Source organism: Carassius gibelio, chromosome A24 (genome assembly GCF_023724105.1).
Source record: "Carassius gibelio isolate Cgi1373 ecotype wild population from Czech Republic chromosome A24, carGib1.2-hapl.c, whole genome shotgun sequence".
NCBI lineage: Eukaryota > Metazoa > Chordata > Actinopteri > Cypriniformes > Cyprinidae > Carassius > Carassius gibelio.
The window spans coordinates 6,727,969-6,870,239 of NC_068394.1; the positions used below are offsets into that span (position 1 = coordinate 6,727,969).

General features: G+C 36.3%; 14 protein-coding genes and 1 pseudogene across 26 annotated transcripts; 9 read left to right on the forward strand and 6 right to left on the reverse strand.

The window, feature by feature from the left end:
- Positions 1–887: 887 nt before the first annotated feature.
- Positions 888–3,668, forward strand: LOC127946320 (eukaryotic translation initiation factor 5A-1-like). Of its 3 annotated transcripts, none has more exons than XM_052542812.1 (5): positions 888–993; positions 1,914–2,104; positions 2,194–2,298; positions 2,633–2,764; positions 2,852–3,668. In XM_052542812.1, the coding sequence occupies exons 2-5, from the start codon at positions 1,937–1,939 to the stop codon at positions 2,912–2,914; spliced, it is 468 nt and encodes a 155-aa protein (XP_052398772.1). In that variant the 5' UTR covers positions 888–993; positions 1,914–1,936; the 3' UTR covers positions 2,915–3,668. The 3 variants fall into 3 exon arrangements, with proteins under 3 accessions (XP_052398772.1, XP_052398774.1, XP_052398773.1); XM_052542814.1 differs by having other exon boundaries at positions 991–1,257; XM_052542813.1 differs by having other exon boundaries at positions 992–1,090.
- A 2,020-nt stretch (positions 3,669–5,688) lies between these two features.
- On the forward strand, positions 5,689–7,353 carry LOC127945899 (60S ribosomal protein L22-like 1). Its single transcript, XM_052542011.1, has 4 exons — positions 5,689–5,777; positions 6,186–6,290; positions 6,696–6,817; positions 6,908–7,353. Exons 1-4 carry the CDS (start codon positions 5,769–5,771, stop codon positions 7,050–7,052), a joined length of 381 nt encoding a protein of 126 aa, XP_052397971.1. The 5' UTR covers positions 5,689–5,768; the 3' UTR covers positions 7,053–7,353.
- A 7,023-nt stretch (positions 7,354–14,376) lies between these two features.
- On the forward strand, positions 14,377–18,112 carry LOC127946178 (probable cationic amino acid transporter). Its single transcript, XM_052542543.1, has 2 exons — positions 14,377–16,646; positions 17,133–18,112. The coding sequence occupies exons 1-2, from the start codon at positions 16,459–16,461 to the stop codon at positions 17,311–17,313; spliced, it is 369 nt and encodes a 122-aa protein (XP_052398503.1). The 5' UTR covers positions 14,377–16,458; the 3' UTR covers positions 17,314–18,112.
- A 2,468-nt stretch (positions 18,113–20,580) lies between these two features.
- Positions 20,581–25,750, reverse strand: LOC127946175 (claudin-11). The gene is made up of 3 exons (XM_052542539.1): positions 24,759–25,750; positions 23,744–23,908; positions 20,581–22,352 (listed from the first exon to the last, which is right to left on the reverse strand). The coding sequence occupies exons 1-3, from the start codon at positions 24,982–24,984 to the stop codon at positions 22,093–22,095; spliced, it is 651 nt and encodes a 216-aa protein (XP_052398499.1). The 5' UTR covers positions 24,985–25,750; the 3' UTR covers positions 20,581–22,092.
- A 330-nt stretch (positions 25,751–26,080) lies between these two features.
- Positions 26,081–39,221, reverse strand: LOC127946162 (polyhomeotic-like protein 3). 5 transcript variants are annotated; one of them, XM_052542513.1, is made up of 14 exons: positions 39,087–39,221; positions 37,019–37,222; positions 36,272–36,361; positions 35,985–36,140; positions 34,483–34,584; positions 33,570–33,816; positions 32,090–32,922; positions 31,197–31,356; positions 30,750–31,000; positions 30,292–30,424; positions 29,941–30,055; positions 28,861–28,957; positions 28,517–28,787; positions 26,081–27,139 (listed from the first exon to the last, which is right to left on the reverse strand). In XM_052542513.1, the coding sequence occupies exons 2-14, from the start codon at positions 37,193–37,195 to the stop codon at positions 26,979–26,981; spliced, it is 2,793 nt and encodes a 930-aa protein (XP_052398473.1). In that variant the 5' UTR covers positions 37,196–37,222; positions 39,087–39,221; the 3' UTR covers positions 26,081–26,978. The 5 variants fall into 5 exon arrangements, with proteins under 5 accessions (XP_052398473.1, XP_052398474.1, XP_052398476.1 ...); XM_052542514.1 differs by having other exon boundaries at positions 37,019–37,208; positions 39,087–39,203; XM_052542516.1 differs by lacking the exon at positions 39,087–39,221 and adding an exon at positions 38,496–38,994 and having other exon boundaries at positions 37,019–37,208.
- Positions 39,222–44,792: 5,571 nt separating this feature from the next.
- On the forward strand, positions 44,793–55,798 carry LOC127946166 (ski-like protein). Its single transcript, XM_052542529.1, has 7 exons — positions 44,793–45,018; positions 46,518–47,697; positions 51,514–51,602; positions 52,507–52,676; positions 52,755–52,951; positions 53,078–53,290; positions 54,195–55,798. The coding sequence occupies exons 2-7, from the start codon at positions 46,639–46,641 to the stop codon at positions 54,399–54,401; spliced, it is 1,935 nt and encodes a 644-aa protein (XP_052398489.1). The 5' UTR covers positions 44,793–45,018; positions 46,518–46,638; the 3' UTR covers positions 54,402–55,798.
- A 442-nt stretch (positions 55,799–56,240) lies between these two features.
- Positions 56,241–61,540, forward strand: LOC127946169 (leucine-rich repeat-containing protein 31-like). Of its 2 annotated transcripts, none has more exons than XM_052542532.1 (11): positions 56,241–56,354; positions 56,478–56,547; positions 57,050–57,265; positions 57,336–57,482; positions 57,580–57,747; positions 58,417–58,587; positions 59,536–59,703; positions 59,783–59,950; positions 60,024–60,188; positions 60,281–60,448; positions 60,561–61,540. In XM_052542532.1, the coding sequence occupies exons 2-11, from the start codon at positions 56,535–56,537 to the stop codon at positions 60,908–60,910; spliced, it is 1,734 nt and encodes a 577-aa protein (XP_052398492.1). In that variant the 5' UTR covers positions 56,241–56,354; positions 56,478–56,534; the 3' UTR covers positions 60,911–61,540. The 2 variants fall into 2 exon arrangements, with proteins under 2 accessions (XP_052398492.1, XP_052398493.1); XM_052542533.1 differs by having other exon boundaries at positions 57,050–57,232.
- Positions 61,541–61,661: 121 nt separating this feature from the next.
- On the reverse strand, positions 61,662–64,369 carry LOC127946176 (leucine-rich repeat-containing protein 34-like). The gene is made up of 10 exons (XM_052542540.1): positions 64,266–64,369; positions 64,083–64,195; positions 63,865–63,929; positions 63,664–63,747; positions 63,418–63,546; positions 63,243–63,338; positions 62,982–63,136; positions 62,233–62,388; positions 61,998–62,124; positions 61,662–61,898 (listed from the first exon to the last, which is right to left on the reverse strand). The coding sequence occupies exons 1-10, from the start codon at positions 64,361–64,363 to the stop codon at positions 61,677–61,679; spliced, it is 1,245 nt and encodes a 414-aa protein (XP_052398500.1). The 5' UTR covers positions 64,364–64,369; the 3' UTR covers positions 61,662–61,676.
- A 456-nt stretch (positions 64,370–64,825) lies between these two features.
- LOC127946163 (myoneurin-like) lies at positions 64,826–71,141 on the reverse strand. Of its 5 annotated transcripts, XM_052542521.1 has the most exons (10): positions 71,027–71,076; positions 70,505–70,544; positions 70,196–70,266; positions 69,976–70,091; positions 67,703–69,096; positions 67,321–67,480; positions 66,608–66,786; positions 66,422–66,505; positions 66,234–66,320; positions 64,826–65,664 (listed from the first exon to the last, which is right to left on the reverse strand). In XM_052542521.1, the coding sequence occupies exons 4-10, from the start codon at positions 69,981–69,983 to the stop codon at positions 65,270–65,272; spliced, it is 2,307 nt and encodes a 768-aa protein (XP_052398481.1). In that variant the 5' UTR covers positions 69,984–70,091; positions 70,196–70,266; positions 70,505–70,544; positions 71,027–71,076; the 3' UTR covers positions 64,826–65,269. The 5 variants fall into 5 exon arrangements, with proteins under 5 accessions (XP_052398481.1, XP_052398479.1, XP_052398480.1 ...); XM_052542519.1 differs by having other exon boundaries at positions 69,976–70,266; positions 71,027–71,141; XM_052542520.1 differs by having other exon boundaries at positions 69,976–70,303; positions 71,027–71,092.
- Positions 71,142–71,946: 805 nt separating this feature from the next.
- On the forward strand, positions 71,947–74,221 carry LOC127946177 (apolipoprotein D). 2 transcript variants are annotated; one of them, XM_052542541.1, is made up of 5 exons: positions 71,947–72,045; positions 72,886–73,041; positions 73,264–73,385; positions 73,475–73,560; positions 73,676–74,221. In XM_052542541.1, the coding sequence occupies exons 2-5, from the start codon at positions 72,889–72,891 to the stop codon at positions 73,909–73,911; spliced, it is 597 nt and encodes a 198-aa protein (XP_052398501.1). In that variant the 5' UTR covers positions 71,947–72,045; positions 72,886–72,888; the 3' UTR covers positions 73,912–74,221. The 2 variants fall into 2 exon arrangements, with proteins under 2 accessions (XP_052398501.1, XP_052398502.1); XM_052542542.1 differs by having other exon boundaries at positions 71,949–72,045; positions 72,902–73,041.
- Positions 74,222–74,511: 290 nt separating this feature from the next.
- Positions 74,512–76,018, forward strand: LOC127946179 (otospiralin-like). The gene is made up of 4 exons (XM_052542544.1): positions 74,512–74,701; positions 74,835–74,901; positions 75,293–75,316; positions 75,567–76,018. Exons 2-4 carry the CDS (start codon positions 74,838–74,840, stop codon positions 75,752–75,754), a joined length of 276 nt encoding a protein of 91 aa, XP_052398504.1. The 5' UTR covers positions 74,512–74,701; positions 74,835–74,837; the 3' UTR covers positions 75,755–76,018.
- A 271-nt stretch (positions 76,019–76,289) lies between these two features.
- LOC127946183 (COP9 signalosome complex subunit 9) lies at positions 76,290–78,525 on the forward strand. The gene is made up of 3 exons (XM_052542552.1): positions 76,290–76,481; positions 76,837–76,909; positions 78,356–78,525. The coding sequence occupies exons 1-3, from the start codon at positions 76,419–76,421 to the stop codon at positions 78,391–78,393; spliced, it is 174 nt and encodes a 57-aa protein (XP_052398512.1). The 5' UTR covers positions 76,290–76,418; the 3' UTR covers positions 78,394–78,525.
- A 978-nt stretch (positions 78,526–79,503) lies between these two features.
- LOC127946172 (uncharacterized) lies at positions 79,504–83,663 on the forward strand. Its single transcript, XM_052542534.1, has 5 exons — positions 79,504–79,632; positions 80,150–80,228; positions 80,924–80,968; positions 81,099–81,235; positions 81,622–83,663. Exons 2-5 carry the CDS (start codon positions 80,168–80,170, stop codon positions 83,047–83,049), a joined length of 1,671 nt encoding a protein of 556 aa, XP_052398494.1. The 5' UTR covers positions 79,504–79,632; positions 80,150–80,167; the 3' UTR covers positions 83,050–83,663.
- Positions 83,664–84,257: 594 nt separating this feature from the next.
- On the reverse strand, positions 84,258–85,671 carry LOC127946094 (adiponectin-like; annotated as a pseudogene).
- Positions 85,672–105,514: 19,843 nt separating this feature from the next.
- LOC127946174 (parapinopsin-like) lies at positions 105,515–136,815 on the reverse strand. Its single transcript, XM_052542538.1, has 4 exons — positions 136,437–136,815; positions 132,523–132,851; positions 121,179–121,412; positions 105,515–109,470 (listed from the first exon to the last, which is right to left on the reverse strand). The coding sequence occupies exons 1-4, from the start codon at positions 136,798–136,800 to the stop codon at positions 109,195–109,197; spliced, it is 1,203 nt and encodes a 400-aa protein (XP_052398498.1). The 5' UTR covers positions 136,801–136,815; the 3' UTR covers positions 105,515–109,194.
- Positions 136,816–142,271: the final 5,456 nt, after the last annotated feature.

Here is a 142,271-nt window from a genome sequence, read left to right on the forward strand (position 1 = left end):
GGTTGGTGGATAAATCTAGAAAAGTTATTAGCAATAATGAGCATTACTGATTTTGTCAGTCTTCATGTTAGACCCTTTTCTACTTTGACTGAAATTCTAGTTTTTGATCTTATTCAGATAATGGTTTCTGAATGAGATGAATGTGAAATGGATAAATGGAAATATTTCAGATTTTGGAAACTCGTCCATTGTGTTCACTTGTCACCTAAAACAGACAATTTATTTGCTTTTTTTTTTTTAAATAAACTGACACATCAAACCAGACCATGTGTACTGTTGTACTTTTTTTTTCTGTAATATTATTTTATAATAATAATCATGCATATATTGTTTTGTCATGCATTTTGGATGTTTGTGTTATACAATACTTTTTAACCAGTGCAATCTTTAAGATGTTCATTAATGGGTCAAAATTCACAAAATGTATACCACATTGACATTTTTTAACTAGTTGTTTGATTCCAAACAAGACCACTGCTCAAAAGTCGTTGTGTAACGAGTTTTGACTTATTTAGGCTCTATAAATTATGTTATATTGTATATTTCTTATTACTTGATTATCCTTAAAAACATTCTCTCTCTCTAGTTTTTTTTTTAATAATTCTGTACTATGGTTGCAGTTATTTAAAATATTATTTTTTTGAAATACAGTTACAGTTTTAAGTATTTTAATATATTTTAAAATATAATTTATTTTTTGTGATGGCAAAGTTGAATTTTCAGCAGCCATTGTTCCAGTCTACAGTGTAACATGACTCTTCAGCATAGCTCTTCAGTAATAATTTTGCAAGCACGAAGTTGATTATTCTTACGAAATATCATTTGAAATTAAAGCGGCACTATGACGAGCCTAAGCGCTGTGAGGCACTAAACACAAACTTCAGGCACAGTCTCTCCTCGTGTCCGCAGAAGAAGAGGAATCCCGCCCACAGTACGGATGCCGCATTAAAATTGGCCGCGCATGCGCGTTGACGTTCCTTTTTTTTCTTGGAAGTAAGTGCTGCATGCAGTGTGTTTAATCTGTGACGAAAAAGTATACCTAACTTTCCTGTTTCGGTGTTGTCTTTAAAACGCTGTCGGGCTTGAACGCGTGAGTCTTGCTGTTGAACCGAGTTGTCTTGAGAAAGCGTATTGCGGTGGTTATTTATGGCGGCTCGTGGAGCGGCTCTCTAGTTTGCAGGCCGCGCGCACGCACTGTACAGCGCCGCACGCGGGAGGCCTTTCCCCGCGCGCAGTGACTAGACTGAAAAGCGCCACGTGAGAAACTTTTGCTAAACCGTAGGAAACCCTTTTCCCCGCTTTGTTACGTTAAAGTTTATCAGTCGTGGTCGTTGTTATGTTGTGTCTTTCAAATATTTAGTTCAACGGAAGAATGGGGCGTTAGCCTCTTAGCCGAGACATTTATCGGCAGCGCAACCACGTTGATGTGCGCCACGTAAATTAGACCGATTTCAAGCGGTTTACTGTCAAACGGTGATGTTGAATTGACGCGTTAACCCGCTTTTAAAGGAGTGTTTCTGATTAAGGCGATGTAACTTACGTTAGCATAACGTACCTAGCCCAATGAGAGTCCACCTGGCCTGGTTCGGCGTGGTCTTTGTGTTCATGGAGTGTTAAATATCGGCTGTAAAGTGTCATTTTAGACTAGTTTAGTGTTTTAACCACACATTTGATAACCCAAACAACTGTTAGATGAAGTTCGATCGTTTATTTGGATCGGATCCGTTATGTGGTAGAATAAGGGTAGCATGATGCGGCAGGTTTGGGTGCTAATGCAAACAAAAATGAATCAATTTATAGTAAACTGCGTTTTATCTGATTTGATCTAATTTGCACGCAACTTAACTATGATCTTATGTGATGAAGACTTTTTCCTGTGTAAACGTACTAATTCGCCACATGTCCCCCTCCAGTGCCCCTTGTTTAGATCCCCATCATGGCAGATCCAGATCTTGATTTCACCAGCGGAGATGCCGGGGCTTCGACCACTTACCCCATGCAGTGCAGCGCCCTGCGCAAGAACGGGTTCGTGGTCCTGAAGGGTCGTCCCTGCAAAATTGTCGAAATGTCCACTTCTAAAACTGGCAAGCATGGTCATGCAAAGGTAATATTTTGATGTCTCTCTTTTGCATGGCAGATTTTAACCACCTAGTGTTAGTTTTTAGTGTTAAGTGCTCCAGCTTTTCTTTGCAGGTTCACATGGTTGGAATTGACATTTTCACAAATAAGAAGTATGAAGATATCTGCCCTTCCACCCACAACATGGATGTGCCTAACACCAAAAGAAATGACTACCAGGTGAGATGTGCATGGCTTTGTGAAATGCAAGATTTAAGCTTTCTTGTGGGAGTAAATACACGCGCGTGTGTGTGTGTGTGTATATATATATATATATATATATATATATATATATATACACACACACACACACACACACACACACAGAAGCACACCTTGTATAGACATTATCTTGTACTTCGTAGTATATTAATTCAACTTAATTGGTTGTCTAAGGAGAATCTTTTCCACCAGGGCAATAAAGCAAGGATACTTCAGCTATTCATTAGTCTTCACGTCTATAGCTAGATATTTATTTCATTTCTTGTTCTTTAAAATGTCTTTTATCTCCTAGCTGGTTGACATAAGTGAGGGGTTCCTCTCTCTTATGATGGACAATGGTGACGTGCGTGAGGACTTGCGTGTGCCGGAAGGTGACCTGGGCAAAGAAATCGAAAGCAAATTTGCGGCTGGTGAAGAGATGTTGGTACGTGCACCTGTTTGAACGAATGCATTTAGTCCTTGAGCTGCTTTTTGACATTGGAACCCACTCATATTTTTCTTTGTTTGGCAGGTTACTGTGCTTTCAGCTATGGGCGAAGAATCTGCAGTGGCTGTCAAACCCATGACCAAATAGGAAGAGAGACTGGGCTGCTCAGGCTGCAACATGCTACACTTTAACAAATCTCTCGCATTTGTTTTTTTGGTTTTATTTGTCACCAAAGCTATGGCCTTCACAAGCAACCTCAAATTTTTTTGTTGTGATTGTATTCCTTTTTTCTTCTTCCAATACTGTGCTGGACTTGTTGGGTCAGTTGGCATTCTCTCGGGTAGGAAGTTTAATAATGTCAGTGTGTTTATCCCCTCAACTACCCCCTTTCCCCCCCATTAAGTTGTTACCACTTACATTCCTGAATGTTAAATGATGGGATCCATTTATCCTTTTTGTATTCTTGATTTTCTTAAAAGTAATTAGTGTGCAGGATTTACGCAAGGTGCTGCGAAGAGAGGAAACCCCCAACTGACACTGAACTTTTTTTTTTTTCCTTCTCCCTCTCTGGGTGCCATACTTTTACTTTTTCTCCTTACATAATCTATGCCACGCTGGCACTATAGTTAATTCCTCTCAATTGAATGCCTTTCCCCCCAAAGTGAGATGCACACTGGTAGTTGGCACTTCCTTGTACCTGCAGTACTTTAAAAGTACCTTCTCAAGTAAAACCGCTATGACAGAGAAATAAACTCCAGCAAAATGTCCCCTTAAATGCCAGTCTTTAATTGTTCAGAAGTGGAAAGGATGTGATGGCCATGTGCGAATACCTCTGTAACACAATAGCAGCCAGCTTGATTTTGGCTGTCATTGATGACCTTAAATAAAGTGTTGAAGCCTGTATTTGTCTCCAGGTAGGCTCTTATCAGTGCTGCTCCAGAATGAGCTTGAGGACTAAATCTTTGTGAATTCTAATCTCCCTTTGTTCACTCGAGGCCTTTGTCACCTTGACTGGAGAGAGCAAAAAATAAAAACTTAATAGATTCAGAAGGCTGGTTAAAGGTGTTTCTTCATAGTTACAGCAGATTTTCATCTGGCAAAATTCAACACGTGAGAATTTATCACACTATGGTGAATGAATGTCCTACTTGTTAAAATTCAGGAAAAATTACCTAGTGTAACTTGACTGATCAAGTTAAAATTTTAGATTTGGAAAAAGGTGCTCATTATTATATAAATAAGTGTCTGTTTTGATGGTGTGATTTTGTTGTTGGTCATAGCAGTGTTTGTTCTGAATCTAACAAAGTAAAATAATGTATACATTTTTATATTACTAGTGCATAAAATGTTTCTTTAACATCTATTGTATGCTTTTAAATGTTAAAGACATAAGTGGGCAAAATGACATGGCACATAATTTTAGAAATTGAGGAGAGTAACTGGGAAAGAATGAAAGTTGTGTTGGGTTGGGCTGCCAAGTCGTCTGCATGGGTGGAGCCAAACGCTCATTTCCCATTTGTGGATGGGTGCCCAGACAACACAGACTGAATTAAAGTATTGCAGTTCATTATTGGAGACATATGCACTGCAGTCTATTCAAACATAAACTTCATATAACTGGCTCCTACTGCATGCATTTTCCAAGTGAACTGAATGTTGAGTCATGTCTTTGTGTCAATAATTAAAATGGATTAGTTTCCAGTTTTGCTGTTGTGTTGCTGAGTGATACTAAACTGAAGATTGTATTTAAACAGGAAGATCTGCCTGTTTAAATTTGTTCAAGAGTTAAATCTGTCCAATAAGTGGCAAATCAGGTTGTGCCCATGTGCTTGCTGAAGCCTCACCCAGTTTTGTCTTGGTATGACTGCACAATGATGTTAGGATGAGTCATGCTTCCCTAGTAGGTGAACAGAGCCCAGTCTCTCCCTTGTAACTATTGAGTGTGTGTAGACGTGAATACTTGAATAGCCTGTTTGGGGTTATTTTCATGAAAACTGAATGTTAAGCCAGCTACATCCTTTTACAGTAATTACTACAGAGCCATGCAGCAGGGCTATCATGTAATCAATACCAAAGACCGCACAAAATATAAACCGAAATAAAATGACAGATTAAGTTCGTGTGACAAAGGGATGTGGATTTGAAATGCATAACGTTAAATGCTCGAATTTATGGTGAAACCATAGACTGTATAAGGGTGTAACGGAAATTATATAGCATTTTATATTTCATTTTTTTATATTTTACATATATATATATATATATATATATATATATATATATATATTTTTTTTTTTTTTTTTTTTCTAATGTTATACAAATATAACTCCATCCAAACCGAACAATTTCCGTGAATCGGTTCTTTGGATCAGCTCGGTTTAAAGAATCGGTTCAAAAAGCTGATTCTTTTCAATCCGTTTTAAATACTGTAAATATTATTTTAAATACTTTTCCCTAAGGTGGCATATGTCACAATAATATATTCACATGTGGGTACATTTTGATGGTACTTAAAACATTATTAACTAGGGAGTTTAGTTCCTGCAGCTCTGATTTTGAAACATTAATCCATTTATGAAATTAAATATAATTTGTATTCACATCAAACGAATTCATTTTAATCTCGTGACCGAAAATGCTCCGTTTCGTATGTTTTGATAAAATCTAACAATTAAATTCCCAATGCGTTTTATTGTAACTTTATCCTATGTAGTTATTAAAGTAACTTACTTCTCCGCTGCGCCGTCAGTCAAATCTACGGCGCGAATTCATTGTTCAGATCGGTTATGTTGCGTTCAACTGATTTAATTCAAAAGATCCGACTCATTCAATAGAACGATTCATTCACAAATCGGCCGTCGCTGAACTAAACTAAACCAAAAGATCCACAAGACTCCTCCCCAGAGCCCTCCCTAACCGGCAGCCAATCAAATGATGAGAACATTTTGTGAACTCTTGTGCGGACATACGCCACTTTCTCTTTTACGTCAACCTCGTCAAGATGGCACCGGTATGTGTAGCCCGGTGAATGGCCTTTATGGTTAAATGTATTTTAGTTTTTGTTGTATGTGATTAAAATATCTGCCATATTACATGTATATCTACTACGTTACATAGAGAGAGTTTTTTTTGCAAATGGAATAATATATTAACCATTTAGTTTGACTTGCCTCTGCTTGCTGCTGGGAGACACGTGGATGAGCATTTTTAGCATGACGTAACCATTCCAATTGGCTATCATTACAACTGGTTATTAAAAAAAAAAACTGGTTATCATTATCGTTATTTGGTTAAAGTAGAGAGAATAACTTTACAGTAGTGCGTTAAATTTTGTGCTTATAAGGATATACAAATTGCGAGTGAAGTATTATTCTGAACAAGTAGATGCTTAATTTAGTATATATATTTGTTTCTTTAGAAAAGGCATACTGTTGTGAAAAGGAACAAAAAGGGTGCTTCCTGGAAATTCACCCTTGATTGTACTCACCCTGTGGAGGATGGGATCCTTGACTCTGCCAACTTTGTAAGTTGTGTGATTTATAGAAACATGGTTTCTATTCATGATCAGGGTTCTTGTGGGCATAGTAAGCCTGAAAACGTTATGAGAATTTCATTTCCAGACATAAAATCATGAACATTTATGTACTGAAAAAAAACAACGTTTGCATTGGCTAGAAATCAAATGAATGTTTTATTTGTTCCTGTCAGAAATATCAATACATTACATTTAAGTTCCTTTTAAAGCTATTAATTTCTGATCCAAAAACATGTTCAAATGTAAAAACAACAAAGTATCCTTTTTAACTCACTTTGCATTTTATGTTCAGGTAGTCACATCACTAACACTGTGCCATAACTAGGGTTCTCTTCCCTAGTTAAACGCCTAGGGTTCTCTTCCCTAGTGGTCATGCTCTTTTATTACTAACAGGAAACCTTTCTGAAAGAGAAGGTGAAGGTTAATGGCAAAACAGGCAACTTGGGAAATGTAGTGCAAATTGTGCGTCAGAAGAACAAAATCAGCATCACATCAGAGAAGCAGTTCTCTAAAAGGTGAGATTTGTTACGTCAGCAGGCTGCTTTTAATCATACGTGTTCTTTTTATAGGCTTTGTGCATATACTAACCACCCCATGTACCTCAGGTATCTTAAGTACCTCACGAAGAAGTACCTGAAGAAGAACAACCTGCGAGACTGGCTGAGGGTGGTGGCGTCGGATAAGGAAAGCTATGAGCTGCGCTACTTCCAGATCAGCCAAGATGATGAAGAATCTGATGCTGATGAATGAATGGGTGTATCAGGGTCCTGCAGAAGTTGTCACCTCTTCAAATGCAGGGCTACACTTTTTAATTTGTGCTTGTATATAAAAAGATACAAACGGAAATTAAGTGTCATGTGTTCAGTGGTTGTAAATGCTCTGTGGGGTTGATTTATAATTAAGATGGTACAAGGGTAAAAGAGTTAAATAAGATTCATTAACAAACTTGTTGCCAGTGCTGTCTAAGAGATTGGATTGGATTGCAGTGATAAATCTACCTGTAACATTGCAAGTCTACCTCTGTGATTAAATAATTGTTATGTGAAATGCATGTTTTCGTATATTCTCTTTTTGAGAAAGCTCATAATGTAGGTTAAAATTAGTTAGGACAAAAAAATCTGAAAACACTAAGCTACGTCAGGTGCACCCTAAAAAAATCACTCATTACCTTGCATATTCCTCAGACCGGTTTTAATTAATTTATTCAGAAATGTACAGCAGTGCATGAATATTAATCAGCCAATGATGACGTGGATATGAAACTATCGAGTCATGTAATCTGTTCATGATTCAAGTCTCGTCAGCTTCGTTATCTTCCATTAATATCCACCAGATGTCAGCAGAAAACTATTTGTCTGTACAAATGTGCACATGTAAATATGCTATTTTAAATATTCTGTTACCCACTGTTTTGGTCATTCTTACTGCATTTCTAACAAGAACCACAAACAGACGTTTAAACCTTTTGTCTACTTTTTAAGTCAAATTAACTTTGACAGCTTTAGTTATTTACGAAAAAACATTGTTCCACTGACCTAGCCTAGTTGGCCAAGATTCAGGTTTGCTCTAAAGAAATGCCAGGCAGGAGCTATTTCTTCTGAACTTTGACTAAGGGGGAAAAATTCCAGTCACTAAAAAAAATATAATCTCTGTTATACTGCTGTTTTCACAGAAATTGTGGGATAACAGAAACCGCTGTGTGTTCAACAGGTCAGAGCGCAGAAGCTATAAAAATGTGTCTGACTGGGTTTGGATGTGGGAGTCAAGGCCATTTAAAGGAAATATTTGAAAGAAAATATATCATTGCCAAAACCAATTTTGTTATACATTACACATTACATTACTTTTATTATTATTATTATTTTTTTTTGAGTATGATATATTAACGCCAATATTCTGTATTGTGATACATGTGTCTGACAAATTTGACAGTGTCATGCTTACTTTTTATTCCCTCCATCTCAATGGGTCACCTTCTACACACAATAAGTTATCTCTTTTTTCTTTATCTCTAGCTTTCTTTGATTTCTATTTTTATTTCGTACCAAAGCCAAATTTTTTTAATTTAAGAATGAAATTCAAAAGATATATTTCATTCTAATCAGGTGGAAATATATTCTTTAAACTCTTTAAGACTCTTTAAATGTGAATGTGAAATGTAGCTTACTCCAATTTTGTAGCCTTTGTTTAAATCACGTAAATCAAATTTCTTAACCAATAGTTTTTGAATAAAAAAAAAAACTGATCTGAAATAAATCTAGAAAAAAAATATATATATACATATGACGTAACTTTACTGATTCATGTTAAACCTATGTACATGTATAAATCATGTAAACCAACTAATTTTTCATTAAAATCAAGGAGTTACATAGCAAATTCATTGAATTTTATTGCAGGCGTCACTGGTGACATTTAAACGATTTGAACGATAAAAACAAAGATTGTCATGATGCATGGGAAAATATGTGAGAAGTGTTTGGTCTTGCAGTTGAAATGCAATTGACCTATATTGTATTGTATATTGTAGTTGTTGGAGAAAAAAAAAGTTGTTTTTTAGCAGAATAAGCAGATTAAGAATGTTCACTATTGCAGTGAGAGCTGTGACCATTGAGAACACTTACTACATTCTGGCTTTCAATCACCATAATGGAACTTCTGTTTCCTGCGAAACCTGAGATCTACTCGAGTCTCAGCCACTGAAGTTGAATGACAGGGTAATTAAAAATGAATGAAATGCCATAAACAAGAATGACTACAATAATCATGAATAATCATGAAACTGATGCTTTTGTGTCTCTACAGCAAATGTCTTTTTTGGGAGGCTTCAGTCTGCTGCCATTGGAATTTATCTTATATATTTGTTTTGGTAGATTATTAGCTTTAATCCAATATCATCAGTTTCACCAGCGGAATGAAAAGCATGTAGCCTACATTGACCTTACAGAGTATGACGATCTTAAAACAGTCCAGGAAGCATCATCCTGGGCAGCTGTTGAAAGGCGGACACATCTTTTAATAATGAACTCTCCTATGGTCACTTGAAGAAAAAAATAATTGATAATGTCTCTGCATCATGTCCCCTGCTGATTCTACAAGCTTTTGCCTGGTTTCCTCCTGCACCGCTGGACATAATGGAGTATAAAGTGTAAAATCCCTAATGGTGAGTTTTTTTTGCTCCTTTTCTGCCAAGGAATAATGTTTTTGATTTGAAACTGGACACTTCTATTTCTGTTTCGCAGAAATGTTTGTTTTACCAAAGTGGATAGAGCAGTGGGCTTTACTTTGGCTCAGGTTGGAGAAAAATTGTACTTGCTATGTCTGTTTTAAAAGCCATTAATTCATGGCTCAGGTCAGTATAGTACTCCTTAGTTTGACTTCAGCTCTCCCTTGACAAGCCACAGAATATCTTCATTAATATTATATATGGAAAGGTTACAAGTTGCACAATTTAAATTACTTATTGCATCCCTTTTTGATTTCGCACATACTACAGATATTTGGATTAAATGCAGAAGTGGAGTGGAAAATGCTTATGTTCATTCTAAACTTTTAGTACACTATCCCAGAGCTTAGTAAACTATTTAGGATAGTATAGGAATAGCATTCTTTCTCATCTTAAGGAGCATTATTGCATGTTGTCAAATTATCTGTATGACAATGGAACTGACCAAGGTCCTGAAAAATTGTTCAGGATAAAAAAATATATAATAACAGTGTTTACAAGGCAGCGCTTTCTACATTAAATTCATCTCAAATACTTAATGTGCATGTAAATGTTTTGTGATTAATTTAATCTTTTACAAGCTTTAAAATCTCTTTGCACATGTGACATTGTTACAACTTAAAATCTAACTGTCATCCATCACCATCATCAATATTTTCATATTGAAATACGGTTGGTCTGCTTTCTTGCATTATATTTACACAAATTGCATTAACAATGTTAATTTCTTTCTAACATTATTTAATAATCTAGCTGCTCATGGATATTTGCTCTATAAGTACTAATTTAAATGGTTTGTTTCTCAAAATCTGTATTGTTTATACTATAATGTTTTTATACATAGTGGTTATAAGAGTCATTAGCCACTTACATAAACCCAGTAAAATACCATAATATTACCAAGTTGTTTTTTTTTTCAAAAAAGTACATCTGCTGTTCATTATAAATGACCTTTAAAGTCTGCACCGTTCATTTGGTCCATTCATACTAAAGGCCTGTACACACCAGGATGATAACTATAAAAATAAATATAGCAATAACTTAGCGTCCACTTGAATGAAATATAATGTTCTGTTTATTATACACCAGCGGCTGGTGTGTTGTCTGCTGCTTTAAACTAGTTCTTTAAAGTTTGGTGTATCCTGATGTTTTTTTCTTTTTTTCGTTCATCAGCAGGAAAAATTGTTCGGAAAATAATTCCAACGATATTGTTCCTCATATCGTTATCATTATTTTGCTATTCCCTTAACATTTTAATATATATATATATATTTTTTAAGTTTATCTTTTCAGATATCATTATCTGATCTAAATGGGTCTATTGAATTTGACTACAAAATTGTATAGGCAATTCACACAGCATTTTGCTGGAGCTCTGTGGAATTGTAACTCTATTGATGTCTGGCTTCTCTCTTAATATATACATGCCATTCATCTCTCTTCCTTATAATCTGTTTCCTTTGCACTGGATCCTGACGACATCAGTTCTTTAGTCAGGAGCAAATGTAATAGTTTTCAAGGCTTCATGAATCATTTCTACACATGGAAGATCAAAGCTGACTTTTATCTTATGTATTTGTCGATAAAATATTTAGAGTATTTACTGTGGACATATAGGGTATGTTTACCTTGTTAACATATTTTAGCTTATTTGCATTAGGAATTCTAACACAAACACAGATAGGTCATATCAGTTTTTATGTGACATGCATGATGTTCTTTGTCGTTTTATATGTAAATACTTTTTCCATTTCCAGTTATTCACTTGATTCCTGCAGGTGAAATGAGAAGCAGGAAAGTGAATGGGTTACTCAGACCACAATGTAATTATGATGTTTATATTACAGCATTATTATGGAGACACCTGAGAGTGCTTTTGGCATCTGGTTTCTTGCTCTCATTCTCTCCCTCTTTCAAACTCCATAGATACTGCAGATATAACTTCCCCCTGTATGTGACATCTTCTGGTAAATCGCTGTCAGCCATGCTTCAATTCACCCTGTTTTGATAACAGAAGAGATATTGTCAGGTTGTATGAAACAGAGCCTGCAGGCACTGACAGAGCCATGGGACTGGTAATTACCAACAGATCTTAGGTCTGTGACGCAACCACAGCTTGTCTTGGTGAACGGCAGGCCTGCATTAGATTGAAGGAAACAAGATAGCAATGTGTGGTGATGTTATCTGTGAAGGGAAAAACAAAAGAAGGCTGCAGGGTACAGGGTGGATTGAAGCAGATGGAGACTGACATAGAAGATGACCGTTCATAAATGGGCCTCATGCAGATAGGCAGTAAAAAGTATAGTGAAATGATGACAGAAAATGTAAAAAGTTGTGAATCAGGGTTTCCACAATTATGCAAAACCTGGAAATGTAAGGAAAGACTGTTGTTTTGGAACTTATGGAAATGAATTGTCTTAAACAGTGTGAACAAAAAATAAGACCACGAAAATACTTTAAATAAATGTAAGGTTAACTGAAATAAAATACAATTATAAATATATAGGCAACATTATAGATAAACATTATAAATAAATAGGCAGCATTTCTAATTTTATTTTAGATTTTAAGATTTGACTTAAAGTGCCACAATGACTAAAATAAAACTGAAATGAAAATGTCTTAAAACAAATTTGCCATATTTTAAAAGAGCAAAAATGAATTAAAATTGAGGAAAAAAACACTTTACAAAATTACTTAAATTTTTGACTAAAATGAACATGATGCAAGAAGACATAAAAATAACATTTGCCAAAATTATAAGAGTATCTTAGTGATACTAAAATACAACTGGACTTAAAAATTTTCTCCTAAAATAAGTTATTGGTATAAATGTTCAAAGCAGGAGAAGGTGTGAGACTTTTTCCACATATATAATACATGCAATAGCAATATTGTTTGACTGTTAACACGCAGTGTATTACATGTAATGAATGCACCAATTTTGTTCTGTTTACAGACCTCAGCACTGTTTCTCCAGGTTGAAATATGCATTCTATTCATATTATTTTCTCTATTATTATATCAGTGTCCAATGGACATCTGATGCTCTCCATTTCCTAATCTGTAAGTTTAATGAGACGTGCCACCATAGCAACATTTCACCTAAGTGAACGAAGGCACACTTTCTGTTGTTTGACTAGTGTAACATGTTGCTCTGCAGTATTAAACCCAGCCTGATGTTGAATGGTTTTTCATTATCTGTGGATGATGTGTGATTTACATGCTTTTCTCTTTTTGTAGGACATTATTGCGGATTCAGTATAGAGCACCATGATGATTAATCAGCACATGGATCCTCTCTGAGACAGTGTGTGTGAGTTTGTGTGTGTGTGTTTGTGTGTGTCTGAGAGAGAGAGAGAGAGAGAGAGAGAGAGAGAGAGAGAGTAAGAAAGAGAGGAGGGAGCAAATACATAGGAGACACTCATACAACACCAGTTTAGAGGAAACACCTGGAATGAGCCATTGACACATAAGAGAGGACAAACCTCACCCTTTTTTTTTTTTATCCGAGTCTTCCTGTGCTGGAGGATGAGCGCTGTCTTTGCTAAACTGGACCCCAGGAGAGTTGAGTGGGAGTCGTCCTGGTATGGGCTCCACTCTCGAATCCTGCGCACTAAACCTGTGGAGTCCATGCAGGAGGCCTCAGATGACTTGCATGGCACCAGACTCGCCTGTGTGCTCACTACGGTTGATCTGGTGTCACTTGGGGTGGGCAGCTGCATGGGCACTGGCATGTATGTGGTCGCCGGGCTTGTTTCTAAGGAAATTGCAGGACCTGGAGTGATCTTGTCCTTTATCATTGCAGCTGTGGCATCCATTCTGTCTGGTGAGACTTTGTCTTTTATGAACAGTTTGCAATTATGTTTACATAGTGTCAGAAATCACTGCTGGTGCTCTGGTGTAAATAGGCATCTAATCCGCTTCACAATTGCATGTTATATATTTTTTAATGTGACCTTGAGACTGCAAGATAACCCCACCTCTTTGTAATCATGGCCAGCTGTGCTGAGGTTTTCTTTGCTTTATTTAGATCAAATTCTTCAAATTTAAGTCTAAAGTTCACAAAACCACAGCAATAATCTATGCCTTATGGGGTCTCTTAGCTCACTCTACCAGACCAAGACATGACCCACCAAGACCCATTTCTAGACCAAGATCCACAAGACTGAGAGACCTGTCAGTGCAAGAACCAGACTTTTCATCTGAATAAATTGAAATAGAGTAATAAAATCAAATAATAATAATAATAATAATAATAATACTACAAAAATAAATAAAATGCTGATATTATTGAATTCTAAACACCCAACAATCAAGTTTTCAACTTGTTTCCAATATATAATTTTTTTTACAACATAAAAAACTATATTATTATAATATATATATATATATATATATATATATATAAATACATACATGTAAAAAAAGTAAATAATAATAATATATTTCTAGATAAATTACATATATAAATTTACAATGACAATAATGGTGAAATTTAATTGTCAATTGCTTTTTCCTAATGAACAGGAAATGAAAACATAAAACTATATAAATTGAAAAAACAATAAGCATATTAACAACAAAAATTATAGTTTCTACCTAAAAATAATTTTATATTGGCAATAAAACTTTAAAAACGGTAAGCTTTAACTATCAATTACACATAAGAGAGATATGTGTATAAGAGATACATTTTCCTAATAAACAGAAGAAGAACATGAGACTATATATAAAAATGAAATTAGTACATTGATTGCCTAAGATAGCCTAAGATATATTAAACATGGACTCTATATCTGTAACCTAACATTAAACTGGAATTAAACTGTTTACCTAATTTTAATATTGAATAATTAAATGAAATGAAATAAAAATATAGATGTGTACAAGATATGCAAGTATTCCAGCCTAAATTGCATATTCAGACAATTTAATGAATTATTCAAGCACTTCAGAGTTGGATTGCAATTTATTTAAGCCCCATCCTGATCCCTAGAGCTGAAGACCTCTGCTCATTCTTTTTTTAAATATTAATCTGAAAGCGATTTGCTTTTACTCTCCTGAGACAGATTAAATGCATCATGAGTTTCCTAACTGTGCAATGTAATTGGACGAATCATCCTACAGCATCCATCCACTGGCACACCTAGAAATGGGATCAGGAATGAGATTGTGTCACATTCTCACTCAAGCTGCCATATATTTAAAACTGTTGTGACAAACTAAGCACTTAGTGCTTAGTGCTTAGTTCTGCGTTCGACACCATAGATCATGACATACTCATAGATCGATTACAAAACTATACAGGTATTCAAGGGCAGGCTCTAAGATGGTTTAGATCCTACCTGTCCGATCGCTACCATTTTGTTTATTTAAATGGGGAGTCATCTCATTTATCATCAGTAAAATATGGAGTGCCACAAGGATCCGTCCTAGGTCCCCTTCTATTTTCAATATATATGTTGCCCCTTGGTAATATTATTAGAAAATACGGAATTAGCTTCCACTGTTATGCTGATGATACTCAGCTATATATCTCAACGAGACCAGATGAAACTTCCCAATTATCTAAGCTAACAGAGTGTGTTAAAAATGTAAAAGATTGGATGACACACAATTTTCTCCAATTAAATTCGGATAAGACAGAGATACTAATTATTGGACCAAAAAACACTACACAGAATCTTGTAGATTACAATCTGCAACTAGACGGATGTACTGTTACTTCCTCTACAGTCAGAAATCTGGGTGTTATATTAGACAGCAATTTGTCTTTTGAAAATCATATTTCCAATGTTACAAAAACTGCATTCTTCCATCTTAGAAACATTGCCAAGCTACGAAACATGTTATCTGTTTCTGATGCAGAAAAGCTAGTTCATGCATTCATGACCTCTAGACTGGACTATTGTAATGCACTTCTAGGTGGTTGTCCTGCTTCGTCAATAAACAAGCTACAGGTAGTCCAAAATGCAGCAGCTAGAGTCCTTACCAGGTCAAGAAAATATGATCATATTACCCCAATTTTACAGTCTCTGCACTGGCTACCTATTAAGTTCCGTATCAGTTACAAATTATCATTACTTACCTATAAGGCCCTAAATGGTTTAGCTCCAGCGTACCTAACTAGCCTTCTACCACGTTACAACCCATCACGCACCCTAAGGTCACAAAACGCTGGACTTTTGGTCGTTCCTAGGATAGCAAAGTCCACTAAAGGAGGTAGAGCTTTCTCACATTTGGCTCCAAAACTCTGGAATAGCCTTCCTGATAATGTTCGGGGTTCAGACACACTCTCTCTGTTTAAATCTAGATTAAAAACACATCTCTTTCACCAAGCATTCGAATAATGTATCTTTTTAATTGTGAGTGTAGTTGCATCTGTTCAAAGGTGCATTTTTATTCATTAACTTGGGTTAAACTAATTTTACTTTGTTGGATCAGCAGCTATGCTAATGATGTCTGTATTTTGTTTCTATGTTTCGCCACGGGATTTACATCCCGTGGTAACTAGGATTTAAACAAGCTCCAGTCTGGATCCAGAACACCTGAGAAGAGATGATGCTGACCCTCAGAGGACCCCAGATGATGCTACCTTGAATCAACAAACAGAACTAACAATTATTGCTAAATGTGTGACTGAATCATATAATAACTTAATTAATAATATTGATAGTTCATCGTCTAGCTGACTACGTCTTGTATTATTATTATTATTTTTATTTTTTCTAAAATCCTGTCAAATGTGCACAAACTACTAGCTACTACTAAATATTGTAGAAACATAATTTTCTGTAAAGTTGCTTTGTAACGATTTATTTTGTAAAAAGCGCTATACAAATAAACTTGAATTGAATTGAATTGAACAAACTGCCAGATAATAAGCGTTTTACCTGTTTACACGGCTTAGGTGAGTGTGATTCTGACATGGTGCCATTTACCCTGATTGATGGCGATGCCTCGCTTATGGAGATGTTTGCCGTTCATGGCTTCTTGTCAGGGAAGTATATTGTAGCCATGGGTGCTGTCGCAGGACTCACTGGCATCCTGCTGGGATCTCTGTTCCCTATGCCCAAAGACATCTATGCCATGGCCGGAGATGGTCTGCTCTTCAGGTACGTTTAAAAAAAAAAATTATTGTTCTATTTTAAATTTTAAAAGCATTAGTAATTTTTATCCATTTATTTATTTATATAGTTTTTAATTACAAACTTTTGGCCTAATTGTGCAGTCTTGCAAACAAACACAGAATACATGGACATCTTTTTAAATAATAAAATCACATTTTAAATTGCAATCACGTTTTATATTATGTATGCAATTATGTTTTTGTGGTTACAATTTTGGTAATTGTGTTGTATGTTTTTTGTGAAAAAAAAGTTTTTTTTTATATGTCTCCATGTTTGTTTTTATTATTATTTATTTTATTAGTTTCTATAAATTAGTTTTTATTTGTTTATTATTAGTACTTTTAATTAAAGTAAACTGAAGAAAAGAAATGTTGACTTGGCAACTAGCTAAAATAAAGATTTTTGAAATATTTTATTTCATTTAATGATTATTTTATTTCGAGTAGCAATAATGTTTTTTATTGATTTTAGTTTCAGTGTGCACCAGGTTCCTTTCCTTTGTGAGTCCGCACACAGAGACTCCTGTGCTGTATCAGGCTCTCAGGCTGCTCTGTTGGCTCTCCTGGTGAGTCTGAGGGACCTGATCGAGATGATGTCCATCGGCACGCTGCTGGCCTACACACTGGTGTCGGTGTGTGTGCTGCTTCTGTGATATCAGCCAGATAGAGATGGCTTTACCAGTTTCCTCACCAAAGAGGAAGAGGAGGAAATGATTGCAGCTAGTGAGAAGGACATGAACTCACCTGGTGGAGAAGAATACGCCAACAACCCCTGTGGAGCCAAGAACCTCCCCTCCAAAGGAGATGACACTGTTTGAAAAGTTTCTCGGGGCTACCAGTCGGTTAGTTCCGGCTACGGCATTGGAGAGATTGGCATTGAGGTGGATGATAGTTTCTTGAAACGCATATTGGGGTCCCATTATTACACTATTCAGAGGCGTTTGGGCCTGCCGAACTTAGGCGATAGGCCCACTCCTGCCACAGGACGCACTGTTCCTGTCCTACTTTTCTTCATCTTGACCTTCTTTATCTGGATTCCTTGTCATCTATGGCTTCGACCGGGTCTCAGGTGGAGCTCGCTGGGCAATGTTACCTTTTATAATGACTGTAATTGTCCTCATGGTTACTTTGGTTATTACTATTCTCCGGCAGCCTGAGAACCCTAAAAAGCTGCCTTACATGGTGCCCTGTGTGCCTTTTGTTCCCACCGCTGCCATGCTGGTGAACATTTACCTCATGCTCAAACTATCCAGCATCACCTGGGTGCACTTTGTGGTGTGGTGCTCACCAGGTAGGGCAGATCTTCTCCTACATGCACTCCATTTTAGAGTTGTGCGATTAATGAAATTATAAAATTGCAAAGACTGTGATATCATTATCAAAAAAGAAAGTGTGGCTTTGGTTCTACAATGAAATATTACATTAGTTAGATATACTTTTATTATAAATATATTATTTTAATAAAAAAATGTATAATATTAAATATTTTGGCATTTAGTAATAATAATAATAATAATAATAATAATAATAATTATCATTATTATTACTAAATCCTAAAATATTATTTAGTAATTTTTACAGCGAAATATAACTTTTTAAAATAATTAATTTGAAGATATTTATTTTACTTATATTTAATTTATTTATATATTGTATTATTTGCAATATTATTTAATATGTTAATTATATTATTTAATATCTTCTAAATTAAAATAAAATAAGAACGTTTACTATTGTAATGTCACTGTAAAATAAAATATAGTATTATTATTTTTAGTCATATTGATATATAACAAAATCCCATTTACACCAAGAATAATAACTACATTAGTGCCGTGTTAAATGCTCAAGCTCTTTCTGATTTGCTATTAGTATTTTTTTCCGTTCATCAGTTGGAAAAAATTGTTCAGAAAGTGATTCCAATGATATCTTTCATCGTTATTGTTATAGTTGTGGTGTGGACTTCCATATTCTCATATTTAAATAGAATGATTATACAGTGCACAGCATAAATTACACCCCCTCTGAATAATAATAAAAGATGTATTTTCTTAATGATCACTAATATAATTAATGGAAATATGGCAAAATTGAAACATATTAACATATACTAAATAAAAACAACAAAATATGCCATATTTTCTGTAAGATAAGTAAACTAGCCAATTTTGTACCATGCTAAAAAAATAAGTCACCTTGCAGTTCTCTCCCAAGTGGTTCCAAGCCAGTATTAAGTCTGAGTATGATTCAGCGGGCTATAACTCTTTCAATTGTCAGGAAATTACTTGTCTTTAAAAGCTTATGTTCAATATACTTACCTGTTGATCAAAAATAGCCTTAAAACTATACACTTTTTTTCTTTTAGTAACTTTTAGGAGGGTATACTCACTTTTGCAACAAAATTGTATCACTTTGATTAGAAAATCTCCTTTTGTTTAATAATTTTGGCATTCTTCTTTTGTAATTGATCAAGCAGGCTTGTTAGAACATTACATCTCCAAAAAACCCTAACATGTCTTTTAAGTAAATAGTAATTGCTGATACTATATGGGGGTGTACTCATTTATGCTGTGCACTGTAAAACTTAATCATTTATGGTGTGAACAGGCCGTAACTGATCCTACAGGTGTGCTCATCTATTTTAGCTATGGGATGTGGAACAGCTCGCTGGAACTCAGCGCTAGACAGGAAGTGGCTCAAGCCAGCTCCTACCAGAGGTGTGAGACAGAGGTGGATGACAGCTTCAATATTGATGAAGACCTTCCTCCTCAGCAGGACGAACAAGAGGGACAGTACCAGGGCTGGGCGGCTGAGGAGCACAGTTATCAACACCAGAAACACTACCAGTCCCAGCAGCACCATGATGAACAGAGACCTTCCAATAGTCACAATTAACAGTCACCAATAAAGGCTTTGAGGAGCTGGTCAATGAGGAGTATTCACCTGAGTGAACAATAAACACTAAACTACTGTCGCAGTAGAGGATGGATTTGGGTGACCTTGATTTTGGCGAACAGAATATGTTCCTAGATCAATGCCACAAAACCATAATAAGTAATGAAGACAAAAGGAAAATGCGTATCATTACAATTTTAATTAAAACATACTGTTGATAATACATAGAAAAAAATTAATATAATAACACCACTGGATTAATAGACACATTTATATTAGTAAGGATCTATATATTTAATGTAAATAAAAAACTTTAGAAGGTTAATTAACTTACCAACACAAACTATAAATATGAGTTAAGTATAAATAAAAATGAAGTCTATTGATAAATGTAACATTTTATATATATATTTTAAAGTAGGGTTATTATTGAAGTCACAATGAAATGGAAACGACTTATCTTTTCTTCCGTATTATGATGCACATCCGAGTAAATTGTTTTTTTTTTTAAATTAAACATATGATACACTGAAACATTTTTTCACAATAAGATCATTAACATGCATTTATAAAATATTTTCATTTCATGCTGACTTTAAAATAAGCTTTTTTTAAATGTATAATATATATATATATTATGTATTATATTTAAATGATATAAATTAAACATATATGATCAAAATTAGCGTGACATGACAAATTGAAATTAAACAATATTTTTGTCAAAACACAAAAACTATGACTAAAACAAAGTTCATTATTAAAATGAACACTTTTATTTGAATTAAGACCTCATGGGTAGTTAATGGTTAAGGTTAGTACTGTACTCGTTTGATTTACAAACATTAATCCAGGAACACATTCTACCATACAAAATCAGTCGCTGATGTTGTTAATCATGTCTCCCTAATTATTCAAACATTTTTTATTAAAACATTTTTTATTGTATTTCTTAGTGAATTTAAAAAAGGTTTTGTTCTTGAACAAGTGCTTGGTAAATCCATTGGCACCTTGTGACTTATCTAGAGGGATGTTTATCCCAGTTTTTTTTTATCAAGGCTTCAAAAGTGCCTTTAAATAACCCCTCCTTAATGTTATTCTACTAAAATCAAATATGTCTTTAGATTTGGAACAGAATTTGTATTTCTTTCTGATATGAGCTGCTGTTTCAGTGTTGGTTTTACTTCAAACAGTAATCTTTTTTTCCATTATAAAGATCCTAAAAGCAATGCCCTTGTCTTTTCCATATAAAAACTCAAGATACCTCTTTAAAGCAAAAACCAATGCAAGTTGTCACTACATGAGCAGAAACCCTCTGAAGATGCACTGAGCTGACTTTTCACCTTACATCATCTCCACAGCTGTGTTTGATCTAAAGTCTCAAGCTCTCCCTTGAATTTTAAGGGAGGAAATATTATGATTGGCTTCCTGTGAAAGCTCAATAGTTCTCAAAATATTTTGCGACGTTGATATCAAATTCTTTCTCTGTTGGTTTGTAGAAATGTCTTGTGGTTTCACCCTTGTTTAGGTTTGCACAAGGATATTTACATTTCTTACTTACAGCTTTGCGCGAAAAATCATTTCGATTCAGAACACACTTATATTCACTGAGATCAAGAGTTACATGTTTGAAAAGAATATACAAATATATTTCAAATGACATATTAAAATGTATATATTTTACAATCATAAATGGTGTCTTTTTTGTGTCATCAACTATAACAATATTATATATTATATATATGTATGTATGTTTGTATATTGTAGGTTCATGTTTTCATTCAGGCACATTCAATTTGTGTATTATGAGATGGCGTGATGATTTTGAAAAAAGTAATATGCATAACAAACAAAGTAGACGGTATATGATTATGCCCACCATCTCCCAAACAGCACAAAAAAAAAATGCATTACAACAATAAATCAATCACCGACCATATGAGACCAGATAAAATGAGCGGTTTTCCTGTTACAGATATTTCAAATGTCAAATTTCAAATGCTGATTTCCTAGGAGGTTGTGTGCAGGAAGCTGTGAGGAGATCTCCAGGAAAACAGTGCAAAAGACATCTGGTCATTCAACCACACAGCTTTCCTGTCCGCCTATCTATCTATTTATCTGTCTGTCTGGGTGTACATACTTTCCTAAATGTTGGCATGAGCTAATAAGCTTATATTCACAACTTTTACACAAGATAAAATAAAAGTCACTGGTAAAAATAAGAAATATAGGAGCAAAATGAATACTGTGTAAATACTGTAAAGTCAATGAAAAATGAATGCCTAGGGAGAAGAGAGCTGTTTCCCTTTGGATTCATTTCAACGTCTGTTCAAACAAAGCCTTTAAATGTTCAAACGTCTGAGTTTTAGCACAAAAAAACAAAGAACAGTTTCCACTGAATTCTTTGTTCCCGCCGAATCTTCACATGTTTGCAGTCAAACCATGGCAGTAGAAAACAAATTCTTCGCATAGTTCATTGGCGCGTGTTCAAATCTTGAGGTAAGGCGCCTGCGGTCTCATCCAGGGTGTCTTCACTCTCACACATGTGCGCTCTTGGCGTGACTGTTTATAGGAGGGCCGGAGTTAGTAACCCCACTGTGTTTTGAGTAGTAGTAGCGGTTTTCAAGATTTTGACCTGGGTCATCACCCCTTGAGCAACAAATCATCACCGAGCTGCCAAAAAAACAAAGGGCTGAACCGATCCAGCCAGCATACAGAGAGAATCCGAACGACATCAGGCCATCTTCGTGAAGCACACCAATAGGGAACCACACCGTGGACACCATCCCACACAGAGCTGAAAACAAGAGGAAGGGTGCTATAATGGCATACCATAATCATAGAGAATTAGCAAACTGACTTCCAAGCAGTCACATTAGTGAAAAAATGTGATGAAGCGATGTATGAGAGAAGTCAGCTTTAAACCAAGCAGTGTCAACATGGCAAATTTGAACATGATGTGAAATTTCACCCTCACTCGAATTACAGAAATTGTAGATTCCCATTTAAATTAATGCATTCTGGCTATGAAAATTCGCTGAGCAATGGTAAATGTGACCACACCTTAAAGGGATAGTTCACCCAAAAATGAAAATTCTGTCATCATTTACAAACCCTCATGTCATTCCAAACCATTTTAAAATATATTATTTTATGTTCAACATAGGAAAGCAACTCATAATGGTTTGGAATGACATGAGGGTTTGTAAATGATGCCAGAATTTTCATTTTTGGGTGAACTATCCCTTTAAGACTGGGAGTTTTATTTGTGTTGTTTACTGAACAAACTAGCCACCTGCAAAAATGGTTCGGACAGTTGACCATGACTGGCTCTTCCCACTCTAACAGGATGTAGGAAATCTCTGGATGTTTTAATTCAGCCAAGGACATTTTCAGTCCTGTATGTTGAAAGCTTGACTTTAGAGAGGATATGAACAACTAGATGACAACATCTAGCATTTTGCTTAGAACTGCAAAATTTGAACAATTTAACAAATTGGTTTATTTTAAGTTCATGAGTAATATATCAAAGGGTCTTTTGCAGGAAATAGCACCATGACTGTTCTAGGAAAGGTACTCCAATGTTATTAGTTAAATGGGTTTTGGTAGAAAACAAGTTTACTATGATGGGATTTAATAAGTGTAGCACTTAACACTCTTAAAAAGGTTCCAAAAGGGGGTTTTGCCTCGATGTCAAAGTAGAACCTTTTTTAATTCCCCAAAGAAACTTTCAGTGAACGGTTCTAAAAGAACCATTTCTTAGTGTGTAGAACATTTTAATAATATGAAGCATGTTTTACCAATATGCAATGTTCCATGCATGTTGAAGGTTCTTCATGAAACCAAAGAAGATAGCCTTTATTTTTTATACTGTTATGTGCTACTTTAAACTGTTGAATCCACATATTTATTTGATGTCTATCAAATGTTTGTTCACAGCACATGCTTTCCAGATGCAGCAATCTTTATGTGTGCTATCTAGGAAAACTCCTTTCGTGTTTTGGAACAAAGAAAGTGAACAGATGTTGGAACAACATTTGGGTGAAAAAAATGAGTGTTTTAATTTTGGGGTGAACTATCCCTTTAAGAAATGACCATCGAAATATCCATTTTGTCGAGATGTAAATGACACCCTTTCCTGAGACCTAAATGACACTGGTATATTTCACCCAGTCAGCAATAACTCACATATGAACAGTATAAGGAGTCCTCCCAGGACTGCGCGTCTGTGTTTGGACTCTTCGCTCTCTTGGCTCAGTTTGACGCATGGCATCGCGAGCAGCACGAGCGCCAGAGCGGGAAGTCCGAGTAAAGAGGCGGAGACCATCAGAGCGCGCGACGTCTGGATGTAAGCTTCAAACAAAAAACAAAACAAAACAAAACAAAAAATAAATACATGCAACCCACCATTTGCACAGAAAAAAAGTATAAAATATATGTTATAACAAGGGAATGTATATATACGGTATAGGCTAACTGTTCAACTTAAAAAAAAAAGGTTTTGTGTGTGTTTTTTATGTCATTATTGGTTGTAAAATTTATACAATCTATTAATAGCTTACATTGCATCTAATTTGCATACACATGCTTTTGTGGCAAACCATAATAAAAAAGAAGTATTATAATGGGAGTAATAAATTGCCAACATTTTCATATTTTATAGGAATATCTATAATTTATTTCCCTACTGACTTTTTGCGTCTCCCCAAAATGTCAGATTTACATGCCCTTTGTCCTAGTGTCCTCTTCAGAAGACATAATGAGAATTATGCCGTTTCATAAAAAAAAGTCCCCATAACATTTTTCTGAGATGTTTATTTACGACAAACAATTAGAAAATAAGCCAGATTTAAATAACTACAAAACATTATCATATTTCCATAAGAGTGCTAAATCTGCTCATTCTGTCAATATTAGTCATATTTAAAGACATATTTAAAAATCAAGGAGAGGGAGTGTTTATTTGTTTATGATTAAACCTCCAAACATTTGATATCTCAAAAAATCTCTGAATGTGCTCTAATACATGACATCCAGACTGTGGCATGTAGGGTCTCAGAAATTCACTAAAACCTTTCTATGACTGGGTCCCACTCCCACAGGGGTATTATGTGATTTATAAAAGGGGTTTAATTCCATAATTCCATTTCTTTTTCCAAAAGAAAAAAGGATGCCTACAAATAAAACAAAGCATATTTCTCACCTGGTATATCGAGGATCTGGTTGAGTGAGATGCAGTGATATCCAGCAGTAGAGATGACACACTCGGTCCACAAGCCCTTGGTCTCCAGCTCATCCATCTTCCTGCAGGTGTGCATGCCGTACTTACAGCTCAGCACCCAGTCGTTGGTTGAGGTCGCTATTATAATACCACTCCAGCCGATGCAGCTCATTAAAAAACCACAGAGCAGACGACAGCTATGAGACATTCTGACTGAATATGAACAAAGAAAATGTTTACTACTAACGTTATATGGTAGCCTATTCAAGTAAAAAACTAATACGAAAACATACACACAAAAAAAAAGATCCTAAAAAAAACGCATGCTGGATTAGATTAGGATACAACGAGTTTGAGTATGAACTGTAAAACAATCCGTTTGGTAAATTTACTTTTTATAGTGGACGTGCCCAACATAACTTTAAGCCAATCAGAAGGAAGCACAGCCATATACGTCACAGCTGCCTTCCCTCAGAGCCTGGAGAATCCAAAACATCTTTTGAATTATTATAGCATTAATAAGTCTTTGTTTTTATTTCTCTTTTTTCTTCAGTGTTTTGGTTTTCGGATTTTTCCCAAATCAAATAATCGTGATAGTATTTTACAAAAGAACTTTGTGTCAACCATAACAATTTCGAAAGATGCTCTCTTAGGAGCTATGAAGTTACCATTTTTTTGGTGTGAATGCCATCTAGTGGGTTAGATGATAATACGCTGTCCAAGACCAATTTTTGACATTTTAAACATATATGGACGCTTATGACTCATACCAAGCTCAGAGAACCCACCCTTACTAAAGGACAAAAAAACAAATGTATCTATAATACCACATACATACACTACTGTTCAAAAGTTTGGGTTTGGTATGATTTATTTTTTATTTTTATGTAATTTATTCCTGGATGAGAAAGCTGATTTTTAACAGCCATTCAGTGTCACATGATAATCATTCCAATATGCGCACTTAGTGCTCAAGAAACATTTATTACTAATGTAATAAACAGATGTGTTGCTTAATATTTTTCTGGAAACTGGTATTTGTTTTTTTTAATGATTCTTTGATCATTTTTAATTGTGTTTTTTTATATATATAACATTGTGAAAGTCTTTACTCTGGCTTTTGATCAATTTAATGTATTCTTGTGGAATAAAAATAAAAAATGACCCCAAACTTTTGAATGGTTATCTATTTACCACAGTATCTCAAAAAGCTTGGTTATCCACATTAACACCTGTAAAAGGACAAAAAATATAAAATATATAAATACAAAATTGACAAAGAAATAGGTACAATAAATGGCTAATTCAAAGTTCCGTAACAAAATGTAGTTGGTTTAATTAAATAATCAAAAGTGGCACAAGAAAGGTTATATAACAATGAGAAACAACAATTGATGACACAATCTAGTACATAGTTCGCCTCAGCAAAATGCCTACAGTAGTTTCATAAGGTCTCATAAAAAAGGCACCTTTTCACTGCCTTGATTTAAAACAATTGCCTTTGGGTACCTTCTTCTTGTCTTATTCTTGGACAGTCTGTCTGATTTACACAGTACCACTGCGGAGATTTCACAAAATGTCATTTATGTCAGTATCTCAAACGTCATTTAAAAATGTTTATAAACTTGAAATGATTCGCTTTTGTACTTTCTAGAGCCTTAGAAGAGAAATATATTAATATTACAAATCCTTCACAAAACATGTTTAATTTATACACACAGAACACTGCATTGTTATACATGTATACATATGGAATACGATAGGAAAATATATACAATGGGACATGCACACAATAACAGCACTTCCGTTTTTGTCAAAACTCTCCCCACTGACACAGGAAGTGATCTCCTTTGCTCTCAGCCAAAAATATAAAATCACTGACCCTGATCATGATTACCCATACTAAAAAAGGAGACGCTAACAGTTCCCTCCTACTGCGATTAAATATACATCCTGTAAAATGCTCACAGACTGAGACCATTATATTGCTACCATGCTTTCAGACAGAGGCTAAGTTTACAAGAACTGTAAGGTTTTGCTAGTTTAGCTCAAGCAAATACATGTAAGCTTTCTCATAACAATGAAATTATCGCATAAATCTCTGAAGATTAAAGTGCACAAAATGGCTCTATTCTATTGGCAAGTGCTCTTATGGTCCACAAGGATATACCTAGCTTCTTTTGTGTCTCTGTTTCATTCTCTTTATCTTCCACCTTCTTTCAAGGAGTTGATGCGGGCGCATATTTTGAGAGCGGGGCCGAGTTTGACATTCATGGCGCTCATCAAATGGTCTTCAGTCAGCAGAAGCAAGGCCTGCCCGTCAATCTCTTGGGCTCTGAAGGATTCTGCAATGTCTTGACACCCTGAGACAATTGAGGTGGGTTAATACACAGTAGTGCTAATGTTGACAAAATTTGTTGACAAAAACAAATTTTATGTTAGCCTGAGAAAGCCTGGCCAATAGATAGACAGACAGACAACAAATATTTAGATAGATAGATAGATAGATAGACAGACAGACAGACAGACAGACAGACAGACAGACAGACAGACAGACAGAGACATGAGACAGACAGACAGATGATAAATATATAGATAGACAGACAGATAGACAGAGACAGGAGACAGACAGGCGGCAAATATAGATAGACAGACAGACAGAGACATGAGACAAAAGATGACAAATATATATATAGATAGACAGACAGACAGATAGACATAGACAGGAGATAGACAGACAGACAGATGACAAATATATAGATAGACGGAAAGACAGACAGACAGACGACAAATATATAAATAGATAGACAGACAGATAGACAGACATGAGAAAGACAGATGACAAATATATAGATAGACAGACAGACAGATAGACAGAGAAAGGAGACAGACAGACGACAAATATATAGATAGACAGACAGACAGACAGACATGAGACATACAGATGACAAATATATAGATAGACAGACAGACAGATAGACAGAGAAAGGAGACAGACAGACGACAAATATATAGATAGACAGACAGACAGATAGACAGACATGAGACAGACAGATGACAAATATATAGATAGACAGACAGACAGAGGAAGGAGACAGACAGACGACAAATATATAGATAGACAGACAGACAGACAGACAGATAGATAGACAGAGGCAGGAGACAGATAGACAGAGACAGGAGATAAGAAAGACAGACAGAGAAAGGAGACAGACAGATAGACAGATAGATAGATAGATAGACAGAGACAGGAGACAGATAGATAGACAGTAGACAGAGACAGGAGACAGAAAGACAGATAGACAGTAGACATAGACAGGAGACAGGAGACAGGAGACAGGAGACAGAAAGACAGATAGCCAGAGACAGACAGACAGACACAGGAGACAGGAGACAAATATATAAATAGACAGACAGACATGAGACAGACAGATGACAAATATATAGATAGACAGACAGACAAATAGACAGAGAAAGGAGACAGACAGACAGGAGACAGAGACAGGAGACAGACAGATATATACAGAGACAGATAGACAGGAGACCGATAGACAGAGACAGGAGACAGACAGACAGACAGACAGAAGACAGCACAAAGTCGAATGGACAGTAGGACGGACGGACGGACGGATAGATAGATACATAGATAGATACATAGATAGATAGATAGATAGATAGATAGATAGATAGATAGATAGATAGATAGATAGATAGATAGATATAGATGGGGTTCTTTGTACCTGGTAAATTGGATATGAAGCTTGACACTTGGTCCACTGACCACTGAGCTGGTTTGGGGTAGGGGGAGACATCAGTGGGAGACATAGGATCTGTGGGTGAAGTTGGAGCACTTCTCGTCTCCTCCACCGTTTGCCTGACTCTAATCTCTCGCTCCTGTTCCTGTTCCGTATGTCTGCGGAGCCTGGTCTTCATCGGAGCAGCCGTCCCATCTTCCCCCTCATGTGGCGGCCGTTGAAGGATTCTCCACTGCTCTGTGGTGCCATGTTTGGCCTAGACGGTAACAGAGTTTAGTATAGCACGCATATCTCAAACACAAACATTGATTTACAAAACATGGACAAACCTGGTGGAAATTTTCTTCGGCACCATTGAGCTCAGATCGATGGCCCCCCTCACTTACACAGCGTCTGAGTGTGCGGAAACGTTTGGTGTAACTGAACCTGCAAAAAGATTGAGGAGGTAAACATAGGTTGTCTTTATAGTCAATTTAACACACTGACCAAAATCAGCCTTGCAGCTTGTTATGTGTGTCAAGGGTTGATCTTGATCACAAACCATGACCACATCCTGTCAAGAGTGTGTATGTGTGTGTGTGAGTCTTATTCAGACAAAGCTAGTGACTAGTTTTCAGTGCTTGATTCACTAATCAACCATTCTTCAATACAGTGCTCCTAAAAAAGTAAATGAACACTTTGATACAGTTAAAAATGTGTGAAAGTCATTGCATTAGATGCAAAAAATCAAGCTAGGTGGCATCTGCAAACAAATGATTCCGCTTCTCTTAACTAACTTCACTTAGTCATTTTGCAATGACCAATTTGTGTAATTTTAAGTCAAGTTGAGATAGGTGACCAGTAACCACAGGTGTAGTTCACCACATTTACTAAGAACCTGCTCCACTACAGTTTGACATCCAGAACTTGTTTTGTGTTCAATTTGTGCTATATATCTATTGATTTAGTTCAACACCAAACAGACCCTCATTTTGTGAAAATTTCCCTTGAAAGTCTTCAAAAGGTGTTAAAAAGAAAGTATTTTTGTTCTGTATTATATAAAATAGACTCTACTTGGTTTGATAATTGTTGTATAATGCAATAGCATTCATACATTTATAGTTTTGTCCGAGCACTTTTTGTGGCCACTGTAAAAATGCATTTTTATTTGTTAAGCTGTGGATGGAAATACCCTTTCCAACACCATGCATTCTGCTGTTATTCTTGAAGAGTACTCTAAATACATGCAGGAAATCATGCTCGGACCCTTCCAGTTGTGGTTTCACACTCCACTAAGCAAGAGAGACATTTGCAGTGGTGTTGATGGAGCATTTGTACGTGCTAGAATAAAAGTTAGGCACCCATTCACTAACAATTAGTTTGTTTTACTCTGTCAATGTATTTTTTTACGTCACGTAAGGTAGGTGTACCTTTTGGCACAGGATTTGGAGCAGAAGCGTTTTGAACGTGGGAATGTTTGGGCGGTGCCTTTCCTCTTGCAAAACTGGCACTGCAGAACAAGCTTGTGGGAGCGTCCGACACCATCTACAGTGGGAAATATTAAAACAAAGATAGAAAGATAAGATTATAGCTAGACAGACAGACACACACAAATAGCAAATACACACACATACTAGATTAAACAGTCAATCTTTAGTTCTTTTCAGTTTTGAATGAGAGATTTGGAGTAGACCAATTGTGTCTTGCATGGAATGTGATCCTTAATAGCTTTGCTAATTTTCAACCCCTAACTCGCAAAAGTAGACGGGTGTTTTACTCACTGTTTGTAACTCCATCATCTGAGTCTGTGGAGTCCTCTGGAGGTTCTGAACTAGAAGGGATGAGTTCTGCTTCCATCACCCCATTCACCCCAGATTCCAGGACAGGACCCACCATCAGAGATGACCTGCTCACCTGTGGGATTATTGTGAAATATTATGCATAAAATAAATGTTTTCTATTTTAATATGTTTTAAAATATAATTTATTCCTGTGATGGAAAAGCTAAATTTTCTGTATAATTACACCAGTCTTCAGTCTCACATGGTCCTTCAGAAATCATTCTAATACGCTGATTTGGTTTTGCTAAAAAAAAAACATTTCCTATTTTTATCAATGTAAAAAATGGTTGTACTCCTTAATATTTTTTGCGGAAACAGTTATACAGATTTTCCAGGATTATACAGTACATGACCACAAAAATACATTTTAGGCAATGGTTGATAAATAATTTGTTTACCGGAAATGGCTCCAGTCCCTCCTGTATGATAAATCCTTCCACCAGGTGTGTCAGAACCAAAGGTTTGACCGCTCCTGATGGTTGCTGAGCCTCTGTGGCCTTCATCTGACTGACGGTGGGAGGCTGAACTGGTGGCCTTTCTAGCACAGGATGAAACTTTGGAGGAAAGCAGCTGTCCACAGGGGACATATCTAATGGCTGAGTGATGGAGGACTGGATGGGTGACATGTCAGAGGAGAGGCTGGAGATTGCTGCAAAGATGAAGACAGATTCGATAAATGCTGCTTCAGATCTCAGAAGACTTTGTTCTCAGTTATATATTAAGGCATCAGCTATCTCAGATGTTTCTCCTAGAACATTCAAATAAATTGGATACATTTGATGAGAAATGTTTGCGTTCATATTGAAATTTGTAACTTTTTATTGCTGATAATGACTGATATATACCTGAGTGATTGTCTGACTGCGTGGACGTTTCCTCACACTGGTCATCTTTCTCAGCTGGCCATGGTGCGACTGAGGACGAGAGGGGCTCATTCTTCTGTAAAGTCTTCATCTGGCTGTCTATCCTTGAATCCTCTGTGAAGACTGTCATCTTGTCCAAGACCTGAAATGCAACATATACTTACTAAGGCATTACTGTAAAATAGTGTTATTACAGTATCATTGAGATGCTATTATATCTATATTAATATTTATAATTAGTTTTTATTTATAGATTTCCCATTTTAAATTTAATCTTATTTAGTTTTTTTGTGTTTTTTTGTCACTTTATTATTTTTAGTTTATTTTTAGAGGTCTCTGTAGTTTTTATTCATTTTTATTTTAGTTTTATTTTAGTACAAGCAAAACAAAAACTAAATTATAAATGCAACTTAAATTAAATACATTATTTTTTAAATATTTAATTTCAGTTAACGTTTATTTTATAATTAAATAATGAAAATGTAACAAAAATTATTTTTATGGTTTTATTTTCAATTAACTATAATAACCCTGTTGAGAAAAAAAAGTTATGTAAGTTGAGCAGTAATGATAGACTGCCATCAGTATTAATCGGATGATATTTGTCCATTATGAGACTATGGGCTTTAGATGAGAATTGCCTGATCAGCCAATTTTGAAAAAAAATTGTGTTTGTTTCACTTCAGCAATTCATCAATGAAACATTTCTCATCATTAAAAACGTCTGCTAAATTACTAAATGTAAATTAAATTGTCTTTTGAGCATTATATCAGCCATACTGCAATCATAGTATCAGCCACTTAAAAATCCATATTGATTGCCTAAAAACGTTATTAAAAAAAAGAGGTTTGATGTTTGCACTGTTTTTAATAACCTTCTCTGAAGTTTCAACTGACGGCTGATCGACGGCGACAGCCTGGGTGATTTTCTCTTCGGGTGCTGCACATTTCAGATCTTCAGGAATCTGTTCTGGTACGTCTCCCTCCTTTTGCTCTTGCTTTCTATCTTTTGGGTCTTTTGATGCCTCGGCCGATTTTCTTGGACTCTGTGAGGTCAAAGGGGACTGCAGCGGTGCGAGAATGCTGCTGGTGGACACCAGGGGCAGCACTGGAGACGGAGGGGACGCCCGTTGAGGAGACGCCAGTGTCGGGGTGGTGATGAGAGGTGTGGCCGCTGTGGTTTGTCTGGAGGGCGACAGCTGCACCAGCTGTGGGCATGGGTTTGGAGTCCGTAGCGGCTGGGTGGGGCACTCTGGTTTAGCGAGCACTGACGAGACAAGCGGCTTTGATTGGATGAGATCATGGGGCGGGGACACAGTGGTTGTTTTTGATTGGCCGTTGGTGCACTGGGATGCAGAAGACAACGCAATCCTCAGCAGCTGTTTTGTAGCCAGTAAGGACCCACCGGTTGGGGAAGACCTCAAGGGCAAAGTCAGGGTAGGGGGTGAGAGATGAGACCTTGTGGGAGAAGGAACAGTGATGGACACTGAAGCGCTCTGTGCTGACACGCTTTGGGATGGCAGGGTGGATGGGCAGCGCTTTAACTCTGGAAGAGGCTTCTTTGGTGTTGCAGGGGGAGAGTTGGGGGGCGTATGCCTCTGACTGAAGGGGTGCTGGGGGATGCTGATCTGGCTGTGGGGTCTCTTGAGAATGCTGCTGTTCAGCTTTTGCTTCGCTAAGGCATGGGCCTGTGCAGGTGCATACAGGGCTGGAGACACAAGCAAGAATAAGCCATCACAAGAATAAATGATACTAAACTGCAAAGCAGTTGTAGTTGTAATAATATTTCACAATATTACTGTTTTTATTGCATTTTTGATCAAATACCGTATTTTCCGGACTATAAGTCGCAACTAAGTATAAGTCGCATCAGTCCAAAACTACTTCATGACGAGGAAAAAAAACATATGTAAGTCACACTGGACTATAAGTCTCATTTATTTAGAAACAAGAACCAGGAGAAAACATTACCGTCTACAGCCGCAAGAGGGCGCTCTATGCTGCTCAGTGCTCCTGTAGTCTACACTGAAAACACAGAGCGCCCTCTTGCGGCTGTAGACGGTAATGTTTTCTCTTGGTTCATTTCTCTTGGTTCATGTCAAATTAATTTTGATAAGTCGCACCTATCAAAATTAATTTTGATAAGTCGCAGGACCAACCAAACTATGAAGAAAAGTGTGACTTATAGTCTGGAAAATACGGTAAATGCAGCCTTTGCATAAGAGATTTCTTTCAGAAAAATAAAAAAATCTTACCGACCCCAAACTTATGAACAGTAGTCTGTTTCTAAATTTGATCAAAACATTTGCATTTTGAATATCTTTTGAAGAGTGGGATATGTATGTGGTCACTTACATGGAGGTGGAACTGTAAGATGGCGAACGGGTGATTTCGTTAGAGCTGTTTGAGATGCTGGGCTTTCTGTCTTAGTAGCTCCATCCTTCCCTGGAGCATTCACTGGCTGGCTGGGTCTCAGATGGAAGGTCTGTAATCTTGGGCATGAAAGAGGAGGGGGCTGGCTTGACGTTGTGGGTTTTAGTGGTAAGTTCGGAGGGATGGTAAGGGTGCCAGGTGGAGGTGGACGGAGAGTCAGACTCTGGAGCTGAAGAGAGACAGAATGAAAGATATTGATGTCATAAATTCTGGTTTTGGAAAAACACCACATGTAATAGAAACCAGATATACACAGATTTAAAACTTCAGAAAAAAAAAAGGTTACTGTTATGTGATAAAGTTGCATAGAATAAAAATGAAAAATCTGTCATCGTTTACTCACATGTCATTACAAACCTGCATAACTTTCTTTTTTAAATGTGAGAAGATATTAAGCAGAAAATCTGAGCTGCTTTTTCCATATTAAAAAAAAAAGATAAAAATGCACACACAAACAAAAGCTCATACCACTTATCCATGATATTCTTCTGAAAATTTCAGAAGTCATATGTTAGGTTTGTATACGAAACCATCCGAAATCATTGACGTCAAACCTGAAACAACACATTGCTTCTTTTTAATGTTAATGGTAATGTGATTTGAGAACTGATGCGGAGAAGATGATTTTCACCAAATAATAAAAACACCATCAGTCCCCATTCATTTTTACTGTGTAGAGATTCTGCTGAACTTCTCATTTTGTGTTATATGAAGGAAAGTAAGTTCAGAGTGAGGGAGAGTAAATGATGACAAAATTTCATTTTGGAGTGAACTTTCCCTTTAGATTCAGAAGCACGGATGTATTTATCACATGACCAGCCACAAACAAGCTCACCTGTGTGGAGGGAAATCGAGGTGAGGAAGAGGAGGAGGGGTAGGAGGAAGAGGAGGAGGAGAGGGCAGGTACATCAGGCCGCACAGCAGACGTTAGAATCAACTGCCAGACGGCAAGCACAGAGAAAGAGAGAAAGAAAAAGAGAGAAGGTAAAAAGATAAAGAAAAAGTGTCAGTGGTGCAAAATAGTAGGCTGTTATTTCCTGCCTGTTGTGCTTTTGCTGTGAGGGTGTGATGGTGAAATTCACAGCAAAAAAGCTTTTGATGTGGTCGAGTAAAATCTGTCCTCATTAGAGATATGCAAGCATGAACACTGTGCAGACCGCTAGACACTAATCCTCCTTTTTTTTTTTTTTAGTTAATATGCCTGCTGGACACACTAGACCATGAGCCGAGAAGAAATACAACCTGTAGACACCAGTAATGTGTGCACAGCATGTACACTACCGGTCAAAAGTTTGGAATAATTACAGTTTTTTTGAAAGTCTCTTTTGCTCACCAAGACTGCAATTAGTTTAATCAAAACTGCAGTAGTATTGTGAAATATTATTACAATTCTAAATGACTGTTTTCTGTTTTTACATGTAATTTTAAATGTAATTTATTTATGATGGCAAAGCTGAATTTTCGGCATCATTAACCCAGACTTCAGTGTCGCATGATCCGTTTATTCTAATTGAATTATTCTAAAATGCTGATTTGGTGCTCAATAAACTGTTGTTATTATTATCAATTATGAGAAATAGTTGTGCTGCTCAATATTTTTGTGGAAAACCACCATTCAAAGGTTTGGAGTAAGTAAGATTTTAATAAGAAATAAAGAAATGATCACTTTTATTCAGCAAGGACACATTAAATTGATTCTAAAATATATTAGTACAACAGTTTTTATTTCAAATAAATGCTGTGCTTTTGAACTTTCTATTCATCAAAGAATCCTGATAAAAAGGTATCATGGTTTCCACAAAAGAATTATGCACTAAAAGGAGCTATTAGTATTAATTGAGCACCAAATCGGTATATTAGCATGATTTCTGAAGGATCATGTGACACTGAAGACTGGAGTAATGATGCTGAAAATTTAGCATTACATCACAGGGATGAATTACATTTGAAAACACATTAAAAAGAAATCATTTCTTTAAAATCTTTATATTTCACAGTATTACTTTTTTTTTTATCATATAAACTACTGCCTTGGTGAATACAAGAGATTTCTTTTAAAAACACAAAAAATGGTACATCACTCTGATGTAGATACCTGCAATAAATACACAATTGACAAGGAATGCAAGTAAGCAGTGCAGTAGGTCACATGACAGCCGTTTAGATCTGCCATTACTAAGAGTTGAGAAACCAGAAAAGTTTCCATTTGAGTATCAAAGGGGGGACAGCTTCCGTTGCATTGTGGGTAAAAAGTGTAAATTGCATGTAAGGAACTGAAATCTAAAATGATAAAGTGTTTAAAAATCCTGCAGAACAGGACATGACAAGTTGTCTCACCATCTGGGCCCTCAGGAGCATCTGAGCCTGACTTGTACTTGGGCTCTTCCCCAGAAGCAGTGCTTGAGGGGAGATTTTACGCACGGCGGTAGCAGTGCTTGGATTCTGACATCCTCTTACAAGGGGTGTTGATCCAGGAGCGTTGGGTAGAGAAATCTGACCGTCAAGAAATTGATCAAATCAGTGGAGGGCGCAAAAGAGAAATTAAAAAATGTTATGATAACACCAAAAAAAAAAAAAAAAAAAATTATATATATATAATTTCTTCTATGTTGTGGCAAACACACCGTTTTTGGGCTCTGCAGTGAAGATGAAGCTTGGTTGACTCTCTCACTTGGTGAAAAAGAAGGTGCCAGTCGGTCTCCAGACAGATTCACCTGGAGGTAGAAATGGAAGTTTAAATGATTAAAAGATGTTGTAAGATGAAAAACAATAGTAACAAACAGCATAAGGTGCATAAATATACAAAAATTGAATATATCTAAATATATTAAATATATTATAATATTACATTTTACACATTACGGACTACTTTCACAACTATTTCAACATTCTACTCAAAACAGTTTCCGGTTAAAGCATTCAGTGCAACTAGTTACTCTTTAGAACGCAGATAATTAATTTTTTATTTACGCAGATAATACAAAGTTGATTTAAATAATGTTCTATGCATGAACATGAATTATCTGATTTGTTCCTGTAAATATATACAGCAGAAATACTATAATATACTATACTGAATATTTAAGAAGAATTTAGATACAAACATGTAATTTACAATAGTGCAAAATGCACAGAATGGTAATTAAAACATTTGAAAGTGTAAGTGAAAGGGACATGTGGCCAAGCTTGGTGTCCCATACTCGGAATTTGTGCACTGCATTACAAAAATCCAATTACACACACACAGCAGTGAGTATTCAACACACACACACACACAAGTCTGAATCTCTAACCATTAGGCCACAAAAGGGTCAACTCTTTGAAAAGGGCAAGAAATTATGCAAAAATGAACATGTTTCAGGCAAACATACCTGCACTACTTTTCTGTTGGTGGGGGTGGGTTGATTGTGGAAGGTGGTTACAGTTGTGAGCACAGGAGGAGTTTTCGGTCCGCCATTGGCCTGATGGGAAGGGTTCACCGCTGTGGTGGTCATGGTGTTGACTGTGCTCTTTGCAGGTTCTGCTTTAGTTTGGGGGTCCTTGTCCATTGTTCCACAGAATCTGGACACAAGAAACTGAAATACAATTGACTGTAAATATGTATGTTTACTAAACCTCAAGTCTAAAATATCATCCTTGAAGTTTAATTTGTAAAATCCACTTCCCAGTGCAACTGACTATAGCAACCTATACATATCCTAAACCTCTGCATATGTCAACCAGAGGCAGGCCATTTGTCTAGAGACTCAAGATGAACATGCAAATTTCCAACAGTTTTCTTTTATTTGCTTACAGGGCCTGTCTTCTGATGTAAGGTGAAACTTAAGTCAACCAAACAGTTTGAAATAAACTTTGCACAAGAATGGAAAATAACAACTTTGCAGAAAGGTCTTTTGAACATAATTAATCAATGAGAGAAGAGAGAGCAATCATAATTGTGTTTTAATAAGTACATTTGCATGCATAAAGCTACATAAAGTTCCATAAATATACATACATTTGATCACTATACCTATATATACCTACACTATATAAAGAAAGTGGTCCTTCCTTTTCTAGATATGACAGCTCTGCATGTTAAATAATTAATGAACAAATGCACTGCTCCAAATAAAACAAAACCCAGAACAAATATTTAAATTTTATGGGATTTGTGGATTAAACAATATGTTGATTGTGTACAGTATGATATGATACAGTATAATATGAATATAATATATATATATATATATATTTTTTTTTTACAAAACAGTAAGTATATATTACAGTGAAATACTGTTAACATTTCTAGTCATGTACATTTTAGTGATTTATTTGGCAGTTTATTAATATATAATAATCATGTAACTGGTGTTATGTGTTTCTGTGAGTAACTGGGCTTTATGATATTAGTGGCCACAGATGCTTGAAAAGATAAATAACTCAAATATATTGGTATATTAACAGTACATCATTTAATAATATGTAGGCCTACAGTTCACCAAAACACCTCCCGTAATGTTTGTAATATCATCACTGTATTTTACGGTAAAGTTCTGCAAACCACAGCTCCCAGTTGTTTATTTTACCGTGAATTTGACCAAAAATATACAGTATTTTATTATTATTATAACTCACACATCTGAGCATTTCTGCTTAAAACAAGCAAAACTACATTATAATAATAAGTGATGTTGCGCCATGCCTGGGCAACGAAGACGAATAATGCGATGCCCTTTGTTTCATACGAGCCACAAAAATAAAAACCCGAGTGTGAAAGAAGCATTTGTAGAGTTATTGAACATCAAGGTTTTAACCCTCTCTCCGTGCAATAACTGTGAAACCTGAACGACATTAATGGACACATACCAGGAAGCGCCTCGCGCACAGGTGCCAGAATGCCACGCGTGTTTTCAATGTTTATGCGCGAGCCGCAGTCATTTGTGAATAAACACCCACGGCGATCCACAAAAACATTCCCGTATTTATCATAACATTTCGACGGCCTGTAACGGAGCATCTGAAATCTTGAAAAAGAGAAAAACACAGGTCCTAAATAACGCCCGCTGAATACGACGGCGCCTTGCAGAGTCGGTGCATTCACGTCTTGTGCTCATTCCGCGGGTCATTATTTTGATCATACATTGAAAATGGGCGTGTGTTCGTGCAGTGACAGCTAGAGCCCTCTGTCCGTCCCTGGAGAACTGCACTTCCCTAAATTATGCCGAGGCGTGATGCATTTCCAAGCAGACACATTTGATCGAGCACACGAAATGCATACGGCGACAAATCACCGTAACTTACTGCGAATCGAAACACTCAAAATGAAAGTCAAAAGGGAAAACGATGATACCCTGTGCGCGAGCGTGCGCTCCTCCCTTTCCACCCGAGCCGGTCGCGGACCTTTCCTAAACATCCATCTTATTACGACTGATTTATGACCGTTCAAGCTAATCCTACCTGTCCGAAGTCAACGGAGTAGCTCTCCCATCACACACTGACCGTTTCCAGCGACTGCTACGATCCCGTCATGTCCTAATGCGTCAAAGGTAAAAGTAGAGACCGATAGAGATTCATCAGGGCGGTGAATGTTACAGCACCGCTCACAGTGTAGGAGGACCATGCTTCTGTCATTGAAAAATATGAGGGAACGTGCCTACACTTAGCAGAAGGCAAAAAATGCTTATATTTGTGCTCTTACCATCACCTAAATTTGAGATTTGTTGTGTGCACGTGTGCATGTATATTTTATATTGTCGCTTGTGCATTGTGAAGCTAATAATAACCATTCTTTTAATAAAGCTTATTGAATCGATTACTGAGAGGCTGAGTAAATGAACACAGAGCTCTCTTTGGAAATACTACTGTACAGCTAGGCTACATAACGCTACTTAACCCTTAGTGAACCGAGCATTATCCATTAGGCCTTTGCATGTATATTTTATATGGACTAACACAACTATTGGGTTACATTTTTAAATATTTTTTTTTATATATTTACATATTTTTTTTACATTTTACATATTTATCCCAAAGTTGAGTTGAAACAACCCAGCATTTTTTTTTAGATTAGCCTACTTTTAACATGATTTAATTTAGAATATTATCTTTCTTTTATAGAATAGACCATAGAATATTTAGTATTACATAGAATCAATTTAGAAAAAAAGTAAAATATTTAGATATTTAGAATATTTAGAAAACATTAATTGTCTTCAAAAAATGTATCGTTTGCGAATGAGGTAGTAACCATAGCAACAGTAGGCTCGGTCGCAGCAGCCTGCGACGCAGAAATGACAGAAATATCTAAAAATAAAATGCATGCACCTTTATATTATCTTTATTATTATTTAATCGGTAGCAGTAGCTGTTGTTGCAGCAGGCTACCGGTTACTATGCCTGGTTACTACAGCAGTGTGTCTTTCGTGCTCAGTAATCGGATCAGACACGCGGTTGATATCCGTTAAACTTTACTAATGCAAGACATCAAAAGTAAAACATCTGTTTTTTTTTTTTTTTATCTTGCTGGTTAAAACCGGTGCATTAGGTTTCATAAATTGAATAAGGGATTTGAAAATCGGTGAGAGGTTTAATGTCTCAGTGTTAATCTATAATTGCAAAAATTCCGGACACGAGACTTATAAAGCCGAATCCTGTTGCAACTAAACCTAAGCATCTGAACAAGAAAGCCAGTAGAGCTGAAAGCACACCTGCAGTCAGGACCAGAGAGATGTCGGTCACCGCAAAAACAGGGCATCAAGCTGCCCAAGATGCACCCGTGAGACCGAATACAAACACAAAACAATGGAGAGGAGCAATAAAGAAATACAGACGAAACCGTTCGAGCCTTCACCGAGGTCAAACATTCAAAATATGCACCGAAGGAACGACCAATGCCAAAAACATATTCGCGTGCGCTTTCTGAAATCCACAGGTAGGAGAGTGCCAGTGGTGCCAGTGCCAAAAAGTTCTGTTTAAAATGTTTAAAAGAAGCTCTAACGGGTTTTCTGTAGCAACTAGTAACAGTTTACTGCTGATGCTTTCAGCAGTAAACTGTGTAGTTACTATTTGCCATAGAAAATCAGTTAGAGCTTATTTTGTTCACTCAAATAATTATTTCTGATCACTGACACGTTCCTATTTAGTGTGACAGTCAAAAGGCATTTACAGTATTTGCACCAAACCCAAAGAAAAAACAAGATATTCATCTAAGTAGGTGCTGCAGAATCACACTTAGACCTTAAGATTCTTACCGATTATTTTAAAGAAAATGTTTTAAATGAAATATTTAATTGCATCTCTCCTAAATTGTCTCTTTAAATACTATTTAACATTTTAACATTTAATCATTTAGCAGACGCTTTTATTCAAAGCGACTTACAAATGAGAACAGTAGAAGCAATCAGACCAACAAGAGACAACAACAGTATACAAGTACCATGACAAGTCTCAGTTAGGCTAGTCTAGCACAAAACACATAGCTATGTGTGTTTTTTCCCCCAAGAATAGAATAGACAAGAAAAGGTATGTGCTATTAGTCGGTCAAGTGCTGGAGAAAAAGGTGAATCTTAGATGTTTTTTGAAAATGAGTAAAGACTCAGCTGTTCTCAGTCTTTACTCATTTAAAAAAAAAAAAAACATTATTTAAAAGATGTATATAGTCAATGTCAAATAAATATATAGTCAATGCAAGTGACAAGAGCACAGTAGCCTATATATTAGCCTATATCACTCAATGCATTTAATTTTTTTCTGTACATATTATAATATGTGATATTTTTCAGTTGTTAACGTTTAAAAGGAAGTTACAGAAGGTTAAGTATAGTGCTCACTGACTGAATGCTTTGGTATTTAATAACAGAGGCAGAAGCAAATTAAAATAAATTATGTTATGACCACTAGGGGGAGTTAAAGTTCCTTTTATACATGAATATCTGGATAAGTCTGGGACAAATGTCAAAGCAATGAGTGTGAAACTGATCAGTACTTTACATTATGATCCCTGTGTCACCGCATTTGATCAACTGTTTCTACATGTGTTCTTCAAATAGATTACCTGCTACTCTTCCAGGTGGGTGCTTATATCTGGAGGAGGTTGGGCCAAACAACAACAAGAAATGCAAATCAAGAGAAGACAAAAGCAGGTAAGACCATAAAATGATAACCAGTGAACCAAAACTTCTCCATATATAATAAGCACAGTGATCTGGTGAATGTCTTTTTCCCTTTCAGGTTAAAAACGTGTTTTAGAAACTCCTTAAATTTTGCACAAATAACGGTTGGAATACTGCCAACAACAGATGAGCATTATCTAGTTTTGTTTTTTGTTTTTGTTTTTAAGTGCAGCTACATGGACTTACTAATGTGACGTTATGTTCTAAATCTATATTCATTCAATATTCAAGAATTTTTGACATACTTGATGTGAAATGCAAATACTCATCAATAGACAGTATAGGTTTTATATTAAAATTAAAGAATAATATACAGAATATAATGACCGTGTGTTTGTTATATTTAGTGCGCACAAGCTACTAAAATGTTTAAAAATGTTTTGAAAACAGTTTAAAATGCTTCCTCTTTCTTATAAAATTTTAAGTGACAAAAACACATTGTGTTATTACAACTGTGAAGCAATTGTTTAGTAATTCATCTTAATTTGGTCTATTATTTCATGCAAACAGTCCTCCTAGTGATCTGTTTTTTTTTCTCTGTTTCTTAGCAACAAGGATCTTTCTCTCTTTGTTTTGTCCTCTGTGTATATTCTGGGAGCTGTCTGCTTTGAAGGTTCCAAAAATATGAACCAGGGTCCTGTTGCCTGGCAAGAGGAGAGTGACAGTGTAATGAAAAGTAGATAGGTGATGACAAAATAATAATAAAATAAATTATTCAATTGGGCATTATGGAGCTCAACTCTTCCCTGGTATATTAAAGGAATAGTTCACTCAATGAAAATTTGCTGAAAATGTACAAACCCTCAGGTCATACAATGTTGATTAGTTTGTTTTTTCATTGGAGCAGATTTTGAGAAATTTAGCAGAACTTGCTCACCAATGGATCAGTGAATGGGTGCCGTCAGAATGAGAGTCCAAACAGCTGATTAAGACATCACAATAATCCACAAATTATCCACATGACTCCAATCCATCAGTTAACGTCTTGTGAAGTGGAAAGCTGCAAGCTTGTAATAAACAAATTATTCATTAATGTGTTTTAACTGGACAAAATACCAGACCATAATCCATAATAACACTTCATCCAGTGACAGAGGGTTCATAGGTGAGCAGATGATGCAATGTTGAATTTCTCCAAATCTGTTACAATGAAAAATAAACTCATCTAAATCTCAAAAAGTTTGAGGGTGAGTAAATTTGAGCCAATTTTAATTTTAGGGGAACTATTCCTCTAAGTGAGTCTCAGTCCCTTCATCTGCCATCAGTTGCAGAACAATGCAGTTCTTCTCCTCACTCTGAGGATATAAGTACTGTTCAGCTATGTTGTTTATAGAAAACATTTAATAACTTGTTTACACTGCACATAATTCTCAAAACTTGACTGTATTGCGTTAAGGGTAAAAGGTAAATATATACCAATATATTAAAAAAAAAATTCTCTTGATTCTCTTTCTAGGTGAGTTGAATCACTCGTTTTGCCTCTAGTTCTGCTGCTTGACCTATTGCTTTTCAAACCTTTGCACCTTTACAATTCACTTTGAAAATAGCAGAGAAACTGTTGTTGTTTATTACCATGCATTGAAACACACTTAAAAGGGCTCCTCTGAGAGTCTGTAAGTAATGAAAAGTAAAAAGCCAAAGGCCCCTAAAGGACATTAAATTAGTCTCAGACTGAACAAAAAACAAACACAAAATAGCTTTCCCGGAAAACATGCACAGTGGCCAACCAGTGTTACTTTCAGATTGCCTTTAAATACCCTTAAATTGTATTTTTGTTTAAATAACAATGATTTAGTACAGGAATATAATTTTATGATGCTTTTTATTCTTTCTTTCTAACACACGGTTGTACAAAAGTCTAACCATGAGGGTGTTTCCTCTGAATTGAGTAATCCAGGCATATAGGTCAGGGTGTGAACAACATGTTAGCAGCTAAACTACAAAAATGCAAACCATGACACAAATGAAAGTCAAATTAGAGCCATTTGCCTTATGCTAATTTATGCATGGAAAAGGACAAAAAGAAGAAAGACAATGCAAATGGATGTCTGAAGGTGTCATTACACAAAATGTTAATAGAAAGTAAAGAAATATTCATGCTAAAATACAATATATTGCGTGATTATGCGACCACTACCTCCATTAACACAACTATCTTGTATTGAAAAAATATACATATATATTAGCAATCTAGAATATTATTCACATAAGGAGACTATAGGGTTAGTTATCAGACTTGAATGCTATCACAAAGGCTATCTTAGTAATTATAAGGTTTAGAGTCAAAAGTCCGATTCAGTTAAAAACTATCTTAAAATAGATTAATGTCTGAGAATTGTGTCTTCCAAACTAAAATTTCAGTAGCATAATTATTGTACTACACTCTTGGGTGTACATTCAAGCGAAAGTAGACTACTATGCAAATTATATCTACACAATAATATCACTACTCCAGTTACTCAAAACAATTATATTAATTTTATGATTACATTTATTATTATATTTTGCTGAAACACTGATAATAGCTATACACCAAATATAATGTTACAATTTATTTTAATTTTTTATAAAGCCACTCTGTAAAATACTCCATAAAGTAAATAACTAGGTGTGACTATTATCCATGGTCCCCTACTGGTGTTTTCTTCATTTTAAAATGACTTAATATCGTAATTTGATAATATTTTGCGCAGTTAACCTGTGTTTATTAAGCAACAAGACAACCAAGAGAAAATCAGTTGTCTGCACACAGACACACCTTTACCACGGTTCACAATAATTCGTGCATGTTTACCGCACGTATAGACTTCCTACTCTTGCTACGGTTGCTATGGCTGTGGTCGGTAGAAGAGACCGAATGGCAATCAGCGATTGGACAGTTGAAAAAGTAATTCAGAAAACTTCCCCAATCGGTGATTAGTTTATGGGCGGGACTAATAGGAGTGCGGGTAACGCCCCCAGATCGCGAGACAGACTTCCTCCGCTAATCTCGCCGTCTAGCCGTGGCACCCGTCGGGTGACGTAGGTTGTTGGGTTGTGGATTGACGTTGTATGAAGTCCGCAGCAGTGTTATCGGTGTCAGCTCGTTCGTTCGACTGTGAACTCCGCGACGGAATCCCGTGATATAAAAATACAATTATTTCACGCGCTTTCTTCTCGTCTTTTCCTTTCGTCTTCTTCTCGTCAGAACAACGTTAAATGATACTTCAGATTTAAAGGTAAGCTTGAATAAACATTGTTTTTTTTGGGTAACATTTTCTACAACGAAAGCAAGTATTTCCAATATTTAATATTTCAATATTTGATCATTCATATATTCAGTACCTCATTATATGATTGCTTCCCGTGCCTTTAACGTTACATTAAATGCCTTCTTTAGCGTATTAAATATTAAATAATTATCTTCGATTGTTTCGGTTGACTTTTGAATGTGGTCTATCTAAGATTACTCATACATATGTATTTTGATAATCGACAGTAATAAGAGACGGTTATAGTTTATTTCCTTCAAGTGTTGTTAGAAAATAATTACAATGTATGATTTTTTCACCATCGCTTTGATCATATTTCACACAAGCAGAACCTAAATATTTCTATCACCACTAGATCTAACGTTAGAGAATCTTTTTTTCCCCGCAGTGAAATCTTTTCGAGTGGTGCCTTCACAGTTTGTTGTGAAATGTGAAAGTGTCATAAGTGTGGGAACATATGGGGGTAGTCCCGCAGAGGTCTCTGGCACGAGTGAATGTCATTACCAAGGCAGAGGGGGGAGGGGCGGAGCTCTAAGACCGGTCAGGGGGAGTGGCTTTGTGAAGAGGGCGGGGCCTCTCGCTGTAAGAGGGGGTGTAAAGTCTATTATATGCAGACACAACACATTACAGATATGATTCATTTTTTAGATGATTGCGCTATAATGATACTAATACTATAAACCCTTCCTGGAAATGAGTTTAGACTGTTTATAATTATTTAAAAGATGAATGAATCTAATTTCCCAGACATGACAAATGACCATGAGTTTTTTTTAATATCATTGAGATACTATCATACTTTCTATTCATATTTTACATTTAATGTTTTTTATTTTAGTTAAGGTTTTAGCAATTTTGTTGTGTTTTTGTATTTTTTTTTTATTACTAATTTAAATGTTTATAATTTTTTTTTATTAATGCATTTTTGTTATACACACACACACACACACACACATATATATATATAATTGCTTATTTATTTTTTATTTCATCAGTACAAATAGCTGAAATAGAAAGTTTATTATGTTTAATTTTATTTTATTTCAGTTCATGTTTATTTCATTTCAATTGCTTTTTAATTGTTTTAATTTTAGTTTCAGTTTTAGTTATAACTAAATGTCTGTTTGCTGGTTGAATGTCTGTATAGTTTTTGTTAATTCTTATTTCAGTTTAGTTTTATTAATTTTAGTACATCAAATTAAACTAAATAAAAAAGGGGAAATGCTGCCTTAAAATTCTGAAAAACAATGTTTTTATATATATTTTGTTTTAAGTTCAAATTTTTTTTATCTTTTTAATGGTCTTAGGTTTAGTTAATATAATAAAAGTGGTTCCCTCAGTTGCCATCTTATGTCTTTTTTAAAATAAAATATCAAAGTAATGAATTATTTTTGACCTTTATTTTTGATTATTATCAAAACCTTTATTATTATTAATAATCTATGATGCTTGTTTGGACTTTTCAGCCTTCTGGGAAGTGTTGAAGACTTACTATGATCCACATATAAAAAGCACTGCATTCCTGACACTTCCTCTGTGTATCTTCTGGTCCCTGAAGACAACTTGGCGATATCCATAAACAACATTATGGAGACTACTAAGAATAAGCGCCGAGACCTCCCCAAGGAACAGGCACTTCTAAAAGTCCCATTAAAGAGGTTGATGCGAGACAAAGCTGTACAAGGCACACCCATAAAGAAACGTGTGATGGCTGCTCTCAATTTATCCTGCAAAAAGATCCCAAAAACCTCTCTTGGCTATCAGGTCTCAAAGGCAACTAGCAAAATGGATGCCAATCCGGATCTGAGCCCTGGTTTGAAGCACACTCTAGCGCAGTTCTCTCTGAGCAGCCAGTGTTCCCTCGGTGGCCCAGCTGCATTCACAGGTCAACATGGTCAGTATAAGATGGCGCCCCCTCTGGCTCAGGGAGGTATGGCAGTGGGACCCGTACTAGTCCCTCCTGACAGCTCAACAGACCTTGGCCTCTGCTGTCTGGAGGGCGAATCCATCTCCTGCTTCTCTGTGGGAGGCGAACTGCGTCTTTGTTTGCCCCAGCTGCTTAACACCATCCTGCGGGACTTTTCATTGCAACAGATCAACTCTGTGTGTGACCAGTTGTATTTGTACTGTTCCCGCTGTGATGCCACACAGTTACACATCCTTAAAATGCTGGGCATCCTTCCTCCAGGGACTCCGTCCTGCGGCCTCATCACACTGACCGATTCCCAGCGTCTCTGCAACACACTGCTGCATCCAGGCGAGGAGCCCTCTCGTGATTCACACAAAGGGAATGGTGACAGAGAGGAGGAAGAGAAAGATGGTGAGGAATCTGGAGGATTTTGGGTGGAACACCAATGTCTGGGCAAGTGTCAAGGCCTGTTTGTACCCCAGCTTTACTCCAGTCCAGATGCGCACTGTATCCGTTGTTCCCAATGTCGGATGCTCTTCTGCCCAGAGCGCTTTGTCATGCACTCCCACCGAGAGCCAGACAAACGCACATGTCACTGGGGCTTCGATTCAGCCAAGTGGTTCTGCTATCTGCAGCTGGCACAAAAACACCTGGGAACAGCGGATGAAGAGATGCTAAAGAAATCTCTGGAGGATATGAAGATGAAGTTCCAGGAAGAGAAGAGGCAGCCGCGTGTAGTGAGTATCTCTTATTTTTAATCAATAGTAATTCAGAAATTAAGCTGTTAATGTATTGTAGTGTAGCAAAATATGAACAAAGATGGGGAAATAATTGGTAATGGCACCATTTGTATTTATCAGATAAGATAAATTAATGTTGTTTTAAAATGTGCTATCTTGAACCTTTACAGTGAATCTTGTTTCTTTACAGTTTATAATTACTTTATTCCATAATGTATAAATTAAATTTACTATTGCATTTTCTTTTCTTGCATTACATCCATATGAATAATATGATTTTTAATCGTAATAAAGATGAATGTAAAAAAAAAACTTAATAAGCTATACGGTTAATTTTTCCTGCAAGTTTTGTGACATAAAAAAAAAAAAAAAAAAAAAAAATATATATATATATATATATATATATATATATATATATATAGTACTAAGGCGTTTGCAGCCGAGAAAGCTTGAAAGACCATAGTTGTCTGCGTCCAAGTTTGTTTAAATTTTTTGAGTGGAAAGTAAACAGCAAATCTAATGTTGGGTCAGCTGAATCTAGCTCTCATGCTGCACCAGATGTTTCCCTCCGAAGGAAATGGCTGAATTTGGTTCAGACCGGGTCACTAGACTCTCAAACTCCTTCTGACAGAGTCTGCACAAACAGCGGGAGCCACAGCAACAGGGGAGAGAAACAGAGGAGGAGTGGGCGGGAGGGAAGAGAGAGAGAGAGAGAACAGACAGTTGAGTAAAGAAAGAGCAAGAAGATTGAGAGAGGGAGTGAAAGAGAGTGGCTGGGACATTCTGTTACATGTGCCTGCAGTATATTGCTCCCCCTTTACAGGCTTAGCACTCACACTGCAGGACCTCCATCACCAACCAATCAGAGAGCGAACCCCTGGCCCCAGCCTCCCTCTCAGCCAATCAAATCTCAGCGCATTCAGTGAATTCCCATCTCATCAAATAATGCTTAGCCAGAGACTCAACAACATCCCCAGCAGTTTTCCCAGATACAGACATTCTGTTTACATTTAATATATAATATGACTACTTATTAGATATACTTCTAGAGACAATAAAAAAGTGCAATAAATAAGGTTTCCTATTTATGTATTGTTTATTAGAATTGGACAATATTTGGCCGAGATACAACTATTTGAAAATCTGGAATCTGAGGGTGCAAAAAAATCAAAATACTGAAAAAACTGTCTTTGAAGTTGTCCAAATTAATTCTTAGCAATGCATATTACTAATCAAAAATTAAGTTAAGATGTATTTACGGTATAAAATTTACAAAATATCTTCATGGAACATGATCTTTCTTTACTTAATATCCTAATGATTGTTGGCATAAAATAAAAATCAATAATTTTGACCCCTACAAGTGTTTTTTTGGCTATTGCTAAAAATATACCCCAGTGACTTAAGACTTTTTTTTTTTGTGGTCCAGAGTCACATATATGAAACCAAATGCACATTAACACCCTGTAATGTGCACATAAATAACAATGTTCAGGTCAAGGCAGGAAAACGAATTTGACTGTAATTAAACCTTGTAGTCAAATTTGGTCAAAAGTAGAGTTGTTCCGATTCCGATACTAGTATCGGAAATATCTCCGATACCACAACAAATTCTGGCATCGGCATCGGCGAGTACATGAACCCATATACCGATCCGATACCATTTTCTTAAAAAAGACCTAGTTATGACCGCAAGCTTTGCCTAACCGCTGCACGGTTCTTCTTCGCTGCTCAAAATGCATTGAAAACACAGGAAGTTGTGCTGTGTTGCCACAAGCAACCCCTGTTTAGAGCAGCGAAGAAGAAATGAAAACGCGTTAGCAGCCCTTATCTATATATGACTGGATCACTCATCACATTCTAAACTGCCAAAAGACAGTGAAGCCGCTACTATATTATAGATCAGTGGTTAGCAGTATGTCTCTGTAGTACCGGTAGTTAAAGACTCTCGAGTATATTCAGTACCGGCAACTGCGTTCAGTCGCTTCCGTGTAAGTCAAAACGCAGGGCTCCAGACAGTAGCCGAATATATACTAGTGTCTGTGAATATTAAACTGCAAAATACTATTTAAATATTACTCCCGCAAAATCTACATCTCTGTGGGTGACTGGCACAGATGCGCGAGAGCTCGCTGTTTTGTAGTCTCTGCTGTGTGTCATGAGGACACGAACGCATAAACCGTCACTTCATGAGAATTTACCGTTTCATTTGAGAATACTGTCATATCATAAACACAGACACTCAAAGATCTTCATGGCAGCCCATTAAAATAAATGTTTGGTTTACATGAGTAAATTGACAATATATAAAGCTACTGTTGTAGCCTACAGTAATAATAATACATCTCTATAATAATAATAATTATGCCTAGATGGTTGCTTGTTTTTTACTTGTTTTTTACTTGTTAGAGATTATCTGATTAATAGATCTTTTTTTATATTCCTAGACTTATTTGTTGCAGTTTTTTTATACAGTTATATTGTAAAACTTAAATACCTTTTTTAGTTTGCGGTGTTAGATTTTTGGCTGCATTTGAAGTTCTTTTTTGCATAAGAAAATAAATAATACTGTCAAATTCATGTTAGATAATAAAAATACTGTAATAAATACAGTAGTTCACCATGTATTTGTTCATGTTTTATTGAGGGATCTGTCTGAAGCACACCATAAAAAAATTCTAGCAATTTACACAGGGCTAGTAGTATATACAGCTGTATATACAGATATACACCCAGGTATCGGATCAGTACTCGGTATCGGCCGATACCCTGAGCCCAGGTATCGGAATCGGTATCGGGAAGAGAAAAAGGGTATCGGAACATCTCTAGTCAAAAGTCACAAATGAATCATATCAATGTAGTGCATTAAAAGTGACCGTCCTGCTCATGTCACTTCATAAATAGCAGTGTAGATTAGTCCTCGTGCCATGAGTGCCACGTGATGGCCCCCAGACAGCACACCCTTCCCCCAACCAGAGACGTTCTGAGTTCATGCACTTCACATGTAAATGTATGAAAGACGGTATTAGTGTGTGTTTTTTAATAAACCTGTATTACTTGTTTTGTTTCTAAGAGACATATACACCAAACCGTTCCTACCACTGATAAACAGTTTCAAGAGTATACTTAGAAAGACTCGATTTCCAGAAGAACCACGCATCGAGTGCTTCATAACCACAGTGGAGGGACTTTTGAGTATGTGCGAATTGTCACTTTATGACCATAAAGGAAATTTTTGACTCTGCATCGTGTGGGTGTGTGGTTTCTATTTTTTTTAGGGTCCACATGCTTTGAACGTGCGTGTGGTGTGCAAGCTGGTTGCTGAGGCTTTATGACAGATCAGATGGCCTATTTACATTAAAGCGGCTTACGTCACAGGCTGTTGATGGGAGAAACGTCCATATTTCCTCCAGTGTTCAGATTCACGTTTCTGTCCTATATTAGGGAGTGCAACATCATCACACGGCCTGTAAAACATGTCAGAATGAGAGTATTAATCAGTGTGAGCTTTCACAATGATATAAAGTCTTGTTTACATAGTTCTAGATCTGGCTTCTCTACTGGAATAGAATGAATCATAAGAACTAAATGTGTGTGTGCATGAAGACGTGCAGAAGTGACACTGTTCATACTCGTGTGCTTTAGGAGGCTGCTTGGCATGTGAAGGGATTAAATCAATGTTCAATAAGTAATACAACTCAATGGGACTGCTAATACGTTAAGAGCAATCAGCGTTAACACACAATGGATAATCAATCCCTTTTTTTGTTAGTGAAACCAGGCTAACGAGTTCTTTTTATCTCTCTCTTACAGGGAGTATCTTCACCTGCATTTGTGTTCGACTCACGTTTGCTTGCCAGTCTTAAGGAGGACCCTGGCCAAGCTGACTTGATGTGGCAAAGGTTCAATTCATTTACAGATATACATTATTCAATAATATGTATAGATTATCTGATCCTGGACAAATTTCTTCCCAAAAATCGCAGATAAAAAAAGGACAAATATTTATTTTTTGTAAATACTTAATTTTTATTGTTCTCATTAATCATTCTCATTATCTCATAATGATTTAAAAAAAAACCTATTCATTAACATAATAAATGCAAATCAAACATTTAAAGGTTTATTGTTCGCAGTGGTCATAATTATCAAATAAAAAAATACAAATATATATTTTTTATTAAATTAAATTAAAATAGTTTAACTGAGATTTAAAAGTATAAATGAATGTGAATTAATAATGAATGAATAAATAATTGCTATTATGATATAAATATTGTATAATTTGGGTTAATATGCTTAACTGTAATGAAAATAATGTCACAATGTAAATAATCATACTTCTGTTCTAAAATATAATTTAGTATTTCTTTCAGTTGATTTTGAGGTGAAAAAAGATCTGGACATGTTCTTAAAAGCAGTGCCATTTTAGCATCGAGATGTTATTATAATGTTTTTTTATATTTTGAATTAGAATTTATTTGGACATTTTGTTTTACATTAAATTTTTAATAGATTTTTTAAAATAAAATAAGGTTAAAATATAGGTTTTTATATTTTATTTTATTTTTCTTTTTGTGTGTGTGTGTGTGTTTAGTCTTTTGACTTTAAACACACATTGTGGACTAAAGCACAATGTTAAACACTCAGATCTCAGGGTACTGATAATAATACACAATTAAAATAAACATATATAAACACACACACACATATATATATATACATGCACACAAATATATATACATAGAGCTAGAAGTAGTTTAGTACAAAACAGTAAGTAATTTCCTTTATTGTATTCCTCTCCAGCTGGTACCAGTACATGCCTGACAAGTTGGAAGATAATGGCTTGGCACAACACCCTGAGTATGTGCCTGGAAAGGAAATGGGGTCTACAGGAAAAGAGATGCTAGGTGATACTCCGAATGTGAAGAATCAGGAAGAACACAACACCGACCCAAAGACGCCCACCTTTGCAGGTCAGCTTGCTTTCATCATAAGTCACATTGCACTACCAAAATGTACATGTTTCTTAACAAGAGATCTAACTGATATAGAGCAAGAAAAACATGGCCAGTACGAAGATGCCAGTCCAGATGAATTGCAGAAGGTAGATACAGCAGCTTATAAGCGGTCGGTTGCTGTGACTGTGGAGCACAGTAAGGATGGCATGGTGATGGAGCTCCTTCAGATGTACAGTGCTCAACACAACAAACTTCAGTCAACACTACGCAGACAGAAACAGCTTGAAAAGGTTTTTACCTACCTGACTAGATTACAATATAGCACACATAATGTGTTTTTAGCACCTTCTTTTCATGTGCCAGAAGGTGCGCATGAGTATCTGATGACTCTTTCTCACTCTGATACTTGTGAACAGCAGCTGCAGGCTCTGCGTCAAGGTGAAGCCACAGACCGCTGTGACCTACACGGGGAGCTGGAGGCGGTTCAGACTGAACACGCTCAGAGGCTCGGTGAAGTCCAGCAGGAACAGAGAAAGTTAAAGTCCCGACTCGAACAGCTGAGGCAGCAAGGCTGCAGATGCAAAGAACTTGGTACTGAGCCGCACCAGGAAACCATCTATGCCAAACAGGTAGAGGCCGATCATACACATCCACACAACACCATGTCAGGTTCATAATCTGTCATGCTTTCTTTTTATAATTTGTTTTAGGATAAAATTGTATTTTAAAGTTTCATTTCAATTGTAAAGAAGTTTCTTATGCACACTAAGGCTGCATTTATTTGATCAAAAATACTGTTAAAATAGTAATATCGTGAAATATTATTACTATTTAAAATAGCTATTTTGTATTTCAATATATTTTAAAATATAATTTATTCCTGTGATGGCAAAGCTGAATTTTCAGCATCATTACTCCAGTCACACGATCCTTCAGAAATCATTCCAATAATCTGATTTGCTGCTTAAGAAACAGTTCTTATAATTATCAATGTTAAAAACTTAATATTTTTGTAGAAGTCATGATATTCTTCAACAAATAGAAAGTTCAAAGGTACAGCATTTAAAAAAAAAAAAAGCATTATAACTGTCTTTACTGACACAATGTACACTTGCAGAATAAGTAATTTCTTAAAAAGAAAAAAGAAAATATATGACATACAATATATATATATATATATATATATATATATATATATATATATATATAAATTGTATGGCATATATTTTCTTTATTCTGATGACAATATATATATTTTTTATATATTTTTATATATTTAATGCATACATGCTGAACTAAAGTATTAATTTCTAAAAAAAAAAAATAAAAAAAAACAACAACTTTCGAACAGTAAAAAAATAAATAAATAAATAAATATATATATATATATATATATATTATACACACACACACACAAATATATATATATGTTTGTGTGTGTGTATATAATTATTAAAAGAACTTTAAAAAAATCAAGCCCTGTTTTTTTGTTGTATAATTCACTTTAACTGACCAAAGGCATCCTGTGCTTAGTTATCAGAACTGCGTGAGAGGCTGGACCACGCTGAGGAAGACCGTGAGGAGCTGCAGGAAGAGCTACGCAGAGAGCGAGAAGCCAGAGAGAGACTGGAGCGCACCATCTCTGAGCTCAAACATCAGATGAGGGACAGCAGCCACCCTGCTTCAGTGGACTGGGTGTCTTCAGTCTCCAGTGACACACACATGTACCCGACAGCTTAGCGTGGTCTACGGTCACCGCAACCTGATTTCTGTGAACAAGATTCATTTTGGTGTGTCCTTTTTGGAATTGGATGCCAAAGTTGTTTTAATTGCAGTCCTACGGATGAATTATACAATTTGGGTTGGGTTTGGGCTCAATGCTGTGAATTTGTTGAGTTTTGTTGACATTTGAGTAAGGATTTTTGTTGTTTTGATACAACTTAAGTAGTTACAATTATTATGCAAACCACTAACCCTGCAAGCTTACAATCAACACCATCCATTTTGATTTAATGCTAGGACTACTAATATCAAATAATTTTTTTATTCTTTTTTTTAAGTATTGGAATTGTTTAAAAATATATCGCAACTGTTATTGTTTAAAAAAATATTTATTGTTTATGAATAAAAGTTATGTAAATATATTCTTATGTCAAATTATACATATTTTACTTTCTTTTTTGCCATATTTTTGTTTATATTGTATGCAGGTTACGCTCATTATGAATGTACAAAATATATGCATGTGTACTTTCATAAAATATGGATATATATACTATGTTTACACTGTGGTATGAAGTCAATGAAAGAAAATGTTTTCTATGCCATTTACAGTGAATGTTCGCCTCTTTTAATGACCACCAATTTTATTCTCCCATTTTGAGAAAAAAAACTAAGATAATTATATATTTTAAAAGTGATGATAAATGTTAAAACGCTCATTGCCTCAACTTTAAGTACAGTTTAAGTATATGACATGGTCCTTGTACTTTATATTCCATAAATTGTCTAGACAACCAGGTCTGTATGTACTTTGCTCAGAGAAAAATGTGTTATTCTTATATGTGTGAGAATTATGTATCGATATTGTTTGCTGTAACTGACAATCACCGTGTTTATCTGTAATTGCTTTTATATCCAAAACTGAACAGTTAAGATTAATTAAATAGTTGCTACCTCAGTCGAACACTTACAGATATATACATAGAAAAACGTAAAATACGGGATGTATATTTATGTATAGAAGTGAATGGATGGAGTAGTCAGGTGTATGACTGATAAATACCTCTGTGCTGCTGCTATGACATTTGTTTAAATGATTTTCTTCCTTTTTTTCAGTTTCCAGATGATTTAAAGATGCATATATTATACAGATATACTGAGTATTGTTTCCTAACTTTTAAGGCAAACATGATTTCACAAAAAATGTTGTCAAGTACAAAATCTGAATTATCTTTGCCAGTGCCATCTTTTGTGTGTATCATATAACATGACACTTTTGTCCTACCTCCACAGTGATCGAGACACTTTGTTTCACCCTCCAAATTTTGTATGTCATCTTTCTACATTCACTCATGGGAAATGATATATTAATGTGCTGTTGGGGAAAATAATAAAAAATATTATATATAATTATATACATTGACATATCTTTTAAAAGGCTTGTATAAAAGCGAATTTACTGTTGCTACTACTAGTAATCAATAAAAAGCCCATTTGTAACATTAGTTAACATCAAAATTTCAGAGGTACGATATTTAGTGCTAAACATTACAATAAAGGTACTCTAAAAGCTTCTTAGACTGCCTGAAAGAGATTTCATATGTATTTTTCATGATTTTAAAGTACTAACTGTAGTAAGTTAACTATTTCACTGGTTACCAAAGTAAACCTTTTTTAGAAAGGTCTTCTGGCACATATTTCTGGTGTCCACTCAGCAAATTCACGGTGTCCACTTGTGCAACATTCATAAATGAGTGACAAAAATGTTAAATTAATGAGGCTTTTAAAGTGACCGGATTCATGTGACGGCGCTTGTTTACTATGTTTTTATAAAGCCAAAGTTCAGCCTAACTTCCGGGATCCGGTGCGAATGAGATGAACTTGACAGGTGTAAACGCGGACTGAAAATGTTTACAGTCATCGCGCACTGATGAATGAATAATATACAAAGGATTCAAGAAATATTTCAAGGTAAGAAAAAACTCGAGTCATTCTGACTGAATGATTTTAAACCAGGTTCCGTCGCACCGATAAGCAGTAAACAAATCGATTGTCATTTATATTGTTTGAAATATTGGTGTATTCATTTTTCAGATTGAAAAACGGACAGAATAACCATATATAAAAACTTACCTGCTTCTTTGAAAAACGATGGATTCAACAGGTATGTTATCTGGAAGCGTCCCGCGAAGTCTGTCAAAGCATGTCTGGGTCATACTGACCCCCAAAACATGACACAATTCAATAAAACAATTATACAATATATATATATATATTTTTTATTTACCACCCCCTCCTTAATTTTACCCGAAAGGTAAGCATTATTAAATAGAAACATAAGTACATACATTATACATTATATACATTATTAAGTAATATATATATATATATATATATATATATATATATAGTATTTGTTGTAGAAAAAAATAAATAAAAGTGAAACATTAGCAAAGAATATTGTTCTGAAAATAATTCATATATATATATATATATATATATATATATATATATATATATATATATATATATATATATATATATATATATATTTGTATGCAAAATATATTTTTATTTGTATTCATTTGGTGTGAGATTGAATGAGATTATTAATCTAAAAATACATTTGGAGTCGTTTATAAATCCATTTTGTCATCACAATGCAGAGTCTACCAAAGGGAAGGAGAGTGTTCAGAAAAGATCTCCTCTGGATCTGATAATGAACCAACTCCGAAGGAAAGCCTCTTTCACGGAAAGGAAGAAACCGGCTGTGGGCCGCCTCTTCCGCCCATCAGAGAGCAGTGACAAGAGAAACGTAGGCATCCCCGAAGTGAAAGAATCAGAGGCCGGTGAGGGAAAGGAAAAAAATGAGCCTGGGAAAGGTGGGCATTAGGTTTGTTTAGAAGACGTAACAACTTAAATATAGATGAACAAACCCTTGTTTTCCTTTAGAGATCAATGACACAGATGATGAGGCTGGCTCTGTTGTGGGCTGGGGTCGGGTGAAGCAGTTCGCTCAGAAGCTTGGGAAAACCCCTCACAGTCAGAATCTGAGCCTGAGCCACTGTGATCTTACAGCTACAGATGTGGTGGAACTAGGTGGGTGTTGTGACACTTTTTTTCCCCACTGTAAAATAATATTCACAAGATCGTACATACGCCAGGATCTCCGATTATTGTTTTGACGTTTCCTCAGCCACCTTACTGCCATTTCTGGCTCAGCTGGAGGTGATGGACCTGTCCTGGAATGATTTGGTTGGAGGCTCCCTGAAGGCACTTACTGCACATCTGCATCATGTAGGAAAACTGAGAGTGCTGAAGCTGTGTAGCTGCAGATTAACAAATCAAGACCTCACTTCTCTTGGTACAGGAAGTATTCATTATAACGACTTAAAGGGATAGTTCACCCAAAATTTTTTATTCTGTCATGATACTCTCGATGTCATTCCAAACCTGAAGGCCTGTGACATTCTTTCTTCTGCAGAAGACATTTTGAAGAATGTTGGTAACCAAACAGTTTCCAATTGACTTCCATCATTTATTCACCATACAATGGAAGTCACTGGGAACCAAAACTCTATGGAAATGAAAGTCAATGGGAATGTTACCAACATTCTTCACAAAAAAACACAAAAAAAATATATTTTGAAGAATGTTGATGAGCAAACAGTTTAAGTTTAATTGACCTCGATTGCATGGTCAAAAAAGATACTGGAAGTCAATGGGAACCAAAATCTGTGGTAAACATATCTTCTTTTTTTTGTTCTGCTGAAGAAAGAAAGACTAATACAAGTTTGAAATGACACAAGGACGAGTAAATAATGGCAGCATCTTCATTTTTTTCATTTTAGGTCTTTTTATTTGAAAAGACCTCACAAAAATGCTAAATTAAGCAACATTTAACACATACATGAGATCAAAAGCTAAATATACACACGTTTCTTTGGAAAATAATTTAAATTCCAACCTGATTTCTTGAAATTTGTCTCATTTAAGATAAATTAAATAAAAACTCTCCTAAAATGAATTCCAGGTGAAGCTCTTGACTCCATTCCTCTAATAGAGGTGCTAGATTTGTCCTGGAACGTTGGTGTGGGTGGAGGACATTTCAGACACTTCACAGAACACCTCCAACCTGAAAGCACACTGAAAGAACTCCGTCTGGTGGACTGTCAGCTCTCTGAGACAGACATTACAGCTCTGAGTAAGACATGCGTTTGTATAAAACACATATAATGATGTTAATTGAAGTAGAACCTCCTACTACTCCACGGTAAGATTTCTTATGACACTGAAGACTAGAAGTTTAATTCTTTTGGGTAGTGGTGAACTAGGCACACAGATCCAGCATTTGAGTTAAATTATACATACTTAGATGAAATATAATACCAGTAAAAAATTCTACTCGAGTAAGTTTTGTATTTACACATTAGACTAATGAGAATTAGACATGAAATTAGCTTAATCATAATGTAAATGTAATGATACAATTACAAAAATATATTGTTTTTAATAATTACATTTTTATGAAATCTATAATTTATTTTATGCAAAATGCAACTAATTACTTTTAGGTTGTAATAACTTTCTTTGCAGGTCTCTACTGCCATTTTTTTTTTTTTTTATCATTCCTCCTGCTCAAAATTTCTATTCAAGGAGCGAGGGTTCTAATGTCAGGTTCGAGCTCAGTTTGACATCATAATGCAGTCAGTCAAACTGAGGAACATGTTATGGTTCTTGGCTCATTTTGAGTCAGACTAGACAGATTTACTTGAGATTTTGTCTTACCAAATCATTGAATCAGTTGTTAACTGATGCAATCACAAATAAACCACTCGAAGAGGTTTGTGAACTGGTTAATTTAGTTCATTGGAAAGTTGATTCTTGTTTTTTTCCCCCATTCAAAACAACTAGGAATTGCTTTTGGTTCTAAAATGTTGTATAGTAAAAGCTATTATTCTTGTAATCCATTTCCCCTCCAAAATGTATAGACTCTGATAAAGCACAGACTGAGACAAGTAACAGTAAAAATACTTAAGTGCATCATTGCATTTAAGTGTATAAACTGTGAATGCAACTTTAGTTCATTCAGAAGAAGCCTATAAAGAGCTGGTTATCTATTTTCTTTAAAAGGTTTTTTTTTCTTCTTCAGGTGAGGCTCTTCCCATGTTGTCTAGTTTGGAGGAGTTAGATCTGTCCAATAATAAGCTGTCAATCAAAGGAGTGGAGAACTTCACCTCCTCTCTAGGCTCAACTCCACAACTGAAGACCCTAAATCTGAGCAAGTGTGGACTCAGTAAAGACAGCATCAGTGTTCTCGGTAATTTTAATAATTGAATAAGTTCTCTTAATGATTTTGGAGAATGATTTATTGAATTAGTTTTTTTTAATGTTTAAAGGACAGGCACTCGGGTCCGTCCCTGCGCTAGAGCACATCAATCTGTCATGTAATAAGGAAGCAGGTGGAGGTCTCACCATGCTGTCCACTAACCTAGCTCTCCTCACACACCTGAGGAGTTTGGACATGCATCTGTGCTGTCTAACAAAGGAGGATGTGTTAGCTTTAGGTAAGACTAGTTGTCATAGTTAATCTAGCTGAAGTGAAGTTGTTCGTATTGTTATTTTAACTCGCTTTCTCAGTCCAGGTAGCTTCATCTCTCAAAGAGCTCAGGGAGCTGGATTTGTCATCCAATAAAAGTGTTGGCGAGACACTCCAGAATCTTCTGCAAACCCTCCCTCTTTCTCAGATAACCAAACTTCCATTAAACAACTGTGCTTTGAGCACACATGCATGCCATGCTCTTGGTATGAAACCAATACAGTTTAATGACATTATATATATTTTAATGGAGAGATTTAAAATAAAAAAAAATGTGTGTTTCTGGGTTTCCTCAAAGGTACTGCAATGCAGATGCTAAAACAGCTTGAAAGTTTGAACTTGTCATGGAACAAGTGTGTGGGGGAAAATCTGAAGCAATTTCTGGAGCCTTTGTCGCCTGATTTCAAACTACAGGAACTCAGACTGAGCAGCTGTAATTTAACCACTGAAGATGTGCTACAGCTAGGTCAGTTTTGGTCAAAGGATGCTCAGTTAATTACATTAATGCTGGAATACATGACGACAGTACTTTAAACATCCATCTGATGACACTTTTGCAAACTGTTGTAATCTTGCAGAATCCGCTTGCCAGCGTGGAGTTCTGTCCCATCTAAAACAGCTGGATTTGTCTTATAATGGCAGTGTTGGGGATGGTGGTTGGATGGCTCTTTTTGGAAAGGCTGCTGCTCTAAAGGGACTGGAGGAGCTGGATGTCAGTCTGCGACCTTCTGCGTCTCTCTCTGTGTCTCCCTGGCTGCCCGCCTTGTTGGAGGCCCTTCCGCATCTCTCGTCCCTCACCCGTCTGTCTCTGCAGCACTGGGCTCTGAGTTCAGCTGAGAGAGAGAAGCTGGAAAAAATACTTTGCAAGAAGAATGTCATCCTGGAGTGTGACAAGCTGGCCACGGCCAGGCCGAAGGCAGCAGGTTAATGAGAAGCATTTCATCCACTTCGAAAGTTACTGAAGCTTCAAAGATGTTACTGACAATGTGTTGATTGAAAAGCATTCGACTAATACGTACTTTCCTTTGACCCATTTTCTTTTTTTAAACATGTTTTTATTTTATTTTATATCACACAACTGATCATAGAAAAAGAAGATGTTTTATTATCAATTTTTATTATCAAAAGTTACTTAGATCTGCATGAAGATTCATACATTTTCATTTGTTGGTTGAATATACCTTCAAGTGTTGATTGTTTGCAATACAGTAGAGATTATTCTTGTTGGACAAGTATTTGGATTTACACTTTATTTTATTCATTTGCTTCTTTTACATAAAACATTTACATAAAACAAAAAGAGTGTTTTTGACTGAACTTGCTAAATCAAAATCTCTCTGACTTTTATCTGTCCCGTCAAAACTGTGAAAACAATTTGCATGTGACACCCAATACAGCGAAGACTAAGTGTCAGAGCAAATCGTTTACATAAATGACGTGTTTTTTGCAGACATCATGGCAGCCTGTGACATTTCCAAACACTGGACACATGGACATAAAGGCTGTAATCAAAAACACTAACTTTGTGAGTAATTATAATAAATACAAATATAACCAACTGTGCTGTGGATTATTTTGCTTGCAAGCTCCTGAAATATTTCAACAACAACAACAAAAAGTCCCGTTAAATCAAGTTAAGTCTTAATGTGTCTTACACTGAAGCAGCAACACACACTTTTGGACAAAACCAATAATCATGAATGTAAGTCTGGATAGATCTGCAATGAATCTGATGCCATCAGGGCCAGAGCTGAACTACTTGAGTCTCCATCTCCCCCATTAATGGATGTCAAATAGTAATGCCTGTGTAAACCATGAGATGTTTCTGCTAAAAAAACATGACCATCCACCTCATAGGGAGAAACATCTGTGTGCTCCTCCAACAGCCGCCCGCTGCTTATCAGCTGAGAGAAAGCCTGATTAAACATGCAGAGAGAACATCAAGACATCTGAATGAACTTTTGTACACTAGTTGAATGCAATATTTGATAATTTAGAGATTTGTGGAATCTTACAATGCAAACTGGCTCCTCAAGTTTGTTCCCCCAGATGTACATGTGTGTGAGACAGGAATCCACTTTCATTGCCTCGTTGAAGGACATAAGACCTTTCTTTCCAATGTTGTTGCTGGTAACAGACAATCTAGGAGGCAAAGACAATGGGATAAATTGGACAAGAGAAATAGTTTCAAATATAAACTTGAGATTTTAGACAGATAATAGCATTGTTTTATAAATTATGTACACTAACGCTTTGAGTTTGCTGTGTGGCAGCTTGATAGCTTCACTTAGATATACCGCACCGTCATCTTCAATGCGATTGGAAGAAAGATCTAGAATCTCCAAAGAGGGATTTTGTTTCAAAACCTCTGATAAGAATTTGGCTCCATCCCGTGTAATTCTGTTACTGTTAAAAAAATAAAAAAAATACAGAAATGATCATTTCTCTATCTTATCGTCATATTGCTTATTAATGAATTGAACAAATTTCATAACTGATTAACTTTACACAGTTATTGAACTGAACTAAATCAAGACTCAACACAATCACCCAATTTAAGCTGAATAATGAAACTGGTCTTTGTAGAGCTGCTTTGCAGCAGAAATTGAATTTGTCTCATATCTGATGCGGTTTGGATCTGTTATTTTCCTGTTTATTACTGTGAAGCTGCTTTGAAACAGTCTGTACTGTATACAGTGCTTTATAAATGAAGGTGACTCGAGTATTTCCTGAGAAGCACAAAAGAACTGTCATGTCTGAGTTGCTCTGTGCCAAATAATGATAGTGGAAACCCAGCCGTGGTCCCCTTCCACTTTCATTGTATGAAAAACAGCTACGATATTACTATAAAAACTCCCTTTGCTTTCCACAGAAGAAAGTAGGTCATACAGATTTCACAAGACATGAGGGTGAGTAAACAATAAAAGAATTGTAATTTTTTTGTGTGAACCTTCCCTTTAGGATCATGAATTATGAGAGTTATGTGAGTGGGTGTATACCAGCGAAGATCCAAGTAGCGTAGAGAGACATTTAACTTCAGTGCTTCACACAGTCTCTCCACACCAGTATCAGTCATGTCATGCTTTGCCATGTGCAGCTCCCTCAGTGTCTTATTCACCACCAGCATCTGTGCCATGTGGACTGTTGTTTCCTCCTATCATTTAAGTTAAATGTACTTTTAACCATTAAAAAGACCAAAATAAACCAAATAAATTATTAATAAAGTGGGTATATCAAAAACAACTTTCCTGAAAACAAACCTGAAGACTGAAAAGAAGAGGTCTGCTAATATTTATAGCACGGATTCTTCGGTTGTTCTTAAGGACGATAGCAAATGCTATTACACTTTGTGTAGCCTATTAAATAAACACAATACTTTCATTCAAATGTAAACTACCTTTATTTTGTGGTTACATTCCTGTTCAAGAAACTTACCAGATCACAGTCGGAGACATCTATTTCTTCTAAAGAAGCGTTGACCTGCAACATAGCAGCCAGTTGCAAGGCACCTTTGTTTCCAATCTTATTTCCCGTCATTCTGAGCGTCTTCAAACTTATATTTTTCTGTAAAATTAACAAAGTACATGCTAAAATCATGATAGATACTGGCATTCACTCAAAAATTATGATGTATGATTTGAATTTTAACATTAATTATAAATGTGAATGAGTCACACTTACATGAAGACTTTTTGCTATCACGTCTGCACCATCTGACTCAATGTTATTACACATCAGATCAAGAGACTGAAGGGACTCACTCTCCTGTTGAAATTACAATATTCCTTTAAAGTTTCATTTTTAACATTTTTAGTTAGCTTAAAGATATAAACGTAATAAAGCTCCCGAATGAGTCTTTAGGAACATTCTGTCATACAGTACCTGAATGAGGTGTGCAACATAAACAGCTCCTTTATCCGTGATATTGTTGTATCGAAGATCTAAACCTGCAATGAAGTTTTATTATTTTCAGTTCATTATAAAATCACATTTTAAAGTACTTGATGCAGAAATAGGCAACAATGAACTTGTAAATATGTGCAGTTGTTTATGATTTGCGTGGCCTAAAAGTGTTCAGGGTAGGACGAGTTAATATTTACCCTTTATAGCCGAATTTCCCACAAATATTTTTGACAAGATCAGCATATCTTCATCTGTCAATCTATCTCCGTGCTTCAGTTGATCATTACCAGTTAGTTTGAGTGAGCCATCACTGAATCAAACAAAACAACATTAATTCAAAGTAATTCATACGTTATACATGATATACCTTCCAAACCAACCTATTAATGTTGTTTTCCAAGGCTTCGCAAACACATGTATTTGGAGGCTGCTGAACTTCAACGCAGAGAGATAAATATCGTTTCTTTAAGTCCTCCATGTTTCACGCACGAAGTTGCTATGGTAACAGAGAACGTTTGAAGTCGTTTGAAGTTGCAACTCTGCGCGATGACGACATCTTCAGACGGAAGAGAGGAAAAACACTCACCTTTTGCAGAAAGGGCTTTGAAAGAAGCGTTGCACCTATAATAACAATACTAATAATAAAAAAACGAGCCACTTGTCAAATGTATTCATTTATATATATAAATATATATATATATATATATATATATATATATAAAAGAAATGGGACTGTTTCTGAATTCAAATTCACAAATACTGTTTGGTAATGATGACATCCAGGACAGAAACCTTCCCCTAGTTGAAGAATCACTTGAATATAAAAACTACTACAAGTGATATTCATGGGTACTGATGAAAATATGCCTGTGGTCTCCACCAGATTCATTTTATGTAAGCATTACTCAAAAATATATATCAAAAACAACAACAACAAATATTCAGACGGGAGATGATTTATTATAAAAGTTGGCCAGATTGTTAGAGGATTCAAATGAATTCACATCATATATGAAACTGCTCAGAGACTGGGTCATATAACATCATAGATATATACATGTCATACTTCTAAAAGACAAACGCATAGTTCAAAATACCAGTGAACCAAAATGCATTTTAAGCACAGCTTTATATTACAGCTAAACCTAAGGTTGGCCTTCCCTTCATTTCAGAAAATACTTTATGCTTTTAATGATCCAGATTCTGCTCTGAAAGTGACATTTAACTAAGAAAAAAAAAAAAACAAGAGGAGAAGCCCCATACATTCACTCAACAGCTTTGTTAAGCTTTTGCTAAGAGTTCAAAAGCTTGGAAGGGATGTTTGTGAGACATGTCTTCACTTAATAGAGAAAATACACTTAAAATGGAAGTAAAAGCTGGTGTTTTAATCAATGGTTTGAACGATGACAATCTGCGTGTGCTCCATCTCAGCGTTTCCGGGGATTTCGTACTGTTCCACTACATAGCTCACTTGCTCGCCAGATTCTCCGTGTTGGATGAGAACCGGTGCTTCGGACGAATCAGCGTGCTGGAAGATCATGGAGGGCTCTGTGCCGTCTGCATGCTGTATGATCATCTGAGGCTCTGCTGACTGCTGGATAATAAGTGAGGTTTCCGGGGACAAAATTGGCAATGGGGACTCCATCTGAATTTCATGGTCTTGGGAATCGACGAGGGCGGAGCGCACGCGTGCAATCAAGCCCTGGTGGTCAATGGGGATGTTGAGAGGACACTGCGTCGGGTCAGTTTCCAAAGGAGCCTGCTCTTGGTTTGGAAGAGCTGTAAAGAATGTTTTAAATAGATATTTAGATAAACGGATAGAATGGATATAAATATACAAATGATGGAACGTTTTTGCTGCTTAATATTTTGTGTGTAAACGGTGTTGAATTGTTTTTTTCAAGCTTCTTTAATAAACAGAAAGTTTAAAAGAACAGCATTTATTTGAAACCGAAATGTCTTGTAACAGTAACTGAACTGCTGAATAAGTAATTCTTTCTTAATCCAAACATTTGAATCGTGACGTATCAAGGTTTCCAAAAAAATATTAAGCAGCACAACTGCTTAGAGTTCACTGATAATAAGACTTAATTTTTGAGCAGCAAATCATCATATTAAAATGAGTTATGATGCTGAAAATTCAGCTGTCAACACAGGAATAAATTCTATTTGAAAATATTTTTAGATACGATGCTGTTCTTTTAAATTGGAATTATATTTCACAATATTATTGTTTTGGTTAAATGAATTCAGCCTAGGTAAGCCTAAGAGATTTCTTTCCTTTAAATAAAAAATTTATAAAAAAAAAAAGTTTCATTCCAAACTGGAATTGTTAGAATATAACACACCGTTATGCTCCAAAACGCTGTGCTTCTTCAAACTATACATGTCTGAAAACATGTCCCCACACAGGAAACACCTCACTTTTCTTGATCCTACAGGTAAAGTGACAGAGAAACACATATTTGGACATATTCTTGCAAGGTTCCCATTTAGAAAATGCATCATTTGCTTCAATTTAGTAACTAAAATGTACCATTGTGGATGTCCATATGTTTTCGAAGTTCACCAGCGGTTAAGCAAGGTTTTCCGCAATCCAAGCATATATATGGGGTCACACCTAAAATAGAAGGCAAAAAAAATAATTATTCATATGCATTAGTATGTAAGCAAATCGCTTCAGAAAATATTGAAAGCTGTAATGCGTGCATTACAAACCCACCGGTGTGTTTCCTGCTGTGAGCGATGAGAGAGCTGGACACAGCGAATGCCATGCCGCAGGTGTCGCAGATGTACGGTTTCTCCCCTGTGTGTCGCCGTTTGTGGTACATCAGAGTACTGGCCTGTGTGAAGCGCTTCCCACATTCTCCACATTCATACGGCTTCTCACCACTGTGCTTCCTGAGAGCAAACGGCAATTAATGCAGAGTTAATGGAAATGTAGATTTTTTTATAATTCATTATTGATATTTAATTTTAATTATTTTAATGGGAGATTAACAAATATCACGTTTTTATGACCGGTACTAAACTCATTATTTTTATGTTTAGGTGTCCAAAAATGGATATGGAGAACCAGTATTTAACTAAGTGATTTACACATTAATAATAGTGATGATAATAATAAACATAATCCACATTTAAAAAATAAATCATAGACTAAAACAAAACATAAATATTTTCCAATAATTATTGCCATCAACATCATCATCAATGGTATTACTACTAATAAAATTTAATCCAATATTAAAGAACCAATTGGTTGATATGTAGAACCAAGTGTGAACTCATAATAATGATAATGATAATATAAAAAAACTGATAGCCATTTAAGTGTGACTATCTCTAGAGAATCAAAGGCTTTGTGGCAGCAATTTTATAATTTTATCACTTAAGTTAAATTGGAACTATGCTCATGAATTGCACTGCACATACCTTATGTGAATTTTCAGATTGCTCGATGTGGCAAAAGCTGCTTCGCAGAAATCACATTTATGCGGCTTTTCTTCTCCGTGATGCATTCGGCAATGATAGACCAGTTGACATTTCTGAGCAAAGCGTGCCTCGCAAGACGTACAACTGAAGGGCTTCTCTCCTGAAAACAAATACTACATGAATCACTTCACATAAACCCAGCAGCAAAGTTATAAGTTTAGATTTCAAATAAATGCTGCTATTTCAAACTCCATTCAACAAAGAATCCACAATAATATTAAGCAGCACAATGGCTTTCACAACAGTAGTGTGTGATTAACAAACATTATGCACAGACTCTTTTATTCAAGTGAATAGTGTATCTTCTACACATGAGTCGTACCTGTGTGAATGCGCATGTGGGTCTTCAGCTGGTTGCCCTGTCTGAAGGAGCGAGTACAGAGCTGGCACTGATAGGGTTTGAGGCCCTTGTGTATGCGCATGTGTCTGCGCAAGCTGCTCATCTCTGAGAAGAAGTTCCCGCAGACATTACAAATAGGCCTTTGTTTGTCCTGCAAGGGCTTCGCTTCCTCTTCTCCGCCCCAGTCCTCATTATCATCCTCAAGTTCTTCATCCTCTTCTTCCTCATCACTAGCTTGGCTTTCTTTTAGCTTTCTACTCAAGCTTCTCTTTCTGTTGCTGGTGCGGACCTTCTTTGCAGGATTTGACTCTGAATCTTCTGTACATTGAGATGAGCCTTCTTCAGTGTGCTTCTCAGAGTCTTGGTTTGTTTCTCCACTGGCTTCTTCTCCACTGTTCTCCACCTTATCTGTTGGATTTGAAGATTCAGGTGCCTCAGAAGAAAGAGGTTTGGATCGAGGCCTTCCTCTTTTACGGCCGGTCCCTTCATTCTCTTTTGTCTTTGCAGCTTCTGAACCGTCTTCTGTGTTTGAAGTTGCGTTCTCAGCGTTTGTGGTTTGGTTCTCAGTGGTTAACGGCTTAGTACGTGGTCTTCCTCTTCCTCGTTTTAAAGGACCCCTGTCTGGGTTTTCCACATCAGTCTTTACCTGACCATCATCTTCCTCACTAGCATTCACAGAATCTTCTTCAACAACCTCTGTTTCCTGGGCGTCTCCTTGTTCTTCATCTCCACTGTCTCCTTCTGCACCAGATGACAGGGGTCTAATTCGTGGACGTCCTCTTTTGTGGGCAGAGCTCTCTTCTTGATCCTTGGCTGCTACAGACTCATCTTCAGGGTTTCCAGAATCGTCTCTGTCAGTGGACAGCGGTCTAACCCGTGGACGACCTCTTGGTCTTCCGGTTCCTCTCCCTACTGAGCTGCTATTTGGACTCATGGTTTGCTGCGCTGGAGATTGTTCAGTTGAATCAGAAGTCAACGGCCTCACTCGTGGGCGACCTCTCGGTCTCCCCTGACCTCTTCCTCTGCCTCTGTGAGCAGTGATGGTCTCCCTCTCAACCTCATACAGCCTAGTTTTGGGTTTCCTCCCTCTCTTGCTGCCGCTTCTCTGCGGTGTCTGTTCGCTGGACGAATGGGCTTCATCATCCTGTACCCTATCTTCTTTCTTTACCTTCAACCTCTCCCGCTCTTCCACCTCTGCGATCGGCTCTAAAGGTTCATAGTCGTCTGGGCTCAGGGGGGACCGTGGATCTTCGTACTCCGCTTGTCTTGTGGGCGAGCCATCAATTTTCATATCATCTTGAGTTAGGGTACAACGAGCCACAACCTCGGGCATCCCAAGATAAGATGCAGCTTTCTGAACATTTTCGATTTCTTCTCTGAGGACAAAAAAAAAAAAAAAAAAACGTAGGAATTTCTAATGTATAATTATATAAATGCAACTATATTCACTTATATATATATATATATATATATATATATATATATATATATTCTAATCTACAAAAGTAAAATTTCAGCCAAAATAACATTTAGCAAATTAAATAGTTCAAAGCACAGTAAAAATTAAATAGATTAAAATCATATTCACTACTGAAAAATGTTTTTTATTTCCATGTCTTCTGTGATTTCCAATATACATGTGCATACTATATGTATATGGATATTTACATAGGCTATATAGTCAAGTAAACACATTTTAAAAAGGCATGGCAATATTTTCAGTAGTGAATATGAACTTGCAATGAAATATTCAATTGGCTAAACAGTTATCTATATATGAATATTTCATTTGTGACCCTGGACCACAAAACCAGTCATAAGGGTCAATTTTTTCTAAATTAAGATGTATGCACATATGAAAGCTGAATAAATAAGCTTTCCATTGACGTATGGTTTGTTAGGATAAGACAATATTTGGCCGAGATACAACTATTTTGACAATCTGGAATCTGAGGGTGAAAAAAAATAAAATACTGAGAAAATCACCTTTAAAGATGTCCAAATGAAGTTCTTAAATATGCATATTACTAATCAAAAATTAAGTTTTGAAATAATTACAGTATGAAATTTACAACATATTTATGGAACCTGATCTTAATGCCCTAATGATTTTTGGCATACAAGAAAATCTGGGCCTAAAATTATATGAAAAATATAGAAAATTAAATATTTCCAGGTTTTAGGAACAGTACATATAAATATAACACTACATACAGATAAAACTGAACGTCAGAATTAGATTTCCATGAGCTCACCTGTCCATACTCAAGTCCCCAGTGTAAATGTAAGTCAGCAGTTTTTCAAACACAGCCCCGCTCACCAACTCTGCGTCCAAAGCTATGGTGGCATTCTCCTTTCCGGCATCAATAGACTGCGTAGAGAAATACTCGCTAAAGGCTGCCAGAACATTGTGGTGTGCATGATATTGAGACTGTCCTATTGTTACTGTGCAGTCACACAGAAAGCTTCTCTCACGTTGTCTCTTCAGCTGCTCCAGAAGAAACTCACTGTGAGTGATATGTGGCATGACGTGGAAGAGGAGCAACCTGCAATGTCCAGAACATCTTGTATCATCAGCCACTACTAAACATTATAAAACAGAAATTCTGCCATTATTATTGATTTGCATTACATCCTCCTTCCATATAAAAATGTGTGGAACAACATGATGAACAACATGAAAAAATTATGAATTAATTTCCATTTTGGGTGAACTAGACTTAAAAAATGACCGTATTTTATATGCAACAGATTTGTAAGCAATAACTAAAATAATTTACTTACCGCAAGTAAATGTATAATGGTTTAAACCACACCCAAAAACCTGTTTAAATGAAACAGACATGCACGTAAAAATAAAATACGTGTGCATACATAAATGAACCAATAACTCAATAAAAAATAAGCCATTGTTTAGACCTGACAACATCAAGGTTGAGAAGAATTAAAGTTCCCGCCCATTACTCAAAGTTGGCTACAATAACGAGTTTGCTGACAAACTATCATCGTTAAAGGCCACTCTAAATATAATACAGCACCTAATAATTCTAGGCGTAAATATGCACTAAAAATGACTTAATGCATTGCTCTCTGAATGCATACAGAGGGGGATGTTTATAATTTTGACATGCAAAACAAAGGGCTCTTATTTCGAAAATGCTCGATCCGGTAGAGCGCGAGCCGAAATTTACAGACTCGGTCTACATATTACAAACAAAACACCGAGTCGTGCAATAATTACCTAAATTCTGTGATTAATAAATATAAAGTTAAATTAGAATTTTTAATAAAGAAATCAAGTCTCACGTTATTTCGACAGTAGATTAAAATCGCTTTGCTTTGACGGCCATTTTCGAAGTCTTCGAGGGGATTTGGTCTGTGACGTAATATCCTCCCATCTGAATTCTTTCCGGTGTTTGAACCAAAAAGATAGCTGTGACCATTAGGTGGAGCCAAACACACAAATTTCTAGAAACCTGAGTGTAAGTGACAGGAGTAACTGTACTTCATTAAATTACTAAATGTTATTTTGGGAATGTGTACTTTGGAAAATACCTGTGGGCATTTTTATTCAAATACAATTCCAAGGCAAAAGTTTTTTTTTTTTAATCACTTAGAGGTCATTGTGACATTATGCAGCCCATGGGAAAGTCTGATTGTCAGTTTTATTAATAAAATCTGCTGAAAATAATCTTCACACATAAACTGATTGTAGTCACCCGAACCATTTTGTCACTGTTTTAATACTAAATTAGACTAAATTACATTAGATTCAACTTTATTGTAATTGCACATGTAAGGTACAAGGCAACGAAATGCAGTTTAGCATTTAACCAGAAATGCAATAAGCAGTAAGTACAGAATATACAAAGTCTACAATATGTAAAATAACTATACAGATAAGGCAGTATTATGAACATAATTTACAGATTTTAAATATTATCAGCATGATATACAGATAGGTGTACTATGAACATACTATACAGATGGATTATGTAAAAGTGTACAGGCAGAAACTATGAACATATAAACATCATTTACACTAGTGGACAGTAAAGTGCATTGAAAATATTTCAGTATCCAAGAAATATTTTCTTGGACAGCAGAGAAGAGAAAATAAAGAGACACAATCTTCTTTAACAGCACACACCCTGTCACTGCAATACTGCTCTCGTGATATCCATTTACATAATCAGCTGCTTTTTGTTACAACACAATCTCAGTCTGTTCTGAGCGTATCCTTCTCTCTTGTCTCTCTTGTTACTGGACCAGCACAAACACAGCATCTTCAGCTCTGTGCTTAACAACTGGTTCATTTGGAACAGGTATTGATTCACTTTAAATTGTTATTTAGTCTGTTTTGTGACATTATACTAAATCATAATTCTATCATCTATTATAGTTTTTTGGGTATACTTGTATTGTGTAGCTGTAGTGTTAGTTGTAACATTCCGGTCTAAAAAAATTTCTAACTTAATTTTTTTTATTATATGCTAATTTATTATTTAACACACATTTTACAGTAAATAAGTACATATAGACTATAATTATGTTATTTTTTTTGTTCAATGTATCATTTTTAATAATTAAAAAAACATTACGTTTTTCAAAATAAGATCATTTCATTAATAAGCAGCATTAAATTTCAGAACACCACATAGTTTCATAGCCTACTGTAAATAACGTGCAGATGTACAAAAGTGATTTGAGGTAATCATATGCAAACAGGTCCAACAGATCTGATAGCTTTATATCAGCAAGAAATCATGGCTATTAAAACAAAAGGCATCTCATCTCAAAACCCATCACATACAATATTTCACTTTAAGTGAATTTAGGATCCATTCACACACAGAGAGAGAGACATATTATGTAGCACAGTCTAATTTAAAACATGCTTATAAAAAGTCTTTAAAGGAACTTGTTAACTTTAAAAAAAGACCCCGGGGGAAAAAAAAACATGTTTTCAACAGCTAAAGCACAGTGTAATGGAAAATAATACTTTTATTTTCTTTTTAAAGTCGAATGTTTCCACACAGTGAAAAGGAAAACACCAGATTCATTCTGTGTAAACCATCTCTAATTGTAATTAGACAATGCAGTTTACAAATATCCGTATGACTCTGTGACATATTGTCTTATTAAAATGACTAATGCATCTTGAGCTCATGACTCTCACAGCTGAGACAGCAGCTCTTGACAGGATGAAGGCCGTGATTGTGTTGCTCGTACCTCTTCTGCTTCCCTTGGTCTCTGCTCAGACATTTCGTTGGGGCCCCTGCCCAACACCAATGGTCCAGCCAAACTTTGAATTAAACAAGGTATGCAAATATAATGAATCTTAAAGATACAATTCAACCCCACAACATTGTTATTATTTATTCAACCTCTTCTTTTTCTAAATCCAAATGCTGTTATTTTGTTTGGTTCGGAATGGCGTGAGGGTGAAAAAAAATAATGACGGAATTAAAATTTTTGGGTGAAGTGTGCCTTTATACAATTATGTACAGTGCACTTATATGAGATTTACCTTTCACTCCAAGTACCTTGGAAAGTGGTATGAAATTGAAAAGCTCCCAGCATCCTTTGCAAAAGGCAAGTGCATTGAAGCAAACTACATCCTAAGACCTGACAACACTGTCCAAGTTGTCAATGTTCAGACATAGTGAGTAATTCAATCCTTTCAGTTAAATAGAATTAATGTTTTGTCACTATCATTTAATCATAACTAAATTGTGTGTTTATATAAAACAGCAAAGGAAAAATTAGAAAAGCAGAGGGCACAGCGATCATTCAGGACCTGAGGGAGCCAGCAAAGCTTGGACTCAGTTTCTCTTACTGTGAGTCCATGAATGTTCTGTGTTTGTGTGCAAAGGTCGTAGAATCTTTTCTGCCACTCTTTTTGAAGAGTTCTTTTGTTAATTCACCATCTGCTTGTTTTTTATATATATTCAGTCACTCCCTACACTCCGTACTGGGTCCTGTCTACTGACTACAGCAGCATAGCACTTGTTTATTCATGCACTGATGTTCTCCGGCTCTTCCATGTGGACTATGCTTGGATCTTGTCCCGCTCACGCATTCTGCCCCCAGAGGCCATCTATCATGCCAAAGAGACCTTCTCACGTGACAACATCGATGTGAGCAAAATGATTCCCACAGATCAGCACGGATGCGATGGTCCTATTTAACCAGTAAACTTTAACTGAAATATAGATATATTTTTTGGTGCCTCAATATTACTATTAAGATTGAAAACGGTTTGAATTATCACAAAAGCTACTCATATTATGTTGTACTTTGTTATAAATGTTTGGTATTTGTCTTTGTTACTCTTAACTCATTTTCTAAAGCAATCTCTGGCTTTGATAATGTGCTATAGAATAATATTCATTATTAGTCTATTATTCATATGACATAAACCATCTGAACCCAGCTGGCACATATATTGCTCTATCTACATATATTTGCACTTCTTCAAATAAATAAATTAAAGCATTACCGTTTGCTTCTGAAGTTTTGTTTATGCTGTTCTCTGTCATGTCATTCCCGAGTAATGGTTTTATTAATTGGGTGTGAATAGAGTCCCATCTGTTTTGCATAATTTGAGATGTGCATTGAAATGTCCTCAAAATGTTACATTCTATGTCTTTATGGATACTTCATGTTGCTAAAAGTGTTTAGATTTCTATTGGAATATTAATGAATTTGAAAAACGGAATGCTTTCGGAATGCATAATATTATTTATTTATTATATATTTTTTTATTCTATGTTTATAATGGCATGATGCATTAACCAGCTTAATTTTAAATACATTTCATATATGGTCTTGAGGTGGGTTTCGATGATGTAGATCTAGTTTGGGAGGGGACAAATATTTTCTGAACTTGGGGTTCAGTCTGCACAGAACCTGTGACACACAAAATCTTTTTAGATCTCAGAAACGGACAGACCTCATACAACCACTGCTGCAAAGAAGGTAATGTTATTCATATCCAAAGCAATTAGCAATATGCATGAAGATAATATAGCAAACTGTTATCTTTTTTTCAGGCTTGTTTATAATGACCACACATTTTAATTAAAGTAATTATTATTTTTTTTATTTTTAGGAAATGATGAAGGGGAGTATTGTTTTGGGGGTTTTCTTGCTATGCTTTCTTGCAAATAATCTAAGCGGTAAGCAGTGTACATTACTCACATTACTTTGGGCACTTTAGATATTTACTTTAAAATCTATAGATCAAGATTTTCAGAATGTGAATATATTTTATGTATTTTATGGTAAATATTTCTGTATTAAAGGATGCTGATGTTTCTCAAATAAATAAACTGGAACATTTGTTAAAAGAAAAACAGTGGTATATCCAATGTTAATGTTATAAACATTAAAACCTTGAGCGGTGTTCATCGGGACAAGTGTGCATATAGTTAGGAATAACATTTGTGAAGGAAACTCACACATTTCTTGAATCCCTTGGGATATCCTCAGTTCTCATGTATGAATCAGCTCTTTGTAAGGGAGGATTTCAGATTTCATTTACTCTTCCTCTACTCTCTCCTTCCACAGGTGCCAGATTCATTCCTGAAGGGGGTAAACAAACTATTTACCATTTTGTTTGCTAGTATATATAGTAACATTTAAAAATCCTAACTGCACAATTAACCCTTGGTGCTGGTTTTAAAATTATATTGACTATGTTAACTACATTGTTATGTTTGCCTGAGGACACAAAGAGGCACATTTAGACAACTAGTTAACTTATGCAGTTACACATCAGCAATTCTGGAATGCAAGAACTCAGCAGGAATACACAAGCTCTATTTTTCTCTCTCACACGTAGTGCCCTATGAACAGCCCCCGGCTCTGCCCTACTGGTCTTATTCCACCTCCGATTTCTGGAACTACGTGGAATACTTCCGCAGCATTGGGGCCTACAACCAGATCAATGAAATGGCCAGAACATTCTTTGCCCATCAGCATCTTGGAGACACGCTGGGTTATGAAGTGCCAGAGCAACATGGACACTAAATTGATGTTATTAGTTCATCACTCATAGTTTAGTTTGTGTCATTAGAAACTAACGATAATTTACTAAATAGAACTAAACACCATTTATAGCCCTGCAATAATGAGTGATGTGTTATATCCTTAAATGTATAAAAAGCATACAGGAATAAGTAAATTTTTCATTGTATTGTGATTAACAGCTTCAGGGTGCATGGTTGTGATGTATTATACGACTATTGCAGTTGCAAATATATGAACTGTAAGAAATAAAACAATAAAGTGTCATACTGATGCACATAAATTATTTAATTAGCATCAATGCAACAAAAAAAAACGTGAGGACCAGTTCTCCAACCGAGCCAGTGGGACCCGTTTCCCTCCCGGTTACATTTTGACGTAACACCACTAGTGGATGCGAAGCCTAAGCGAATCGATTCTTTCAAACAGTTCATAGTAAAGAACCGGTTCGTACCGTCAAGTATTCAGTTCGACAGGAAGTCGCGCATTTAAAAAGATCCGACTCAGAAGAACCGTTCTTCCACGAATCGGACTTCGTGAATCTACGCGTAACCGGAAACAGAGGGGACGCACTGAAGTGTTTATTTGGGTGAATGTGACAGTGAGCTGAAAATACACAATTTAAACGTTTGTTTATCGCTGGTTTTTAAGTTCTCACTCCGAAGTTATGAAGCCAGCAGTTGATGAAATGTTTCCTGAAGGAGCTGGTCCGTACGTGGACCTGGATGAGGTAAGGGTTTAACACGTTACTGTTAACGTTAAGCCATTTGACACTATATATATATATATATATATATATATATATATATATATATATATATATGTATCAAGTGTCAAATCGCTACAGTTGAATTTTCTGTACAGTGCTTAACGCATTTTTTTTATTAACATATATTATTATTGTATTTATTCAATAAATGTATTTATATATAAAAACAACAAAATAAAAATAAATCTTTAGAGTATCGTTTTTTTTCTAAATCAGTATAGCTTTGTTCGCTGAAATAAAGGAATGAGTAATAATCAGTTTTTATAAAGTCGATGTTAATAATGAGTATTAATGCTGTAGTGCTGTGTGTTGACAGGCAGGGGGCAGCAGTGGGCTGCTAATGGATCTGGCCGCCAATGAGAAGGCAGTACATTCAGACTTTTTCAATGGTGAGACTCAGAAACTTTATTATTATAATAAAGTACAGTACGATCAATTACGGACCTCGACCTTTCCAATTGTTTGCCATTACTATCATTTTTTTTATTAAATATAATTTTTATGAAAATTCCTAGGAAAGATTTTAAGTTGTAGCTATGTACAGATGACATACTTTAGAATACAGCAAAGCAAACAAATTCCAACCCTTTTTACGATTTATTTACTTTTCCAAGCCTAGGGATTCTATGTTGAAATTATGGAAAAATTAAGTTAAGTGATTAATACTTGGATTAATTAAGGTTTTAAATGTTTTTGAAATATTGTTTATTAAGCTGCATTCAAAAATACAGTAAATCCAGTGATTTTGTGAAATATTATTCCTGTTTTAAACAAGGTTGTTTTATTTATATATATATATATATATATATATATATATATATATATATTTATGTATATATATATATTTATGTATATATATTTTAAATGTCTTTACTGTAACTTTTTTTTTTTTTTTTTTTTTTTTTTTTAATCTTTCTTGCTCCAAACTTTTGAATGGAAATGTATCACAGTTTCCACACAAGTATGAAGCAGAACAACTGTTTTCAACCTTGATAACAATAAATGCTTCTTGTGCATTAAATCATCATATTAGAATGATTTGTGAAGGATCATGCCACACTGAATGACTGCTAAAATGTACCTTTGCCAACACAGAGTAAATTGCATTTTTAATTTTACATTATTAAAATATTTTAAAATGTTACTGTTTTTACAGTATTTTTGATCAAATAAACGGAGCCTTGGTTAGCATAAGACTTCTTTGAAAAACATGAATAATATTTATTATTCCAAACTTTTGACTGTCAGTGTGTATATATATATATATATATATATATATATATATATATATATATATATAATATTTCTGTGCTAATTATTTATTAATCACATTCTTTCCATTGTTTTGTTGGCAAAAGAATATTGCAAAGTTCTTTAACATGCTTACTCTACAATTTTCTTTATCCTTTTCCGCCTTCTAGTGATAGTAAAGATTGTTTGAGCAATAGCACAGGATGACCTAAAAACAGGCAGTTAAAGAGTAAAGGTGAAAATGAAGCTGAGCCCATTTAAAGCTCTTTTATTGGGCTTCATTGGCTCCAGCGCAGCAGGTCTTCCCCCTTTAGAGGCTCTGTATCTGTCTGCAGCGCTTGAAGTAGCTAAACACGTGTCACTCAGGGGCATCTTTATCTGGGTGCCCTTTTGAAAAGTTTACTGAAAAGAGACCCCGATAAGAGCTCATACCCTCATTTTACTGAGAACAGCATGTCATAGATGAGGTTTTTGTGCTATTTATTATTTTAAAAAAGCTCTTCTACATATTCTGGTTTATTAAGCTTAATTGTGAGTAAGAAAACAATAAAAATAATTGTTTTGTGCTTCTCTTTCCTCCACAGATTTTGAAGATCTGTTTGATGACGATGATATTCAGTGATGAAGAGCACAAATAGAATGGATTCCTCCATTGTATAAAATGTTGTACATTGAAGTGTTTTTTCTTTTTCACTTTAAGAGCGATGTTGCATTGTTAACTCGGTTCAATAATAAACTTTTTTGTGGAATACAATGTCTTCCTTTTTCCAGATGTTTCCACATGTAAAAAAAAAAACCCCAGACATTCCATGTCAAAAGTTGGAATAATTGTAAACTATTTTTAAACGATTTTTCCCAAGGCTGAAATCTGTTTCTAGTCCTGATTGTAGGTTTTTGCACATTCCTGAACACCTGTAAGGGTGCATAATTACACATGCAATCCACTGTTTGCGTGAAGCACAGATGTTTTACGCTCCGACATTTTTCTCGCAAATATATCTGAACAGACCTCATAATCTGTTATAATTCAAGTCAGGTAATTAGAAAAAGACATACATTTATTCCTAATCTGTATTGCTGTATTTCAAACAGGGTTTTATTCGTGAACGATCAGTTGTTATACAATTCTGCGCAGTGGGAATATGGATTGTGCTGGTGCTTTGCAGATGTTCTTATGACATACTTCTCCATAACGGTTTTGCCCTGTTTGCTACAGTTGACGGTTCAGTGCATTTAGACACAATACCCACTAGATTAGTTAAATCTCTGTTATTCTGAATATAACAGAATGGCCATGTACTCAGCAATGTAAAGACAAGTATAGTAAATTCCCAACCCTGAAGTTATTACATAAAACCCACTCTCAAGTCTCAGGGCATCAAAGATGTAGCTAAGTTTTTGTTTCTTAATTTTGGAACAGATTTGGAAAAATTTAGCATTACATCACTTGCTCACCAGTGGATCCTCTGCAGTGAATGGGTGCCATCAGAATGAGAGTCTAAACAGCTGATGAAAACATCTAAATTGTATTTAATTTTCTCAAAAAAAAATAAAATAAAAAAATGTTGAAACCTTTTAAACAGTTTATAGTTGCAACTGATAGGCTGTCTTGCTGGGCCAGAGAGGCCCAATCATAGAGTCGGAAGCAGCATCTATTCAGCCCTATGGGATGCACCTTTCTTGTTTTTAATTATCACGGTAGGGTTTAAATTGTGGCCAGGTTCTCAACGGTGGCCCAGTTGGTGTACAGGGGTGTGTTGAGACTGTATTTGCCTACACGAGGGGATTGGCTCACCTTCCTCTTCCAGTCGGTCAGCTGTAGAGCTGAACTTCAACTTCACATCATCACATCCTAACACAGGTAAGACAGAGCTCAAACCCTCTTGTATGTCCTTTCTTTTGTCTGATCATAAAGCAAATGCACATTTCTATATTTCAAAAACCCATATAGTTACTTTTAACAATATGCAGACGTGCCCCAAATGTTACTATGTTAACTGTTCTAAAACCTTTTTTAGCAATTAAATGATCATAAAATCATTTTTTAAATTGTACTACATTTGAGAAAATATTTCAAACTCTTTGTGTTTGAAAAAGTTGCAAGCTGCACAAGCAAAATACTGACATTGACAGGAACATGGCAAGAACATGTAAAAAGCATAAAATTACACGTTGAATGTGTAAATTATATGTTTCTTTGTAAACAGGCATCTGTAACAGGTAAAAAGCAATAATTTGCAGGTAATCAAACACAGAGTGAATTTTCTTGTCTATTCTTTCTACATGTAAAATTTGCATTTTTTTTCTAATTTGACCAATTCCTCTCAGAACTGTATATTGTATATATAATTTCTGTAAATAATTTTGTTTATCCAAAGGAATCAGGAAGAATAAGAATGGCTTGTTTAAGAGGATCTTCTGTCTTCCATGTGTTGCTAGCAACATTATTATTACCAGGTGAGACTTGTAGATTATTGTTTTTCTTATCTTCTGAGCTAAATTTCCCAAAAAGCCCTGTAAACAAGGGGGTATCAAGTTTCTGAGGGCCAGGTCTTTGATTTTTGCTCTGCAACTGGTGAAATGATTAACAGTTGTCAGCAGAACTCGAGTGCACCAGGTTTCCAGATGTGGCAACAGTTTACAAGCTGTTCAAAAAGTAAACCTGCTGATACTCTGAAAGAGCAACATTTTCTTTACCTCCCTCGTACAAGACACTGAGATCTTCCGTTCAGCTGAAGCCATCCGTGATCCACTCGTTCCCATTCCACATCTCCTTCAAAGAGATAAAATGGAAAAAGTGTCATATATTTTTCTGACACTAGGATAATTAAGTTCACCTGTAGTTACAGAGGATCCATTCCTTTGTAGATTTCATAGTGTTTGCTTGTAGACGAGCACGGTTCTTGCGGCCCCCTGCTGCCAGGCATCAAAGTGCTGATGTGTGCAGTTTGAAGATTCATTTCCTACAATACCCTCTATATTACCACCTTCCCTTTCCCCCAAAACTTGTAAAACTGCATCCTGCTGCTCTCAGCTCATTGGACCTTTTACTGTCTGTAAGCAGTTTTTACTCTTATCTTTGACAAAATGCAACATCTGGTTGAGACTTGAAACCCCTATTTTTCTCTCTCTCTACTCTTCTCCTCAAACAGATTTTCTCTGGGCTGGCCCTGTAACCCGGCATTTAAAAGGAGACAGTAAGTATGGCTTGTTTACCTGTTTTGTAAGCTTCTTTATGGAGTCCCAATTCATTCATCTGTTGTATAGCTACCATATAATCAGAATGTTAGATATGCACAATGAAGTAACACATAGTGTTTCTGCCAGAAGGAAGTGATGAAAGGGCAGGCATTGAAGCAGGCCCAAAACTAATCCGCAACAGGAGAAACATCAGCTGGTACAAGCAGCACTCTGACTTCTGGAGCTGGTACAAATACTTCACTGACAATGGGAACCAAGAGGGAGTGAGTACAGCGTATTATGAACCAAATAGGACAACATAGCACACTATAAGAATTATCTATAAGAATCTATAAGAATTGTTAATTTTAGCAAAGGTTAATCTTAAGGATGAACAATATATCCGTAACACGTTGGCCCGTAACTTTAATACCAGGAAATCTCTTGTGGATGATTAATTTATGCATTTAGCAGACGCTTTTATCCAAAGCGACTTACAGTGCATTCGGGCTATCAGTTTTTACCTATTATGTATTCCCGGGGAATCGAACCCCAAACCTTGTACTTGATAGCGCAAGGAGACAGTAAGTTTGATTGAGGTTACATATGTGTTTTGTGTTGGCTGTATAACCCAAGTACTTAATCGAAATAATTTGTCATCACTTTTCAGGTTGCAGAGCTGGATCGTGTCTATCTTGCGTACTTACAGAACAAGAATCGTGCTGAGGCAGGTCGTTCCTACAAGCTGTACCTGAAGCACCTAAGCGACATCTACAAATCTTGTGCCGAGTCTGATGACCCAAACTGTGTGGCCTCGTACACCAACAGACCCAAACCTAAAGCTGAGGCACCAGTGCCTGCCCCAGTCAAGGCTTGTGACCCTTACAGAGACCCATATTGCTTGTACTCGAAGGGATACTCATATTACCCATACATGGCTCCGGGCCCAGCTTCTGTCAAAGCACCTGTACCTGCCCCAGTTAAAGCCCCAGCCTACATCCACACCCCTGTGGCGAAAGATCCACGTTCTGCTTACTACTACTACTCTGCGTTGGTGCAACCCTTCCTGTCAGCTGAGCAAAGGGCTGAGCTGTTGCGAATCTGTGACGCTGAGGATGTCGAGTGTCTTCAGTACCACCTCCGTGCTGCTTACGGATACAAGCCTGCTGTTGCCCCGGCCCCATCCTACGCCCATCTCAGCTGTGACCCTAAGACCGATCCTCACTGCGTCCCCCATTTGGTCCAGAAGGCACCATCTGGTCTGTACCTGCGTTATCCCCATTGTGACCCTCGAGTTGACCCATACTGTGCTTATGCTGCTGCTCTGGCATCCTCACAAAATCTCAAAGCCCCATCTTCTGGCTTGGAGAGACCCTGCAACCCTCTCTACGATGATAACTGCAACCCTCTGACAGCCACAAGGTACGGCAGCTTGGCTCCTGAAGATCTGAAGGACAAGCACACCTCTGTAGCCAGTGCCATGAGGGCACCTCCAAGCCCTCGTCAAGACCCTTATGCCATGTACCGAGATGCATATGCTGGGGCTGACCTGCGAAGACACATGCCTACACAATTCCAGCCTCTAAGGCACCAACTGGAGGAACCTCAACATCCTTTGGGACCTCCTGGGAAGACCAAAGAGGGATATGACTGTTTCATCGGGTATGATGAAGAGTGTTTCCCACTGGGTTCCCAAAACGAGCACCGTCCTGCTGTGCACAGACAGCCGTCCGACTCAACCGAAGCCTACGAGCCCCACCTGAATGCCGATGGATCCAGAAATGGAGTAATCGAACCTGATCCTGACTGCGACCCGGAGTACGACAGAAACTGCCGTTTGCGCCGCTACGAACCTGAGGTGGCTGAAACCGCCAGTCCATCACCTCAAGAGGAGCCAGCCCAGGAGGAATCCCACCGTGAGGAGGACCCTCAGTATAGAGAAGACTCCTACTCTGCGGCCCCAGGCTACAACCAGCAGCAATACGAGCAATACATGAGCGGACAAGAGGATCCATATGCCGGATTTGGCCCCCAGGAACCAGGAGCGACTAGTTTTCATGATGTCCTAAGAGGATACGGTGGTCGGTATCCTGGCTAGGATGACCACCATGCCTACAATGGAGACTACAGAAAGAAATAAATACCTGTGACAATGTATGCCAAGAATAGTAGGTCAGGACTGAAGTGTTTTATTTGTAGATGAATACTAGAGGCACACTTGAAGAAAAGGTGCACACATCAGTTTCACAGGATTTCACTTGGTTCGCTCAAAATATATTTCGAGAGCTGCTGAAAATGTCCTAGCTCTGGAGTTTGACAGCACTTGTATAGGAATAAAATATTTGATTCTTATAATTTCTTTCTGATTCCTTTAACCAATGTAACCTGGTTGTGTGTTGCAGCATCTCTAGGAGGGATAGTCTACTAGAGGAGCACTTGAAATAACTCTTTGTATTATTGTGGAGGGACAATTACACAAAACAAAGTATGTAAAAGGTGAAAAGTGTACTTAAATATACTGTAAATTCTCCCATTTGGCTTTTTCTTTGTAAATTCACCAAAAAGTTTCCCTTCAAATGGATATTTAATGATCTTCTGGGACCCTTGCTTATTTGTATTCTTTTTTAAATCGCCAAATTGATGCTTTGTGATTTGTTTGCATATTTGTAAGATGTTTTTCTTTGGGAATGTTCTAAATAAAAGCTTTAAAGAGCTTGAGCTCTTTTTATTTGCAAATGCATAATTACTATTGACAAACTAGCTAATTTAATAAACAGTTTTTCTACTAATTACAATCAAGTAACATTATTTTAAAAAACTGCTAGTAGAAATTGTTGTTGCCCATATTTTATTGGACTATCACAGACAAGTTAATTATTATGAAATAATTATTATTCCATCCTACTGTCATTCACAGAGCAATGCTATACTAAAACTGATTAATTATCTCTCTGTTCAACACACACAAAATAATCTGCACCAAAGCAGCATAAAAATACATATTTAATGACAAGCACCCATCATTTACTGCTTCCACAGTTGGTAAACTTAATCATTAAAAAAAAAATTGTCACTAATGTGGCATAATTTGCATAATGTTACAGTTAACTGTCTTGGGAGTTTAGAGAGATGCTAAAACTCTCCACAATGAAAAGGATGTTTCTTCAAAATCTAGGACACAGCCCGTTTTGCACACAGATACCTCCATTAGCCTCAGAATACTTTAAATACACATTCATAAATATATACATTCAACAGCTGTCATGCTATTTTGGTTCATTAAAAACTATGCCTTACAAATGGCAATTAAAGAGATGCTGAAAGATCACAAGTCGCTAATCTAATTAAAATATAATTATAAGGTAATAGGTCAGCATGTATGATGGTATATACTGTACCTTGAACATTGATTAAAATATCTACGAGTATGAAGCCAGTGAAGGTGGAGTCGTTGTTGGTATCTGCATAAATCCCTGCATCAAATATGTCATCATACAACTGTAGCCAAACCTCATCTCCAGCAGACAGATTTAAAATTACCCCTTCGGAGGCTTGATCCAGATTTCCGTTGTGGAACTGGACACAGTCCGGCCATTTTTATACCTAGCTACCTTGGTGTCCTTCTCATTGATGGTAAGATGATATGTAAAGTAGAAGATCCCAGGGATGGCACAACGAAACTTTCCAGATATGTCTTCGTAGTGGTGCTGGTCATTGTAGAAGGTTTTAGTGAAGCGGATGGGAGCCCAATTAGCTGGGCTGGTTTTACCTTTGAGCCCCATGCTAAAAGCAGAGCGGTAAGAAAAGGAACCCTCTCCTCTTTCTCCTTTCAGACCGGGGTTTCCAGGAAATCCTCTTTTTCTTAGAGGTCCCATGTCCCCTGCTTCACCTGGCTCTCCATCCGGTTCTTTGGGGTCTTGACAAGGATAACTGAATTTATTAAGATTTTTGCAGACAAACCATTTCTTTTGTTGACTGAGAAGAATCCATAAATCTAAATGTAAGTTTTATTTATAATTTTTTTTAAAGAATGTTTCTTCAGGTTCAGCAGGTCGGTTTGACTAATTTAGTTTTTTAGTTGTTGGGAATACTGGTGATGTTTTTCTTGAAAATTACGGGTCATGGACAGGCCTGCTGACATGAGTGGACAACATTTTTACAATTTCCATAACTGCAATATTTGCAGGTCAAATAGAAACATTTTATGAGGCATTTTATGTAAATTTTTCAATTATCCTCTGAGTGAATTTACACTTATACATTTGTCAGCCACTCTTTGTTATTTTAAGCAGATTTTTTGTTGTTTATCATAGTGTGAATTTTGATCAGCTGTACTGAATCCAATTAGGGTTCATTTAGATATTATTGTTAGATATTAAAGTGTGGTTTAAATGCCCAAATGCCTTCATTGGGCACTCAATACTCAATTAAAAAGTCTGTAAATAAATCACCTGAATCTCCAATATCTCCCTTTTCTCCCTCACACCCATCACATCCATCCTGCCCGGGGATGCCATCAAAACCTGGGGTCCCAGGAATACCCCTCATCCAGCCGGTACAAGGTTCCCTGCCGTCCTGGCTGCCATTACTACATAAAGCACATCTATCTGTGCAGTCTTCACTGTAACAGCCATGTGATCAATCTGTTGTGTAAAAACGAAAAAGCTATTAGAAAAAGATTTTTATGAGTAAACAACCATGTTTTGTCCTACCTGGTCATAAATAGTGTGTCATTACAGTCTTTTGTGTGTCACACTATCAGACTGAGATAAGAAATCATGAGAGTTTTTATTTATTGTTGATGATTCATTGCTGCTGCTGCCTGCTAGTCAGTTTAATGCGCACTTTGTGTGAATAGCTATGTTATTATCTGATAACTCTAGAAGCTTTCTGAACTTTGTTAGATATCTGCTTATTTACGGAAGGTAAAGGACTAAATTACTGCCTAGTAACCTAGAAAGACCCATTTAATCAGAGCTCTATTCATACAATTTAGCAAAATAGAGCTGCTGCCTGCTAGCATAAGAGCAGGAGGAACTTAAACGTAATCATGGGGCGCCATCTTGTGGTTCAAATAATGTAGTATCAAGAGCTCAAAGGGCTCCAGACACATAAAGGCAGAGATGAATAAGATAAAATGGGTAAAATAAATGGCCTTTAATTCACAAAAGATGATTTACATATATCATATAAATATATAATATATAAATATAATATTACAAAATATTTCAAATAAATGCTAAATGGCATTTTTCTTCACTATTTCTGTTCATTGACACATCCATTTTGAATGTAATTCTGCTGTTTGGACCACACTCAAGGCAGGCTGGTTTATAATCATAATGCTACCTCATGTTTTGATAAGGTTAGCACAATAGAGCTTACTGGACATGACAATTTCATCAAAATAATGCATACTGTTGTTACTGCAACATTTCTCCAGGTCTTAATAAGGACTCTCAGAGTTAATTAGACGCTTCATTAAAACATGAAACCATTAGATATGAAGGGAGTTCTCTATCCTCTGCTGTAAAAGGTCAGTGTTCATCTCGCACAGCTCCCTGTGCTGTACCTGACACTTCACTGGAATAATTGTATTACTTGTACCGATAATAAAATGCCTATTTTGGTTAAACGATGTTTTGCTGAAATGTCATGACTATGAATTATCGTCCTCCTATTTCACCTTTGAATCAGCACCATCGATCTACTATTGTGTTTGTTTAAGCGGATATCATGTGTGAGCACAATGAACACATTAGGTGTTGTGAGAGCAAAAAAAGACTATTAATTTAGAGTCATACATATGCAGGGGAACTATTAACCCATTAAAGGCTTCTACATTATGAACATAATCAAAACTTTGCTGAGAAACTTGTACACAAACTACCAGATGTCTTCTGTCATTTCAATGATAGTTCATACTTTTTTCAGTAAGTAAATCTATCTATCTAAAAATGTGAGTATCACATATGATACATTTGGAGACCATTTATTTGTACATTCCCTATTCAACATTGTATTGCATTACATGGCCAAAAAGTCAGTTAAAAGTACTATTTGGTCATATAAAATCAGAAAATGCAACAAATTGCATATTTTTGCTCAGTTACGAATACTCTGCATAAAACATTTTCTTACAGAGGGAGGTCCTTTGATTTAACCTTTTTTTTTGTAGTCAATACATTATCATGTTGACCATGTTGTACAAAAGAATGAAAAAAGCATATATTTGCATAATTTATTAATGCAACCAAATACAAAATATGCTGATTTGACATCATTTCCAGTTTTAAATACAACAACCTTTAAACCTTAATGACTATAAACTAAGCAATAGTGTTAGAGGAAACATTTATGCTACAGAAGTTTAATTTTGTGAAACAAAGAGAGGGAAACTCTAATGTTCTAGAGCATTAAATGTAAGTTAAGTAACATGCCAAGTAATTAACCTATTTTTCTTTACAAGAAGTAAGTTCAGAGACCTAAAGGAGATTCATTATTGAACCAGTCAGCTTCTGCAAGCACAAGTAGCAAGCATGTGCAGGGAAAGTCATCAATGAGATCATTCAGGGCACATGCACATTAATCAGTGTCAAAATGTAAACAAGTATGCATAGGTTACCATGGACACAAATGAGGAATCTGGGTTTCAGCCCAATGGTTCAAAAGGTAGTCGAAGAAAAAGCCCTGTGAACAACTTGAATGGTAGAAGGCAAACCAAATAGGCTTATCTTACCACTGCAGAGCTTTGCAATATGCACAGTTGGAGTCATTTCGTGGCTGCTTGTTTGCAGCTCTAATAGGATACCTCTGGAATTGGATTATAGAGGTAATAGGGGAATAATACCGTGAGGGGTTTATTACTATTATGACAGCTTCGTTCAGGAGGGAAAAATATACAGTTACAGTTGAAAATGGGTTTTCATGACGTCTCGTGCTTCAAAATAAATGGTTTGAATGCATAACTTTGAATGAATATCGTTGGAGGTAGAAAGTTGTCTGGCTGAAGTTTGAGGAAAAGCTCCTATAGCCTGTCAAAGTCCAACTCTCTCTCACTGAAGACAGCTCGGCAAAGATGTTAGCTCAAACAGAGTGCACTACTGGATAAACATTATAGCCCAATGACCCCTCAATCCCCTTAATCACAAATGGGGATGAAATAATGAAAATTAAGGAAATTTCATTTTATGCCAGTGAACATAACGTTTGATCAAGTAACCTGTTCTGTACGTTCATCTTCCATACCGCTAATAATCTTAATGAAAGCCTCTGTAAACAGTCACCTCTGAACTCTATACATCTGAGAGGCTTAGCCACAAGATAAGCTGACCAAATTTCAGAAATGAAAACCAGGCATACACTATTACTAGTTCAGCACCTAATATATAATTGAACTTATTTTCCTCCCTGTATGTTCTGTCTTTACCATGTGCTAGCAGCTTGACAGACAGCTAACAGCCTCAATGAACTTAATAATTTGCAATTTTTTTCTGTTAGAAGACGAGGACGAGTCACAATAAATGGGAACTGTCTCCAGAAAACAAAGATGTCCGGTCGTCCTAACATATGACTATGAGGATTGCAACTGTGCTGGCTTTTAATGAAGATTTATGGCAGCACGGCTGATCATTTCTCAAAGTTCAGATATTACGTTTTTTGTGAAAAACATTCAGAAGAAACATCATTCAAACCCTGGAGAGCAGAAGAAAGTGAATACACTATGATTCTCTGCATTCTTCCTTGGTATTTAGGGGATGTTTATTACAGTTCGTTAGGTGAGAGGTGTCTTGAGTGCAGGACTCACTAACACATCAGACGACTACACTGTGATGTGGATGCTGCATTAAAAGCACCGCTGGGTCAATAGATTTTATTGCTGGGATATGAGAGGCCATGGGCAGATCTTCCTTTGGCCTTAAAGCACATGAATCATCATAAAGGAGAGTAACAGGGGAAGGTCTGACTGACAAGCCGGAAAATTATTAGATTATTTTTTAAGATGCCCCATGAACATTTTCAAATACACTTTTACTTTCCTGTCAAACTGCAACCTTAAAACAAGCCACACACACACACACACACACACATAGAGAGATTTTTTTTTGTGATGTTTTTTTTTTGCATGTACAACATTGGGCTGTGTACAGATGGGACAGGTCCAGACAGTCCATGACACTCCTCCTCTTCCCACAGCAGGCCTTCCAAGAAGACTTCGCTTGATGGATGGCTTTTATTTTGCTGTCAGCATTTAACTATTTTGGTGTTTATCTTATTATCTTCTGCAGATACACTGTCATTTATCTAAGCTACCACATTTATAATTTCATTAGATAATGATTTTTAATTACCTTTTTTTTTTTTTTAAGAGTTTCCAGTTAAAATGTTTTTTTTTATTATTAAATTTAAAATCTTTTATGTTTAGGCATGTTTTTGTAGAATTAATTTACATAAATTAATGTTTATTTCATTCTATATTTAGATTTCAGGTCAACACTAGTGAACATTTACTACAGAATCCAAAATGAATTATATATTTGAGCCATATTTGTTTGCATTTCAAGAACTTTATGGAAAAAAAGTGGAATTTTTTTTATTTATTTTTTACCTCAGTTTTATAAAACAAAAAGACGACCTCATAAAGATTCTAGTCTCGTTTATCATTATGCATGTTTTTAATTGGTTTTAAACCATCTAATCCACAAAGACACAGTTTGCATTGATTTAGTTGGAAATTACATATCTAGGGATTTGTCTCAATCTCTGATCATTCGAATTTGTCAGAAGTTACATAAAATAGTGAGCAGCTGTAATCTTCATAGTCAGTGGAGATGCCTGAGGTCTGAGAGTGTGTGAGAAAGAGAGGAAAGCAGCGTCTCAAGAGACTACTTCCTCTTTGACAGATGAATCAAGTCCCTGCATCCTCTCCTAGGGCAGTGCACACTCTCTTCAGATGATGCTATCAGACTTTCTTGACCTTTGACACACACTCAGTCCATCTGTCATCCCACCACCATTCTCCTTTGAACACCCATAAGAGTGCACTTTCTTTTATATTTCTACTGGAGAAAGCAAGAAGCTTGCTGACCGTTAGGTGATGATCTGCCAAACAGCGCTTCCTTACAGCTGAAACTCAAGAGCTGCCTTCAGGCGCATAGTTTCACCCATATCCCAGGAGTCCTGTCACTTAAACTATTTTCTTTAGTACTGAGCACCAAGGGAAGGAAGTGTTTAACAATTCTTATTACTGATTGCCTACTACATGATTTTGGCTCAGTTAAAAAGTAAACTTTCAAATTAAATCTTTTGGCAACTGACGACAGATGGGTTTGACGCCAGAAGCCACTCAGGAATCACAGGCTCAAAGGGAAGCATATGAGTGCGTGACATAAATGCAAAGTATCTTTCATTGGACAACCTCCCTTGATAACGTGAACATCTGTGCACAATACTGTTAGCTGATTCATCATGATCGGATGATCTCCTAGAGGAAATTAACTGTAGGGTAAATATCATAGCGCAGAATGTCCCTTTAAATCTTCTCTCGATGAAGTTCTGCAGTGGAATTACACATCTTATTAAGACAAAAACAAGAGCTGTTGAATATGTACAGCATATCTATAAATGTCATTTTATGACTGAAGTAATATACTGGAAATCACATTTTTCAATAGCTTGCATTTTATGTAAATACACACAATTATATAATCAGTGTTATAGTTAAAAACACTGGTACAAAAACATTTTTGCATGAAATAAAGTTGAAATAAAATACATGTAAATATTAGAAGGAAAAAACATGCTAAAAAAATCTTGAATTTGAGTCATTTTGTGACTTTCTATTTAGAACATTTTTAAGTAATTTTAGTACAACTTAAACTTTATATATATATATATATATATATATATATATATATATATACATACATATTATTTTAGTTATATATATATTTTAGACTATAAATAAGCTAAATAAAAATAAACCTGTCAGGGCAACATTTCTAATTTTAATTTAAAAACTAAAATGATTAAACTTATTAAAATATGAAAATATGAATAAATTTGACTAATGAATAATCCTAAATAACAATTTATTTTTACACTTTTTGCATATGTGACCGTAATTTGAAATGATTCACATACTTTTAACTTTTCTAATAAAAAAAAATACAGTTAAATGAAATTCAGTTGATTTCAATTATAGTTTTTACCATTCAAATTGCAGTTCTGCGTACTCCCTCAGCAAAATTGAAATGTTAATTTAGGAACTTTAAATTCATGTCTGACTGAAGCACAGCCCTGTATTAGTTACAATGACCACTGCAGTGACACAGAATGCTTAAATCGGCCCTTCTCACAATATGTTAATCACAGTTGCTGCAATCGTAATCTTGATTATTTTTTCGATTGCTTGTGCAGTCCTACATCTGACTATTTATCAGGTGAAGTTGCTGGTGTTGCGGGAGCTGACAGGTCTTCCCTAGAGCCACGGCCTGCTGCACTGCTAGCAGCACTACAGAGATTTACCTTTAAAAATATATAAGCAAGAGAGAGGATAGAGCTGCTCAGAATGGAAGAGCATGATCCTCCCTTATCTCCATCTTCATGACCATCCCTACAGCAAGGTCAGTGGCTGATTGTGATGAATGGATAAAGAAGCGATGACAAAAAACTATGCTGTCAAGCTCTTAGCAGATGCTGTGATCTATCTATGCCATCTAGGGGACAGTGGACTGCATATAGGATACTGAAGCTGAGCAAATATTCTGCTTGAATGCTAAAGAAACTTCCTTTAAAAAAAAACGTATTATGACTTTCTCATCTAAAGAAGACATGAAAGTCGGAGCTGGGAAGAAAACACTTTTTAGTAGCATAATACAATTTAAACCCAATTTGTCTGACAGGCTCTGTACTTAAACAAGGATGGCAGCTCAATACATGTATTAAATAAAATCTATGCAAACACATCTGTGGATTTACAGAACAATGTTGATGGATGACAATAAAATCCATTATTTATTTCAGAAACAGGGCGTCCAGGTGGACAGGCTCACAGCTGCCTCGGTCAAAGCATGTGTTCTCCCTTTGGGCAATGTCTGCCATGTCTGACAGCATATGTGGCAGACACTGCCAGGGCTGATGTGTCACCGATGAAATATAAATAAAGTAGAAGCTCAGAATAGATAGAAGAACAGATTTTACCCAGCTGCCAATTAACACTGGACACCAGAAGCCTGAGATTGTGAGTGTAACAAATAACGGTCTTTAAAAATGAAAAGCCGTAGTTTCATTTGAAAATTAAAATTCCGTCATTATTTACTCAACCTCATGTTGTTCCAAACACATTATTTCTATTGAAAAATGTTAATAATATGAAAGTCCAACACTGCCAGGACTTTTCAAGGTTTTTATAACTTTGTTTGTTTGCATCTGTTCAAATAGACTTTGCATTAGTGGTGGGGACTTTTCAGTAACTCTTTCTGCAAGTTACACCAATACACCAGTAGGTGGCGACAAGCGACTGACTATTTTTATGAGAGAGTTATATGGAACCAGTCAACCAATTAGTTAAAAAAAGGTTGACTTATTCATCATGAACAACCATTTATTGAGTGAGTCACTGTATCATTCACTTAAATGATTTAAATTAATGCATTTAGCAGACACTTTTATCCAAAGCCACTTACAGTGCATTCAGGCTATCAAATTTTACATATCATGTGTTCCCAGGGAATCAAACCCCAAACCTTGCGCTTGCTTGCTTGCTAGCGCAGTGCTCTACCAGTTGAGCTACAGGAACACTTTATTATTTGATTTGTTTAAAAAAGCTGATTCATTCAGGAAGAAACTTGACTTTCTTTGTGATTGAATTATTTAATAATTTACAGAACAAAAACCAAAACAAAACACCACTTGTGTTGCTCCGAGAAGAACAGCGATTTGCTGTAGCTTTGTTTGAAACTATTTTCGTTTGTGGAGAAAAAACAAACATGGGCAATATTGTGTCTAAAATGGAAGTTCAGCAATATTAGCTTGTTTGTGGAATTATTGTACAAAATCAATATTACACAGTACCGTATTTTTCGGACTATAAGTCGCACCTGAGTATAAGTCGCATTAGTCCAAAAATACGTCATGATGAGGAAAAAAACATATATTAGTCGCACTGGCCTATAAGTCACATTTATTTAGAACCAAGAGAAAACATTACCGTCTACAGCCGCGAGAGGGCGCTCTATGTCTTCAGTGTAGACTACAGGAGCACTGAGCAGCATAGAGCGCCCTCTGGTGGCTGTAGACGGTAATGTTTTCTCTTGGTTCATTTCCCTTAGTTCATTTCTCTCGGTTCATGTCAAATTAATTTTGATAAATAAGTCGCACCCACTGATCTATATATATTATAGATCAGTGGTCACACCTGACTATAAGTCGCAGGACCAGCCAAACTATGAAAAAAGTGCGACTTATAGACCGGAAAATACAGTAGTTTCACATCTTGTATTTTGAATGTTGCACATCTTTTGCAGTTGTTATGAACATGACATGATGTTCTAAAAATGCAGTGCTTAGTTCAACAAGGTCTCCAGACCTTGCTTTTTTCCACAAAACATAAAAACGTGTTCTGAGTGAAAGGTCTCTATGGCTTACGCACATCTTTTGAAGATCCTTACAATGATAAAACACTCTTGTCTGTGTGATATTACTTTAATAGCTCTTGCACTGACCACTTTCACTGTGCCCCCCCGGTATCCATTGTAACTACTGTATAAAATATAGTTATACGGAAAACTTGTTTAAATGACTCCTTTTTAGGTCAGCTGTCCCTTTAAAAGAATGACCAAAATAGAAGTCCTACTCCAGCAAACCGCAGCAAACTGAGTATAGTGGAATCTTCTAGAGATTCTGATTACAGAACAACTATAAGAGCCCAGAGCTCACAGCAGCAGGTGCACAATGCAACTACAGTTTATTGTACTAATCAAGCCCTAATATGTTTTGGGAACAATACCATTTACACCATTAAACAGATGATAGCCAAGGGATGGGGTTTGGGACATATCTGGGCCGAGTAAAATAAAATGAAATGGGCGATAAGGATAAAGGGCACGTGTAATGAATCATACAGGACAGGTAATTCATCCTAACTCCATGGGCTGTGCTAATGAACACTGGGAGGCCATGCATCCCAGTAGACCTCTCTGCTTTTTATGAGCATTCCCACCACCTTCACCTCTCTCTCTCATTTCCTTCCTTTAATGGGATTTGTGGCTCCCTTTCAGAAAAAGAGATCCCACGCTGAACCTCATACATGCACATAGACCAGAAATATAGTGATCAATAGAGCTATTCAGCAATTTTCAGTCTGAGAGGGTTCTGTGTGTGAGTCTTTTGTCTACTAACTCAATCCAATGAAATCTATTTCCATAGATACCTTGAGTCTTAAACTTGAGTTACAGAAAACTGCAGCATTTTTCTCTGACAACATCTAGAGATTTTGAGAAACTGTAGAAATTGCAGCAGCTGACCAAGCACTCACTCAAACAACCAGTGACTGTCAGTGCAGATTTACTGTCACGCTGTTATAAAATATAGATGACTTTATAAACTGCTTAAAATACTTTATAAAGGCCAAGGCATGCAAACAAGACACTGACGACTGGTGAAAAAAAAAATGAGAAAAATGCATTTTGTAAATTGCCAGTGAACAGAATAGAGACCCGGTTATGTCATTTCTTCAGTTAGTGACAGCTGGAATAATGAGGTGTTAGCTTTTCTATTTGGTATGCATTCTAACCTTTCCCTAGCTCTCCATTTTTTTCTCTCTCTACCCCGGGGCTGTTTTAGGAAAGTAGACACCATTCCACTTTTTCAGGGTCCATTTCCCTAGAGCCATTGCCCTTATGACAACTGTTATCGGAGGAATCTAGTGAAATATTGAGCTGTAGAATGGCTTGCACAGGTATACCTGTTTTTATCACTTTTTAATACGCATATTAGCGATTCCCCAATGAGGACTCGACCGAACTGCATGAGGAATATCTAGGCCCATATAGACAGGACATACACAGTGAGGGGTTGACTGATGAACTCCCTGGCCACCGCTTCACTCTGTGGACTTTCTTCATAAATATTTAGTGCAGGAGAGATGGAGAGCAAGGAACTGCAGTCTGGTCATATCGATTACATCTAATTCTTGCAGCTGGGTGAGTTTTTCTGCTTTTTCAGGTTGAGATCATGCAAAATCTGAGATAAGTTGGAGGCCCTAGGGTTAGGTCACATTTCCATGCAGGTATTCACTGAATTATGCAAAGACGGAAAAGAATATCATAGAAAAACCATGATCATGAAAAAATCATGAATAATATTAATAAGGGATGGTAATGGGTGCATGTATAAATGAGAAACGACTGACTATACCATGAGAGTTCAGCAAAAGCAAATAATTCAGAAAAAAGATAGGAGAGTCATGGATATTGTTTGCTAACAGGAAGCAAGTTTATATTCATATATCATATGAAGGCTGAGCAAATGAATATGATGATGACCCTGCACACATCAGGATGGTGTCTTCAGCGATGCAACATCTAGATTGCATTGTGTTCAAATTATGGATGAAGTTATGAAAATGGCCTCTCTTTCTGATGAACATATTTGAAGATGAATTTTAGATGATGCAAACAGTCACCGAGGTTTCCCAAGATCCCAAACAGTGCTTCTTTATTTCAAACCTTCAAATGATTGTTCCATTGACATTGCTCCATTTATGTTGCAAATATTCATAGAAGGTCTCAGCAGACCACGGAGACACTAAGAGTTTATTAACTGGATATCAACACAGGTACTGACATCCAGAAATAGCCTCCATGCCTCATTTGTACCAATGAAAATCTCATTTACCCGTTTTTCCTCGCATACTGTTTTGCTAATTACTTAATGACTCTAATGAATTTTCTTTTCTCTTCCCACAACCATTCACCCCCTCCTTCCTCAACAGACCCCAGATGTTGGACCACTGAGACGCAGCTGCTGCATTCTCTGCCTGAGAAACTTTTTAATGATGAACCCAGGGGCGGATTCCCCAGATGATCTGCTGCTCACTACACTCATGTTAAACATGAACCGAAGGTCATTTGATAGAGAGATGCGAGAGAGACAAGAGAGAAGAGGAATGAGGGAAAGTCTATACATCCATTAGTTGAGTTGAGTCTTGCTAACCTCTCCACTTCACGCTTCATCTCCATGCAAAGCCACATTTTTGAAGTCTGGTTCACAGACTGCATTTATTGCTCATTTAGAGAAGTGAAGGCTGTCTAGACAAAATTTAAAGTGACCAACCACAGTTTTATTTTTATGTGCCATTTAGGAGTGGGATTATCTGAAACAAATTACACTCAAGTGATATAATTTGCCATTTATTACTTAATTTATAATTAATTTATAATTTATAAAAAAACTTTTATTCATGTTTTTAAAACTGACATTTATGTGTAATTATTATTTCTTAATTACCATTGTGGTGAAATATGCTATCAAATAAATAAAAATCCTTATTGTACTTTAAAGTTCTTTATAGTTCTCTTTGCATTCATCTTGAATAACACACATGAGAGGCTATTTTCTATGAAATACAGCTTCATCTACTGAAAATGGAAAAAAAAGAACTGTCCAGAACTGTCAAGATTTACGTTTTAGGAACATTACATAATAATAATCTAACAGCAATGTTACAATATTTTTTTGCTTCTTCAGCTGAAATGATGCTAAAACATACCTCACCATTTGCCTCTTTTTGTCACTCTCCCCCGCTCTTATTGACTGTGTTCGATCAATTAACACAGAAACAGTAATAAGGGGTGTAAAGCCTGCTGAATCTGCAGAAATTGTGCTGAGTTCAGTCTAAGAAGTCCAGTTTGGTCACATCAGGTTATGAGTTATGGTCCCAGCTGACCACGCAGTCTACCAGCTTTATCTGGACTCATTATTACTGGACTGCAGTGGAAGGAAAGGACACGGCAAGCTTTGGTCTTTCTGCGACAGCAGAGCATTCAATCCTTTGCTACAGCCATTCAAACAGTATTACTGCATACGTACAAACAAATATTTGTCACATAATGAGAAAACACATACATGGAAAGCAATTATTATGAACAATTGAGAACAAGCAGTTCTAATGCTGTTTTTTTTAAAGAGGGTGCATAGGAAGTTTAATTTTTACATTTGCAAATTTGTAGTTTAGGTACATCTAAAAGAACAGTAACCTGGCATCTTTTAGTGATAAAATCACCCTATTGTGTTCTTTTATAAAGATATTGGGCCTCACAACCTTTCAGAAAACTTGCTCAAAGGTAACTGGAAAGTGATCGATATGTTGGTTTTTGCCCTCCAGCATCCAAAGGGGGTCATCATCTAAAATCATTGAACAGACTCATCTTTACAGTAACTCTCAACATCTCCCCTCAAACCACTGTCTTCTCACTCAATAAATCATGTGACCACAGGACCAATGGCAACACTGTATGTATTCAATACACATTATTCTTACAAAAAAACAAATACAGAAAAAACAGACTGACTGACAGGCTGAATGTATATAAAATAGATTTATCAAAGCAGAATTATTAATCATGTTCTGCCTTTCCTCTGAGTCAGAATGAACAGCCACACAAAGATGGACACTCAGATTAATAGGAAAGCAGCAGTGTACCCACACCAATGTCACATCTCCACCACCAACACCTGCAATTCACATCAGGCTGCAGTAAATGATCAAATGCGACATGATACAATCATTAAATTTCAGAAAGGTAACACACAAAAATTAACCCGTTGTATCGTCTCAGGGTCAAACTATGTAAGTTTGCACAAGGGAGAATTCAATATCCTACATAGTGTTCCTGTAGCTCAATTGATAAAGCATTGCCTTATCAAGCGAAAGGTTGGAGGTTTGATTCCCTGGGAACAAATGATAGGTAATCAAACATTGATATCCTGAATGCACTGTAAGTCACTTTGGATAAAAACGTCTGCTAAATGCATTAATTTAATTTAATTTAATTTACATTGAGAGGACCAAACACTGAATACTTCTGTATTCTAATACAGCAATGGTTTGATATTACACAAAATCCCCCACCAAAATATGTTTGTTGACATTAGTTGAACAAAACTCATGTAATGTTTATTTTAAACTGTCTTCAGCTCTCGTGAGAATGCAATGTTATGCTATTTTTAAGTGGTGGGCAGTTACAAAGTGTTTCACTAATCTTTAAATTAGTTTTTGCCCCGCTACGTTTCTGGAAACTATTTGAAGGTGTGTCTTTATTAAATGATTTATTTTTGAATTTGAATTTTGTGAAATCTGATTACAACAGTTAGTAACTAATTCAGTGATCTGATCGGAGCGAATTAATCAATGAATCAGCCTCTCAAAATAGGGCAAGAACAGTGAAGAATATGATCCTCTGAGTTTTTAGTGCATTGACTCATAATTAATAATAATGTCAGACTGGGCTCTAATTTAATTAAACTCTATCCCATCTTAGTGGGAAATTAGATCTTTAGGTCTTTAACAAATATATTTTAATACATATAAAAATAAATAAATACAAAAGGAAATGCAGAAACATACAGGAAAGAATTATTCCTTTTAGAAATAAAATGGATATTTTATTTCAGAAATTAAACAACAAGTCTAAGTTCAGTCTCATGTTTATTATGTTATTAGTAAGTCATGGTTTCCTGACAATACCTGGATTACATTTGGATTTTGAGACAAAAGGCAAAAATACCTTCATATGCTGAGCACACTGGTGGTATCTCCACTAATAATATGTCTGCAGTCACCCTCTTCTCTGTTCTTGCCTCAAATGTGCATTGCTTTTGCTGGAGTATTGCGCATCTGTCATATTATCAAAATATCTGACATATTATCAAAAGCAATTTGCATAATAGTGTTCTGTAAAGGGGCTTTCCCTTGAGCAAAGACATATATTTTTGATGTTTACAACCACAGAGGGTTTGTCTGCAAGAGAATAATCCTTTTGATTACCAAGAGCAGCGACGGGGGAATTGCCACCGCTTCATTGTTTTCCTGGTTTTCTCTACAGCAGAACACATGCCAACGAGCAAACAACAGCCAAGATATGATGCGAGCATGGCACGGATCCATTATCCTGTCAAATCAAACCCATCCGACAGTCAGTAAATGGCCTTTCACACCGCAGGAACCTTTTCATAGTACCAGAACTAGTTGTGGACCTACCCACTTTTGGGCATTTTCACAACGCCGGAACACTGCCTTTTTTGAGAACCAAATTAGCTCCTACTCTGGAGCAGGGTCTAACCAGCACAACTGGTACTAACCGTGAAGTAAGTAGACATTGTTTAGCCAGATGCGTTCGAAAACGCCGTCACCCGCAGTGTTAACATAATGTAAACATTGTCAACTTATTTCACAGGTATGATGAACAGCAATAAATATACGGACGCTGAAGTGCAGGCACCTGTAGCAAATATAACACTGCCAGTTGTCGTTGCAGATTCTTAATCCTTCTTTCCGTTCTTTCAATCGCTTTATGTATACGTCGACATTCCATGTCCATTATTGTGAAACCCACGAGACACAACAAAAACACAGCTCCAATAACGTTGACGTTAACGTTGTTTACGTTGTTCTTCATGCAAAAATGACATTGTTGTCGACTGACTCACGTCACATCCTAGTACACACTGTCGGTGCGATGCAACCTTTTAAATGATACTGGGAAATAGTTTGTGCAAAATTGTCCTAGTACTTTAGTACTATGCATTTAGTTCTGGAACTAAAGAATCCCGAAAGGCCCTTAAGTCACACAGATTGAGTCTATGTGTGAGCAATAGAGGACCTTGGAGAGGTTTCCCCCCCCTGCTTTTCAGTATTCAGAAGTCTGTTTAATATACCCCAACTTTGAGGACACAAATTGAGCCAAAATAACTCTTCAAAAGCCACAGTGTTTCTGCCGGGGTCCCTGAGGGCCAGACGGCCATTTGCAGTGTAAATGCAGCTTGTGAAGGGAGAGCTGCGTGTGAATTGATGAGAGGCCGACAGCGAGATCACGCATTCAGAGAGGCCCTGTAGAAGACTCGTCTCTGGATCTGTGCTAGACAACAGCGTCCTTGAGAGCCGCTTAACAGTCAGCTCCCACCATTACCATTTCCTGCTCCTTGCTTGCTGTCTGTATGAATAAATCATGGGTTTAGACTGGAGTACACATTCACAGATTTTAAATTATCAGACTGTTGCAGGGGTTTGATGTACACCTTTTTCTTCACTGCTTCAATTTCTTCCCCCGCCTGGACATTCATCAGACAGCGTCTATGTTCTTTAATCACACAGCAGAGCATTTCACGGTCATTTCTCTTCATGCTTGACAAAAAACTTTTATTTCCTGCAAATATATTACATTTCTGATTTGTCTTGGCTGTTATATGATCACATTCCTGATATCATCAGTGTGGTCAATCGAGAAAATGTTATTATTTTATCAGGAGAAGATTTTGTATGAATTCTTAACAATTTGATTTTTATGGAACAATCACCCTGTAGCAGATCTATACAGGTGGAGCTGGGGAAGGTGGGAGGTTTCTGCTGCAGTGAAAAGTGAAAATATTTGTGAAAATGTGAAAATATTTGTGAAAATGTGAAAATATTTTTAAAAGCTAAGTTAACTATTCATAGAGTGATTCATCTAGACCACCAAGAGTGACCTTTGACACTACATGCCTAAATGCCGTCTTTTATGTTTTTGTCTATGACAACATACATACAACATCAGTTACAGTACCTCTGTATGGAATATTTACCATGATCTTCTGTTGCATTGGACACGTAACTCTTTTTGGAAAAAAAGAGCAATAAACTAAGCTGAGAATGATTATGTTCTTGTTTTGAAGAAAATTAAAACAGTAAACTTTTTGATTAAAAAATTCACACATCAGTGGATTACATGAAAACTTGTGAGAACAGGAAATGTCACACATCTATAATTCACAATGGCAATGAAAACAAAAAACAAAACAATGAAGCATCTCTGAGTGCCAAATGAGATTGCGGCATATACAAAATTAGGGTATGAATATTTAAAATACAATTACAGCTTAGTTATGTAATAAAAGCCTAAATAAAAACACCCAAATCTTTACTCTGACCCCTGAAAACAAAGTTTGAAAAGTCTTAAAATGGAATTATTTCTATAGATTTTACTTCGAGTATTCATATATTTGTAAAAGGAAACATAAAAAGTAAACTTTATCAAAGTAAAAATTAAAAGATGTTAAATTATCATGGTTATAAATAAAAATAAAAAACATGCAGAGACTGAACTATGGTTTTCAATTTAGCTAATATTTCACAAATAAGATTAAGCAGAAAAATCCATCTGAGGAACAAATTAGCATCACAATGATCTTCAAATTATTTTTCCATTCCCACCCCCTGAATTGACAGATGTATTTTAATCACTGTTTGTGCGATTAATGTAATTGAACCTTTTCATATCCCAGAGCCTAGAATACATTCTCAAACATGACATTAGACACTATTTATTAACATTTAGACACTATAAAAGAACAGCTACTGAGGAGAAATGGTGTGCTGACCCAGTTTGACTCGCAATGTTTCAAACCTTATCAACTGAGGAACCTGAGGTCGGACATAATAGAGCCATTTAGGAGCAGTTTTGACTGCTCATTGGGAAATCTCTGAAGAGGTTGTACTCTGATGCACAGGAAAAGCATTCGATGACAGAAATCTTACAAGAGCGCTGCGCTCTGGGAGACTACTGTGCAAATGGACTGAAAAAGGGCACCAAAGGGCACTGAAGACATAAGCGTGAAAGTTCAAATCCGGGCAGAGAGCTATTTTTTTGGTTTTATTTTGCAGTTTTTTATTTGGGTTTTATTTTTGTGGATAAATATTTATGCATATACTTTATATAACGCAAAGTCAACACACCACAATGTTTGCTATCATTTTGCTTCAGTGTGGTGTATTTTTGAGAGACATAAATATGAGACATAAATATAGGGTAGGACTTTATTTTATCCATAGGTAATGAATGGATGTGAAAAGAATGGATGCATCCTAAATAAATTAATAAGCAAATAAAAATAAAACACGCACACAAAAAAAGCCATTTTACATTTTACAAGTATATGCAGGATGAAAAGTTATTTATTTAGATTACATTTAAAAGTTTTATTGAATTATTAGTGTTTTTTTAAAGTGAGAATTTAGTGTATGGTAAATATATGTAAATGGAAAAATAGAAATAAAATTAAAAAATATTTTGATGTTTTTTATATTACATTTAACAGTGTTATTATATTATATTTGTGTTTTTAAGAGAGCATTAGATTATAGCAAATAATATCTAAATGTAAAAAAGGAGGAGAGAGCAGTAATAATTTAATTGTAACGATTTTTTTTTGTAAACAATAATTATTTTACTGTAACTGGTTTCATAGATATTAGTTAATACCGTATTGTGCATACCTAGTGAAAAGTAGTATGACTGGTGGTTAAAGGAGTTTGCCTGAAAAATAAGATAACTTATTAGTAAACTGAAATGGAATTTTTATATATTATATTTTTATTTTAAAATTGTATTTACTCATGATTGCATCAAATCCACAGACAACAATGCACTGTTAATAGCATAGTAAGCATATCCTTCAACCAAAAACTTCCTATACAAAAAATTATAATAAATATAAAAAAGATAAATTAATTAATCTTGACTTTATATAGTTATACCAGCGAGATGCATTTTTATGAAATTGTAACAAAAAAATACATCTTTCTTTTGGATTACCACAGCAATGTGTGCAGCCTCCAGTGAACATAGAATCAGGATAGAATGTTTCCCTACTGTACATCGTGCTTTCATGTGGCATTTGTACTTGGTTAAATGTTCTTTTGGGTGTTTGCATGTCTTTGTATGCTGTGGCACGGTGGAGATTATCGGTGGGCTGTGATGGGCTTCCTGAGCTGCAGGGTGGTAGGATGCCAGTGTGTCACAGAGGATAGCCCAGCAAGTGAGTGCTGCTCTATCGCGTAGGTCTGACTGGAGCCAGTCACTGCAGGTCACTAGCGTCTAATCCATCACTGAGGGCATCTGGCTCCTGCCGCAGAGAAGCACATCAGCAGATGGTTCTCTCTATGAACTGGCAGTATTAGAGAGAGAGAGAGAGAGAGAGAAAAGCAAAAAGATATTGGGTTGGGCATATTTTGTCACAAATACAAAAAAAGACAAAACAGGCAAAAAGTTATATGATGATGATATCCATAAACTGCAAAACAAGCTCAGAATAATAATATTTTCTGGAATCAGAGAAATAGTTTTCGAGTTTTTGAATGCATGTTCATTCATTCATTAAATTGATATCTAATTAATATAGATGTAAATAAATCCTAATTAACAATTATAATTAACAAGACCAAAAAAACAAAAAAAAAACAATGTAAAGAATTTCTTGAATTTCTTGTAGTTGATTGTCATTATATAATGAATTACACATTAATACTGCAAAACGTGAAATACCTCAAATAATTTTTCAAAAATTATATTTTAACTTTCAGCCCACTGTATTTAATGCTTTTATGTTTGCTCAATGTAATATATAATTTATTTATTACTAAAAATCTAAAGTCTAAAGGCCTGTTCACACCAATAATGATGACTATAAGGAGAACTATATTACTATATATACAGTATATACTATATATATATATATATATATATATATATATATATATATATATATACTATAAGGGTCCACACCAACTGAAAAGTTCTGTTAAAGAAGGTTCTGTTTAATGCACTGCAGTTTTGTCGTCTGCCGCTTATAAGGAGTTTGTCTATTCTTATATAATTAGCATGTCATTCCGAACCTTGTATGAGTTGCTTTCTTATGTTGAACATAAAAGATTAGAAAAATTATAAAAACTAAATACTATGGAAATCAATGGCCACAACCAACTGCACCAATTCAGCAATCTTCAAAATATCATCTTTTATGTTCAGCATAAGGAAAAGCAACTCATACAGGTTTGGAATGACATGAAGGTGAGTAAATGATGACAGAGTTTTTTTTTGTTTAACTATTCCTTTAACTCTAACCGATCACAATTTAGAATTTTAGGGTAGCTTCTGAAATAGCCAATTCAATTTTAGAGGACCCTGCATTAGAGGAACTCTCTGTACAGAAAGGTTCCTCATTTCCATTTAAGTGAATAAGTGACATGCTTTTCCCCATGATAAACAGGCAGATCCCTCACAGATGTCACTGTGACACTAACACTGACAAAATGATTATGGCCAGGCCTGAGGACTTTGGCGATAGTTCACAGTAAGTGAGTCTTTTACTAATCAGAAGGATAAATGTTTATTAATGAACATTCATCTGTCTCTGTGGGAAATTGATTATGATGGGTTACAAGGTGTGATGTTTTTATTCTATATAGCAGACACACACTGCTCTGTGTTTTGTTCTGTGATTATCTCATATATATTGTGTTAGTCTGGTTAACTGTATTAAACATATATCAACAAAAACACAAGGTGAGTTCACATGACGTCACAGCATGTATACTTTATCTTTATAACATTTGTAATGCATTTAAAGCAGTTGCAAGGTCAGACCAAATGCACTTACCCTCCTTTCAAAAATCAATTTTATCTGATGTAACTGACGTCAAACCTGCCATGATGCATCTCGACCAGAGGTATCAAAGAAATTCTGCAAAATGAGTGAAAACTGAAAGAAACAAACATCTACATAGGCTAGATGTTATTTACAATATATTTTAATTATAATACTTAATATATTTTATAATGTATATTATATTATATATAATATTATATATATATATATATATATGTGTGTGTGTGTGTGTGTGTGTGTGTGTGTGTGAATGCATTATGTGAGTTCTCTTGCTGTTTGGCAAACTTATCTGGAAATATACAGTATACATACCTGGAAAGTACACTACTCAAACTGAAACTCCGTTTTTTAAAACCCTGATATTAATTCTGCATATTTCTTCTCATGCACCTGCTGCATCTGATGGCCCTTCTTTTCCGAGGCGTGAGTACTCTTTCTGTCTTCCAGCATTTCTCTCACCCTCACCAGCTCTCGACTACCCTAACTATTGATTAATCCCCTCAGAGAGGGATTTATCACACTATGGTGTGACTTTCCCATTTTCAAGTCTCAAATCAGAACCCAGTACATCACACTGTTATGACTGAAACTAAAAAAGCAGAAATCGGTCACAAGGATGGATAAGGTTGGAGCTTTACCCTTTGCACTTTGGTATGAAAGAATTAGAAACATTACTCATTTTGCAGAAAAGAGGATATTCTTGAGAAATCTTTTTAACAGCTCATATCGCACAACGCCAAAGCAAACTAGAAATATGCTTTTCTCTGTTGCACAAATTGTATATATGCATTGTGGACATTTTACAATCAAACAAAAACAGTAACTTCTATAAAAGCCACATACATATTTTATATCCAGATATTTTTTATTATTATCATTAACATATGTAACATTTAGAGAACAAAATTGCTTTGGCAATACATAATAGAGACGAATGCTAGCACACACAAACACACAAACAAATGCACAAATAAATTAGTGACCATCAGACAAACAGTTCAGTCCTTTAAAACGTGCAAACACAACACAACTACAAAACAAAAGCTCTGATTTGGAGATCACTATGATGTATTAGATTAATTTTGGGCATGTCAGAAAAATAAATCAGAAAGAAATCAGAAATTGTAATCTTATTTAGAATCTACAAAGTGAGTTGGAATAAAAAAAGCTTAAATCTTACAACTGAAATAATTGCATGATCTGCATTTTTACACATTTCAAAGTGCTGTTCTCTTCCATTTCCATTTGTATCCTGACACAATATCTACATCATTGACTGCATTCTCACTTAACGTACAGAGTTTTGCACATTGTCAGCTTTGCACTACTATGTCAACTCATAAAAAATGGGTCATAGACCACTTCATATAGAAACGGCCCCATAAAAATACTCACTAATGTTGACACAAATCACAAAAAAAACATATTATACAAATAAAACTCAAAATAAACACTGTAGTGGTAATCATTTTTGTTTCACAAATCCAACTCTTGTAAAAAAATATTTACAGATATGTGGCTCTAATACAAATGCTTGTGTTCATGTAATGTTCAGTTATAGAATTCTCCATTATATTAGCCATAAAGTGGTCATTTAATTTAAATACATTTGTAAAATATTTTACTCAAGGGTTTTGGGTCTTAATTAATTAATAAATTTTTTTAAGGCTTGTGCTTACCAAGACTGCAACTATTTAATAATAATAATAATAATAACTGTAAAAACAGTAATATTGTGAAATATATTTTTTTTTACAAAAAAATAAATATTTTTATATATTTTAAAATGCAATTTATTCCTGTGGTGGCAAAGTCTACAGTGTCACATGATCTTTCAGAAATCATTCTAATGAGATGATTTGACGTTCAAGAAACAGTTTATTATTATTATCAATGTTGAAAACAGTTGGGGTGCTTAATATTTATGTGGAAATCATAAAAAAAATTCCGGAGTTTTTGATGAATAGAAAGTTCCAAAGAACATTATTTATTAGAAATTTTACGGTTCAAAAAAATAAAAACAAACAAAAAACCACCAACAACCTTACTGTCCCCAAACTTTTGATTAACAGTATAAAACTGCATTTTTGACCATTAATTATTATTAATTTATTTTTGTTTACCTTAACAAGATGGTACTAAATATATGCACAAAAATATAAATTAAAATTGATCAGCAAAAATATGATACTAAAACAAAACACGCACAGTAAGAAAGGCTTTTGATGTCATAAAATATGTATAATAATTCAAATTAAAAATAATTCAAATTCTCTTCAAAGTTTCAGCTACAGTATATGTGATTTACCAGGATGTCATAATAGAAATTTTGTTGTTTGATTGTAAATGTTGCTGCATTAGTAAACACAGATCAGCTGGTAAAAACAGTCACAGTCCCACTCGGGACCCAGGGCCAATCACAGTATTCAAGTCTTGAGGAGTCAACATTCTGCTCATCGCTGAGAAGCCTGGCCTTTTGATGGCAAACAAATTTAAATATTGATTACAAAACACCAGAATCAAAACAAAATGAACCAAAAACAAACATACAAACACTATAAATTAATACATTGAAATTAATTCCATTGTCGACAGATTCTGTTCCACGTTTTGGCTTCAAGGCATCATTGCTTTCTGATATGTTATAGTTTATGAAAGCTTTTTAGAAATTAATTATTATTCTCTCTGTGTGTAAACAGTACGATAAAGAGATTTTATGCGATGGGTGCCTGCAGCCAATTTCGCATTACATGCCAAGAAAATTGTGTATTTCCAATGAACAATTTGCTTATTTAAACTTGGAAATACATTGGCGAGGCTTTGGAGAGCTATTCTCAGAATGTTCTCATATGCTCAGCAGTTTTAAGCTACATCTGTTACAATACAAGGAAAGCTAAAAAAGAACTTCAGATCTCACATTTAAATACTTGTAAAAGTATATATTTCATGTAGACTATTGCATTTTAATCATTAAAGGGGTCATATGAAACATTTCACATTTTTCCCTGAGTTCAATTAATGTTGTTAGTCAAGGTTTCTTACTGCTCATAATGTGTTTTATGTCCTCAAACATTTTAAGGATTTTTATAAAACAAGTCTTGCTGAAATGAACTGCACAAACTCACTGATGTGATCAGGGTCACACTGTATTATAAAAATGAAGTTAAACCACAGCTAAGCACAATGTTTGGTGGATATTCTTCATATATTACTCTCCTAGTGATACCTCAAGGGCAGAATTACTTGACAATGAAAATGAATTATTGAAGTGGATATGTGAATGTTCAAAATGTATTGGGGTTTTATGTTTCACAGATTTTATTTTAGGATCCAGGAGCAAGTTATCACACTTCTGTATTTCAAACATCAAGGAAAAAAATAAAACCCTTTTAAATTTGAGCAATATATATTCCATAAAGGAATAGTTCACCCAAAAAAGAACATTTTCTGTAAATGGACTCAGGCCATCTAAGATGTAGATGAGTTTCTTTCTTCATCATAATAATCCACAAATAATCCACATGACTCCAGTCCATCAATTAACCTGTACAAAAGTTTTGTGATTGTAAGAAACAAGGCTATAATTAAGCTGTTCAGCCAGAAGCAATGATTTGAAGTTAAAAACATCTCAATGATGGATTTGTTTATTACAGATAGACAGGTTTCCACTTCATAAGACATTAATTGATGGAATCATGTGGATTTCTTTGACATTTTTATCAGCTCTCATTCTGACGGCACCCATTCACTGCAGAGGATCCACTGGTGAGCAAGTGATGTAAAGCTAAATTTCTCTGAATCTGTTCTGATGAAGAAATTACAATTTTTTTGAGTCAACCATTCCTTTAACAAACAGGTCCTCATGTGCTTAGATTACTTGTACATGTCCACATGATGAACAGAATTATTGAGTAACAAAAGTATCATTTTAAACAATCTGAGTTACACTGGTTGTCCAAACCTGTAAGAAACTGGTAGCAAAAGTGTTCTTGTCAAAGTAAAATATTGAGGAAAAAAACTTTTTCAAGAGAGCTACTATGTAGGCGCCAATAGCCTCGTGGTTAGCGTGTGACATATAGCGCAACCGTGCTCACAGCGACCCAAGTTCGAATTCCGCCTTGAGGTCCTTTGCTGATCCCGCTTCCCTCTCTCCACTCCAATACTTTACTGTCATCTCTCCATTGTACCCCATAAATATAAAAAAAAAAAAAAAAAAAGGGAGAGACCATTCACCCAAATCTGAGAGCACATCCTGGACTCATAAGAAGCATAAGCTAAATTAATAGTTAGATCCTTCCGCATGTTGCAAACTTGTTCTGGGGTGTCATTCCTTTTTTCCAGCGGTCCACTTTCAATATCCATTACTATTTTATTTTCCCCAGTAAGGTCATGCATGCAACATCACATAATCGTCAGTGAGGGGCGTGTCCTAGTTCCACATTGCTCTGCAAGATACGCCCACTTTCCTTTTACGCAATCCATGACCTCTATAACCTCTAATTCCACTGTATTAATGTTGGTTTGGCCTGAGCATATGAGCTCAATCATTGTAATAGGCCACAAGAGAGACAACAGGTCTATTGGTGCCCTGGCCCGCAGCAGGAGATGGTTTCTCACCCACTGAGGAGCTTTTCTGCCCACCGCTGTTAGGAGCAAAGATAGTAGGATGGCCAGCTGAGGCCACCGCGAAGGTCACATTCTGGCCGTTGGCACGTCGCACTGTCCTGAGAGTTTTGGTGACTTTGGAGGAGATTTTAAAGCTGGAGCCTCTCACTGGGGTGGTGCACATGACGAGCGCATGGAAACATCTGCAAAACTGACACATAAAGACAGATTGAGAAAGCTGGGATTACATTTCTAAAGCTTAAAGCATAGCTGACGTAAAAATTAAAATTCTGTTATAATGTACTCACCCATATGTCGTTCCAAACCTGTATGACTTTCTTTCTTCTGCGGGAACACAAAAGCCTTGGAACTTGTGATTTTAAAGGCAAAACGGCTGATATTTCTTCAAAAATGTTCTTTAGTGCTGCACAGAAGTCAGTCAGACATTCAGGTTTGGAATGGCATGTGGTTCCTCTTTAAAAGTAAGGCCAGTCAAGCTAAAATTGATTTCACAGCACAACTTAATAATTGTGGGTCAAGAAAGTGGGTTAAGAAAATGAACCTATTTAAAAGGGGAAATCATTATTATTTTTACCTCATTGGGGGATATTTTTAATCTTTCAAAAATTCATTTTGATATGTCATGTCATTTTGCATCTCATGTAAATGGATCTTGATTTAAGAATGTTAAGATATTTTTACTGGGAAAAAAGACAGAAATACTGAGTAAGAACATACTTTTCTGCAATATCTTAATATTTATAGGCACATTTAGCAGATTAGAGCTGGCCAATAATATAATTTACATTTTGTGACAATACAAGCATTACAATTTGTGATATACATTTCCCTACATATACATAGAAATACTGGTAACACTTTACAGTAAGGTTCAATAGTTTACATTAGTTAACTACTTTAGTTAACATTAATTAAAGGTGCTGTAGGGAACTTTTGTAAAAATATATTTTTTACATATTTATTAAACCTGTCATTATGTCCTGACAGTAGAATATGAGACAGATAATCTGTGAAAAAATCAAGCTCGTCTGGCTCCTCCCAGTGCTCCTATTGCCATTTGCAGAAACTCCATCGCTCCCGGTAAAAAATAACCAATCAGAGCTGCGGTCCGTAACTTTGTTTGTGTTCAAAATGTAGAAAAATTTATATAATAAGCGAACACACCATGAATCCATTTTCCAAACCGTGTTTTTGGCTTGTCCTGAATCACTATTGTGCACCTATAATAAGTGTTTAAATTCTGACTATTTTAGATCGCTTCGGGGGTACCGCGGCGGAGTAACCCAGTACCTTTGTGATTCTTCATAGACATAAACAGAGAGAAGTAGTTCCGGCTACGATGTTCTTCCGCAAGATGCAAGCAGTTCTGTTTATTAACCGCTAGAGCGTCAAAAGTTCCCTACCGCAGCTTTAAGCATTAACTATTTCTACAGCCTCTATTAATCTTAGCTAAAGTTAATTTCAGCATTTACTAATTCATTATTAAAATCAAAAATTGTGCTTGTTAATACTAATATAAAACTAATGGAGCCTTATTGTAAATGTTACTGAAATACTTAATATAAGGGGCTGGACACGAATGTAGCTCCATTTTACGAAAAAGTAAATTCAGGCAATTGAGATTTTGTATATAAACAAAAACAACCTTGATCAATCCTCTTGCATTATCAGCACATGTTTTCCTGGTTAACACAGTAAAGCTCCTTTGACACAATCTATATTGTATAATGCACTATATAAATAAAGCTCTGGAACAGCTTTGGAACAATAGCTGATGCTTTGTCTCTAATATATACAGGCTTGTTTGCAAACTGAAAGCTCTACATGCACAAAATTCATTAACTGAGGCAGGACCTCTCAGCAGGAGCATTGGCAGTGACTATCTGAGAGTGATGGAGAAGCTTGTTTGAAGGTGCCAATCGCTCACTGAGCATCTGTGTTTATAGCTCTACATTCCCCAGCATGCGATCACAAGCTTGCAGGATTTGACCATCAGGTCATCACAGATGGAAGCAAAGTGGGCTGATTTAAGAGAAAAACAAATCAACACGCAGGAGACACCCCTTAAAAAGAAAAAAGAATCCAAAGGCATGCTGTCACAGTTTTGTTGCGTTCATCTCGTCTGTGATCTAGTTTCTCCTCGTGTCTTGATTTGATTTGTTTCACCTGCCCTTCATGAATTAAAGGGGTCATATGATGCAATTTAAATTTGTCTATTCTCTTTGGACTGTTACAAGCTCTTGGTGCATAAAGAAGATACTGAACTCTTCTTCATCATCTTCTCTGCCTTGAGGTTTATTACACACTGTAATGTGGGAGAAGACTGGACTAGAATTTTTGGTTGGATTTTTTTTGTTTGTTTTTTTGCCTTATGGACAAACCTGCCATTCTTCTAAATCCTAATGAACAAGGGGGAACCCTCCCTTGAGGACCATACACAGGACTTTTTAGACCTCACTTAACACTCTTGTTACCCAAAAGACTGCCCTGTCACATTATATCACATGGGACTTAACAACACTTTGAAGGCTAGATTGTCCAAGCAAGGTCCTCAAGGGAGCTTTGCCGATTATTATTATTTTTCTACTGTGGATTGCTCGTATGCTCACACTGCTGGAATCTTTTGCTTCTTCAGTTCAGCCTGAGTGTTGGACCTGCCTGCCACCTCATCTCATTCCAGCCAAGCACTCAATCCCAGCTCTACTGCTGTCCGTTACCCCCTCAGCATACCCTGAGCTTACTCTCGCCTATGCAGGTCTAACCACAACCTCAGCCCTCTGACCAATCAGCTCTGCCTTGGCTCCTAGCTCCCTCGTTTCCACCATGGCCTATCATCCCATCGGCTCCACCGGGCTCCTTTAACCTTTGCCTCATCATTCCGCCCTTTGGCTCTGTCAGGCCCCTCCTTCCCCCTGGCTCCGCCTTCATCCTCACTCACTCCAGCTCCACCGTGGCCTTCCAGAACCACTACTCCACATTGGTTGCCAGAGCCTACTGCTCCATCTTGCCCTTTCGTATCCTCAGTGTCGAACCAGACTCCTTGTCTGCTTGGCTCCGTCTAGGTCACCATTGCTGACATCCTCACAGGAGCCCGTTTCTTCGGATCCTCCTCCTTGGCTTCCACCATGGCTTCCCCCTCCTGCAACTCTGCCATGGGCCTGTGTTTTGGCTGGGCTATGATGATCCATCGATGAGTATCTCCTGATCTAGCTCACAATCATCTCATGCCTCCTTCGCTCCCCCTTTATCTTCACTGCCCTGGTTCCTCCTGCCTTCTCCATCCCATCTCCCCGTGCTGTGGTCTTTTATTATCTGTCTCGCCCTTCTCCGGTTTGGTCGCTGGCTTCTTCCTCTATCGTTGCCTTCCTGGTCCTGCCTGCTCCATCTTTCATCTTCTTCGCCATCTCCTCTCATCGTTTTGTCTTTGGTTTTTCACTATAGACTCTTTGTAGGCACAAAGATGTGCCTTTCCAGAGGGGGGCGTTCTGTCACAGTTTTGTCGTGTTCATGTCATCTGTGACCTAGTTTCTCTTCATGTGTCTTGATTTGATTTGTCCTTCATCAATTAAACCCTTCACCTGCTGTGTATTTATTCTGCCTTTTTGTCTCTGTCTGATGTCTGGTCTTGTCAGTTTGTGCTAGTTTGTATGTGTAGATTTTGCCCTGTTAATAGTATAGGCAAAGCAAGTTTATTTATATAGCACATTTCATACACAATGGTAATTCAAAGTTCTTTGCATAAAATGAATTAAAATAATCATAAACAAAAATCACAAAAATAAAACAGGGAACTTAAAAACATTTAAAATTATTTAGAAATTGATTTAAAATGAATTTATAAAAGTTAAAAATGGAAAATGATTATACGTAAACTATAGTTGAATCAGTTCAGACGTAGCTCAGTGCTCATTCAATAAATGCACAGCTAAACTGGTGAGTTTTGAGTCTGCATTTAAAAGTGGCTAATGTTTTAGCACATCTGATCTCTTCTGGAAGCTGATTCCAACTGCCGGCGGCATAATAACTAAAAGAAGATTCCTCTTGTTTTGTGTGAACCCTTGGTATTTCTAACTGACTCAAACCTAATGATCTGAGTGGTCTGTTAGGTTTATATTCAGTGAGCATATATGCAATGTATTTCAGTCCTAGGTCATTGAGTAATTTATAAACAAGTATAAGTACTTTAAAATCAATCCTAAATGTAACTGGAAGCCAGTGTAAGGACCTGAGGACTGGTGTGATATGCTCAGATTTTTTTCAGATTTTCCTAGCAGCAGCGTTCTGGATGAGCTGCAGCTGTCTAATTGTCTTTTTGGGAAGGCCGGTGAGGACCCTATTACAATAGTCCACCCAGATGGTGATGAAGGCATTAACAAGTTTCTCCACATCCAATTCTTGCAATGTTTTTGAGATGATAGTGTGCTGATTTAGTTACTGATTTGACATGACTACTGAAACTAAGGTCTGATCCAGAATCACAAACGTATAATTAAAAAGACTCTTCTTCATAGTCTTCTCTGCCTTTTGGGTTATCACCATAGTGTGACAAATGCACTGTTGTCCAAAGTACGTGCTATGTTCTTGCAATGTACTTTACATTATAGATAAAAGGTTAGCACTTTATTTTTCAGTCCTGTTCCTCATGTACATACTATGTACTTATTATAGTAATTACAATAACTATGTAATAACTAGGCACTAACCCTGAACCTAACCCTAAACCTAACCCTACCCCATGTAGTTACCTTGTATTACCAGAACTTTCTTAGATAAATACACTGTAAGTACACTATAAGTACATGTTAGTACACGTACTGTAAAATAAAGTGCAACAGATAAAAGTTTATTGTAATTAATCATAACTGTCTGCAATGGTCTCAGAGGAGTTAAACACATTTTCTGAGAGAAGGTGTTTTGTCTGTGTGTGAGAGATTTAGCACATCCTCACACAACAACTTTCACCATGAAATTTTGACAAATTCAGTCTACACTTTGAAGGGAGTTTTATGAATACTAAAATACAGAAGTGCAAGTGTTAGTCATAAAAGTTCAGAAACTCAATTTCTGTAACAGAAACACTTATTTTTAACTTTAACGATAACAAAGCAATATATTTTGCTCCAAGCAAACCCATTTGCAGCAGACTGAAATAAGGGAATGTTTTTGTGGCCTTGGCTCTATACAACCATCAGATTGTCACATTTATGTTCAGTTAGTTTGCTTTCTTGGGCTTTCAGATTGTTTTCAGTAGTCTTAGTCTCCTGCCAGTCATCAGTTATCATGGACAGTTATTCCTCCTCATTTGCCTGGTCACTGTTTACATTAATGTGTGTTACTTTAGCTTTCTTGGATTTCTCTCGTGTGGATTATAACTACATTCTGGGTTGGAATGCTATTCATCGTCTTTGTGCCTTCTTCTATGACACAGATAGAAACAAGATTTCATGCAAGTGCTGAATAAATGAATGGCTAGTCATGAATTGTTCCCTCAGAAAGACAGTGTAACTAATCCCCCCTTCAAAATCCTCCGTTTCAGGAACAGTGGCTAAAATCACATTGAAAAACGCATTTGAAAATTTCAATTCAATCTGGAAACAAACAAAGTTTAGGGCTTTTGACAAACACAGAAAAAGGATGACATGAAATCAACAAGGAAGATGTAATTGTGTACTATTTCTAGGCCACTAATATACATATATATATACTTACATACACACAGTAAATGCATCATTTTATAAACCTGTTCCTGATTTATCCACGCAGACTTCAGTCCACAAACAATCCACAAATCACAGAGTAAGATTTCACCCCTTGAGAAAACGTAGTATACTTAGTATACGTCCATTTTCACTGTATACTTATAGTCTACTACATTTCCTCAGAAGATGCCAAACACTGCAGAACCATCAAGTTTTGTAAACTCAGTTTCTTTGTATATTATATACCAGAAACACTGCTGTATTCAAACATAAGTGCTTTTTTTTGATACTGATTATAATTGCCTTTGAATCTGAGGGAAAACTAGAGACAGACAGAGACAGATAGACGACTGGAGGGGTATAGATTGGGGCCAAGGGTTCACAGTTAATGGTAGACTTTCCCCAAGCCAATCGACTCCAGTCAGCCTGTTAATGGCCATTCTGTGTTCTGCTAGCACTGATGGGACGCAATCATGCATGACCATGACATTCACTGATAGTCCTCACAAAAGCTCTCCATGCCTCGACCACAAATCTGCTAGTCCTGACAAACATCTCCTTAATGTTTGTACTGACAGAGTTGACCTGCAATGTAATCAATCTGTCTGAATCTGAAAATTGCTTACATTGCTGTCAGCCATTGCAGGTGTGTGCCATGCAAGTTTTTTTTTTTTTCTTGTACAGCAGACAGGTGAGAAATGTGATGCGTCTTAGGTGGGAGGAATGAGTCTATAAATGGATTCAGATCCACACACTCATTACAGGGGCTGACAGGAGGTCTAGTGAACCCTGCAGAGATGACGAAGATGGCACAGAAGGTGGCTGTGCATCTGGACATGCTGTAAGACAGTTAACACAACTATCTGCCTTGGTGTTTCATCCAATCAGATTTAGCACATGTGGCTCATTGATTTAACATGGCCACTAACTGAATTCACTAGGATTAGATCAGATTATTTTTGATGATTAGTATGTGTAATTCATTCATGGGTAAATCAGTGCTCTTGATTAACAGCAAATTAAGCTCTGTTGCCAGTATTTGTGGCAATTACTATAGAAAATACGTTTGACTCATCCCATAGTTACAATAAGGCAACTGCAATTAAAGTACACAGGGCCAGGCAGTAAATATTAAAATATGCAATGTTTATATCCACAAGTATGGCCACAAAGCTTATTAGACACTTGTAAAATATGTTATATTAAACGTTAACATAGAATTCAACTTAATTTTCATGTCACAAGAAAAGCTGCTGATATTACATTGGTGAATAATTAGTTCATCTCCCACAAAAATTATTTAGACAGCTTTACAGATCAAATAATAAAATTTTTATGGAGGATAATGAATTGACAGAAATGCAAGCTGCAAAATGTGCAAGCTTTTGGAAGATGCCATCATTTACTTTAATTGTCAGCGCCTTACCTTAACCACATTATTTTATTTTTCATTTGCATTTTTTTTTATTTAAATTAAGAAAGATGATTTAAATTTCTATATTATGTTACAAATGCTGTTGGTGTAGCTTAAAAAAAGTTTACCCACAAACAAAACTTCTGGCATGATTTACTCACCCTCATGTTGTTCAAAACCTGTATGACTGATTTTTTTTCTTTAATGATATTTTGAAAAATGTTGGTAACTAAACAATTTCTTTTCACATACATACATATTCCATACATTGTTTGATTACCAATATTTTTTTAAATAGCTTCCTTCATGTTGCACAGAAGAAATAAAGGTATACGGGTTTGGAAGCAGATAAGGAAAAGCAAATATTCACAGAATTTTCATTTTTTGAGTGAACTGTTTTTTTTTTTTTTCAACTTATAGCCGAAACACAGAAAACTCCTTTAAGGATGCAAGTCAAGTAAAGAGCAGAGATTCTGTGCGGGCCTGAAATAACTCTTACACATGTGATTTGCATGTTCCCCATGATGAGAACATCTGAAATCTCCATGTGGGAAAATGCTAATTATCTTCGCCATCTCCTATAAGTCTGAACTTGGTGTGAGCAGTCAGGGTTTAGAGAATCATTTCCACCTCTGCCAGATAATAAGCAATAATTTCAGTGTAACTCATGCTGGATCAATGAATGTTCTGTTGGCCGGGTACAGTCCGGATCTGAGAGGAGTGCTGGGTAGCACACTTTTGAGCAGATGATGGTGTGGAATGGAGATGATTAACTCTCTGCGGGGTATTGAAAAGCTTGGGAGAGCAGGATAGAACTTCCTTGCCAATTATGTTACACCTGTTCACAGGTGGTCCAGAATAACTGATCCCACTGCTTGGATGAACTGCCTGTATCTCTGGAAAGCTCTTAATTAAGCTGCCACTTTTGTTGTGTTTTTTTGTTTTTTTTTTGACACAGTGTGAATAATAATGTCTATTTGCAGTCACTTTTCACATGGCAAGAAAACAAATAAATAAATATAATAAATAAAAATATAATAATAATCGTATTGTAATTTACTTGTATATTTTTTCTTGTTTTGCAGTAAAAAAAAAACAAAAAAAACATAAAATTTCCTAAAAAATATACTCTGAAGAAAAATGGTGTAGCTAAACTTGTTTCCACCATGGGATCTATTCATCCATCCATCCATCCATCCTCTGGTGAAAACAAGATGCCATAACATATGTATTATATATATATATATATATATATATATATATATATATATATATATATATATATATATATATATATATATATACAGTGGGGATCGAAAGTTTGGGCACCCTTTGCAGAATCTGTGAAAATATGAGTGATTTTCAAAAAATAAGAGAGATCATACTAAATGCATGTTATTTTTTATTTAGTACTGTCCTGAGTAAGATATTGTACATAAAAGATATTAACATTTAGTCCACAAGACAAAAAAAAAATGCTGAAATTATTAAAATAACCCCATTCAAAAGTTTGGGAACCCTTAGTTGTTAATACTCTGTGTGGTCCCAGCACACAGTATTAAGAGCCAAGGGTTCCCAAACTTTTGAGTGGGGTTATTTTTTTCAGCAATTTTTTTTTGTCTTGTATATATATATAACACAAAATAATAATGTATGAAAAATAAACTAATAAATGACAGTTATATTAATATATTAATACGTATGTATTGTTTTAAGAATGCTTTAAGAAAGTTTTTACTGGAAACCAAGGAAAACATTTTGAAAATGTTGTTGTGGTGCAGTTTGCATGTGCTTGTGACTCTTAAAGCCAATTAATGAACAATGGAGGTTTTCAGCAAAATAATGCTTCCCCTAAGTACACATTGGGCCCTATCTTGCACCCAGCGCAATTGACTTTGTACACCGACGCATGTGTCATTCCTATTTTGCACCCGCGCAAAGCGCGCTTTTCCCTCCACAGAAGCACGTCGCTAAACTAGTGAATGAACTTGCGCTCCCTGGGCGGTTCAGCGCAAAAAAGGAGGCGTGTTCCGGCGCAAACAATCCCTGGTGCTATTTTGCTGTTCCATTAAACAATTGCGCCACTGACCAGAAAAAACCTAGTCTAAAGTCAACGTCAACGCGTTGCGCGTTGTTCATTCTGCTATTTTAAGGGCGCATGCTTGACCATAATATATAGCGTGCACAACGCGCATACACTTTGCTCATGTAATCTACACAGATGCAACAGTTATTTTTGCAAATCATAAATTGTTACACTAAAAAAATATTAACACATGAGATGACGGAAATCATTGTGGTGTGCCACGAAGATGTGAAAAAAATAGGCATAAATCTAACTTACAAATTATTCAGGCTAATTATTCTCCCATCCCCATACAACACAACTTCTCTGTCTTTCACTGCTCTTACAAGAACATCAGTCTCCTCGGCTGTGAACCGCTCCTGGCGTGCGCCTGGTAAATACGCCATAATAATAGCAATCCATAATGGAACTTGCGCACCTGCTTTTAAAGGGAATGTTGGATGACTCTCTGATTGGTTTATTTCACGTTACGCCCAAACCACACCTATGAATAATGAAGCTGCTTCAGACCAACCCACTTTAGATTTGCGCCGGGCGCAAGAGCCATTTATCCCGCCGGGAAAATAGCAACAGCGCAGAGACCCGCCCACAAAGTTACTTGCGTTTCGCGCTTTGACACTTGCGTTTCAGATCGTTAAAATAGGGCCCATGGTGCTCTTAATCTGAAATTTGCCAGAAAATTCCTTTACGTCCCAGAAAAGAGAAAGAGGAAGCAGTAAATGTAATTACCACAGAGCATGACAGCTCCTGAACCCATTCGGTATAATAGTACTGTTATTTACTCACGAGCTCAGGAACTTCGCAGCTCTCTCGCACTCCAAAACCCACTTTTTTTCTGGTATGCTTCCATTTTCTGCCGTCTTTCAATCTCCACCGGTCATATTGACACATGCCGAGCAGATACTTGAATCTGTACAGCACTTTAAGTCTTCAACTCGCCTCAACTCACAGTTTCCATGGTTACGGGCTGGGAGGAATTGAAGACTGAAAATGACATACAGGTGACTGGCGTCTCCTCCAACAGGCAAAACTAGTTTTTCCAAGTCTTCATCTCCGGTCTTATCCCAAGCAATTGTTTGGAGCAAATGCTTAAACCCTTACAGAAGAGGAGTGCACAGATATTACAAACCCAAACACATGTACACAAGTTCAGAAATGATAATAAAATGTGCATCTTGTATCAGTTTGATCATGTAAGAAGTGCTTCTCTGAAAGAAAAGTTTATTTGCAAACTTTCTACTTTTGCCGACCAAACTCTCACACAATCCTTGAACAAAAACAAAAGCATATATATTTTTTTTCACTTAAATGGTTTGTGCATTCTTCCAAAAACTTGAACATAACTGCATGCATAACTATTTGATTGTTTTGTCCATCCATAACCTAAAATTAAAGCTGGAATACAAATCAGACATCAAAGGATGGATTTGAAAAGCCTAGGCTTTACTAAAGAATGCACTCTGTAAAAACAGATCTTTAAATAAAGTAAATAATGCTGAAAAAACCCCCACCAATAATTTACTTGATTATTGTAGGAAATTATTATTATTATTTTTTTAACAGTGCAGAGTATGAGAGGAAAAGGATGAGCAGATAGAGAGAGGTTAACAGCAGAATACAATTCAAAACTCAGATTCAAAACTAGTAAAAGAAAAAGTCAAATCCTTTTTCATTTCCTGTTCCCAACACTGAACCATTTAACTTGATTTTAATATTACATATTAATGAAATGTTAAAATGGTAATTTAATAACGTGTTATGTAGATTATATCCTTGTATGTTTTCAATATATAACTCATGAAAGGTTATAATTTTACCTATAATAGCTTGACTATGAACTGAGTGGCCTTGACAGAATCTTACAAACCCTTATTTAACTAACTTAAGCTACCTAGACATTCAAACAATTTTTCCTTTTCATTCGCTTCAGCCCACATTTTGGACCAAAATAAATTCTCAGCTTAAAACAGTCTCTATATTTCACATTCAAAGGAGGTTTTGATGGTTTTTGCCATATTGCCATGCTTAAATTGAGTTTACATACGCTAGCTAACAAAATAGCAACTAAACTAATTTGTCTAATGTGACATTACTTTTCTTAGTTATTTTTACAACCACTCGTGATTCTATAGGTAATTTTTAACACAAAAATGTTTTATCAAAAAAGTAGCCTATGTGTTTCCTTACAATAACATTCATCCATTTTTAAGTGTGATTAAAGCATTCAAATATGTAAAAGTATGTGCTGCATTTACAATCAAATAATCTAAAGCAAATATCACTTGTAATGTAATATTAATATCATAGCCATCCACTAGGTTGACCATACGTCATCTTTTTCCCAGACATGTCAAGGCCGGGATATCTAAATTGCCTAATATGTACCGATATTGGCTTTGTTTTCCTAATGTGTTTCCACTTCCTGAAAATAATGACTGAAAGATAGTTTGACAAATAGCATGCAGACATTGTACTAATCAACCAATCGTGTTGAGGAGTTGGGTTCTACAGAGAATGGTCAAAACTACGTGAACATATAATGTTTGAGCACTAAAGAGGGCATGATCAATGAATCAAATCCAAAACCTGGACATTTTAGGCAATCTGGAAATCGCGGCCTGGACATATCTGGGAAAAACAAGCATAGTATCTTTGCACATTGACTGATAAGCAATTAATACCATTTATCTGTTACCCACCTGTTTGTTCATGAAGATGTAGATGACAGGGTTTAAGACAGTGCTGCTCTTGGCTAACAGAGAAGGAACGATGCTGGCTGCTGGTGTGACCAGGCCGGGACGCCCGAACGTGGCAAGCAGGGCCATGATCCCATAGGGCAGCCAGCACAGCAGGTAACACACCACCATGGTGACCACCATGAAGAGAACACGCTGCTCCCGCTTACGGCTCACTGCTGTATTGATCCTGCTCATCTTTGCCATTGTGATGAAGGAAGAGGAAAAGGAGGGGAAAGAGAAATAAGTGATACATGACATCACACTGTGCAGCTGCGTCACTGCTTCTTTAGCTAAAGTATTAAAACTGTACATGCAGACATTCACAGATTAAACGCCTCAATGAATGTTTAGCGTAGCTTAGCTGGGCAGAAATAGATATAGCCATGAAATCGATCACTCTGGTCTGTAATAGACCCTTATACAAAACAATGGGTGAACAAAAGGCCTGTTACACGTTGTAGAATTGCCTACTGAGCATGAAGCACCATTTTCTCAGTGTTGTAGCACTTTGTCTGGCTGCTAAGTGCTCTTTTGGTGAAGGCGCCCAAGAGCTGACAGTTGCTACTTTGCTTGAGCTTCAGTCCCTGAAGTTTGGTGCAGTGGTGCTCTGCAGTGTCATTTCCTCTCAGACCCCAATGTGGATGCAGAATAAAAAGTCATTTTCTTTATCAACACCCCCCATCACCCTTTAAAAAGAGCTTAATACTCTTATTCAGCAAGGACACAACTAATTTATCAGAAGTGACAAAATATATTATTTTAAATAAATGAATACATTTTAATTGAATTATTTTGAACTTACTGGTCAAAGATTCTTCTTCAGTTTCCACATTAAAAACATCTTAAAAGTCTTATAGACCCCAAATGTTTGAACAGTAATGTATATAAATATAATTTTTTGTGATCTTGAAACAACAGTGCTCCTTTGAGCTGGTTAATGTTATGCATTACATTAATAACCATCATGCAACCCAAATTGAAAATTTCTCCTAGAAGGTTTTTTTTTTCTTTACTGGAAAACAAGGCAAAAATACTCAAATCACATTGTTCCTGCATTCATGTCCAGATTAAAAATATAACGTCAACATCACTGATGTGAATACAGCACTGGTTCTCACATGACTGCCGTTTTCAAGACATTACCAGAAAGAGTCAGTGACCGATCTGTGTTGTCACACCTAAGTAAGTGACTATACTGTACTAGTGAAATTAATGAATATGAATGGGAAAAGACAGAAAGTCTGCAATGGGAGGTAACCACATTAAAACTGGAAGAATTCACCTCTACTTTAAGCCACATTTCCTCACATATAATTTAAGGATCAGAGTCATACAGTGCTTTGAATTATACTTTAAATTACAACATGAACACATGGGTCTGTACTTCTGCAATGTAATGGCTGAAACCCTGCACCCAGAGCAACATAATAGTGCTTTGATTAAGAGCTAATTAAGAGCAATGGAGTGTAACATGTCCGGCCATTTCCTCACAAGACACCTTCGTTTCCACCCTCCACCTCGAGCAGAGGCCGCAACTTGACAAATTATTCCTTAGCAGAATGTCAGATCAATGTCAAGTTGCTAAATGGCTCCCCATTGAATTGTGCCACAGTTCTCTGGGTCTTTTTTTAGTGGTAACATTAAAAATTAGTCCTATATGCAGAGAGAGGGCAACACTCAAGGGTGCATGCTGTGAATAACACAGCATGTAAGGTGTGAAGGGCTGTGGGGGTGTAAAGTCATCCCCATAGGCCACAGCCAGCGGCACATCTGTGGACACACTACCAATTAAGAGTGAGGAGAAGACGTGACTGGCGGATGAAAAAAGGCGGTTTGTACTCCACAAGACATCCACAACTTCCACCCAATTGAAGTTTGATTGACAGGTGGAAACTTCATGGTCACATTAAACACAGGATACCATGACTGAAGACGGACAACCTCAGATGTGTATCACAATAGGAGACAGTGTGTAGGTGTGTGTCCACTTCCCATAATCCTCAAATGAATTCCAGTAATTACAGCACAACTTGTGATGAAACTTTATTGCTGGGGAATAGCAACTATAAGCAGTTATTTACAAAATGCTAAATGGATTAAACAAATACACTGTGAAATAGGGAAAATTAGGACAGAAAATAAGCTTTGAGAACATTATAATGATCACACAAAGTGTGAAAGCATAGGCTCAGTCAATATTCAAAACCTTATTAGCATAAATAGACAAATTTTCCCCTCTGGGAGACTAGATTGAATAGATTAAAAACTAAAAAACACCTAAATCTGATGACATCCAGAGCTGTCAAACTTCTAAAATGTGCCTGGAGAGTCACAAACCCCAAGATTCCACATTGGTTGCATCATTAGAGCAGGCAAGTACATGTAAATCCAGGCATGCATTACACATCTAAACCCAATGTTGTGGTGGTGTTGTGGTAATGAGACTCTCCCCTCTGGGTGCACGTGTGAGCCCTGGAGTCAGAAGTTGGCAAACCCAGCAGCATGGAGCGCTGTGAAGGAGATGATATTGCATGTGGCAGCTCCTGTGGCTGTCAGAGAGCCTTTGGTCAGGGAGGATCCCTCGGTTATGTGGGTAGGTGGACATGAAACATGTGGCTATAAGATTCTGAATACCGTGTGGCTGCAATCACAGCTGAGAGCTTTAAACTAAACTTCTTCTCTGATCTTGGAAAAACACACTTCTGTCGCCATTCAGGGGAACATGGATCAATCTTTCAGTTCTCCGGTCAACCTGATATTCTGCTGATCTGGTGTAGGGTTAAATTTGAAAGACTTAAGCAAGATGGTGACGACCCTTAAAAGTTTTATCTACACAGCTGAGTTTTTAGCATCACTGTAAAGAGTTGTGATCATCAGTTTGTAATCAGTTTTGAATGTGATGAAATGGTGATGAAAATGTTCCGGAAAATGGTTAGAAATGTCTTTCTATCAAGTTGTGAACAGCATGCAAAAAACTAATATAAAACACAACCAGGTAAGTATGATTTCTCAAACAAAAGAGCCACTTCTTTTTATTGAAGCAAAAACAGTGAAAACTGATTTCTGAAACAAATGGTTATAATGAGCTAATAATAATCCTAAAAATTTCAGAAAGTTTTTAAAACAATTCCAGAAAGTTTCCAAAATTTCTGGAAAGTTTAGAACATTTTCTGCATTTTTTGGGGGGGCATTTTTGCCTTTATTATGATGATAGGACAATATTCGGAAAGGAAGCGAAGTGGGAGAAAGAGAGGGGGAAAAGACCGGAAAAGGTCTGTGAGCTGGGACTTGAACTTGGGACACCCAAAGCACAACGGCATTGTACGTCGGTGTGCTGCCCACTAGGTGACTTGCACTGACATTTTTCAACCCTAATCAATACTGAGCCTTATAAATGGTAATGAATTCTGTCCACACATAAACAATATATTAATTTCATACAAGAAGCTATTACTTGCTACCAGTATAAGATACAATAGCTAAACATTTTAGAAAGAAAATCTGAATGTTTGCATGTTACTAGGGCAATCCCGCTCGAAACGTGAGTAGCAATTGGGCGGGTTTTGTTGTGAAAACCTGGCAACCCTGACAGAGACTGACATTCCAGACCAGAACGCACATTTTCAAGGGAATATGTCTGACTGTAGCATTGTTTTTCAGATAAAAAAGTACGTTAACTTAGCATGTTTATTAAATATCTGCAAACATATTATGGTATTTTCATGCTTTAGTAGACAAAAACTTACATACAGCACCTTTAATCACTAAAGCCTATAATGGGAAATTTTCAAACATTAATGACATTGCCATAGCCAGCAGCCATATCACCCTGGGTCCCAAGACCGGTTTCCCACTGAAGCTAAGCAGGGCTGAGCCTGGTCAGTACCTGGATGGGAGACCTCATGGGAGAACTAGGTTGCTGCTGGAAGAAGTGCTAGTGAGGCCAGCAGGGGGTGCTCACTCTGAGGTCTGTGTGGGTCCTAGTGCCCCAGGGTAGCGATGGGGACAATATACTGTCAACAAGCACCGTCCTACGGATGAGATGTAAAACCAAGGTCCTGACTCTCTGTGATCATTAAAAATTATTATTATTATTATTACTACGCCATTTCAAATATTTTCCTGTGCACAGGACCCTCTTTAAGAACCTACCCTATACATTTTACATAATAAATAAGAATAGAGAAGTGCAAGTACCAAAGTTTTTATTTTTTTTTTAAAGAGAAATGACTAAAAATGACAAACTTTAGGAAACACCGTTTTTTCTGGATCAGTAAAACAGTAAATAAATAAATAGGGGAAAAATTATATATTAAAAAAATTATACATTTAAAAAATAAATAAAATATTGTAAATAAATAATACATAAGTAAATAAGTAATACAATTAATAAAGTTGAAATAATTTAAATATACGTTTAAATAAATGTAATATTTCAATACTAAATAAAACAGAAAGAAAGAAAACATCCATGAATAAATCAATCAATTCATCCATCCATCCATCCATCCATCCATCAACCAGTAGTAGGATTTGCAATGTGTTCTCAGACTTCAGATGAAGTAAAGTAATAGGAGTAACAGAATTTAAAATAGCTGCCAGTAAAATCCATGTATCTTTCTCTCTCTCACACACACATAAGTGAGAGACAATAATTAAGTAGAGAAAGATAGCTGATAGTTGAAAGATGGTCGGCTGGACTGACACATGGAACAGTGAGTCGGAAACACACAGCAAAGTCTAAAACAGACTTAAAGAAAGTGTCGTCCAGAGAGAGAGAAAAAAGGAGATGGTACAGTATATGGATGAGGAGTTAGGGTTGAGTGACAGAAAAGAGAAGGAGAGATAAAACTTCATTCTAGTCCGACCCATTTCAGTCAAATAGGCCCTGACGAATGTCTCCTGATTGATTTGAGGCATAACCTGATCTGTCGTCACCTACACTAAACAAATACAGTGGACTAGATCATTATGTCTTCTGTCTGACAGGTGAGCAGAACAGTTGTGAATATAGCTGCTAAAAAGTTCCCAGGAGAGTTTGTTGCTCTATGCCTTCCTTTCTTTATTGCTCCCAGTCTCCGTCTATTCTTTAAGCAGCTACTGTTGCTTGTACAGCATGCATAAATCAGTGCCTTTAAGTAAACAGTCCTGCAAAATGAATTAATCTCATTCATGTCTGCACTCTATTCTCTGGAAACCAGCAATGAGGGTGTGTTGAGTAATACAAACACTCCTTCCTCCACTAATCTCATTTTCTGTGTGTAATTATATCCCTCTATTTGTCATAACATGTTAATGAAAATTTGTGTCCACTAATTATAGACTAAGAAAATGCAAATTATATAATAATATATTATATATCATTTTTATTTGAACTGTGCAAGCGGCTCAAATTAGATAGCAACTTGTGTGCGACTGGTCCTGAGAAAAGGATAAATTCTAAAATTATTTACAGTAAGTATCTTTAATCTCCCTGAATCCAGGACCACCTAAAAATTTCATATGTGAAGTTTGAGCAGAAAGAACAGCGCATGTCAACATTTTTAACATTTCTGAAAGTCAAACCATTTTGACATTTTAGTGAATCAGTTTATTCAGATGAGTCATTTAAATAAAATTCAAAACGATTCAAAAACGACTAAATTTTTTTGTAGTGGAATATTTACACAATTGCAATTCATTTAGATATATTTTCTATCTTTTAATAGTGTTTTCAATTTGTTTTCAAATTTAATACCGTTACCTTATGAGATCCTATTCAAAAACTATGATGTCACATTTCTAGAACATTGTAAATCTTGAATTTCTTTATATTATATTTAGAACACTTCACTTTGTGTTATACAACGTTGACATAGAATTTCAGAAAACTAATGCTATGAGTGTTTCTAATATAACGGCTGAGGGAGGGACAATGAATTTTACATGCTTCTCTTCTGACCACCAAAATCTCTTGCCCCAGCCTCCCCACACACACTTTTGGAATGTCATAGAAATGCTATATTAGAGTTTTTCTTTTGCTATAGGTTCAAATCAGAATGCAAAAATATATTTGTTGTAATTTCCATTCACCATTATAGAAGTTTACAACAACTTCTGCTTCTAAAAACTCCGAAAAGTATTGTCTTGTGGTATAGAAATACACTGTTGTGATTGTACAAATAAATGCCAGAACACAGATCCACTCCATAAAATTCTATATAGGCCATTCGCCAGGACTTATTATAGGACTAAGGATTCATTCCACCTGTCCAACCTTAAAAAATGCTGTAAAATTCCCACAACAACAGCAAAAACGGCTCTAAATAGCACAAGATAGAATATGACAACGCAGCACATTTTAAGACATGCCTCATAAGTTTCTCTTTCAGGAGTGCAGAGTAGCATTTCAGCAGTAGCTGTAATAGGGACATGTGACAACAGAGTTTTGCTGAATTTTTTGACATCTTGAGGGCTGTCTGTTCTGTCTGAAATGAGGGGATGAGGAAAGACCGGGAAAGAGAAGGTTAGCTAAGAGCCAGGGGTGTCCAATCCTGCTCCTGGAGAGCTAATGTCCTTCAGAGGCTAGCTTCAGTCTGGCTCAACACACTTGCCTGGAAGTTTTCAGTAATCCTGAAAAACTTGATTATTTGGTTCAGATTCATTAGGAATGGAGCTAAACTCAGTGGGAAATCGGCCCTCCAGGAGCAGAATTAGACACCCCTGGTCGAGATCTACCAACTAGTGCTGTAAGTATTAAGCTGTCATTGGTCTTTGAAGCTCATGTCTTCCATATTTAGGGTATGAAAGCAGCTTTCACAATATCTGGCCACTTAACCTGGAATAGCAATTCTCCAAAAAGACTTGAACATGACTGTCAATGTCATTTGAAGGCTCCTAATCAAGTTATAATCATAAATTAGGTAAATGAATGACAGAATTTTCTTTTTTGGGTGAATGATCCCTTTCAAGACATGCAGTTTGAAAAGTAAAGGCTGAAATACACTACACAAATTTTGCACAGATATTTTCCCCTATGTACAGTCTGGGTGAGTCAAAGCTATAGTTCCAGAAAGTCAGAGCAGTTTGCAGATTTTGGCAGCATTTTGATTTTTTACTTTCAAACTTTTATATCGTCCAGAAAAGAAAGGACTTATAGCAAGTAGTAAACTCTAACAAAAACCATCCTAACCAATTTGCCCCAAACTCCAACCTTTAATCCAAACCAATTGCATTAAATCAAAATGCTTCACCTGCAAAACTTCTTCCTTGAAACCTCACTTGAGGTCAACACTTTTCAGAGCTGGCAACATGACTTGCAGCAGATATAAACTTCGTTTCTCTCTCTCGTTCCGTCTAACCAGCTGATCTCTGTGCAAACGGATGGTTCGGTCTCAAAGGATGGTGGAAACTACTGTGGCAAATCCTCTGGGTTTTTCACCCAACGTTTCCCCAGTATTCTCCGGTCCACCAACAGTGTGAGTTTACAGAAAGAGACAGGCCGTGTCTGAGCAAATGAGGCTGGTGTTTGGGAAGGCAGTGGATCCCCTGCTGGGTGACATTTTGGATGGGTTAGTCAACGGCTGAGTGGAGCGACAGGAGCTGGGAGGATAACTGTATGTGCCCTATGCACTGTAAATATGCAACTGTTAAATCTTCATTCAAATTTATATAACACTGTGACACTTTTGGGGGACGAAGGCACAAAGCCTACCAAATCCACCCTAGCATATGTCAGTGAGAGCTTGAGCACTGGTTTGCAGTCTTATTGATCACAAAGGTGTGAATCATTATCTAATTGACTGCTTGTGATGTATGCGAAATAAAAAGAGGCTTCAGCTTAATCGAGGAACTGGTTACTATGTAATATAACATCATGTGGCATTTTTATCACCCCTTTGAGATTTAGCAGAGTGGATGGGGAATATATCTGGCACCTGTCCCCCCAGGACTCCACCGCACCGAACAGTCAGAGTTGCATCTCGTATAAACACACAGGGTGCTAATTGTCTAAAATACTCAAAGCTTATCAGCATTCCGCCTCTGCGCCCGTGGTTCAGTACCAGTGAAGAGGAACTACAATCACTCTAATACAGTGGAAACAACGCTTCAGTTATCTGATCTCACGCTACGATTGGCCTATAATTGGTTTGCATTAAATGACATCCAAATAAATTGAAGGCAGCAGATTAGGAAAAATGCCTTTGATCAAATTATTTTATCATATTCAGGACACCATTATGCTAATTATTTTGTGCGAGGTATCATTATGCCACTCTCTAAGAAACCATACGAATCGTATGAAGTGTAAAGTAACAATGGCAATAAAGTTTCTAATGATTGTTTAAATTACTTGAATGGTCGTAAATTGTTTAATGTAATGTATATGTGAGCTCAAAAATGCAAAGTTTGAGAAAACTTGAACACTTAAGCACTCAATGGAGTAGCGCTTTTTCCAAACCTGCATTAAAGTTTGCCAACTCTGAGCCGGTCTGTTTTGACATCACGGCAATGCTCACATCTGAATGTAAATATGTCATCGGTGTGGAAGTTCATCACTCTGAGTGAAAAAGACAAAGTTTGCAATCTGTAATACGTGTAGGGCCAAAGTAAACCATGGGGGCACCACAGGGTTTGATTAATGCTTGTCTAGGACAAGTTGATTTTTTAAAGGGGCGAGTGAGAGTATTTTGCTTGCCCAACTGGAAAAGAAGCCTGATTTAAATGCGAGGAAATTATCTTGACAACATTAGCTGAGCATATGCACCTGATTCTAAAGAAGCATGTAAACTTTTATGGAGATGGTCCATATTAGATAATTACACTACAAAAGCTACTACACAAGAAAAGGTAAAAAAAATAAAATAAAATCATGACAAATGACTTGAAAGTGCAAAAAGTGGTCTTTTTCCTCTCCGATGGATGTTTACAGGAATGATTACTATTTTTTAATCAGTAGCTCAAGCGTGTGTAACCCCTCTCACCCGGGTCCTCTCTGACGCTCCTCGCACTCGCTCCGAGCGGGGCTCGAACTCGGGTCTCCGGCATGGGAGGCGGACGCACTAACAAGGAGGCTAAATGGCTACAGCCACTAGCGTCTGTCGCTAGTGCGTCTCTTGAGATCGGGGAGTGATGTTTACCTGCACAGCACTACTCGCTGGCCTCCGTTACACGTGAAGTGCTGAAACCCTGTTGTTGTTTTTTTTAAAAGGCCCTTTTCATTACATCTGTTTTGTTATATACAGGAATTCATTTTCAGTTCATTTCTTATTTCTACCTCTTTTCAGTCACAGAGCACTTTATGCTGAGAGTTGTTTAAATGAGAGAACATCTGTAACTTAGTCCAGATTCGGGGAATTGTAATGTTCAATAATTTATTGTATTATGTACATTTTTTTTTTTTTGCACTGAAAATTTTTGTTGGCATTTGCTGTCAGTTATAGTACTGCAAAAATCTGTAATGGTAGGTCACACTAGTTAAAAATAAATAGTTAAAATAAAACTAATCAGAAATGGGAAAATTGCAATCAGTGCATCTCATATATATATGTGCTTAAAGAGACTGCAAGGTCATAAGCCCTGTGAGGTGTCTTTACTAAAGGTTAATTTTCGTTTCTCTGCCTTTGTGAGATCGTAACCCATTAATTGAAAATGATTTCCACTCAGGGTAAGAAGACCTCCCTTTGTTCCTGCTTCTATCAACACAAGCCCAGGCTCAAAGTTATCTGCTTACACAAGCATGGATGTGTCAGAGAAGCAGGGTATTTGATTTGATTTGATTTGAGGGTTAGATCACACCATTGATGTCTAGCGCTAAGTCTTGACCTATATACACTACCGTGATAAAGTATAACCACAACATCACATTCAGTTCATTGTGGATCTACAGATGACCTTCAGACCAAAATGAGATTCAGCAGGCCTTTTTCACAGAAAAAAAAAAACCTTTATAAAGAGAGTGCTTATGTTAATGCAATGACAATGAATTGCTGCTGAATGAAGTGAAATGAAAAGGTGAATCCGCCAGTGCTGAAAGCCTCAATGGCCTATTTTAGGCAGGGCTAATTTACATAAACATGAATGTTTTAATTTACGAACTCTCTCGGAACATCACAGTCTATTAAAAGTGCTGAAACATCTATTTCATACATTGTAGTCTGTTCAGACACAGAGAAGATGGAGCTTGCGAGATGATATTGTTGCTATTGAAAGTAATTCGGTTGCAAATCAAAGTTATTTGTTGTGTCAGAGGATTTAATGTAAGCAGCTGATGGCCTCTGTTAGCTCACCCATACTGAAAGGGGTGGGAGGAAGTAAAGGAATTGTGGGAGCTTTGAGAGCATTTGTGTTTTGTTTACTCCAGAAGATTGTCCCACTCTGGGGACATCAAATAAAAACTACTTCTCCATTGAAATGTTGTTTTCTTCTCATCTCCATGCAAATTTTGACACAATTTGCTCCATTCCCAACATAATACGGTGCTTAATTTGCATGCAAAATGTTTTGTGCAAAACACTGAGTACACTTTTTAATTGTTGCTGACTGCAGATGCTGATCACCTGACAGCACAGGACATCTCTGGAGCAAGCGTTCGAAAAAGAATTAAACTAGCTTCCTCTGGTAAAGTGGAAATGATAGAGGAACACAGACAAACTGCCGTGAGCCAACCTATTCAAACTGTTTTTAATTTGAACCACATGTAGAGAGAGGACTGCAGAGTGGTTTTGTTAATTAATGGTGCAAAAAGGTCATTGTGAATAATGATTTGTGAATATTAAGCTAATTGAAGTTGAATTTGAAGTCCAGGTAATTGTTTCTCTTGTGGCAGGTTGCATAAATAATTTGCTGCATTTTCTGTTACAATAACAAGCTGCAATGTAACGAGAGGGAGTCAAGGACAGTTTTTCCCTGCTATTGTATTGTATTGTATTGCACACATTTCATGGTGCCTTGATCTACGCTTCTGTTGCTTCTAGAAGGGGGAAATTCACTATGAAAATGTTATATTTTTTGTAAATTAGGCACAATATTTATTAAGTCCAATGTATATAATAAAATAATAATATTTATGGAACAATATGCTATGGAAGTAAATGCTGCCATCAACTGTTTGATAACCAATATTCTACAAAATATCTTCTTTTGGGTTCAACCAAAGAAAAAAACTCTTAATTCATAATTTATTTAATTTATTGTGCAACCAGTACTCAAGAAATGCATCCAAAGCCAAGTAAACCAGGCGTATGGTTTGTAATATGAGGCATAAAGCTTCTCTGAAATCAATAACTCATCAGCTGTAGTAGACAGTGGTGGTTGTGACACCTACCTGTGTGATAACCTGAAGGAGTCTGCCATAGCTGTAGACAATCACCATAAAAGGGAGAATAAGGCAGAAGATAAATAGACAGATGATGTAAGACACGTTGTTGGCTGTCCTGGCGGCCCAGTTGACGCTGCAGGTGGTGCCAGGGCCCTCCGGACCATAGCAGCTCCATCCAAACAGTGGTGGAAGAGTCCAAATAATGGAATATATCCAGGCAAAGGCAACACCCATGGCCACCTTTCTGTAATTGGTAGAGTCGGCCTGCGTAGCCCCCATCATGGTGCAGTAGCGCTCGTATGAGAGCACCGCCAGAGAGATTAGAGACACGACGCCTGTACAAACAAAGAGAGATACAAAGACAGCACAACGTGCTGCTATGAGTAATAGCTGCTTTCTGGGTTGCTTACAGATCTTATTACCTTTGTAATAAAGGTTGGTTTACGTTGAGTAAAAGGCCAAATCTGCAGTTTTATTGGATGTACTGCAGAAGTGCAAAAGTGTTCCTGTAGCATTGTGTTAGCAGCGCAAAAGGTTGAGGGTTCGATTCCCAGGAAACACACATACTGGCAAAAAAAATGTGTAGCTTGAATGCACTTTAAGTCGCTTTGGATAAAAGCATCTGCTTAACGCATAAATGTAAATATACAGCATGCTCAGTGCTGTGGGTTTACCTTGCTTAAATTTCGAATTCGATACACTCTGACACTGTAAAAAAATATTTTTCTAAGTTGGAAATTAAGATAATTGGATAACGTTTTACTAGAAAATGTTGAGTCTTTTTACTTTAAAACATCATGTTTAATTCAAACTGTTAATTGGGTTTCTTTGCAGTTATTTGTGAAATTTACCAGCAGTTTCTGAGGGAAATTGTATCAAATTAAATCCTACACCAAATGTTTATTCAATAATATGTGCCATTAGTAAGGACCTGCTTTTCTAAACTGTGAAAATGTTTTTCAAAGTTGTAAATAAAGATTATTGAAGCATTTTTACGAGAAAGTATTTATACTTTAAAATGTCATGTTTAATTTAATGTGCTACTTTCTGTTTCTTCGTAATTGTGACATTTAGCTCTTTCTGAGTGATTTTTTTTTTAAAGGAATAGTTCACCCAAAAATGAAAATATGCTGAAAATGTACTCACCCTCATGCCATCCAAGATGTAGATTAGTTTTTTCCTTCATCTGAACAGATTTGGAGAAATTTAGCATTACATCACTTGCTCACCAATTGATCCTCTGGAGTGAATGGGTGCCGTGAGAATGAGAATAAACTATTCCTTTAAATTAATCCCACAACAATTCTTTTCAATCTACTATTACAAATCATCTAACCCACTTCCTCTTCAGAAAACCTGTTTTAGTGTTTACATATTAAAAGTAGTTTTTACAGTTGAACTCTTGGTTTCTTATAACAGCACATTTACACCCTTACTTGGCACTATTTTGCAATATATTTTGGCATGATTTTACTAATACACAATCCCTTGTTATTTGAGAGACCTTGCAGTCAAACACAGCTGCCTTCAATTTCAGGTGTGGTATTTTAATATTCCCCTGAGTTTGTTTGGTTTTGCCAAATGCACAAGGACACAAAAAAATCACATTACCAGATGCACAAACAGTTTCTGCATGTGTATTGTGTAGTTCACCATTCAGGATGTTTGCCAATCAGTCCTCATAAGACTGTAAATCTGTCTTTTAATAGTTGAAAAAAAAAGATTAAAAAAATGATGACGCTCCCTTATTTAATAATTAACTAAAAATGCAGTCACATTGGGCTTTGAGCAGTGAAATAGGGACTGTGCGACACTACAAACCAGACAGGGTTTAAGTTAAAGTTTTTAAATTAAGCTAAAAGGCCAATCTGTGACTCCTCAGGTTTTTTTTTTTTTGGGCTATTTAAATTTGCAGATCAGAAATCCCTAAACTTTAAGCAAAGAAAGACAAAATGGATGTGCTTGCATTTTCCATCTCCCAAAATCCTGCCATGCTGGCAATCACCTCTTTCTATGCCTGATGTGAGTGTGTAGCTTATGTAAAATCTGCACTGAAAATGTGTACCATGTCTGGATGAAGTTATATCTCAATGAGCCTGACAATGTAGCTGTTCTGTACCATTCACAGCTGGTTCAAAGAATAAAGGCTTACATTTTTTTTGTCTTGTAAATATCAGCATTGTTAGCACTTTATCGGTGTAATTCATTTGAGGGAGATAGCAGTAATCAGTGAAACAAGTGTATAGTCCACAGCTTACAATTAGCATCATAATGGCTTTAGACATTGTTAATGAGTAAAGAAGCAACTTATATCATGTAAAGTACATGGCAGTTCCTGATGACAGCTAAACAGGAAAGCAAGTAATGTGCCTTTTGAAAGGAATGACATGAGTTGCCATCCGTCTTTCACAGACTGGAACCAATTACAGAGGTTTTCTCCATAAAAGCAATCTTAGTTCTCCTGTAAGCATGGATTTATTGAACCAATGGTGATTCCTATAGCTTTGTTCAGCAAGGGACCCTGACCAGTATTTCAGGTTTTGACCATTATAATGCATCAACAACATTTTTTATTTACCAACTAGGTTATATAAGAGTTCTAAAGCATTGATGTTAAAATCTGTTGTCATATAATCACAAAGACCCATTTGATCTTAACGGCTGCTGGCACCAGAAAAGTAACACCTGTTAATTAACAACAGAACAGCTATTCTACTCACTGGAAACACTACACCTGTACACTACACTCTGCCCCATTACAGAGTGGATGTTATGGGTCAAGTACAGGACAGCACACATCTTATTTCCCTACACAGCTCTCCTTGCCTTCAGGTTGAGCGCTAAACCCTAATCAGGAGAAGAATACACCCCTGCCCTGGTGTGTTTATTTAATACCTTTCTGATTATGCACATACGGATATTTTCAATTTTACACTGTAAAAAAAAAAAAGTTTTCATTATCTTTGTTTCCAATAATTTGTCATTTTTATTTATTTATTGAGTTTTCATTAAATAGTTAGTTACACCTTAATTTTTGTCATCAGTAAATAAATTCATAGTGGCTTAAAAAGTGTGATTAACTTATTTCTGTAGGCAGTAACTTTGGCAAGTTTAAAATTTTAGTGGGTTAGACTTTTTGTGTACATTTGAGCATTTCTCTCTCTCTCTCTCTCTCTCTCTCTCTCTCTTTGGTCTGTAGTCAGCAAAGAATACATTAATTTTACTATGGCACATTTCCAGAAACACAACACATGTTTCACAATCTAAAACATACCCAGGACAAGGAGTTTAAAATGTCAACAAGACAACATCCATCAAACTGATTGATGAAAGTCCTGCCTTCATATAATGTGTAAACAAAGCCTATATGTTGGATTAGTCACCTATGAGGTTTATAGTTCATGTGAACTGTACAGTGCATTTTGGGATATTGTGCTAACAAAACCCGACCTGCATCGTTTGTGGCAACTTTTATTTAGGGGGTTAACAACATATACTGCAAAGCTTTCAAAATTAAATGATAAATCTAAATGTGCAAACAACGTGCTTAATTCTGAAGTCAATTAAAGTTAATGTCTAGTTAGTATGATGAAATATATAAAAAATATATTTTATCTGTTATTTTTTAGATTATATTTATCTCTCTTTTTATATCAATGTTTGATGATACTGATATCTGTTCACTTTGAAAGACAAACGTTTTGATGACGGCGTAATAACAGGTCCGACGAGCTGCAAGTAGCAGAACGCAGAACGTTAAGGTTCTTATTACACATCTAACTCTCAAACAACATTTTAACCGGTAAAAACGTTTTACATTGTGGCTGCGCATGCGAGGTGCGATTCAAAAGTGCCAATACAGGTGCCTTCGAAGCCTACTTCAATTGTTTAACGACACTGCTGTTAACATACAGACTTACCGAGGAATGAATTGATAAAGCCATACCACACGCATCCCGCGCGTCCGATGAGCCACCGGCCCTGCGTGCTGGCGGCGAAGCTGAACGGGGTGCCGAGGACGCACACCAGCAGATCACTCACTGAGATGCTCATCAGAAGATAGTTCATGGGCGAGCGCAGCATCTTGTAGCGACAGAACAGGACGAGAACGAGCGTGTTGTTGAGAAACCCGAAAGTTCCGATGAATCCAAGGCACACGGCGACCACCAAGTGTCCGGTCGGACTCAGATTGTGCTCTATGTGATTCTCATCCGAGTGCGCGCTGCTCCCGTCATCTCCTCCAGCGCACCACGCGCAACTCAGACTCACGTTGGACTCAATCATTGCACCATTAATTATGGTTTATGGTTTAATCAGTTTGGTTTTGAAACGAGAGTCTGTGCTTTGTAAAGTCAGTGTTATCCATCAGGTTTGTAGAGTTTTCTAACCCATTATTTCTGTGGGACTGGAGTCTACCAAACGCATAACGCAGAAACACATGATTGCCTCATATATTCTAGAACAGGTTTCAAGATGTGGTCAAGCCAATTATGCCCCTCCTCGGGATGAATGGGAGTTTTTATTACCCCCCGCCTAGCTGACGTCTACGTCTCAAACCACAGCACTCTCTCCTAGTTCGTTTTTCACCCTTAAAATGATTCCTTGTTAATTCATCAAAATGCAGATATGCAAATTAAGGGTTAAATCTAAGTAGGTACTGGAATCTATACACAAAAAGTAGAAATGTAGAAATAAGGAGGTATTTATTACTTCTTGTAACCTTAAAATACTTAATGAAGTCAGGCTAATATTTATAACTTGAATAGGTTAACAGAGTTTTTTACACCATGGAAACTAGTACACTAAATAAATAAATACATAAATAATGTCAGGTCAGAGTCTCTTGAAAAATACACTCCAATGGTTGACTAATTGTCTCTCATCTTATTCATAGATGTCAGTTAAACTATTTTGGGCTGTAGAAAAGTAAACAAATATAAATAAAAAAATATGTTCACATGTGCATACTAAAGACCAAAAAAAAAAAAAAAACCTCTTGCAGTAAGTTTGGACCTGAAAAATATTAATAATTTTTTTTCAGCCATTTCCTAGTAAAGATAAAACACCTGAAATTCTGGCAATCAAAGATGTTCTCACAATAATAGTCAAGAGATATTAAAGTTATTCATTTTCATTAAACAAGTACTCAAAATAGCAATACTCATTCATCCAACTTTAGTAGAACCATCACGATCTTTAAAATTTGACTAAAAACGATCTGGTCAATGAGGATTAAGGAAAAGACTATTTATCTCTTCACATGGATTCTTTTTGACAGGTGAGAGGTCAGGAAAGCAATTTTCTCCCATATTTATCTATCTTTCTACACAAGGGGCATCAGAGAATTGCTCCACGATCAATTCTATTGATGTGGGACTTAATTGTGTCTTGTAGCACTTATGAGGGCCAAAATTCATCAGGAATGTTTTCAAGAAAAGTGGAAGAACATCTAAGTGGACTGTGCTACACAAAAGAGGTACATGCCCTGTATCCTGCTTTAATTAATGGTGTCTGATACATCAAGAATCCCTTTGAAGCTCTGAATTGAATCCTAAAAAAGGATTTAAGCAAAGTCAGGTTTCTTGCCATAATGCCATTGTGAAATTCCAGATCTCTAGCTCCTCTGGTGGAAGATAAAAGAATGCTTGATTAAAAGAATTGTTCAGGGCTCAAAATGGCCCATGAGCAGCACAGAGGGGGTGCTGCTTTTTCCCCTGCTTTCCTTTTTACGGTTTCCTGAGGGAAGAATAACTTGTGGTGTACAGCATTTCATAGTGCTGATCAGCAAAAGTTTGATTTTCGTCAAGCCCATGACTTCTCTTTATTACCTACATCCAACCGTCTAAAATCAGTGTTGGTTTAATTTTCATCCGAACCTGGACTCTTATTGTACAGTTTGTGTAATATAATTATGGGGTCAGTTTATGGGCTTCTTAATTCAAAAGATATTTTAATGAAAAATACAAACATATAAACAGTATACCGTTCAAACTGTTTTTTTTTTTTTTTTTTGTGAGGATACATTAAATTGATCAAAAGGGACAGTAACAATTTTTACATTAATGCAAAATCTTTTAAAAAATGTATTATGTTTTCCACAAAAATATAAGCAGCACATCTGTTTTCAACATTGATAACAGGAAATGTTAATTGAGCATCAAATCAGCATATCAGAATGATAGGACATCAGAAAACTGTTATTTAAAATTTTAAAACTGTAATAATATTTCACAAAATCTTACTGACTACAGTTTTTTGAAAGGTAGTGAAAAGGTTGTAAAACTCATTTTCAAAACACATTTCAGCCTTACCTCTAAAGATTTAATCCTGATCTTACTTGCCACTGAACATCAGCCTATATCAGCTGAAAGAGAGTTTGACTGAACCAGTGACACTGGGGTAAAAAGCAGTGGAATTACTCAGTCATTATATGGATATGTTTTCATCATTTGTCCCTTCCACAATGTCCTAGTCAAAACATTTTTTTCTCATAATACTGGGATGGCAACACCATTATAAAACTAATCCATTCCTCCAGTGGGCTCTCAGCTGGGAGGCTGCAGTTTATTGAATTTGCTCTGTGTGCGGTGCGCCGTTCAAGGTCATAATTATGAAGTCTGATTAGTTCATATGAGTGGACATGAGTGAGGTGAAGAGTCCTCAGGATAGAGTGGGATTTGCTTTGGTCTTGTCGTCTTGATTAGCTTATTCTCCACACACATGAACATGGTGTACATTCATTCAAGCACAAATCAAATCCACAGGAGCCTGATAATGAGAGTGATACAAGTATGAGAAAACAAAAAAAAAACATCCAAGCACCTACAGACAGGAATGGACTGGAAATGGATATCGCTAGAAATGCACAATGTATTGGTATCATTGGTTATTGTCCAATATTACAGATGTTTTAAATGTATTTAATTATTTTATAAATTTAGTTTTATCTTTTTTCTATATTATTTTATTTTATTTTTACAGTTGATTACATATGCCATCATCTGATGCTCACTTAATGTTAATCTTTAAAAACTAATTTAGCAAAACTGTTAAATGTAATTCTATAATCTACAAATGAACATACATTTTTCACAGTGCACATGTCAATGCACAGTGCCACATGAATTCACTTGCAGCATTTAAAAAAGGCTATTTTAAGTTTGTGTTCTATTTATACAGTATAGCATTTAGTCTTAATAACTGCTATTTCCAATTCTTCAAAAATCACAATTTCAACACTTATGAGAAATGTTTCTTGTGCACCAATTCAGCATATCAGAAGGATCATGTGACACTGTTAAATGTAAACTGTAATCCACAATTCAGTATCCATTTTCATTGTCATACTGCATATTGTAATGTTGTGATAACTGAATTCAATAGGATCTAAAACCGCTGATTTAAGTTTGATTTATTTATCATTTATATTATTCAAAATAGCATAGAATTTTAAAATATCAGCTATTTTTCAGTACATTTGACATGTTTTTCAGTGCTATCAAAGTGATTCCTGACTGGTAAAGCTTGTCCACAACCTTGAGAAGACTAAGGAAGTTGCTGCCAAAGGTCAATGACAAGCCTAAACATCATCTTTCTAAACTATGTTTCAGTATGCCAATCATCCCATGGGTCTTTGCAACAAACCAACAAGCCACGTCTCCATTTCTTAAGTGCATTGTATGTGTGAATAGCGACTGTCGCAACAAATTTCCATCAACACTGCTTTATATCTCAAGATGGTCTCTTTCAGTAGTCCCTCAGTGAATTGTGACAGGGTTTCAAAGTACACTGAAATGTTCCTTTGCATGCACAGGCTCAGAATAACAGGGCAGAAAAAGGGCCACGAGAAAGGAGAGAAAGAGAAGATGGAAATCAACTGAAGAGATTACCCATAAGAAACCCAACAGGAGTAGATGGGATTTAGTTAGGTTAGGGTTTCAACTAGATACCAAGCAAAAAATGTTTTTGACAGTGTCGACATGAGAACACCAGAGGCTTATCCTTGATTGCACAACAGCCCAGAGCAATGAAAAACTTGCTCTCAAAATCAGAGAGAGCAAATTAACAATGTTTTTTAATAGTCAATAAGCAAAACTAACCGTTCAAGTCAAAGAAGAACAGAGGGACATGTCCCCTCCTCACACTGCCTGATTTTCACCAAAATCGTTCACTTTTTCATCACGCCAGGACTGTTCTGTCTAATGTGATATGAAATCCATCTCGTGTGCTATCAGCTGGGAGCCTGCTGTATATCGAGTTTCCTCAGCGTGGAGTGTGTCGGCCAAAGTCATGATAATGAGGTCTGATTAGGTCATATGGGTGGACATGAGAAAGGTGAAGAGGCCTTACAATCAGAGAGGGATTTGTTTTATATATCTTGACTATCTTCTTCCATCTCTCATTAACCGGAACACATGTACAGATGACACATAAGCATCATGCCAGCTTTACAGGTTGCCTCTGTTTTGTATTCACCCTCAGACATAAACATAGCATTGCTATAATTGAAGAAATGGAAAGGTCGAGTGTTATGGCTGATATGAAAGCTTTGTTCATGAGTCTGCAGCTATGATAAAACACACTCAATCACCTATAGATGGCAACTCGACATGAACCATAAAATAAAGCTCCCTATATATATATATATAGGGGAAAAAATTAATGAGGTTTATATGTGACATTCAGAAGGCCAAGAACCTGGTAACCCCACAAGTCCCACATACACACTGAAGCTAAATAGGGTTGTCACTCCTATTCTAACTCCAGTCAATACTACCAGAGTTCATTTTTATAACCAGAATCAAAACTGAATTTCCAACAGAATTCACTTCTGAAATCAGAATGAATCACAGATCTAATGCCAGTGTAATTACAGTGTAGATACTTATCACTTCCATCCAGACACAGGAAATCACTTTCAGGCACAAACCTACAGCACAGAGTAGGGAGTCATCTGCTTCCATTTACCCTGGTTCCCCTGGGGGTATACGGGCCCGGACCGGAGGAGATTTGACTGGGGGAATAATGGTAAAGAGAAGTATGAGAGGTCAAAAGGATGCCATTTGCACCATTAATCATGTTCTTCTCAGCTATGTCAACTATGCAGTCGGTGCCGCTCTTGTCCAAAGCCATTGGGAATTAATCACAGCACCAGCTGATACCTTCACTTCAGCTCCTGTTTTACACCCTGTCTGTCTTCATAAAGTGTTACAGATTTAGTGTATCATTTGTCAAGAAATGTACATGTATGCGTGTATAGTAAAATGGGTGATGGGTTAATATCTCCAGTGTGGGAATATGGGTTTAACTGTGACTTTTTACACACTAATATGGGGAGGCAACTTGAAGATTTGTTTACTTGAATGTGTCTCTAAACTGAGCTAGAAGTCATGCCTCACATTGTTCTCACTCAATGTTTATCTGAAAATAATAAAATAAAATAAAACGAAGTGTTGGGGGGTGGGGGTATCTTTTCTGATTTCTGAGTTTGTTGTAGATGACAAATTGTGGACAAATCCACACATTACATAATGCTTTACATATAGCATAATATACTCTACGGCAGTGAGGAAAGATGTATTAAATTAAATTTTTGTTAACTTAATTTGTTCTTTTCTGAAATCAAGTTAATCCGTACCAGGAGTGTACTGTATGACAAACGTTCTTTAGACATACAGACAATCACTTCTGCCAATTCACAGGTCAATGACATGACATGAGAAAAGACAGAAGTAGCCATTGACATTAACATGTGC

Bases quoted from the DNA above. Each gene is read 5' to 3' on its own strand.
- LOC127946163 (XM_052542518.1), bottom strand. The intron at 66,506-66,607 runs GTGGGTTTGTAA...CTTCTATTTTAG, and splicing joins TCACAGCAGGAAACACACCG to GTGTGACCCCATATATATGC. The intron at 65,665-66,233 runs GTGTGTTATATT...CATTCTTTACAG, and splicing joins CAGCGTTTTGGAGCATAACG to CTCTTCCAAACCAAGAGCAG.
- LOC127946172 (XM_052542534.1), top strand. From the start codon at position 80,168: ATGGCTTGTTTAAGAGGATCTTCTGTCTTCCATGTGTTGCTAGCAACA. The intron at 80,229-80,923 runs GTGAGACTTGTA...CTCCTCAAACAG, and splicing joins AGCAACATTATTATTACCAG to ATTTTCTCTGGGCTGGCCCT. The intron at 80,969-81,098 runs GTAAGTATGGCT...TGTTTCTGCCAG, and splicing joins CCGGCATTTAAAAGGAGACA to AAGGAAGTGATGAAAGGGCA.
- LOC127946162 (XM_052542513.1), bottom strand. From the start codon at position 37,195: ATGGACAAGGACCCCCAAACTAAAGCAGAACCTGCAAAGAGCACAGTC. The intron at 34,585-35,984 runs GTGAGACAACTT...GCCGTCTGGCAG, and splicing joins TGCTCCTGAGGGCCCAGATG to TTGATTCTAACGTCTGCTGT. The intron at 27,140-28,516 runs GTACAAAGAACC...CAATTGTCTCAG, and splicing joins CTTCATATCCAATTTACCAG to GGTGTCAAGACATTGCAGAA.
- LOC127946166 (XM_052542529.1), top strand. From the start codon at position 46,639: ATGGAGACTACTAAGAATAAGCGCCGAGACCTCCCCAAGGAACAGGCA. The intron at 47,698-51,513 runs GTGAGTATCTCT...TCTCTCTTACAG, and splicing joins AGAAGAGGCAGCCGCGTGTA to GGAGTATCTTCACCTGCATT. The intron at 52,677-52,754 runs GTCAGCTTGCTT...TAACTGATATAG, and splicing joins AAAGACGCCCACCTTTGCAG to AGCAAGAAAAACATGGCCAG.
- LOC127946183 (XM_052542552.1), top strand. From the start codon at position 76,419: ATGAAGCCAGCAGTTGATGAAATGTTTCCTGAAGGAGCTGGTCCGTAC. The intron at 76,482-76,836 runs GTAAGGGTTTAA...GTGTGTTGACAG, and splicing joins CGTACGTGGACCTGGATGAG to GCAGGGGGCAGCAGTGGGCT. The intron at 76,910-78,355 runs GTGAGACTCAGA...TTTCCTCCACAG, and splicing joins ACATTCAGACTTTTTCAATG to ATTTTGAAGATCTGTTTGAT.
- LOC127946169 (XM_052542532.1), top strand. The intron at 57,266-57,335 runs GTGGGCATTAGG...GTTTTCCTTTAG, and splicing joins AAAAAATGAGCCTGGGAAAG to AGATCAATGACACAGATGAT. The intron at 59,704-59,782 runs GTAATTTTAATA...TAATGTTTAAAG, and splicing joins AGACAGCATCAGTGTTCTCG to GACAGGCACTCGGGTCCGTC.
- LOC127945899 (XM_052542011.1), top strand. The intron at 6,291-6,695 runs GTAAGTTGTGTG...TATTACTAACAG, and splicing joins TCCTTGACTCTGCCAACTTT to GAAACCTTTCTGAAAGAGAA. The intron at 6,818-6,907 runs GTGAGATTTGTT...CATGTACCTCAG, and splicing joins GAGAAGCAGTTCTCTAAAAG to GTATCTTAAGTACCTCACGA.
- LOC127946320 (XM_052542812.1), top strand. From the start codon at position 1,937: ATGGCAGATCCAGATCTTGATTTCACCAGCGGAGATGCCGGGGCTTCG. The intron at 2,105-2,193 runs GTAATATTTTGA...TTTTCTTTGCAG, and splicing joins GCAAGCATGGTCATGCAAAG to GTTCACATGGTTGGAATTGA. The intron at 2,765-2,851 runs GTACGTGCACCT...TTTGTTTGGCAG, and splicing joins CGGCTGGTGAAGAGATGTTG to GTTACTGTGCTTTCAGCTAT.
- LOC127946176 (XM_052542540.1), bottom strand. From the start codon at position 64,363: ATGGAGGACTTAAAGAAACGATATTTATCTCTCTGCGTTGAAGTTCAG. The intron at 63,339-63,417 runs GTAAGTTTCTTG...TTTATTTAATAG, and splicing joins ATGTCTCCGACTGTGATCTG to GCTACACAAAGTGTAATAGC. The intron at 62,389-62,981 runs GTATACACCCAC...TTTTTTTAACAG, and splicing joins CGCTACTTGGATCTTCGCTG to TAACAGAATTACACGGGATG.
- LOC127946175 (XM_052542539.1), bottom strand. From the start codon at position 24,984: ATGTCTCATAGCTGTCGTCTGCTCTGTGGTTTTTTAATGAGCTGCATC. The intron at 23,909-24,758 runs GTGAGAAATATG...TTTTGTTTGAAG, and splicing joins CCAGATCCTCGATATACCAG to CTTACATCCAGACGTCGCGC. The intron at 22,353-23,743 runs GTGAGTTATTGC...TCTTGTTTTCAG, and splicing joins ACTCCTTATACTGTTCATAT to CTCTGTGTGGGATGGTGTCC.
- LOC127946179 (XM_052542544.1), top strand. From the start codon at position 74,838: ATGATGAAGGGGAGTATTGTTTTGGGGGTTTTCTTGCTATGCTTTCTT. The intron at 74,902-75,292 runs GTAAGCAGTGTA...CTCCTTCCACAG, and splicing joins TCTTGCAAATAATCTAAGCG to GTGCCAGATTCATTCCTGAA. The intron at 75,317-75,566 runs GTAAACAAACTA...TCTCACACGTAG, and splicing joins CAGATTCATTCCTGAAGGGG to TGCCCTATGAACAGCCCCCG.
- LOC127946177 (XM_052542541.1), top strand. From the start codon at position 72,889: ATGACTCTCACAGCTGAGACAGCAGCTCTTGACAGGATGAAGGCCGTG. The intron at 73,042-73,263 runs GTATGCAAATAT...TTTCACTCCAAG, and splicing joins CAAACTTTGAATTAAACAAG to TACCTTGGAAAGTGGTATGA. The intron at 73,561-73,675 runs GTGAGTCCATGA...ATATATATTCAG, and splicing joins TGGACTCAGTTTCTCTTACT to TCACTCCCTACACTCCGTAC.
- LOC127946178 (XM_052542543.1), top strand. From the start codon at position 16,459: ATGGTGCCATTTACCCTGATTGATGGCGATGCCTCGCTTATGGAGATG. The intron at 16,647-17,132 runs GTACGTTTAAAA...TATTGATTTTAG, and splicing joins GGAGATGGTCTGCTCTTCAG to TTTCAGTGTGCACCAGGTTC.
- LOC127946174 (XM_052542538.1), bottom strand. From the start codon at position 136,800: ATGATTGAGTCCAACGTGAGTCTGAGTTGCGCGTGGTGCGCTGGAGGA. The intron at 132,852-136,436 runs GTAAGTCTGTAT...TTGTTTGTACAG, and splicing joins CTTTATCAATTCATTCCTCG to GCGTCGTGTCTCTAATCTCT. The intron at 121,413-132,522 runs GTAGGTGTCACA...ACAATGGCAAAG, and splicing joins TCCTTCAGGTTATCACACAG to ATGAGCAGGATCAATACAGC.